The 144,179-nt window shown below is 39.4% G+C and overlaps 6 protein-coding genes across 12 annotated transcripts; 3 read left to right on the top strand and 3 right to left on the bottom strand.

Annotated features, from left to right (window-relative positions):
- Nucleotides 1-2,588: 2,588 nt before the first annotated feature.
- Nucleotides 2,589-3,347, bottom strand: LOC121404366. Its single transcript, XM_041593701.1, has one exon. The coding sequence runs from the start codon at nucleotides 3,345-3,347 to the stop codon at nucleotides 2,589-2,591; it is 759 nt and encodes a 252-aa protein (XP_041449635.1).
- Nucleotides 3,348-16,210: 12,863 nt separating this feature from the next.
- On the top strand, nucleotides 16,211-17,224 carry LOC121404365. The gene has a single exon (XM_041593700.1). It carries the CDS (start codon nucleotides 16,211-16,213, stop codon nucleotides 17,222-17,224), a length of 1,014 nt encoding a protein of 337 aa, XP_041449634.1.
- A 14,499-nt stretch (nucleotides 17,225-31,723) lies between these two features.
- On the bottom strand, nucleotides 31,724-101,964 carry LOC111076623 (YTH domain-containing family protein). Of its 3 annotated transcripts, XM_022370479.2 has the most exons (10): nucleotides 101,822-101,964; nucleotides 101,719-101,753; nucleotides 101,491-101,512; nucleotides 100,958-101,053; nucleotides 100,775-100,882; nucleotides 84,874-84,983; nucleotides 71,211-71,354; nucleotides 70,534-71,156; nucleotides 51,775-52,723; nucleotides 51,221-51,699 (listed from the first exon to the last, which is right to left on the bottom strand). In XM_022370479.2, the coding sequence occupies exons 2-10, from the start codon at nucleotides 101,734-101,736 to the stop codon at nucleotides 51,673-51,675; spliced, it is 2,097 nt and encodes a 698-aa protein (XP_022226171.2). In that variant the 5' UTR covers nucleotides 101,737-101,753; nucleotides 101,822-101,964; the 3' UTR covers nucleotides 51,221-51,672. The 3 variants fall into 3 exon arrangements, with proteins under 3 accessions (XP_041449642.1, XP_022226171.2, XP_022226170.2); XM_022370478.2 differs by lacking the exons at nucleotides 101,719-101,753; nucleotides 101,822-101,964 and having other exon boundaries at nucleotides 101,491-101,572; XM_041593708.1 differs by lacking the exons at nucleotides 51,221-51,699; nucleotides 51,775-52,723; nucleotides 101,719-101,753; nucleotides 101,822-101,964 and adding an exon at nucleotides 31,724-31,742 and having other exon boundaries at nucleotides 101,491-101,577.
- On the top strand, nucleotides 97,123-98,555 carry LOC111076625 (purine nucleoside phosphorylase). Of its 2 annotated transcripts, XM_022370486.2 has the most exons (3): nucleotides 97,209-97,301; nucleotides 97,382-98,015; nucleotides 98,074-98,555. In XM_022370486.2, exons 1-3 carry the CDS (start codon nucleotides 97,297-97,299, stop codon nucleotides 98,110-98,112), a joined length of 678 nt encoding a protein of 225 aa, XP_022226178.1. In that variant the 5' UTR covers nucleotides 97,209-97,296; the 3' UTR covers nucleotides 98,113-98,555. The 2 variants fall into 2 exon arrangements, with proteins under 2 accessions (XP_022226177.1, XP_022226178.1); XM_022370485.2 differs by having other exon boundaries at nucleotides 97,123-98,015.
- Nucleotides 101,965-104,585: 2,621 nt separating the features above from the next.
- Nucleotides 104,586-105,576, top strand: LOC111076626 (transmembrane emp24 domain-containing protein bai). 2 transcript variants are annotated; one of them, XM_022370487.2, is made up of 5 exons: nucleotides 104,587-104,846; nucleotides 104,901-105,021; nucleotides 105,077-105,147; nucleotides 105,209-105,335; nucleotides 105,399-105,576. In XM_022370487.2, exons 1-5 carry the CDS (start codon nucleotides 104,667-104,669, stop codon nucleotides 105,518-105,520), a joined length of 621 nt encoding a protein of 206 aa, XP_022226179.1. In that variant the 5' UTR covers nucleotides 104,587-104,666; the 3' UTR covers nucleotides 105,521-105,576. The 2 variants fall into 2 exon arrangements, with proteins under 2 accessions (XP_022226180.1, XP_022226179.1); XM_022370488.2 differs by lacking the exon at nucleotides 105,399-105,576 and having other exon boundaries at nucleotides 104,586-104,846; nucleotides 105,077-105,145.
- Nucleotides 105,575-133,077, bottom strand: LOC111076624 (inositol polyphosphate-5-phosphatase A). 3 transcript variants are annotated; one of them, XM_022370480.2, is made up of 9 exons: nucleotides 132,900-133,077; nucleotides 132,508-132,738; nucleotides 130,396-130,575; nucleotides 118,868-119,040; nucleotides 118,728-118,815; nucleotides 118,519-118,674; nucleotides 118,226-118,465; nucleotides 110,655-110,691; nucleotides 105,575-105,987 (listed from the first exon to the last, which is right to left on the bottom strand). In XM_022370480.2, exons 1-9 carry the CDS (start codon nucleotides 132,957-132,959, stop codon nucleotides 105,725-105,727), a joined length of 1,428 nt encoding a protein of 475 aa, XP_022226172.1. In that variant the 5' UTR covers nucleotides 132,960-133,077; the 3' UTR covers nucleotides 105,575-105,724. The 3 variants fall into 3 exon arrangements, with proteins under 3 accessions (XP_022226172.1, XP_022226175.1, XP_022226176.1); XM_022370483.2 differs by lacking the exon at nucleotides 110,655-110,691 and having other exon boundaries at nucleotides 105,865-105,987; nucleotides 132,900-133,076; XM_022370484.2 differs by lacking the exons at nucleotides 105,575-105,987; nucleotides 110,655-110,691 and adding an exon at nucleotides 118,125-118,143 and having other exon boundaries at nucleotides 118,203-118,465.
- Nucleotides 133,078-144,179: the final 11,102 nt, after the last annotated feature.

The following is a 144,179-nucleotide window of genomic DNA, read 5'->3' as shown; positions in this document are numbered from 1 at the left end:
CGTCTAATATGAGTAATAATGGATAATATGGATACCATGGAGTAAATGAAGTAAAAAATCGATAGGAAAAATAAGAAATAACAAAATCAAAAGTATTGGCAGTCCTGTTTGCTGGCCCGCCCCGATGGGCCCGTGTGGGTTTTGCTACCCTTGTGGTAGGACGGTGTCCACTGCCCTGTTGTTGTGCAGGAGCCTGCTACTTCACAAGAGTCATATCGAAAATTTTATATGAGAATGCAGAGATTCTGTCGCTGCGCCTTACTCTAAATATGTATCTAGCTATATTATTAAATCACACGCTCAACTTTTGCCTGTTTTCGTAGCCACAGTTTCCAAATGCCTCAATCCCATAAGTGATTACAGGTACTAGGTATGCTTTTGCTATCTGCATCCGGATGCTAACTGGTATAAATTGCTTGGTAATATTAAGTGCCCTTAAGATCCCATATGTTTTTCCAACTGCTTTGCTCACATGATCATCCCACGACAGAGTACTATTTATTATAAAGCCTAAATTAGTTGTCTTCTCTATGTAGCTAATGGGAGTGTTTGATATTTCTACACGTCTCAATATAATTTCATTTATTTTTTTCTTGTTTTTGTATATAATCAAGCATTTTGACTTCGTTGGATTGAGGCATAGTCGATTTTTGGTTGCCCACGCATTAATTTTCTCAAGCTCTCTATTGGTAACATTTATACACTCATCTATTCGATTTAACGGTCGACTAACATATAATTGGACGTCATCGGCGTACATGTGCACTTTACAGTCGGACAATACTATTGGCAAATCATTTACACAAATGGAGAACAATATCGGGCCAAGTACTGATCCCTGTGGGACACCACACTTAACATAGGCTGATTGTAGTGGGAGATCCTTGCCTGCTTGTCTCTTCCTTCAGTTCTTTTGGATCGTGGGATTTAGGTGCCCAAACAAAATCAAAAAGAAGATGTAAGAATTTTCCGGAAAATATGCGCGTGCGCGTTGTTCTTTATTCAAAGGTCTGTTTTTAACTAACTCAACATGATTAAGCTTAGATCTAATGAGCAATGAAGAGGCCGCTCCAAAAGCTTTCATGCTTCGGGAGCATAAGCTTGCAGCCTATTGGCTGCATCGGTGCCTACTTTGCGGCTTAAACATCCTCCCCCCCTTGCAATATAGTTGCAAAAGAAAATAGGAACGGGAAAGGGCCGCCTTTCTCTGCTCACCCGGTGTTGCAAGTGCCAGAGAGAGTCCACCCGAACACCGTGTTCTGCGCAACTGGGAAGCCGTCAGTGCTTGGGACCACTCCTGGCAGAAGGGCCAGGGAAGGGCCGCCTTTCTCTGCTCACCCGGTGTTGCAAGTGCCAGAGAGAGTCCACCCGAACACCGTGTTCTGCGCAACTGGGAAGCCGTCAGTGCTTGGGACCACTCCTGGCAGAATCACCTTTGGATAGACGTCGGCTCCTAGTACCAAGGAAATGGTACATGGCCGATGGAACTGAGCATCCGCCAGGTCCATGTTGGCGAAGTGCCCCTTTACGTGGTCTCCCAGGGGTCTCGTCGGTGTTCGTATCTGGAGCTGAGGCTCCACCGTCAGGACCACCTCTAGCCTGACATCGCTCTTCACCTTAGAAAGGATGAAGGTGGTGCAAGCACCTTCCGCACCAACGAGAGCGACGGAAAGCCCGAAGGCCGTTGCCAAGGATGCGTTTATGCGGCTGACTGGACTGCACGGATCAATTAGAGCGCCCACCTCGAACGTCTTGAGGCCCGTGTCGATCACAACCACTGCTGTTGGGAGGACGCTAGTGCTCCTGGACTGAAGGAGCGATGTCAGCGTCGTTGGAGGAGCAGCGGATCTGGAGCGCGATCTCGCTGTGGGCGAGCTTGCCTTCGGCCCAGTCGAGCGAGCCTTGGGACGTGGAGTCCGCTATGATCCCCCTAGGTGGAGGAGAGTGTGGTGGTTCTTCCCGCAAACCCGGCATGTGTCGCCGCTTCGGCATGAGCTCCCTGAGTGTTGGTGGTCCAGGCAATTGTGGCAGTACTTATTAATGATCACTGCCCGTAAACGCTTTTCGGCACTTAGCGTGAGGAACCGCTTGCATTTGCGTAGAGCGTGGACTCCACGGCAGACCCGACAGCGAAAACAGTCCGATCCTCTGGGCTGGCTGCGCGTTAATGGACGACGACGAGGAGTCATGCTTGGAAAAAAAAAGAGATGTGGAAGATTAGTGGTTGGATCTTATGCACCGGCCAACAAACGACACATTAGCTAATTGGATACTTGGACGTGGACATTGCTCTCTACAGGAAGAAGGATGAGCTTTGCTACTGGCCGCTTAATGGTCCCACGGACAGTTAAAACATCGACCACGCGGACCATGCCATCGACCCCGGGATAGGTTCGTTCAATCCTTCCTAGGCGCCATTCACTTAGCTGCAGGTTATCATCCTTTACGACAACCATATCGCCTGTTTGGAGGTTTCGAGTTGGAAGTTGCCACTTATTTCGTTTGTGCAACTCTTTCAGATATTCTTCCTTCCAACGGAAACAGAACTGCTGATTAAGGGCCTTTAGACGCTGCCATCGGTTGATGATTTACTCTGCGTTCTCTATTATTTCTGGCTCCGCAATTGACACCAGCGGGCCGCCAATCAAGAAGTGGCCTGGACTTAGGGCTAGAAGGTCAGTTGGATCTTCTGACATAGGGGAAATGGGCCGCGAATTCAAGCACGCTTCGATTTTGGAAAGGAGGGTCGACAGTTCTTCGAAAGTATACTTCCATGTTGAGGTAGACTTGTAGAAAAGCGTCTTGAAACTTTTCACACCCGCTTCCCACAGGCCGCCCATGTGAGGTGCGCTTGGAGGGTTAAAGCGCCACGTGAGGTGCTGCTGCGGATATGCTGCAAGAACACTTGATCTGGTGGCGACCAGGAAATCGTGGGAAAGGGCTTTTTCAGCTCCGACAAACGTCTTCCCATTATCGGAACACATTTTCTGAGGGCAACCTCGCCTTGCTACGAACCGATTAAAAGCTGCGAGGAACTTTTCGGTTGTGAGATCAGAGGTTGCTTCCAAATGGATCGCCTTCGTGCTGAAGCACACGAAGACACACACATACCCTTTGGTGATGCGGCAAGCTCGACCTGCGTACGTCTTGATCTCGAATGGTCCAGCGAAGTCGACACCTGTACGAGTGAATGGACGAGAGAACGTCGTCCTCTCTTCGGGCAAGTCTCCCATAAGCTGGGTTTGCAACTTTCTGCGATGGACCACACAGACCTTACAGGAGTTTATCGTTGTTTTGACGAAGGTCCGTAGTTTCGGAACCCAATATTTGGATCGGATGAGCCGCATCACTAATTGGTTCCCCCCATGCAGTGCGATGCGATGAGTGAACTGAACGAGGAGACGTGTAAATGCGCTTGAATACGGGAGAATGATCGGGTGCTTCTCATCATAGCTTAGGGACTCCGATGTTCTCACACGACCGCATGCTCTTATGACCCCGTGTTGGTCGATAAATGGATTCAAGTTAATGATGATCCTATTGGGCTTTGAGGTGGCTCAGAGGGGGCCTAGCTGAGGCCACCGGACGGGTCGCAGGTTGCGGATAGCGAACGGCCTACCCTAGCGGGTAGGTCAGCTGCGAATAAGCGGGCATCCTAAAGAGTATCAACTAAGTTGGCTCTGAGGGAGAGTACCGAAATAAGCAGTCCCGGACAGCCAGCGGGTGTTCGCGACGCAGCAACACTGACGATGCGCTTGTGGTGCCGCCTCTCATTAAGTAGCTCACACAATCCCATCCCTACACAACACCTACCCACATCCCAGCCCCAACACTCACCTCACACCGGGCCGGACTAAGGTGTCACTCAACCCGTGCCAAGAGTCAGCCTGGCTGGGGGCCCGGTATAAAAACTAGCCCAGTCGTGAACGGAGAGCTCAGGGACTTGGCAGCCCCCTGTTCTAATTATGCCTTACCCGGGTAACGCAGAGCTCTGCCGGGGTGGACCGTTCCCCTTCTCTGCAGCTCGTGGGAACTATATGGATAAAAACGAAAATATAAACAACAACAAAAACAAAAACGAGAGAGGCACTCCCCAAATGCCTGCAGGGAGAAATCCCAAGCGGGAGAAGGCAGCGGCCCAAAGGCCTGGCCCGATCCGCTCAGACGCAGGAAAGACCTGCACGGTGAAGGACGCGGGTATGAATCCGGGTGGGTCCCATCCCAAACCTGGGATGGGTGGAAAGACAACACCCAAAACTGATACCATGGTAGGGCAGCTAAGCAATATTGCGGCTGCTCAACCTTCTGGTGAAGCGGCGGGTGATGGCTTGCCATCAACCAGCGTCCAAACCAAAAAACAGTTATGCCGAAGAGAGTGTGGGCACAACCCGTCGGCAGAACGCAAGCCAGGAGTCAGTCCAACAGCAGACTGGCTGAAGAAGTGGAATGGGCCTCGTGGTGTGCCCAACTTCAGTATGGAGCCACAGAAGGTGGCCGCCCAACCGAAGAGGCAGCGCTCTCAAGAGACGCCCGGACCGCGCGAAGCGATCCAGGGTTGCACCAAATGTATCCTTCGCGCAGATTGCCAGGAGAGGACGCTGATAGGCGTTCTCGACAAGGCAGCGCGGGGGGAAATACCCAGAAGCCAGTGGAAGTGGGTGGAAGCGGCACTGGCCGACCGCTGCTCGAGCTCTCGAGAAGGACCCGGGCCACCCCCAGTCTGCAAAGACATGGGATGGTTCCAGGGGAGCATCAAGGTAGTAGCCTGCGAGGATGAGCGCTCCGTAAAGCTATACAAAGCTGCGGTGGCGCAAATCGGTGAGGTCTACGCCGGGGCAAAGCTCGTCGCTGTGGACTGGAGCGAGGTGCCCAGTAGGCCAAGGGCCCGTATATGGGTACCGGCCACTTTCAAGGAGCCCGAGCGGATCCTAACGATGTTGCAGAGATGCAACCCCACACTGCCAACCTCAGACTGGAGGGTGGTCAAAGTGGAGGCATCAAAGGGCCCCACAAATCAGGCAGTGGTAGTCCTAAATAAGGAATCGCTAGCCCCGATCGAGGCAGCCAGGGGAGAGCTTAACTTCGGGTTCAGCTCGGTGACCATGAAGGTCTACAAGTCGGACGCAGCGACCGAGGCGCGTTCTGTCAACAACCCAGTTGAGCAGGACGTTGCCTTGGAGATCGAGGCACCCGAAGTAGACCCGGAGCCGGAGCCGGCCCTGGAGAGCTACTCCTCGGAGACGGAGCTGATGCTCGATTTTGAGGCGTTGTGTCGGGACGAGATACTCGACGACTCTGACGCCGACATAACAGTGGTGGAGAACGTTTCTAATGAAGTCTCTGAGGCTTCTGCAGATAAATCTCCACCACTGTAAAGCAGCATCCGCTGCCCTGATACTCCGCTTAGTCGCAAGCGGAGGGGATATAGTCCTAATCCAAGAGCCCTGGGTGGTAGGAGGCAGGGTCTGTGGATTAGCGACGAAGGACTACAAGCTGATTGTAGCCCAAACTGAAGGTAAAATTAGAACCTGCATATTAGCAAGGAAGCACCTAAATATCTTTCTGCTCCACAATTTTAGCAATGGCGACAATACGGCAGCTAGCCTAGAGCTACAAGGGACACGCCTAAACCTGGTGTCGTCCTACATGGCTCACGAGGAAAGCGATCCTCCCAGTGACCTCGTTCGCAAGATTGCCAGAGACAGCGAGAGGTCGGATACAAGCCTACTAATAGGCTGCGATGCCAACGCTCATCACACCCAATGGGGGAGCTCGGATACAAATGCAAGGGGTGAGTCACTTTTCAGCTTCATCCTGAACTCCAACCTAATTATCGGTAATCGGGGTAATGACCCCACTTTTATCATAAAAAACCGTCAAGAGGTTATTGACCTCACTCTATTGTCTCACAAACTGTCAGACATAATGGAAAGTTGGAGAGTCCTAGAGGACCACTCCTTCTCCGACCACAGGTACATCGAGACAATCCTATCGCTCGAAAGCACCATACCCACTAGCTATACTAACCCAAGGAAAGCCAACTGGGATATGTATAGTGCAAAAATGGAGGAATTACTCCCCCCCCTAGCCACAAAATGCCCTGACACACAAGACGATCTTAATCGTCTTGTGGACAATTTCACGGAAGCTTGCAACAAGGCCTTCATGGCAGCTTGCTCCCCAACCAAACCAAGAGGGAAAAAGAAACCCCCCTGGTGGTCTAAACATATAGATACCCTCCGGAAAGACTGCAGGACTCTCTTTAACAGAGCCAAAAGCAGCAGCGAGGAAGCGCACTGGGAAAATTACAAAAGTAAGCTAACCCTATACAAAAAAGAAACAAGGAGAGCAAAAAGGGCCTCTTGGCACAAATTTTGCTCCGAAATTGAGGACACGTCAGAAGCCTCAAGGCTACGCAAGATCCTGTCAAAAACATCCCCCTCGGTGGGATACCTCAAGAGAACGGATGGTACGTGGACTAACTCTAGTGAGGACTCCCTACACATTCTACTCGATACTCATTTTCCTGGGTGTACGACCATCGAGCCGGCAGACACCCCAAGTGAAGGCCCGGAAACCTCGATGGGGCACATCCTCACAAAACGGAATATTAGCTGGGCAGTAAACAGCTTCAAATCCTACAAATCGCCTGGCCCGGACAAAGTCATTCCGGCTCAGTTGCAAAAAGCCGGGGACATGGCCATCAACTGGCTGCAAAGTATCTTCAGGAAGATACTGACAGTGGGAAAAATCCCCCGAGCTTGGTTAAAGGCTAAAATAGTCTTTATCCCCAAAGCAGGGAAACCCTCACACACAACCCCAAAAGACTTCAGACCAATAAGTCTATCGTCCTTTCTTCTCAAAACCTTTGAGAGACTAGTAGGGCTGCAGCTGAGGACAACTATAAATCCTCAGTGGCTGTCAGGCGCTCAACATGCCTACCGAAAAGGAAAATCCACGGAAACGGCACTCCATGAAGTAATCTCGGCGGTAGAGAAATCTCTACAAGTCAACGAATACTCCTTAATCGCTTTCCTAGACATTGAGGGAGCTTTTAACAACGTCATACCAGGAGCCATCACAGAGGCCCTGACTGACCTGGGAGTGGATCGTCACTTGATGATGCTCATAGATCAATTGCTCACATGCAGGACAGTGACATCATCAATGGGATCGTCCACTCAGTCTAGGTATGTCAACAGAGGCACCCCGCAAGGTGGTGTGCTGTCTCCCCTTCTATGGAACATAGCAGTCAATAAGATACTGTGTGACCTGGAAGGGGGGGCTGCAAGGTGGTAGCATACGCGGACGACGTTGCCATTATTTTCTCGGGAAAATTCCCTCAAACACTCTGCGATCTAATGACCGCAAAGCTCGCGCGACTCTCAGAATGGACAGAGTCACGTGGACTGGGAATCAATCCCTCTAAAACGGAACTTGTATTGTTTACAACCAAATACAAAATCCCGTCCCTCAACCCCCCAATACTAAACGGATGTAGGCTCTCCTTCAGCGACAGTGCCAGTTACTTAGGGTTGGTAATTGACAAAAAACTTAGCTGGAACCTGAGCATCAAAGACAGAGTGAAGAAGGCTACGATAGCACTCTACACTTGCAAGAAAGCCATTGGGCTAAGATGGGTGAACCCAAGAAGTCCAATGGATTTACCTGGATAGTAGACCAAACTACTCTACGGAGTCGCAGTGTGGTGGCCAGCCCTATCGAAGGGGACCATCACTAAACAACTGGGCAAGGTGCAGCGCACTGCAGCCCTATGCATCAGTGGAGCTCTCAGCACAACACCAACGGATGCGCTAAATGCTATCCTATGCTTGCAGAGCCTTGACCTTGCAGGTAAGGAGCAGGCAGAAATGGCAGCAATCCGTCTTAGAGACTCTGACCAATGGGTGTCACATCACACCGTTCATGCGTCCATCCTAAATGGAAACAAAATCGTCCCCACAAAAACGGACTACTGCGTTCCGAGGGAGTATACAGATACCCCCTTCGAGACAATCATCCCTCACAGAAACATCTGGCTTGAGGGACCACCTGGTCCAAAGGGAGCCATTCGAATCTTTACTGATGGCTCAAAGCTGGACAACAAGGTCGGAGGAGGAATCTACTCCGAACAGCTGAACATAAGACAGTCCTTCAGGCTCCCGGATCACTGCAGTGTCTTCCAAGCAGAAGTCATAGCGATCAAGGAGGCTTTGAGCTGTCTTCAGGAAATAGCCCCTGCGGCAACTCATATAAATATCTATAATGATAGCCAAGCTGCGATCAAATCGCTGAATGCGATAACATCAAGCTCGGCCACCGTGGCAAACTGTCGCAAATCTCTTCATGAGATGGCTTATCAGTTCGTCATCAGCCTAATATGGGTCCCGGGTCATCAGGACATTGAAGGCAACTGCATAGCGGACGAGCTGGCCAGAGCTGGCACAACAATCCCCCTTCTCCATGATAAGGAGGATATTCGTATGCCAATGGCCACCTGCAAGCTCAAAATAAAAGAACACTTTAAGCGATTAATAAATGACAGATGGCAAACCGTGTCACTATGTCGCATAACTCGGCAAACATGGCCTAACATCAATAAGAAGCGCACCGATGAGCTTTGCAAACTCAGTAGGAGTAGGTGCAGCTCAGTCATACGCTCTCTCACGGGACACTGGCTAATAGGCACACATGCTAGCAGGCTGGGCGCCCCATATAACGACTTCTGTCGAAGCTGTAGAGATGAGGACGAGGAGGAGACTGTGGAACACCTGTTCTGCTCCTGTCCGGCTCTCAGTAGAAGGAGACTGCAATACTTGGGCGCTCCTTTTCTAATTGACATTTCGGACATGTCTACAATCAGTCCCAGACGGATCGCAGGCTTCATAAGGGCATCCGGATGGGATAATGGATAACATAGGGTCTCACGAGGGAGAAGGGAACGTAATATGCGGTATCACAACGGGCCGAAACCGGCCTAGGTGTGTCGGGTCTCTGACAATCCCGACAGCCGCTTCAACCTAACCTAACCTAATGATGCAGCTAGACGTAGGAAGAGGTTGCTTATTTAGCAAGTGCTGGAATTCATTGGAATATTCTAAGCGCTGAGTATGGATGATCATACGCTCTTGTGTATCGGATAGCTCGTTGCTACTGAGCTCGTCTGGAAATTGGGTGTCCGGCTTCTGACACCGCTTGAGGAATCTAAAAACATAGGACAGGACTCTCAGGGCCTTTCCGAACTCTGAGAAGCGGGCTAGAAAACTGGAATCTGGTGGTGACTGAGACAGGTTACACTTGACAGGACGTTGTTCTACGTCTGTCTCTTGCAGAGGTTCGACTGGGATGGGCCATTGGTCTGGGCTCAACTGCAACCATTCTGGCCCGTGCCACCATAGATCGCTAAGTCAGCCGGATTGTGCTCCGATCTTACGTGAGACCATTTCCCCGGGCTGACGGACTGCGTGATCTTAGTCACTCAGTTAGCCACAAACGTTGTCCATTTGCATGCTAACACGATGGTGGAGTCTGTCCAATAATAGCACTCGTAGCTATCAATGGACAGTTGAGGATGGAGCGACGAGGACAGCTCAGCAAGAAGTACCGCCCCGCATAGTTCCAAACGAGGTAAGGACACGGTCTTCACAGGAGCTACCCTGGTTTTCGCTGTGAGTAGATGGACAGAGACCTCTCGGTCACGTTCTACACGAACGTAGATTGCGGCACCAAAGGCACGTTGGGATGCATCACAGAACCCGTGGAACTGCAGTTTTGCCCTGGGGTGATACTGTACCCACCTTGGTATCTGAATCTCGCGGAGAGCGGGATAGCTGAGAAGAAAGTCTCGCCACCTTTGGAGGAGGTCTGTTGGCAGAGAGTCATCCCATCCGAGCTCTTTAAGCCAGATTTCCTGCATAAAGATTTTCGCTCGGACTACAAACGGAGCCAGCCATCCCGCTGGGTCGAATAATTTCGCTATTTGGGAGAGGACCTCCCTTTTCGTGTATGAGGAACCTAGGTCTACCTCGGAGGGTTTAAAAAAGAATTCGTCACTCTGAGCCTGCCACCGGATACCTAATGTTTTTGCAGAGCTGGAATCCTCCATTTCAAGGAAATCGGCGCACAGTAAATGGTCCGTAGGAATGTCCTGAAGGACTTGCTTCGAGTTAAAAGTCCACTTCCTCAACGGAAACCCGGCACTATCTAGAGCGGAGCGAAGCTCTTTGATCGCTGCAATGGCCGTCTGCTCTGTGTGCGCGCCAGCAAGCACATCGTCAACATACATGGAATCGGATATGATGTCGCTTGCCAGTGGGTATATCTCCCGCACATCTTGAGCAAGTTTCTTGAACACGCGAATAGCTAAGTATGGTGCGCAATTCACACCGAAAGTGACGGTTGTAAGATCATAGTCCCCGAGCTCGCCCTCTTTGTTCCGGAAAAGGATTCTTTGGAACCTTGTCTGCGTTGGCTCGAGGGTGATTTGCCTATACATCTTTGTGATGTCAGCATTAAAAACGAATTGGAAGAAACGCCATTTCAGTATCTGAATGGTCAGATCTGATTGGAGAACCGGTCCTGGATGTAGGATGTCGTTAAGACTCTTGCCATTTGAAGATGGACTGGAGGCGTTAAATACTACCCGTAACTTTGTAGTGGTGCTGTCTGGTTTAAGGACAGAATGATGGGGCAGATAGAAGTTGTCAGAGTCATTGCTTGGAGGTACTCGTCGCATGTGACCTAAGTCTACATACTCCTGGAGGACACTGTCGTACTGCTCTTTTAAAGGTGGGTTCCGTTGTAAACGGCCTTCATTTTTGAGGAACTGAGCCAGCGCGATTGATCTAGAATGGCCTAAGTCGACACACTCAGGATTTCGAAAGGGTAATGACACCATATATCTGCCACTTGAATCTCTACGAGTAGTTTGAGCTACTCAGCTACTGGTCCTATGAGGATCCATCCAAATATGGTCTCCTGACCGAGTAACGAGCCGCAAATGTTGGGTTGGGAGCCGCCTAGTAAAATTGATGGAAGGATATCTGCACCTAAGAGCACATCTATCTGCGAGCTCTTATAAAAAGAAGGGTCAGCAAGAGGAATGTTTGGCAGGTCCTTTACAAAACCTTGAGGAACTGGGTACGAGGGTAAGGTGCCTGCCACATTTGGGAGTACGTAGGCCGAGGTTTCTAAGTGGATCCTCGGTTTTGATGGTGAGCCTATTTGGAAGTGGCATATCTTCTGGGGCCTGGCTGAAATTGCTTGGCTCAAGCCCGATCAATGCACGTGCTTTAAAACTGGTGCCCAAGTGGCATATGTTTATCATAGCCGTGCCTAGCAAAACACCCTGTGTGTTCGCTGTGTAGTAGCTTTGGACATTGGAGGATGAAGCGGACTGTATGTCTTGAATTGGGTTTGGAATGGAAGGAACTGTTGCAGAGGGCTCTGGATGTGGGTTACCACGGTGCAGAAGCGTGTGGTGGCGACGTTTGCACGTAAAACAATTATGTTGACTCGTGCAATCTTTGATTTGGTGCCCTCTAGCGAAGCAGTTCATACACAACTTTTGTTGCTTTATGTAGTTGGCTCTATCATGAGCAGACATTTTGAGAAAGCGTGGACACTGACGCACAGGATGGTTTTCTTTCGAGCAAAGGTTGCATGTGCGCGTTTTGACGCTGACCCTTGCCTCAAAGGAGTTGACCTTTTTCGAGTTTTTCTCCCTTTTATCGTGCCGGGAAAGCACTTGCATGGAGGTATTCGCGTTCTCCATCGCTTCGAGTGACAAATATCGCTCACTCAGGAATTTATTCATGGCTGGCCATGACGGAATTTCGCTTTTGCTGGGAAGAGACTGCTCCCAAAGCGACAAGGTGACTTGAGGCAATTTTGAGGAAACAAGGAATACCAGCACTCCATCAGCAAAGCGGTTATCAATGGGAACGTCGGAGTGTTCAAGGGCCGTGAGGCATCCTTGAATAGCACCTTGGAGCTCCTTTAAAGCAGCTCCCGATTCATTTTGGATAGGGGAAAAGCTGAACAGGATCCTCAGCTGGCTATTAACAAGAGTTCTCTTATTCTCGAACCGCTCTTTTAGGGAGTTCCACGCGGAGTCGAAACCCTCATTCGTGAGCGGAGCCTTTTCCACGATGTCCTTGGCCTCCCCGCGAGTTTTGTGGCAGAGGTGATACAATTTCTCCACCTTGGTCAGCCTTGGATTATTTGTATAAATGGCGGAAAATAGATCTCGGAACGTAGGCCATTTTAGATAATCGCCATTGAAAGTTTCGATTTCGATTGGGGGAAGACGACTGAAACCACCTTGCTGAGAGATAGGGGCCGCTAAAGGAATGGGAGTCGATGCGTTTTCGACTTGCTCTTGTAAGTTTGTTGCGCATCTCTCGTACACCGAATAGCAATGCTCGTATTTTGCCTGCATGGCTTGCATCGCTTCACTGTCGGGCTCAGTTTGGTTAAGAACCTTGGTGCAGAGTTCACACTCTAGCCGCACCTTTTCCCATAATGTTTTTACCTCGTCCAGACGGATCTTTAGCGAAAACAGAGAAACTTCCACGGAGGATGGAGTATTGATTCGGGCCTCGAATTTGCTGAGACGGTCCGATGCCGCGGTAAAATCGTTTAACGCTGTTTTCTTGGACTCAGCCATTTTTTGTCCTACGTTGCGAGTAACCCGTGACTCTGGATTATTTTGAGATTTTGAAGAGGAAGGAAGAGGGTTGGTTTCTTTCTTTGTCGAACCTGAAAGGACCCTTTCGACGGATGACGCTGGAGTTTTTGGACTCGGCGACGGTCGAGAGCTTGGAACTGTGAGACGTTTCTTAGCGTCGCGATCGCTGGACATAATAAGCTCTCCCGGAGCTGTGTATGAGAGTGGAACGACGGAACGGAAATGATAGCTTCAGGTGGTCGACAGATTTAGCTTGGCACCCCCGTAAATATCTTTAATTAACGAAATGTTGGAACGATGGAATGGAACACTGACTGTTCGTGTGGAAAATTTTGGTAATGGCACAACACAATTCAAAATAAAAAATAATTTTATTTTTATATATATATTGGTTAGGGTTTTTTTTTCGGAATGCTGGAATGGAATCTGCAGTAAATAGCTTGTTCACTTTTGGGGTTTTATTTTTTTTTATAAAAAAAAAAATTATATAGTAATATTTATTTTTTTTCGGAAAATAATCCAAGTGTTTAACACTCGCTAAAAAGAGTATACCCGCCGTTCGCGGGGTATCAACTTCTGATACACACAACGGATTACGCAGCCGCTCTCAGCTATGCTTGTATGTACGTATGTATGTTCGGAGTTGGACACGACGAATTTTTTTTCGTTTTTATTTGCAGATAATTTGTGTTTTGTTAAGTTCCGCTTACGGATTTCATTGCATACGCTAGATTTATTGGATATGGCATGCAATTAAATTGTATAAGATAGATTTTATTGGAACTATTCATGTAAACGCATGCAAAACATTAAGTTAAATATATATGTATATGAAGAGAAAGATTACACAAACGGAATGTATCTTTTTTTTGGGAGGTTTTTCTGTGTGTGGTTTTTTGTTAAACTGTGAGTAATATATGTGTAAAGCAAGAGGAAAAAATAAGTGCAGGAAAAGACAAGTACATATGAGCGTATGTATGTATTATGTGCAAGTCGGTGTTCGATGCCTTATATTCGATCCAAGGTGTTCGATGCAGTATGTTCGCGAAGGGGAAAAACTTGGAGAGTTCGTGCATGTGTATATTTCTCGGTTCGCTGCCCTCGTAGAGTTTTTGGCACCAGAAATCGGAGAGGTTATACATACATATATATGTACGTATGTACATATGCGTATGGAAAAAATGGCGGATATATTCTCTTCGTTCTTTCTCTTCTCTAAACCGTATTTTACTTGCACTTTTCTTTGAAATTTTTTACACACAACACAGACCTCTACCCAATTTAATGAACTTTTGGAAGATTTCGTTACTTAGCTGGTTTTGGTTCTCAAGAGCTAGCTGGGGCGAGCGGATTGGGGGGAGGATTCTCCTTGATCTTCTTGAAGATCCACAAAAAGGATATATCCGGCTCGAAGGACCACTGATTGTAGTGGGAGATCCTTGCCTGCTTGTCTCTTCCTTCAGTTCTTTTGGATCGTGGGATTTAGGTGCCCAAACAAAATCAAAAAGAAGATGTAAGAATTTTCCGGAAAGTATGCGCGTGCGCGTTGTTCTTTATTCAAAGGTCTGATTTCAACTAACTCCAAATGATTAAGCTTAGATCTAATGAGCAATGAAGAGGCCGCTCCAAAAGCTTTCATGCTTCGGGAGCATAAGCTTACAGCCTATTGGCTGCATCGGTGCCTACTTTTCGGCTTAAACATAGGCAAAGGACGACATTTTCCCTTCAGCAACAACAGCCTGGCTCCTATTTAGCAGATAGGATGATAGCAACCGTACTGCAGAGTCAGAGAAGTTGTAGGATTCGCGAAGCTTTGCGATGAGGATGCGATGGTCAACTGAGTCAAAAGCTTTAGTGTAGTCAAGAAGAGTTAGGAACGTTACATTTCCGGCGTCTATTCTTTCACGGATATCCTCTACAATTTTTATCATTGCAGTTGTGCAACTTCTATTTGTTCTGAATCCAGATTGATTGTTGTTTAGTAATGTGTGCTCTGTAAGAAATGAATTTATTTGTTTAGCTACCAAGGTCTCGAACGCTTCTGACAGGGTCGGGAGTATGGATATTGGCCTATATTCTGCAGAGTTTGCTTTTGGGATAGGGATTATTTTAGCCTCCTTCTACTTTTCCGGGAACGTTGATGGAACGTGGTAATGGCTGTGTTGAAAATGTGAGTAACGTGCATGATGATTCTAGGGAGAATTATTCTCAAAAATTTCGGGTTCATATCGTCTAGGCCAGTAGCATTTGATTTAATCTTAAGAATGGATTCTAGAACATCACAAGGACTAACACAACAGAAACTAAAGATCGGAAGCTAGGGCGGTGATGTCAAGTTCAGGGTTGGTGGTGGGTCCGGTACAACTAATTGCAAAATTTTGTTGCTAACTTCATTTACGTCCATGTCAACTAGTGAGTTTCTTGTTTTTTTGCCAATTCCTATACTTTTAATCACTTGCCATTTCTGCTTGCTACACAGAGCGTTGTTAAACTTCGACGAGTAGAAGGCGGTCTTAGCAGAGTATATTAGTTTAGTTACGTCTGATCTTAATGATTTGTACATATTAAAGTGGCTTTCAGTCTTATATCTTTTAAATTTTTTAAAAGCCTCATTTCGTTTGATGTTACCCAGCTTTATCTCCGGGTTGAACCATGAGTTATCTGTTCGTTTGACTGTCTTTCTCTTAATAGGTACATGTTCACAGTAAAGATAGTCAATGTTTGACTGAAGTTGGGCAGGCTGAGAATTTACAGACAACATATAATGTATTGATGTCCAGTCAAGGATGCTAATGTCAGTGTGTAGTTTTTCAAGGTCAATGTTCTTGAAGTCTCTGTAAAAGGTGTCATACAGCCTCAGCTTTAAGCAAGCCGGTCGTGTTTCTGCATCACTCTCGCATTTTTCGCCTAATCAAAAAAGAAAAAAGGAACTTATAAACTGTAATTAATTCAATTTGGTCTTAAGTATCGGAGTTACACACATATTCATATTTTATAAAGCTTATGTATACTCAGTGTTTTAAATTGATTTATTAACTTATAATTTTTCTGTGGCTACCGAACAAACATACATACATACATACATCTAACAGTGGAGCGTTGCATTGCATTGTTTTTGTTTAGACAATTGTTATTTCTATTCGATCAGTTGCTTTGCTTTGGTTTGACTCATCGACTCATTGCTCTTTGGCACTCACCGTTCTCGCGCATAATCCGTTGCACTGCCTACTCACTCTCTGGATTTCACGCGAGCTGCACTCTGGCTCTCACTCTCACCATACGACGCCTGCATTCTTCGTTTATGGACTAATATCTCGGCGCCTCTGCTTTGCTTTATTGGAGTTCGCCGTTAGCTTTTGTCACTTCGCTGCGCCGTCTGCCCTGTATATATGTACATACATACGTACATACATAACAGCTGATCATCGTGCTCTTTCTGCTGCTGCTGCTGCTGCCTGGTCTCTCATCTAGCTTGTCCTCTCAGTGCGTCTTTTTTCTCGCTGTGCACAACAGCTGTTGAAAATGGCTCTTATCTGCAGTGCAAAGAAATGCGAATTTGGTGGCACCATTAACGGTGATTCCTACCTCAGCTGCTGGCTTTGTGATAATTACGCTCATATAAAATGTGCTGGAGGTGGTCACTTTGGACGTCTTAATGACTTAATATCGAAACGCATGGGTCTTACTTGGTCATGTTTGGCCTGCAGGGAGATTGAGGCGGAAATGCGCACCTTTATGAGACAAACGAGGAATGGTTTCCAAGATGTTCGGAAGCAATTCAATGCTCTTAACGAGAAGTTCCTTACGTTGGAATCGCAATTTCTGGGCCTCAAACTCTTGAGCGAATCACCAAGGAGGAAAATACTGAACAACAACCTACTGCTTGTCTTACCTAGTGGAACGCCTGCCTCTCACCTACAGCCGATGGACTCATTTTCTACTCCTAGTGGCCAACCTTCACCGATGGATGTCCATCCGCCATCGGAGGATCCAGCCTTTCTCACGCCTAACAACATAGTAGTTGCCTCAAAAATCCATACCCCTGTCAATTTAACTTTGGACTCAGTTGCCAGTGATGGAATCCCTAACAGTAACCAGCTTCCAGTTGCAAATGATTTGCCGGTCTCTGTTACATTGAATGGTGATGGATCGGCAGCCTCTTCTAGCTCCTCAGCTCCCGCCCTGAGACTTTTAGGAGTAGCTCCACCAACTCGCTTTTCCGGTGTTCCACTCAGCGCGGTGGTCCCCCGCAAAGCAATCTTTGTCTCTCGTCTTATTCCCGAAGACACACCGGATGATGTCAAACTACATCTAAGCTCTTATCTTCAATCGCCGCCGGATAACTTTATTATAACTAAATTTAATTTTACACATAAGCGTAATATCTCATCTTTCAAAATTCTTCTTCCCGATTCTCTTGTATCCAAAGCTTTGGAGCCGGCTGCATGGCCTGAGCACACTATTATGCATGAATTTCTGCCTAGAGACTCTACCCAGAATCCTCGAGTTACTCTCCCTAAGATTTCAAAAAACTAAGGAACCATTTCTCGATCCAATATCAGAACGTACGCAGTCTTTTAGGTAAATTGTCTAAAATACATACGGACAGTGCCTCTTTTGAATTCGACGCTATCGCCATAACTGAAACCTGGCTTAACTCCTCTGTCTCCTATCACGAAATTCTCGTCCACAAGTTCACCACTTATAGAATGGATCGTCCATCATTCGCTGGTGGGGTTCTTATTGCAGTGTAAACGGCATTTGCATCCGAGCTGTTTCCATTCAACAACATCCATGGTATCGAATTCGTTGCAGTCAAAATCCGTATTGGAACAGCATATATCTTTTTGACCTGTTTTTATATCCCACCCAGATCTGATGCCGTTGTTTATTTGAACCACCTTTCTGCAATTCGATCTGTAGTTTCTGCTTTAGGCTGTGCTGATCAGATACTAGTTATGGGTGACTTCAACATCCCATCTCTATCTTGGCAACAGGATGATTCAAACATGTTGCTACCTGGAAGTCAACATGATTTCGTCGAGGGGGTAACTGACGTCTCGCTTGCCCAAATTAACTCTGTCAGAAATAATAGAGATAGACTGTTAGATCTCATCTTTGTCAGCGATGCCTCTCGTACAACGGTTTTAAGAGGCAATCCGATATCTTTTCCCGAAAATCCGCATCATCCTACTTTATCTGAATTTTTCGAGGTCTCTATTACTAACACCATTTTACCTTCAAAAAGTCGTATACATGTTTTCGCAAAACTAATTTTATCGATCTTTGTCTACATCTCTCGCAAGTTGATTGGTCCTTTCTTCAGTCCTCATATAGAGCCTACTGTCAATCGGTTTTACGAAACATTATACTCTGCCTTCGATACCTACGTCCCTGAAGTCACCGTATTTGTTTCCTCTAAGCCTCCATGGTTTTCCAATTATCTGTCTTACCTAAAAAATAAAAAATCTCGGCTCTACAAAAAGTACCAGATAACTGGTTCTTTGTCTGTCTTTGCTCAATATTCTTCGGTTCGCTCTCAATTTCTTACGGTCAATAAGAAATGTTATAACGTATATCTTTCCCAATGTGGCAAAAATTTCCGTAGTAATCCCAAAAAATTCTTTTCGTTCGTCAACTCAACGCAAGTCTAACGCGTTCCCTTCTTCCCTTCAGTTACAGTCTAAAACAGAAACTTCAGAGCAAGGAATTGCAAATTTATTTGCCACCTTCTTTCAATCGACGTACTCCTCGGATACTTATGACTCCTCCACCCCTTATCCATATCATCTACCTCATTTTAATTCCTTCCCTTCCTTGATGAAAGTACAGTCTTCGAAGGGTTGTCATCAATTGACGTCTGTTTCTCTGCGGGTCCAGATAAAGTTCCGAGCTGTATTTTAAAATACTGCGCTCAAGCCCTATCTCATCCTTTGATCTTCTTATTTAATTTATCCCTGGAGCATTCTCGCCTCCCCATGATCTGGAATGAATCCTACCTTATTCCTCTTCACAAGAAAGAGTCCAGATCTAATATCGAAAATTATCGTGGTATTGCTAAACTATCTGCCATTCCGAAGTTGCTCGAGCACCTTGTTACTCGTCAATTGCAACACGCATGTTCTAGCATTAGATCCCAGACGCAACATGGTTTTTTTAGACATCAATCAACATCTACTAACCTTTTAGAATTCTCGTCTCTAATCAACCGAGGATTTCAAAGTGGCTTGCAGACTGACGTAATTTTTACAGATTTCAGTAAAGCTTTTGATTCTGTTAATCATACTTTGCTGATCCATAAACTCTCTTTATTAGGTTTTCCCACAAATCTTGTAAATTGGATATCATCGTACTTGTCGAATCGCACATAGCGTGTTTTGTTTAACAATGACTTGTCGAATGTTGTGAAAGTAACCTCTGGAGTTCCACAAGGAAGTCATTTAGGTCCGCTTCTTTTCAATTTGTTTGTGAACGACCTGCCCCAAGTTATTTTGCACTCAGTTACTTTAATGTATGCCGATGACGTTAAAATTTGTTTTTCCTTTTCCGACTGGTACTTGCATACTCGCCTACAACTTGACCTTGATGAATTAAGCATTTGGTGTTCAAATAACCTACTTTTCTTAAACCATTCTAAGTGCAAACTTATGACTTTTCACCGTCGTGCACCACATTTGGTCTCCTATTCTCTAGGACACCATGTTCTGGATCGAATCTCCACATCAAATGACTTAGGAGTCCTTTTCGATCACAAGCTATGTTTTAATAGCCATATTGCTTCAACTGTTAAAGCTATGTGAGTTCTAGCGTTTATTAAGCGTTGGTCAAAAGAGTTTGACGATTCGTATATAACTAAAGCACTGCACGTCTCGTTGGTTCGCCCGATATTGGAGTATTGTTCTTGTGTGTGGAGTCCACAATACAAGGAGCAACAAATTATTATTGAATCCGTTCAAAAACAATTTTTAATATTCGCCCTTAGACATCTAAACTGGGACTCTAACAGACTCCTTCCAGCATACCTATCTAGGCTAAAACTAATGAACCTACCCTCTTTACACCATCGCAGAATTTGCAATGGCGTGGTATTCATGCATAAGCTCATTCTCGGGATTGTGAACTCCCAAACGCTTTTGGGACGAATCGATTTTTCGGTTCCCTCCAGACCAACCCGTACTTTCCGCCCCATCCGATTATCCATATGTAGATCTAATTACTCCCAGCATGAACCTTTCCGGGTTTTATGCAATAATTATAATTACTTGTACCATTTAATATCCCCCGAATTATCCCTTGAAAAAATTATATTTAACATTTATCATTACCTTAGTTTAGAAAATGTGTAAATTGTATCTTTCCTTTCTCTCTTGTACATATATAATTAGTTTGTTTTTTATTCCTATTCCATAAATAAATAAATAAATAATTATCGTAGTCAGGATTAAAATCATAGGTCAAGAAAATAAGGTCATGTTTTGAATACCCTGGTGCTGTGAGTTGGTCATATAGTAGAATTTTGTCAGTACTGTCGACAAAGAATAGGTCTAGTAGTGTGTTTCTTGTTTTTGTAAAGTGTGTGGGGAGCTGGTGGTTCACTATATTTAAGTCAAGGCTCAACATTCTATCTGCTAATGAGGATTCTCTAAGAATATCACAATTAAAGTCACCTGCTCGGATTACGTCTGTATAAGTCAAGGAAATGTCAGTAATAAGTGATGTCAGGTCTGAGTAGTCAATGTTTCGATTTGGTCGATATATGCAACCAAGAAGCATCTTTCTTCTATTGATGGTGATCGTTAGAAATATGTATTCTATGGCACTATCTGGTCGTTGCTTACAGAGGATTTTTGCGGATATCTTGTTATTTATATATATTGCAACGCCCCCGGCATGCCCTAAACGATCAGAACGAAATACATTGTATCCTCTACATTCAATTAACGAGTCACTTAAGTCAGGGACAAACCAAGTCTCGGACACACATATAACATCCACACCAGAGTCGATAAACATATGTCTGAATTCGTCAATTTTTTTTGTCAAGCTTTGTGATATGGCATGGCAGATATGATATGGCAGATTTACAGATCCGATTTTTGCTTCACCTGAATTCTGAGGACCTGAGATATATTCACATTTGTTATTTCTAATGAACCGTCCAGATCAAGTGTGTTTTAACACAACGAAAAATTTCATTACAGTAAGTACAGTTAAGGGGCCACTTTAAAATTAAATACAGGAAGGTGGTTAGATTGGTAATACTTATAGCTAACATGAAAAATTTGCCTATAGTTCTATTATTGACGAAACGAGCTATTCTCGTCTCCAGCTGCAGAGCTCTCAGTACCAGCTTGCATCTCTCTCAGATCCTCAATTTTGAGAACTTCCCAGATCTCACTTTATTGGGTCACTTTGACGTGAACCGTACCCCTGCGCGTAAACACGGATTCCAGCTTCCGATGCTTCACTATATTCACTATATTTAAGTCAAGGCTCAACATGCTATCTGCTAATGAGGATTCTCTAAGAATATCACAATTAAAGTCACCTGCTCGGATTACGTCTGTATAAGTTGTAACGAACCATGGTTCTAGCCATGGCTCGTCACAAACGGCGAAGGGTCAGCGCATCCACGCTGGCGGGAGACAATAACCAAACTGATATACACCGAGCTAGCGAACCATGGCTCTAGCCACGGTTCTCCACAAATAGCGGTGTGTCAGCACCCCGGAAATAAAATAGTCTTAAGCACACAATTAATTAAGAACTCTCGATCAACAACACCCCACCTCTTGAGACAATTGTGAAATCAGCAGCCTACAATGTCGCAATAAACCAAGCCGACACAATTTCGCAATAAGAGATATCATTGGCGTTATTTCACAATAAGTCAAGCTAGCATAAAAGTATCGAAACATCGACCCAAATTCAGATATCACCTCCGCGATGCAGAGTTAGCAAAAACTCATTTCTTTTGAAACCAAATACCCAATTCCCAACTGCACCTTCCGGGATGCAGCATCAGCAAAACCACTCACTAAAAATTGTCAACGAAGCACCAAGCTTCGGCCTAGTTACCACGCCCCACATTTATTGTCGTAATCATAAGTCAGCAAGAATTAATTATTTCCGGGTCTCAGGTGCGATCCCCAGCTGCATAAAAGGGCCAAGATCGGCCGAAAGAGGAGGCAGTCCATCAGCTTAAACACAAGACACTGTACTACGCAGTCCCTCAGTCACACACCCAAGACACTGTACTACACAGTCTCTCAGTCACACACCCAAGACACTGCACAAGGCAGTCCCTCAGTCACACACCCAAGACACTGTACTACGCAGTCCCTCAGTCACACACCCAAGACACTGCACTAGGCAGTCCCTCAGCCCAAACACAAGACACTGCACACCCCAGTCCAACGGCTCCAAGGCAAAGTAACAAGATCCGCAAGTAATCCATCGTACACAAACCCACAAAGAATTAAGTAATAAAAATAATAAACACCAGCAAAACCAAAAACCACGATTTTCTTGAAGTATTTTTGTCAGCAACAAAACGCTCCTCCTGCGTCCTACCTCTCTTTCGGCCGCTCCGAACCTAAAAGTCACCTGCGATCTACAAATTGTCTTGTAGTGGACCCTGGACAGGCTGAATGCTTACCTCAGCCTGAAATAGGACCTCACAAGTGGCACCCGAGCAGGGACTTTTGGTGACTTTAAGGAGACTAACACCTTAATACGGAGCTTTGTGGAGTAAAGACCCACGGCCCCTGAAAGAAAACTAGGCTAGCAAGGACCAATACTCGTCCAACACTAAAAACCGGCACCCTCGCAACATCCGGTTGCAAGCAGAAATACCGCAAACAACACGTAAGTCAGTGCTACTAACCACAGAAACACACCATGGAAGCCCACGAAGCCGGTCAACCCGACGAATTTTACCTGGAGGGACTCCATACCAATCCAGGAATCACCACCGGCTGGATCTCCAAACTCCGGCGGGACGAGCTGAAAACCCTGGCCGAGGAATTCGGATTTGGCAACGAAGGAACAGTCGAGGAACGACGAAAGAGATTCGCCGCATTAGTCGCCGGAACACTCTCGCAGGACGCCTGGGTTCGACTAGGAGACCTTGAACGGCAATACGCCAAACCAGCAGGACGCTCCAGGTCACCCATCCCCACCACTCCTAGGACATCTGACCAGCGGAAAACCGACCCAAAAGTCGGGTTACAAGTCTCCACCGCGTCCGAATACAGTACACCTGGCCCACCACGCATCGTAACGCCAGCCGATTTGCCCAGACCTCCAGTTACGGAGACCAGCCGCTCGCCCACACAGAGGATCGTGCCAGCCATGGACTCTTCCATAGATGGACACCACCACAGCCACACCGCCCACATCGCGGAACAGATTCGGAAATGGGGAATCAGGTTCGACGGAAAGGACGACCCACTTACATTTCTGGAACTACTCGAAGAACGTGCGCTCTCATATGGGGTGGACACAAATCAGCTACCTCGGGCCATGACAGAGCTTCTCACCGATCGGGCCAGTCGCTGGTACTGCACCAGCCAACTACAAGGCAGCTCATGGGCATATTTCCGCCAAGAATTCTTGACTTTCTTCTTGCCGCCACGGTATTTTGAACAATTGGAAGACCAGATCCGAGCCCGCAAGCAAGCGGTAGGAGAATTGTTCAAGGATTACCTCATCGAGATACGTCTACTCATGCACCACGCAAGGTACGACGCAGCCAAGGAACTGAACAGGATCTACGATAACGCCCTGCCAGCATACCAGATGTACGTGCGGCGACACGAACTACAAAGCTTAGCACAGCTCACAATGTTGGCCACCGAGTTCGAGAGCATCCAAGAGCGGACCATCCCGACCACTTTCGCACCCCTGCGTAACACTCCAAGATACGCAAGGCCGGCTTCAGAGCCGAGAAATTGCGACTCGCACCAGACGCCATTTCTGAGTCCCCATTGGGAATCGACAGACACACCAGGGAGACCACCAGCTCATCCAAACAGTACGGCGAATCCCGACGTAGCCCATCACATGATCACGACCCCCATCACCAATCCACGCGCAGCCTGTCGCCGGTGTGGTGAAGCCGGGCATGCGGCATACGACTGCCATAATCCCTCCATCCTATTCTGCTGGGAATGTGGCAAACGCGGCACACGAACCGTAAATTGCTGCCGCCAAAACACGTCGGGAAACGACATGCGTCCCCAACTGACACGGGATCAGCCGGGAACGACGCCTCCTCCAACCCGCGACTAAATAACTCTCTACACGTAAGCAACGGCCGGATAGTGGCAACGATAACCATAGGAGGACACGCAACGGAAGCCACAATCGACACCGGGGCATCCAGAAGCTTCATCAGCGCAAACCTCGCCCGACAACTAGACAACAACACCAACCTGCAAAATGCATGCGTCCGCATACACCTGGCCGATGGCTCGGTCAGAGAGATCTCACAAGTTCTACTGGCGCACATCAAGCTGGATCAACGAGAGGTTCAAATCCCGCTCCTGGTCCTGCCAAACATGTTGGGACAAGTTATTGTTGGCATGGACTTCCTAGGTGCCACCAAAACGACGATCCAATGCGGTTCCACGCTGCTACAGCTACGAGACCGTCACACCATGCCCACTGAACCCGTGCTTACTACCATCCACGTACAAGACGCCGAACCCCGATACCAGAAACCCCAACAAATCGCCACGAACCTACGTCCACGACCTACCACAACGCACACGGCACCCAATAACGCAACGCAGCACTTGACACCCAAACCAATCGCAACGAATACGAAACGCCGGCCCACAACGGAGAACACGAATCCGAGGCCAACACAAGCCAACCACAACCAAGCAATCGGGAAAACGAGTCCCACGGTCACTACGGAGCAACCGCGTCCTAGGCCAACCACAGGGGACACACACCCCAAACAAACCACGAGGATCTCACACACGAGACAAACACACTTGAACCCGGCGCTCGACACAGGAAGCCCAGGTCCAAGACAAGCAACAGAGCAAGCACGCAGAGAAACCGCATCGGAAGCAGGGAACGCACGGACACCCTCAAAACCGACCGCCAGCAGCGAAAAAGGACAACGGCCACCACCATCCGACAGCCCAGCCACACGGGAAACAGCCACGCCATAATCGAACTGATCTCCACAGAGCCCCTCAACGAGGGCCCGGAAACCAGCACGATGCCCCCACGATGCCCAGACAGCCGTCCTGTCCGACCCACGGCCGACGCCACACCGATCCTCGCCAACACAATGGAGTACCTTCCGCGTACAGACATGATTCTTAGCGCCATGCAGCGAGCCATGCCTAGAGCCTTGTCCGAGATCTTCGTCGCCCACACAAGTCGTTGCTGCGATACCAGAGGGGTCATCGCGACTCACCTGTTCACGTACCAGTCTGGCTGTGGTATAACACGAGTACTACACCCGGCGTACCAAAACATCATACCCATGGTCGACACCACACCCATCGGATCGAAACGCCCAGCGCCTTCGACACCACCCTCTTACCCGAAGACCCCAGCCAGCCATTTGACTCCGAAGCCGCCGATCCAACCGAACATGAGCCCGAACCAGTCCCGGAGCCGTGGCCGCCGGACTTGGCCCCGCAGATCCAAGCATTTACATTCGACAGACCCATCCTACCGAAAGACCCGAATCAAACGTTTGACCCCGGTGCCACCGAACCCACCGAAGACGACCCAGAACTACCGACGGATCCTTGGCCACCCGACATAGCACCGCCGATTCAATGCCTGGACAAAGAACGACCGAAGAAAACCGCCGAGAAAACCATCGTCATATGGGATAATCGACCCACCAAGCAGACACCAACTACAAAGCACCCAGAACAGCAGAAAGGCCACGATCACAGCAGCAGTAGAAAATATAACGTTACCGACGCCACGCTAAAGTGACGAGATTAAAAGCGACGAATCCGGAGACTCGGCACAAGCCAAAGGACAGGAAAAAGGCGAACCTCAGCACCCGCCAAGCGACGCCACTAATCTCTCCATCACCCACCCGGAAGAAAGGGGGGGGTGTAACGAACCATGGTTCTAGCCATGGCTCGTCACAAACGGCGAAGGGTCAGCGCATCCACGCTGGCGGGAGACAATAACCAAACTGATATACACCGAGCTAGCGAACCATGGCTCTAGCCACGGTTCTCCACAAATAGCGGTGTGTCAGCACCCCGGAAATAAAATAGTCTTAAGCACACAATTAATTAAGAACTCTCGATCAACAACACCCCACCTCTTGAGACAATTGTGAAATCAGCAGCCTACAATGTCGCAATAAACCAAGCCGACACAATTTCGCAATAAGAGATATCATTGGCGTTATTTCACAATAAGTCAAGCTAGCATAAAAGTATCGAAACATCGACCCAAATTCAGATATCACCTCCGCGATGCAGAGTTAGCAAAAACTCATTTCTTTTGAAACCAAATACCCAATTCCCAACTGCACCTTCCGGGATGCAGCATCAGTAAAACCACCCTGACTCACTAAAAATTGTCAACGAAGCACCAAGCTTCGGCCTAGTTACCACGCCCCACATTTATTGTCGTAATCATAAGTCAGCAAGAATTAATTATTTCCGGGTCTCAGGTGCGATCCCCAGCTGCATAAAAGGGCCAAGATCGGCCGAAAGAGGAGGCAGTCCATCAGCCCAAACACAAGACACTGTACTACGCAGTCCCTCAGTCACACACCCAAGACACTGTACTACACAGTCCCTCAGTCACACACCCAAGACACTGTACTACGCAGTCCCTCAGTCACACACCCAAGACACTGCACTAGGCAGTCCCTCAGCCCAAACACAAGACACTGCACACCCCAGTCCAACGGCTCCAAGGCAAAGTAACAAGATCCGCAAGTAATCCATCGTACACAAACCCACAAAGAATTAAGTAATAAAAATAATAAACACCAGCAAAACCAAAAACCACGATTTTCTTGAAGTATTTTTGTCAGCAACAAAACGCTCCTCCTGCGTCCTACCTCTCTTTCGGCCGCTCCGAACCTAAAAGTCACCTGCGATCTACAAATTGTCTTGTAGTGGACCCTGGACAGGCTGAATGCTTACCTCAGCCTGAAATAGGACCTCACAAAGTCAAGGAAATGTCAGTAATAAGTGATGTCAGGTCTGAGTAGTCAATGTTTCGATTTGGTCGATATATGCAACCAAGAAGCATCTTTCTTCTATTGATGGTGATCGTTAGAAATATGTATTCTATGGCACTATCTGGTCGTTGCTTACAGAGGATTTTTGCGGATATCTTGTTATTTATATATATTGCAACGCCCACGGCATGCCCTACACGATCAGAACGAAATACATTGTATCCTCTACATTCAATTAACGAGTCACTTAAGTCAGGGACAAACCAAGTCTCGGACACACATATAACATCCACACCAGAGTCGATAAACATATTTCTGAATTCGTCAATTTTTTTTGTCAAGCTTTGTGATATGGCATGGCAGATATGATATGGCAGATTTGCAGACCCGATTTTTGCTTCACCTGAATTCTGAGGACCTGAGATGTATTCACATTTGTTATTTCTAATGAACCGTCCATATCAAGTGTGTTTTAACACAACGAAAAATTTCATTACAGTAAGTACAGTTAAGGGGCCACTTTAAAATTAAATACAGGAAGGTTGTTAGATTGGTAATACTTATAGCTAACATGAAAAATTTGCCTATAGTTCTATTATTGACGAAACGAGCTATTCTCGTCTCCAGCTGCAGGGCTCTCAGTACCAGCTTGCATCTCTCTCAGATCCTCAATTTTGAGAACTTCCCAGATCTCACTTTATTGGGTCACTTTGACGTGAACCGTACCCCTGCGCGTAAACACGGATTGCAGCTTCCGATGCTTCTTCATTCTCAGAGCTTCTCTAAAAATCTGGTAGTTTTCCCTGGTAAGCTGCTCGTTGACATATACTGGGGCTGGTGAGTTTAGGCCGAGTAACTGCAGAGTTAGGGGCTGCTTGGTTTCCCGCCTGTACATACCGATGTTGCGCAGTAATGCCGCTTTGTCGCGCACCCGTTCCAGATTGACAATGATGATGGGGTCAATGATGGAGTGGGGAAGATTTTTGTTCGGCCTCATACGATAGATATCCCTAATAGCAGGCGCAGGCGTGTGATTTAGGCTGAGGCACAAGTTGTTGAAGATATGTTTCAGCTTTTCACCTTCGACGTACGGAACTCCATGGATCCTTAGGTCGCATGCGATATTGGCCTTAGCCTGTGCATCGAATTTTAACAAAAGCTGGGCTTCCAGATCCTCTACCTTTTTTTTTAAGGTTTTGAGTCTTACCCAGCCTACTTTCTAGAAACTGGACTCTCTGTGTGAGATTCTGGATCTCACCAGCCATACTATTAAGCTTGCCTGTTAGCAAACTTAACAGCCGCTCTTCTGCCTCATTCATCTTTGTTGAAATGAGACTGACTTGCTCCTCAAATCGTTGGTTCAAAAGCTGAACCAATTCCGGGGCAGGCGTTTCTGATGTACGCGGTCCCTTCAAATTTGTTCCAGTATTTTCACGCAGACGTTTTGAGACAGGCTGCATTGTTTTGATTATGAGCTTTACGGTTTACGAAGAAATATTCCAATTTTACGCGAGTTTTTTTTGGGAGCTGCGAGACTTGGAAGACAATACCGATAGGTTCTGAGCCGTATTGGCGACATCGCGTAAGGTGTGCATAGGCGTTCACCAGCACTCAAAACATGATGGATGATATCCATCATTGACAGTGGCGTAGTTACGTATGTGCAAGACGGTGCGGCGCACCGGGACCCTTGAGCTTAAGGGGCCCCCAAGCTCATGGGCCCAGACTCTGACCAAAAAATCACCAAAAAATCTCTCACTCCTCACTTTTGTTTGAAATGCAAGCATGAATTCGACATGTATAATTAAGCGTCGTTTAAAGTATTCTTCATAAAATTCTATGGAGAAACGGCTGGAGTAACGTTCCAAACGGTAAGTATGATTTTTGGAGCGTTTATCAACCAATTTCAGATGAACCTTTTCTTCATTAATTAATATGCACCTTTAAACAACAAAAAATAAATTTAAAAAAACGAGAAGGAACGTGTGAGTCGCTTCTTTGGACGCGACATTACTTTTATACCAGTATTCAGTCGGTATATACATTTGTGAGCTTAAGATGATGATGTTCCCCAACAGCATGGGTCCAATAGGATGGGTTTCAGCAATATGATGGGCTTCTGCTTTCAATAATAAAGACGACTGCTGTCCTTTTCGTGCAGAGAATTACTGAAGTTTTTATTTCATCTTTTCCCTACTTATAGGGCTGAAAGCTTAGTATATAATGTACATAAAGTGTACATAGTGTTTCGACACCGGAGACTGCTGGCACAGCTCCTCGCCGGATGTTGATTCGAATGTCTTTACATTCGAATCTCTGCTGTTGTGCCGGAATTTGCTGTCGCGGACGATGTCCGGGTTGATTCGGCCATCTGGTCATTCTCTGCGTTTTTAGTTTTATCGTATCTTTAAAATTGTGCCTGACTCAGATTATCGTGGCGGAAGGGGCGGGCCGAAATTTTGAAATACACTTGTAGCAGTGCATTAGTCTGGAAACAAAATTTGGTTGCTCTAGCTCTTATAGTCTCTGAGATCTAGGCGTTCATCAAGACAGACAGACAGACATATAATCGGCTTTTGATGCTGATCAAGAATATATATACTTTTTGGGGTCGGAAACGTTTCCTTCTCTGCGTTACACACATCCACTTTTACCACAAATCTAATATACCCCTTAACTATTTTTGAGTACGGCTGTAAAAATTTAATCTATCGGAAAAACTCGGTTCTGTTCGAAGCGTAAATAAAAAGTTAAATTTTGTCGAGTATTGTAATTTTGCGAAAAGTAAGGCAAGATAAAGATTGTAATTTTGTTAAATGTACAATAAAGTTTTTTGAACACATACATTTTCAAATAAATAATTCGATTTACCTCATGACCTAATACCAAAATTATTAATTAATAAAGCTCACACAAAACCCTCTTAATGATTAAGTATCTGACTTAGGGTTTGGCCCTAATATTTTTTTTGCACCTGGGCCCTTTTCTACCTTGCTACGCCACTGATCATTGAGAGCTGATCTTGGTGAACACGCCCATTGTTTTGGTGAAATATTGTTTCTTGCATAAGTATGACATCATTATATTTTTAAAGAAATATTTTGTGCTCAGTATTTTTGAATACTATAGCATGCTTCAAGCATTCCAGCATTGGAGTCGTGGTGACCATGTCATTGATGAGGTTTATTTTGATTTCTCAGTTGAGCCATTTTCACATCTTTAATTTCCGGCATCCTGTTGAAACTATGGTTTTTGACAGACTTTGTTCTTACCACACTGTTCTGCTGTCCCCAGCAAACGTTGGCATAGGAGATACCCTGACTGATGTGAAATAGACAAAATTTCTTTTGTGTGCTCTGTGCTCTGGCGGGTACGCAGCGGCGGGAAAAAGATATTGTTTGATGATTCAGGTTCTTCTTTCTTTTGACGTGTTTGAGCAGCATAAGTCACCATATGTTTTGGCTTCACAAACATTCGCTTTAATCTAGTTTTTCTGCCCACATCTTCCCCAAATGGATGGTTTATAGCAGTTTTTTTTGGTAAAAACATCTTGAGCATTGCTTGATTTCGTTGTATATATGTATAAAATGTGTAGCTGCAGAGAAGTTACCAATACATTTGCTTATGTATTGCGATTAAAAACGCACCCATCACTTTAATCAAAGTTTCAATCTAAAAATGTATATATCTGTGCAAACTACATGAAAAAATAAAAATTAACGCTCACAAATTTGCGATTTTGAGTGTACTTTATTATTTTATTATATTTTCTATTGTTGCTTACAAATTAAGTTAAGAAATTTTTGTAGCTCGGCAGATAACTCATATTTGTCGTGCAGATCTATGCGAAACGATAGAAAATGGCACTGGTGAAAACATTTAATCTAGCGGAATAAAAGTCATAGCTTTCTAAAATAATAAGGATATATATTTTAAATTTTGTATTTTTATATGTATTTTTAATTTTAATTTTTTATGTTAACAAAATATATTTTTTAACTTTTATTTATTCTTTGACGACAGTAAAAATATAAAATAAAAATAGTTTAAAATTAAAATATGAATAAAGCCAATAATTATTACTAATTACTCTGAGCTTGAACTACATATATCTTAAAAATGGTCGGCCGTAAAAAGTTCCAGGGTATTGTGCTCCAATTTACAAAATTTCACAAAACAACTAGGCAAATTAACAAAAATGAGAGGGAACGCTGTGAGTCGCTTCTGTTGCCGTGCATTCATGGATACATGTTCATCACTTTTGAGTTTAAACGTCTGTAAAATCTTAAAAACTAATTCAATCCTTTTAATTTTTTTAAATATATTCTTTAATTATATAGAAATGAAAAAAGACAATAATTAAAGTAAATCGTCCTCACTAAGAGTTTTTAGTTTAAAAAAAAAGTCAATGTATCAACTTTTACACGTTTGCCATTTTTATATTCATAATTTTTTTTAAATTTTTTTGGGCTAAACCCCTATCTTTAATCAGACGCTGAATACATTTGGGCATACTATCGACTAAATCTGATGTGTGCTTGACAGTCTGCATGCGGTCTCAAAGCTCATCCAATACCTTCGGTGCGACTCATACTTTTCCAATAATATTTTAAGCAGAGCATATAGATTTTAGATTTACATCTGATCTTTGGGTAGATCTCCAAAATATGAAACTAATATTCTTTATTCATCATTCCATCGATTTTAACCAATGGGCCAATTTAAGCCCTTAAGTGAGTGAAGAACTCTGCACGAGATCGGCCTGGCAGCGGTAGTTAAGCAGAAAAAGCCTGCTTTGTATAAAAATGGTGATGCATGTCTTAAAGAACTGGAGCATGGAGGATTGGAAGAAGGTAATTTGGTCATCTGAAACAAAAATAATCCGTTTTTAGTCTGACGATAAGGAGTACTACTGCCACCGACCAAAAAATAGCTGAATCAGGTCAAAGAAACAATGAATCATGGAGGAGGCAGTCTGAATGTGTGGGCTACTTCACTAGATGGAAATATTAGCCCAATATTAGCATCATATTTTGGAAACCATGTAGCATGATACCTCTAGAACAGATTTAGTCGAGAGTATGCCCAAACGTATGGGCTTTTGCACAAAATATTTACAAAAAATATTGAATATAAAAAGCGGCAAACGTACAAAAGATACAACGGAAAGTGCCACTGGCATTGTTTTTGTAAAGTTTCACGGATCGCTGAACGTGAGCGACGACCATCTGGGACGACTTGATGGCGCCTCAAAAAAAAACGTAACGGAAAGAGCCGCGGGAGCTGATCTACAATTAAGATTCTACATTTCATCCGCTACAGGGCGCACGCACACTGCATAGGGCAGAGTGTGCGAGCAAGAAAGAGAAGCAAGTGAAAATTTATTTCTTTATTCTGGCTATAATAATGATCCGATCTGATCCAGATTCGACAATCTGGTAAATATGGTATCTACGTTTTTCTTTTTCTCGTATCTTTAAAACTGTGGATGCCACAGAATTGCGTCCTTTGTGAGGGCGGACGGGGGTGGGGCGAAATTTGGAAATATACCTGTAATACACAGTGTGATTTCACATAAGTCTGGAAACAACATTTGGCTGCTGTAGCTCTTATAGCCTCCATATACTTATGGCCATATACTTATGGGGTCGTTTCCATCTCTACTTTGCACACATTCACTTTTACCACAAATCTAATATACCCCGTAACTCTTCGAGTACGAGTATAAAAATGAAGAATGACGTTGAATACATGTGAATTAAAAAGTATCTACCTCACGAACGAACAATTTTTGGTAACTTAAAAGTTAAATCTGTTGATTGTAATAAAGAACGGAAAAATTTGATGAAGCACCTACGAAAACACGTGAAAACCTTTAAACGTTCGCAGCTGACCGAATATTGATCAAATATGTTTTTAAAGTGATCGGTAGCCTACATTTTTATTGGTAACACTACTCGACCAAATCGAACTTTTTTTCATTAAGAATCCAAAGAGACTTTTTCTGATAGATATGAAACTTTAAATTTTTTAAAGAATTATGTTTTTTTTCTATGGCAGAACTTTTTTTGAAGGATTTTTGAAGTCTGGTATTTTTTTGTAAAGCTTTTTTCAGAGGTAGCGCTTCTTTTTTTCACATAACTCCAGTATCTTACGTCTGTTTGTAAAGAACTTTGCTGTTTTGAAAATATAATTAAAACAGCTAGAAGCATTGATATGCAAAAATTATGATTTTTGTGCGGTATTTTTTACCAAATTTTGACTTTAAAAACTTTTTTTGTGTAGAGGTGCATTAATAAGGCGCCAGTCAGTCTTAGTAAATACATTTTTGAGCATGGTTTTTTAGAATTTTAGAATTAAAAAAAAAAATTTTACTTTTTACATTTTTTTTGCTACATATGTTATCTACATCTATATATACAATGTATATTCTACATTTAACATGTAGATTCAGCATGTACCATTTAGATTCTACATCTCCTCCGCTAGGGGTTGCTCGCGCACTGAACGCGGCAGAGTGTGCGAGCGAGAAAGAGAATGAGTAGCGCGGTCGCTACTGGCAAGAGGGGGCGGGGGAAACAACTATAAATCAATTTCTTCATTCTGGCTTTAATTATGCTCCGATCTGATTCAGATTCGGCAATCTGGTAGATATGGTCATTCTCTACGATACTGCGATTTTAGTTTTAACGTATTGTGCCTGCCACAGAAATTTTGAAATACATTTGTAGCAGTGTGATATCACATGAGTCTGTAAACCAAATTTGGTTTCTCTAGTTCTTATAGTCTCTGAGATCCAGGCGCTCATCGAGACGGACGGACAGACGGGCATGGCTGTATCGACTCGGCTATTGATGCTGAACAAGAATATATATACTTTATGGGGTCGGAAACGTTTCCTTCTCTGCGTTGCACACATCCACTTTTACCACAAATCTAATATACCCTGTAAGGTTCCTATTTCAGGCTGGGATATGCATCAGTCTGTCCAGGGTCCGCTACAACAAAATTTGTAGATTGTAGGAGAACTTCAGGTTTCGAGCTGGCCTTGATATACAGTAGGCAAAGAAAGAAATGATGATGCAGTGGTTTTTGCTTTTGTGGTTCTTGGTTTATTCTTTATTCTTTCATTCACTTAATTCTTCGTGGGCTTGTTTACGATGGATTAATCGCGGATCTTGTTACTTGGCCTGTGAGCCGGTGAACTGCTTAGTCAGTGTCTCGTGTTCGGGCTGATGGACTACCTGTGAGCCGGTGGACTGCTGCCGTTTGTCGCTGAGCTGGGGGTTTTTAAGCAGCTGGCGATCGCACCTGGTACCGGAAATAATTACTTCTTGCTGACTTAAGGTTATTGGATAACAATAATTGTGGAAAGTGGGTGGAAGCTGGGTGCTTCGTTAACAATTTGCTAGTGGGTCAGAAAAGTTCAGGAAAAGGTTTTGCTGAGACTGCATCGCAGTAGGTGCGGGCTGCAGTTGGGAATTCGGTTTAAGATTGATTTTTCTAACTCGGCATCGCGGAAGGTGATAGCTGAATTTGGGCCGGTAGGTCGATAATTTTATGCTGGCTTGACTTATTGTGAAATACGGCAAATGATATTTCTTTTGTAGGCCGTCCATTGCGAAATGTCCCAAGAGGTGGGGTGTTTTAAATTGTTGTGTGGACAAGAGTGTGTAGAGTTGTTGATCAAGAGTTCTTAATTAATTGTGTGCGTTGCTTAAGACTATTTTATTTCCCGGAGTTGCTGACACACCGCTATTTGTGGAGAACCGTGGCTAGAGCCATGGTTCGTTAGCTCTGTGTATATCAGTTTGATTATTGTCTCCGGCCAGCGTGGATGCGCTGACCCCCCGCCGTTTGTGACGAGACATGGCTGGAATCCAGCCATCATATCTCTGATGCAATGCTTGGGTGATATTGGCGGTCGTTTGGCGCATGAACAGGTGATTCAACAGCAGGTTCGGGCGACGAAGATCTCAGACCTGGCACTTGGCATGGCTCGGTGCATGGCGCTAGCAGTCAAGTCGGTACGCGGAAGGTACTCCATTGTGTTGGCGAGGATCGGTGTGGCGTCGGCCGTGGGTACGACAGGGTGGCCGTCGGTGTATCGTGGGGTTATCGTCCTGGTTTCCGGGCCCGCTTTGACGGGCTCTGTGGATATCAGTTCAATAATGGGCCCCGACCAGCGAGGGGTTAGCGTGGCTGTTTCCCGTGTTGCTGGGCTGTCGGATGGTGGCTGCCGTTGTCCTTGTTCGATGCTGGTGGTCGGCTTTGAGGGTGTGGGCGGCTGGTCTCCGTAACTGGAGGTCTGGGAAAATCGGCTGGCGTTACGATGCGTGGTGGGCCAGGTGTGTTGTATTCGGACGCGGTGGGGACTTGTAACCCGGCTTTTGGCTCGGTTTTCCGCTGGTCAGATGTCCCAGGAGTGGTGGGCATGGGTGACCGGGAGCGTCCTGCTGGCTTGGCGTATTGCCGTTCAAGGTCTCCTAGTCGAACCCAGGCGTCCTGCGAGAGTGTCCCGGCAACTAATGCGGCGAATCTCTTTCGTCGTTCCTCGACTGTTCCTTCGTTGCCAAATCCGAATTCCTCGGCAAGGACTTCCAGTTCGTCCCGATGGAGTTTGTAGATCCAGCTGGTGGTTACCCCGGGATTGGTATGGTGTCCCTCAGGGAAGAATTCATCGGGTTGGCCGTCTCCGTGATCTTCCATGGTGTATTTCTGCAGTTAGCGGCACTGTAGCTCTATTGTTCGCGACCGGATTTTGCGTGGGCGCGGGTTTTTGTGCTTCACTGGTATTAGTCCTCGCTAGCCTAGCCTCTTTCAGTGGCCGTGGGTCTTTACTCCACAAAGCTCCGTATTAAGGTGTTAGTCTCCTTAAAGTCACCAAAAAGTCCCTGCTCGGGCGCCACTTGTAAGGTTCCTATTTCAGGCTGGGATATGCATCAGTCTGTCCAGGGTCCGCTACAACAAAATTTGTAGATTGTAGGAGAACTTCAGGTTTCGAGCTGGCCTTGATATACAGTAGGCAAAGAAAGAAATGATGATGCAGTGGTTTTTGCTTTTGTGGTTCTTGGTTTATTCTTTATTCTTTCATTCACTTAATTCTTCGTGGGCTTGTTTACGATGAATTAATCGCGGATCTTGTTACTTGGCCTGTGAGCCGGTGGACTGCTTGTGGAAAGTGGGTCGAAGCTGGGTGCTTCGTTAACAATTTGCTAGTGGGTCAGAAAAGTTCAGGAAAAGGTTTTGCTGAGACTGCATCGCAGTAGGTGCGGGCTGCAGTTGGGAATTCGGTTTAAGATTGATTTTGCTAACTCGGCATCGCGGAAGGTGATAGCTGAATTTGGGCCGGTAGGTCGATAATTTTATGCTGGCTTGACTTATTGTGAAATAACGCAAATGATATTTCATTGTAGGCCGTCGATTGCGAAATGTCCCAAGAGGTGGGGTGTTTTAAATTGTTGTGTGGACAAGAATGTGTAGAGTTGTTGATCGAGAGTTCTTAATTAATTGTGTGCGTTGCTTAAGACTATTTTATTTCCCGGAGTTGCTGACACACCGCTATTTGTGGAGAACCGTGGCTAGAGCCATGGTTCGTTAGCTCTGTGTATATCAGTTTGATTATTGTCTCCGGCCAGCGTGGATGCGCTGACCCTCCGCCGTTTAAGACGAGACATGGCTAGAACCATGATTCGTTACAACCCCTTAACTCTTTTTTGAGTACGGGTATAAAAATGAACAAAAAATACCTTTTGGAAAAGCAAACAAAAAAGGGTTGTACATCGCGTTCCTTTGGTATGAAACGTTGTTGACAGTTACTTTTTCGTTATCTGAGGATACATGTTCAGGTTTCCTTTATATTCTCACAAATACAGGTCCGAACAAATTAGATCTTTGTGGCGTCTACCTAATCATATTTCAACAAAACCAAGTAGAAATACATGAGATATGGGATTTCATTCCTTAAGCATAGTATCCAGCATTGCGGAATCGAAAAATTCCTGTCAAACTCTATATAAAAAAAAACTGTGACTGGAATGTTTCGTTTACGTATTCCTGGAGTGTGTATTCAGCAACACGGGCGGAATCCACAGATTTATATCGATAGTTGCCTATCGGGACCGTGTGTGGACTGAGAGAACAGCTGATACCCAGCTCAGGAATATATACTTTACAATTCTCCTGAAGTGAAAGGTGCAAGATGTAGGAAAAAACTGTCCGCTAAAACAAAAAGAGAGATGAAAATTATTCTTTTTTGTTTTGTAACAATATATGCTGCCACCAACACAATCACTTCATCATCACAGTGCATTTTTTTCCTTTTTTAATTTTAGCAGAGTCAACCGTCAACGACTTCAGACGTATTTTTGTATCGCTCTCCCCTGCATTGCAAAGTGGGTCATGGAGTGCTCAGTGCCCATCCCCCGACTCGTACTGCCTAACCAGCGATTTGCTAATATCGACAAGAACTAGTATAATGCCCTCGCTCAAAACTGTGTCTTCGACCACAACAACGACAACAACCACAACAACAACCACTGCAATTGCTCAGCGCCCGATACTGTCGACCCACTGCGACAAGTCCCAACTCTCCCAACCAATAAGTTCAAAAAATGCTAACGGAGCGTTAATTCAGACTGGGCTCGATCGCTATGTGCAATTGAAAAGAAAATTGAGCCCACAAACTGCGAAGAACGATAATGCAGCTAAAATAACTAAAATAACCGAGAACACTGTGCCACATAAGGCACTAACAAACAATAGATTTGCGATACTAAGTGCCCCAAATGAAGATGAGATCGCCCAAACACCCAAGGCCAAAAAATTAAGACCGCCACCTATTTATGTTCGACAGGCAAATTGTGCTAAACTGGTCAAAAAAATAACTGATACAATTGGCGCAAACACATTCTATGTCACGTCCATAAAAAGGGGTAATATAAATGAAACAAAAATACAAGTCAATGACGAACAAAACTATCGATCAGTTGCGAAATACCTCGAAAATGAAAAAATGAATTACTACACCTACCAACTTAAAAGTAGCAAAGGATTACAAGTGGTTATCAAAGGAATCGAACCAACAGTCCCAATCAATGAGATAATAGATGGACTTAACGATAAGGGCTTCGAAGTCAAAATAGCTATGAACATAATAAAAAGAAAAAAAATTCCCCAGCCAATGTTCAAAGTAGAACTGAGTCGCTTCTAAAGACGCGACTCTACTTATACCCGTATTCACTCAGTATTTACATTTTTGAGCATGATTTTTTAGAATTTTAGAATTAAAAAAAACGAGAAGGAACGTGTGAGTCGCTTCTGGGGACGCGACTCTACTTATACCCGTACTCAGTCAGTATATACATTTTTGAGCATGATTTTTTAGAATTTTACAATTAAAAAAAAAATTTTACATTTTACATTTTTTTGCTACATTTGTTATCTACATCTCATCTACAATGTCTATTCTACATCTAACATGTAGATTGTACATGTACCATTTAGATTCTACATCTCCTCCGCTAGGGGTTGCTCGCGCACTGAACGCGGCAGAGTGTGCGAGCGAGAAGGAAAATGAGTTGCGTTGTCTGGTACGGGAGGGGGAGGGGAAGCAGCTGAAAATTAATTTCTTCATTCCGATCTAATTCAGATTCGACAATCTGGTAGATATGGGCATTCTCTACGATACTGCGTTTTTAGTTTTATCGTATCTTTAAAACTGTGCCTGCCACAGATTTTCGTCCTTTGTGTGGGTGGAAGGGGGCGGGGCGAAATTTTGAAATACACTTGTAGCAGTGTGATATCACATGAGTCTGGAAACCAAATTTGGTTTCTCTAGCTCTTATAGTCTCTGAGATCCAGGCGCTCATCAAGACGGACAGACGGACGGACAGACGGACATGGCTATATAGACTCGGCTATTGATGCTGATCAAGAATATATATACTTTATGGGGTCGGAAACGTTTCCTTCTCTGCGTTGCACACATCCACTTTTACCACAAATCTAATATACCCCTTAACTCTTTTTTGAGTACGGGTATAAAAATTGTACATTTTACATTTTTTTGCTACATCTGTTATCTACATCTACATATATTATGTATCTTCTACATCTAACATGTAGATTGTACATGTACCATTTAGATTCTACATCTCCTCCGCTAAGGGTTGCTCGCGCACTGAACGCGGCAGAGTGTGCGAGCGAGAAGGAAAATTAGTTGTACGGTCGTTGGCAGGAGGGGGCAGAGGAAGCAACTGAAAATTAATTTGTTCATTCTGGCTATAATTATGATCCGATCTGATTCAAATTTGGCAGTCTAGTAGATATGGGCATTCTCTACGATAATAGTTTTATAGTATCTTTAAAAATGTGCCTGCCACAGATTTTCGTCCTTTGTGTGGGCGGAAGGGGGCGGGGCGAAATTTTGAAATACACTTGTAGCAGTGGGATATCACATGAGTCTGGAAACCAAATTTGGTTGCCCCAGCTCTTATAGTCTCTGAGATCTAGGCGCTCATCGAGACAGACAGACAGACGGACAGACAGACATAGCTATATCGACTCGGCTATTGATGCTGATCAAGAATAAATATACTTTATGGGGTCGGAAACGTTTCCTTCTCTGCGTTACACACATCCACTTTTACCACAAATCATATATACCCCTTAACTCTTTTTTGAGTACGGGTATAAAAATGAAGTTCACCCAATATACAAGCTTCAATACCTACTGTACGGTGCAGTTGATCACCGTTGAGGAACCACACAAACGAAATGGACCGGTCCAATGCACAAATTGCCAGGAATATGGACACACGAAAACCTATTGCACTCTACGGGCAGTCTGCGTTGCCTGTGGTGATGTTCATCTCACTGAGGCCTGCCCCGTAAATAAGGAAGCCAAAACGTGGGGCTCGTGTGTTAATTCTGTGAACAATTAAGTTACTCGCATTTTATGTATATTCCATCAAACAGCTTCGTCGGTACATAATTTGCAAGTGCAACAACTACACTTTCGTTTCGTCTCGCAGTCGCCGTCGAAATTTCTGAAAATCATATCAGAAGCGAACTGATCGATCGCGGGTTCATCAACCTCTCACTGTGCTCTCGCCATTCTCGCTTAATTCTATCATTCGCTTATCACCCACATCGCATTTAACGGCGCTTGCGCTCTAGTTTCGTTTGCATTGCTGCTACCTGCTGTGGTCCATCGGTCAACGCAGTTATCTATCTCTTCGAATTTCTCTGCTTCACTTTCGCTTTCGTTGCCGTCGTTGGAATTTTTGCTCACTCTCTGGACTGGAAATGCGCTCAACCCTTTTTTTTTGTCGCCGTCGCTCGCTTCTAAATTTGTTCTCTTGCTGCTGCTGATCTGGTGCCTGCTTTCTGTTGTTGCGTGCATTTGAATTTGGAATCTCTAGTTCTGTGTGCGTGTAATTTACACTACACAACAAAATGACGACGCTCGAAGATTTGAAACGCCAACGGAGCAATATAAAGCGCAATATTTCTCGTATCAAATCTGTGGTGGAAGGCAAATCGGAAAACCCAATTTGTAATGATGAGCTTCGCTATCGCTTGAGCATCTTGGAAACGTATTTCAAGAAAATTCTAAACGTTCAATCTGACATCGAGGATCCGAGCGATGAAGGACGTGCGGACTTGGAAGATACCTACATAGCAATAAAGCTATCCATAAAGGAAAAACTAGGAGGAGATCTGAACGCTAGCATATTGACGCCGGATCACCACCCGCCGCCAGTGCGGTCATCGTTGCCGAGGTTGTCACTGCCAACGTTTGACGGCACTTATGCGAATTATAAGAATTTCATAAATTCGTTCGATCAACTTATTGTGCGTGAGTCTGGACTGTCTAACATAGAAAGGTTTAATTATTTGCTGACCTGCCTAAAGGGGCCGGCGTTAGACACAGTTCAGGCATTCCAGGTTACCAGCGAAAACTATCCGAAGGCTCTTGAAAAACTCAAAGAACGTTATGACAATTCTACTCTTATTTTTCTAGAAGGAATCGAATCATTGTTTGCACTACAACCTGTGGAAAGGGCTAACAGTCAGCAGCTTCGTAGTTTAGTGGATAAAGCCTCCGCTATCTTCAGCTCTTTGGAATCCATCGGCAAACCTGAGAATATTGCTCAAGCTATGCTCATATATATAGTTATGGAGAAGTGTGATCAGCCAACTCGGATTAAGTGGAAGGAATCGCTGGACTACAAGACTCTGCCGACCTGGCTAAAATGCACACAGTTGTTGGAACGCCACTGTCAGTTTCTCCATTCGTCTGGAACCTCGGCTGGTACTTCGTCGCAACGAAAGGCTGAAACCAATAAGTCCAATCGTCATTCAAATCACCATACAACCTCATCGTTTGCCATTACTAATTTGTCTTGTACCCTTTGTTCTAGTTCTGGTCATAAAATTACGAACTGTTCGCAGTTCAAGGCTATGAACAGCAATCAACGGTTCGATAATGTGAAACGCCTCGGTCTCTGCATCAATTGTCTTGGAAACGGCCATAGAGTGGCACAATGCTCATCGACTCATCGTTGCCGTACCTGTAATCGGAATCATCATTCAACCTTGCATCACTCTCAGCCGCAACAAACACCACAATCGTCAAAAGGACAAACCTCAACTCCAGCACAAGAAACACAATCATCGCTACCCTCCTGGCCACCTACTGCTAGTCACTGCTACTGCCAAAAAATGTATCAACTGTGGGGGAAACCATACTGCCAACTATAGAGGTTGTGCTGTCTATAAAGAATTGAAAAATCTCCTAAACCAACAAATAACTGCAGCTCGAAACCCGGTCGTCCGACAAAACTTACCATATATACCATCAACTACGACTACAGGAGTTTCTTTTGCTCAGGTGTTAAGTTACAACAACGGGTCGTACGCCTCAGTCTCTAAGCCGACAATTCAACCAACCACAGCGGGAATAATGCAGAATCAGGCATCAAATCTGATCCCAGAAATCTCTGCCCAACATACCCCTGCTAATCCATCCCAATTGCCTAGTGAAATTGAGTCAATGATGGTAACTATAACTATGAGCTTATGCGCAACCAAAATCTCCTCCTGAAGCTCCTAATCAAACAGAAATCTGTTTAAATGTCCTGTCTAAATATATGTTTCTGGAATGCAAATGGCATTTCGCAGCACAAATGCGAGCTCTTACAGTTCCTCGCTCAACACGACATTGACGCCATGCTCATATCAGAGACTCACCTAACAAATAAACACTATTTTCACCTCGATGGCTATAACTTCTATGCGACAAATCCTCCCGATGGTAAGGCACATGGAGGTACTGGCATTCTGATCAAGAATCGCATTGGGCATTATCCATTGCCTTCATTTGCTACACCTTATCTACAGGCAACAGCAATTCATATTGAAATTCAAAGCGGCTACCTAAACCTAGCCGCAGTATACTGCCCACCACGCTTCTGCATTTCGGAAACAGAATTTGTAACATTCTTCGACCTACTAGGTGACCGATTTATAGCTGCTGGTGACTACCATGCTTAGCACACCAATTGGGGATCTAGACTTACCAACCCGAGAGGAAGACAACTATATAACGCTATAATAACCCCACGAAACAAGCTAGACTTTCTCTCTCCATGCAAATCCACATACTGGCCCACAGATCCAAACAAGCAACCCGACTTGATTGATTTTGCAGTTACACGAAGGGTGCTGCAAGCTCAGATTAATGTAGATCACTTAACAGATCTATCATCGGATCATTCGCCCATACTACTTCACCTTTACGAACATACACAGCTTTCGGAACGCCCACACTTTCTAACATCTAGCAAAACAGATTGGCTCAAATACAGGAAGTACATAAACTTTCCTATAGCAGTCGTATTTCTAGGCACATTGAAGTGCTGCTACGCGATAAAAGAAGGCTTCGCCGAGAGTGGCAAGCACACAGATCACCTGCCTCGAAGGAGCGGCTAAAAATAGCCAACCACCTACTACGCAGAGCCCTAGAAGATGAAAAAAACCGAGCTCAAATATACCATATGGAGCAACTCTCCCCAACTAGCAAACGATTCCGACTGTGGAAAGCAAAATCAGGCGTATGCCCACCAATCGAGAGTGAATCACCTTTGCGTACACAAACAGGAGAGTGGGCTCGAAGCAACAAAGAGAAGGCAAATACATTTGCCGTCCATCTAGAAAACGTCTTCAAACCACACCCAGCAACAAATAGCTTTCTGCTCCCACCAACCAACAATCCCGAAGCTACTCCGCCTATCATATTCCAATCAGGAGAAGTCACAAGGGTCATTAAAGACCAAATCTCAAAGCAAAAGAAAACTCGGGGCCACGATTTCATCTCCCCTAAAATGATCATAGAATTGCCGAGCTGTGCAGTGTATTTCCTTACTTGGATATTCAACAGCATGATGAAATGGGGCTATTATCCTCAAGAATGGAGGAAATCAGTCATCACAATCATCCATAAAGCCGGAAAAGACAAGTCCAAACCATCATCATATAGACCTATCAGCCTACTGCCTTGCCTATCAAAGATATTTGAAAAGCTGCTCCTGAATCGTATCAAGCAATACTTACACATCAGCGGTGCCATCTCGACTCACCAATTTGGATTTCGCGAAAAACACGGAACCATTGAACAAGTAAACCGTATAACCTCTGAGATACGAAATGCATTTGAAGTTTCGCAGTACGATGCAAAGATTTCCTCTCTGAATATCATCCAATTGAAGCTGGTGTACCGTAAGGCAGCGTGCTTGGACCGACAGCAGATCTACCGACAAACAGCCTAACAACAACTTCGACATTTGCTGATGATACTGCCATATTAAGTCGCTCCAAGTGCCCAAGAAGGGCCACGGAACATTTATCATCTCATCTCGTGGCCTTAGAAAAATGGCTAGCAGACTGGCGCATACACGTAAATGAGCAAAAGTGCAAGCATGTCACCTTCACGTTAAACAGACAAACTTGCCCTCCATTATGTCTGAACAATATCAACATTCCACAAATCACCGAAGTAACATACCTTGGTATTTATCTGGATAGAAGGCTTACTTGGCGTAAACACATCGCAGCGAAGAGAAATCTACTTAAATTTAAAGCTAGCAATCAACATTGGCTAATAAAAACCCGTTCACCACTAAAACTGGAGTACAAAGTAGTTTTGTACAATGCAGTTCTCAAACCCATCTGGACATACGGCTCCGAGCTATGGGGAAATGCTTGCGTTAGTAATTTAGAAATAATCCAGAGAGCTCAATCGAAGATACTAAGAACTATCACTGGGGCACCATGGTACATACGGAATGAAAATATCCATAAAGACTTAAATGTAGGATCAGTTAAAGATGAAATTGCCAAAGTGAAAGCAAAGTACAAGGCCAAGCTTCAAGCCCATCCAAATAGACTTGCGCAGTCTTTAACTTGGCACACTAGCCATACACGACTCCGGCGAAGAGACTTTCCCACCCAGCAATAATACTTAGCTAGGGACGTACTCTAAGTAATTAAGTTTAATTAATTAAATAAATATATTAGGCTAAGATTTATATACTTGTCGGAAGTCTCTAATAGGGAAGTTTCGATAAATGAATCCCGTAATAATAAAAAAAAAAAAAATTTAAGCGGAATTTTACAGTTGCCTCTGTTTACAAAACACAGCTGATTCATCCACCCTGTTTTAGCTATGTTCCACACCCTCACGGAATAACTAGCAAATTCCTTGCCGTAATTTTCCGCGGCGCTGGAGACAGGCCTTTAACCCATACAACAATAAGTAATTTTTATTCTTTTCAGTCAATTCTAAGGATATAAAAACTTTTTTATTTGCTGTTATTTTGCTACAAGTTTTTAAACATAAGTGATACATTTGGTTTTCTAATGTTTGTTAACATTTTTTAAAATAATTAAAGTTTTCTTTTTGTCTTTCTTTTTCAATCGAACCAGATTCTCTTATGAGATTTCACGCATAGTCTCCCATAATGTACTCATTCCAAACACCTTGATAACTTGGTTTCATAGATTTTAATTGTTGATGAAATCTCTCTCCGTGTTCATTACTAACGTCGCCTAGGTTTGTCGGAAAAAAGTCTAAGCAGGAAATGGATTTATAGTGACATGTTGGCTCCAATTTTTTCATAATTCTCAACTAGGTCTTGAACGATATCAACGTAATCATCACTCTTGCTGTTACCAAGAAAAATTTTTGTAACCAGTCGGAATGAGTTCCAGGCTGCTTTTTCATTCGTAGATAAAATATTTTCAAATTCATCATCTTTTAATAGTTTTCTTATTTGGTGACCATGAAATACTCGTTCCTTCACTTTTGTCACCGATAGACGTGGAAAAAAAGCTTTCAGGTAACGCATTGTTTCGTCTTCCTTATTCAGTGCTTTAACCAAAATTTTCATTAGTCCCAGCTTAATGTGTAATGGTGCTAAAATAACGTATTTAAACTTCACGAGAGCTTCATCATTCTGTATGTTGTAATTTTCCAAAGTATGTTCCTCCCGTGTTGGCCAGAATTTTATGAGTAACGCTGTTCTCTAGCTCTTCTATTCCATAAACACAGGCAGCACCAGTGTTTTGTGTAACCACCTTGTAACCTCATTAAAATGGCTACGACTTTTATGTCACACGCGACCTTCCACTGGTGTTCTTTATATTTTATATTTTCAAACAATTTAGCCATTGTTTAATATGTTTCCTTCATATTAACAGCATGGGCGATGGGAACAGACGGCTTTTGTTTTCCATTATGTATTTCATACCAAAGGAACGCGATCAGGTACCAAATGTACAAACCTTTTTCGTTTGCTTTGTTCTCAATTGGCAGCTGGGCCCGCAACCTTCCAAAACGAATTTTTTGTTCATTTTTTTTAATTCTTTAGATTTGGTTAACGAATTTTAGCTAAAAGGTTTCTCCATAGATTTAAATGAGCAATACCTAAAACGACGCCTAATTAATGCACCTAACCTATACCCAAACGAGAAGGAACAAGTGAGTCGCTTCTGGGGACGCGACTCTACTTATACCCATACTCAGTCAGCATATACATTTTTGAGCTTATGATTTTTTTGAATTTTAGAATTAAAAAAAAAAATGTTACATTTTTTTGCTACATCTGTTACCTACATCTACAATGTATATTCGATATCTAATATGTAGATTGTATATGTACCATTCAGATTCTACATCTCCTCCGCTAGGGGTTGCTCGCGCACAGTTTTATCGTATCTTTAAAAATGTGCCTGCCACAGATTTTTGTCCTTTGTGCTGGCGGAAGGGGGAGGGGCACAATTTTGAAATACACTTGTAGCAGTGTGATATCACATGAGTCTGGAAACCAAATTGCCCTAGCTCTTATAGTCTCTGAGATCTAGGACGGACAGACAGACAGACGGACAGACAGACAGACGGACAGACAGACATGGCTATCGACTCGGCTATTGATGCTGATCAAGAATATATATACTTTATGGGGTCGGAAACGTTTCCTTCTCTGCGTTACACACATCCACTTTTACCAAAAAGTCTAATATACCCCTTAACTCCTTTTTGAGTACGGGTATAAATATCATCAAACCATTTCTAAACCACAAATATTTAAGAAAAAGTTGGTTTTGTTCCTTAAGCCTAGTACTCAGACGCGCTAAATTTTCAGTCGACCGAAAGTGCTATATATTCCGCTCGGTTCCTAGTGTGACCTAAGTTGGCAAAATGTATGCTCTACGGTTACACTGTTTGGTGTTTGTTTACAAACAGAAATCTGTTTGAATTTCAAATGTTTTGCTAAAGTAAGCAGAAATGTCTTATTTGTGGGCGCTGTGGAGCTGGAGGGCGATAATGCACACGGCACTATTGAATAAATCCGATCCTGCAGGAAAGATATTGCAATCAACATGGTTTTAATCTTCCTTTTCAAGATTAAAATGAGTAAAATTAATAAATAATAATATCCATACAATCGGTATTAATTCGACTCCCTAACTAAATTTAATTTATCTTCATTATTGCACTTTTTTAGCTGGCTTGCACTTGTTTCCTTCCATATTTAATGTGTGTGTGTTGTGTGTGTTTTTGTGTCATGTCATTAGACGACGGAAATTGAAAATTTTCAATGTTCCGATCGAGATGGGAAAATACCATCGGTTGCTTTTCTAGTATGTATCGAATGGCTTTTCTCGGAACTGAGTACCGGTCTGCGAACGCCTGCTACGGATTTCGGTCGACCGAAACAGGGATGATTCTTATCGGTTTCATACGAATATCATCCCTGATTCGGTCGACGGAAAATTTAGCGCGTCTGAGTACTAGGCTTTAAGGAAAAATCGTGTCGGGTAGTGTAATCGAATCCAACAAAAAAATTAAGTTTAATAAATTACACTAGTCAACACGAGAATTAGGCTGTGGCCCAAAATGGCTTTTTCTTATAGATTTCGGGGTTTAACATTTTTTAACGAATTATGGTTTTTTTATGGTGTAGTTTTTTTTAAAGAATTTTTTAAAATCTGGTATTTTTTGAATATTGTTTTTTCAGAGGTAGTGCTTCTATTTTTCACATAACTGAAGTATCTTATATCTGGATGCATAGTTTTGAGTCGTTTTGGTCAAACGGCTGCAAGTTGACCGTTTATCCATAGATTTTAATGAGCAATACCTTAAACGACGCCTAATGAATGCGTCTATCTAGAACTAAGAATGCATGCCATAAAATAAAAAATAAAGTACTACAAAAATTTTTAAATGCCGAAATTTATCAGAAAAAGTCATTTTGGTTTGTCGAGTAGTGTTATTTAAAGTTGGAAATTTATTCCGTTAGATTGACTGTTTTGCACAGTGTGAGCCTGCCCAATTCGAAAGCAAAACGAGAAGGAACGTGTGAGTCGCTTCTGGGGACGCGACTCTACTTATACCCGTACTCAGTCAGTAAATACATTTTTGAGCTTATGTTTTTTAGATTTTAGAAAAAAAATTTTACATTTTACATTTTTTTGCTACATCTGATATCTACATCTACATATACAATGTATATTCTACATCTAACATGTAGATTGTACAATGTACATGTACCATTTAGATTCTACACTCCTCCGCTAGGGGTTGCTCGCGAGTGAACGCGGCAGAGTGTGCGAGCGAGAAGGAAATGAGTTTCGTTGTCGTTTGAGGGAGGGGGGGCAGGGGGCACTGAAAATTAATTTCGTCATTCTGGCTATAATTATGAACCGATCTGATTCAGATTCAGCAGTCTGGTAGATATGGGCATCTCTACGATACTGCGTTTTTAGTTTTATCGTATCTTAAAAGTGCCTGCCACAGATTTTCGTTCTTTGTGGGGGCGGAGGGGGCGGGGCGAAATTTTGAATACACTTGTAGCAGTGGGATATCACATGAGTCTGGAAACCAAATTTGGTTGCCCTAGCTCGTATAGTCTCTGAGATCTAGGCGCTCATCGAGACAGACAGACAGACAGACAGACGGACAGACAGACATAGCTATATCGACTCGGCTATTGATGCTGATCAAGAATATATATACTTTATGGGGTCGGAAACGTTTCCTTCTCTGCGTTACACACATCCACTTTTACCACAAATCTAATATACCCCTTAACTCTTTTTTGAGTACGGGTATAAAAAAAGCCCAGACAGCGGGAATACGAATAAAGGAGACTGCACAAAGAGAATTCGAAAAATTATAAATGAAAAATTTACAGTTGTGTTCAATTAAATAGTAGTGCCGCACCTCGTCACTTTCAAAACTCTTTTTGAGACACTTCCAGCTATCCAAATTGAACAAATGATACCTTTTTAAATAGACTGGACTGTTAGCATTAGAAAACCGAAGAAATATCAATACATTTGAATTCCATTTTCTTGTTTTACATGAAATTTGCTGTTCAATAAAGTAGTAGTGTTTTTTTAGAACATTAAAAAAAACAACGAATCTCAAATAAAAACATATATTTCATGTGCTTAATGTTTCCTGAGCTTTAATATTTAGTTTTTAATCAATTTGGTTTTCATTGCGAACTTGCACTGGCCAAACATGGGTCTCTCTGCCAACGCTTCAATAGGATTTGAGTCAATAATCCATGAACCAACCACTTGGTAAAACTTGGCTCTGGTTGACGGATTTGCAGTTGCAACAATGTATTTGGTATTCTCCAATAAGATTTCGATGAGATTAATATCCAGTTGGACAGTTGGCCATGGAAAAACGTCGATCTTTTCCGATAAAAATTAATTCCTAGCGAGCTTTTATGGGTGTTTCAAGTCATTATCCGGTTAAAATATCCTTTTAGCAGTAATTTTTCAACTGTAATATGAATTTAATGTATTCTAAAGTATCGCTAAAAACCATACTATACTCAAACGCCAGGCTAGAAAGTATTAGCTCATATGAGCTGGGCCCCATAAGGCTCAGCCTAGCATGCCCAATGCTATATTTTCCATGATTTTATGTGGTAATCGGATTTCTGTGAATGCAAAACATATTCTTTTGAGTCTCTTACCATATAATACAACTTTACTATCATCAGTCAAAAGTATTTTATTTCACTGTGACACAGGCCATTCCACATGCGTTTTTCAAACTGAAGTCGTGCACCCATGTACTCTCAGACCCAAACGCGGAGCTTTCTGGGACTTCTTGCATTTAAATAATAATGGTCGGCGATGGTCGAAGGGAAGACCAGGCCTTAAATATCCTCAAAAATTATGAAAAAAAATTGTAATCGCTCTGTCAGTGATGTGACAGTTCGTAGACGGTTGATTTGTAAGAGCGATTACAATTTTTTTAATAATTTTTGAGGATATTTAAGGCCTGGTCTTCCCTTCGACCATCGCCGACCATCCTCTAAAAAATGTTTTTCGAATACAAAATCGATTTTCAGTCTACTTCTTATAGTTAATTAATTAAGCACAATAGTGAGAGTGCAACTTAGTTTTCAATCCTATTATACCTCCTGCCTTAAGTTTTTAGTTTAACTTTTAGGTCTCCTCTTCTGGACGGAGCAATGATTTCTTCAACGCTTCAAAATCAAAAGTACCGCAATGTCCAAAACTTTCTTTTATCAAATAATTCGATATCTGAAATGAGCTTGCGCATAGTGACTTATTTAAATTAATTTACTTTGTTTTTTCATTTTTAAAAATAAATTTAACCCAGCACTACTATTTCATTGAACAGCAGATATCATGGGTAGTTGTCTAAAGTCATGAAAAACAAGAAGATAGAATGCAAATGTAACGGGGTTTCTTCGAGTTTCTAATGCTTACATTCCAGGCTTTCCATAAAGGTATCACTTGTTCAATTTGAAGTACTAGAAATATCTCAAAAGAGTTTTGAAAGTAGTGAGGTGCGGCACTACTATTTCATTGAACACAACTGTACATATGTATGTAGGCACTATGCCATATCTTCAATTATTCCAAAAGACCATTTAGTATGACTCTGAAAGTCCACGAAGACTTTCTCGTTGGCCGACACCGCATATTTTCAACTTTTTCCAAAAAGATCACTGATTTACCTTAAAGGGGTATTTAGCGGTTTAACGGTTTAGCGTTCCAGCGTGAAACAAGCAGACCAAGAGAGACTGACCAAAAACGTATGCTAGAAAAAAGCTTTGCATGACCAGACCTTCTTATTAGTGTCCTTTTCATTGCCAGCAAAAGAAATAGCCACTACCCGCTTTCCAATCTTTGTTTTGTTCATTATAAGAGAATTGTTTTTATAGATCACGCCTGTTAAATTCCAATTAGATGATTTCCACTAAGCGTTAACAAAAAATTTGAGAAGCGGGTATGTTACAGTCGAATTTCAACTAGTGTTTTAACTTAATTTATTTTAAATACGATAATTTCTATACAATACATTTTTAAAACAGTTTATAAATTTTTTGTTTATCAAAAGTGATCTATTATGGAATTGAATAGGCGAATGTAGTCCGAGAGGACAGGAAAAAAAACTTGTCAAAAAAATATTCCTTTGACTGTCTAGTTTTGAATGTAAGTCCTCTGCAAATACATACATTTTAATATTAATGTGTATCAGTCTTCTACTTAGGCATTATTTATTAAAAGCTAGCGAAGTAGAGTATTAGACTCATGACAATATTGATTTTTGTGTAAAACTTATACTGTCTAATATCTTTAAACCATACTTGTACCTCACCTTTCTGCTTGCACACATTCCAAAAATTTTCCCGAAATGCGGTGAAGACGTACTTCAGTAAGTAATATCAATTAATTTTCTTTGGACAAAGGTCGAGTATATCGTAGGATAAGTTGAACACAAAAACTACATAAAATGATTAATTGGATGCTTTAATTATATTATACATACATAAGTCGTGTAAACATTATTTAGATTCAGATAACACGTATAAATTGTTACAGTGCAACTACAAGGAATGACAGTAGAAAGTTCCTTGATGTTTTGAAATCTTGTACAAATCGGCTAAATCGGTCATAGTTTTAGTATGTTCTGTTCAATGTGAGCGTCAATAGATTTATATAAATATTTTAATAAATAATTACGTAAAAATGTTATCATATTTTAATCATTTATCCTAATTCCCACTTGTTTGGTTTTATTTTCATTATTAATCATTAAATGGGTTTTCTTCTTATACACACAATGGTTAAAAAAATCTAAAACTTTTACATTAACGTCTCAAAGCATTAACGTCCATTCAATTTAAGTGGAAAAATAAACCTAATGAATCTTGGCAAACTTATGTTTAAGTAATATTCATTGCTTCGGATCTTTATCTGTATTCTGAAAGAAAAATGTATTAAGTTATTAAACAAAATTATCCCGTATGCAATGATATTAAATATAAGCGGGACTTACTCTTGTCATATCCTTAGATGTGCATAGACCAGTACGAAAGCGAACGTCGATTTTCATTGGTTCAGTACTGAAGTCTCGATCACGATTTTTTAACTTGCCTTTAATGGCACTGTTTTGTTGATGTTCATTTTTCCTGTTTTTCGAATAATTTTGAATTCCAAACTCGTTTTCTCTTTCAAATTCAACGCTTTCTCTATCTTTTAAGTGATAACCACCACTAAAAGTTTTCTGTAAGTCAAAGCCACGACGATATTCAGTGTGGTTGATGTGAAAGCCCCCGCTTCCTGTGGCACCTCTATTAACTGCATTACGGAAACCAGCTCCTCCAGCGATGAAATGTTTTTGTGACATGATACTGCCGCGGTTATCGCGTTCCTTTTCTTTATCATCACAGTTTCGGTTAAAACTGCGACTTAATGTTGATTTTACATGATTATTGCCATCGGGAACATGAATTGGCGGACGTTTTGAAGAGACTTCTTCTTCTTGTTTCTTTTCGTAATGAAAAAAATCATCGAAAATGGACGTAGAATGGTTGTAGCAGTGCAGTATTTGTAACACCTCAATGCCCTTTTCGTTTGGCACTTCCTGGGTATCTCTTGAGTTCGTCACTGACTTATTGTCATTATTTTCCAGACGGATGTGACGGAGTTTCCCATTAGGTACATCTTTTACATATATCCATTTTACCTTAAATTTTCCCTTCCATTTGTCTTGAGACCAAACGCTAGATGTAGAATTGTAGTCTACTGGAGTCATCATCTGTGCCATCCCACAAAAGTGACCAGACCCATTCACAGAAAAGAAGAGCAAAATATTTCCACCTTCTTTATGTCTTTCTTTGAAAGCATCATCCAATCGCTTGTTTCCATGATCAGTAGAGCACCAAATTTCGTACTTTATACTACGGTGGATATCATCTTCAGAATACGATTTGATGACAAAAAAACTAAACAAAGAAAATTAAATAGTCTTGAGCTATACTATACATTTTAAGTGTGATTTTCATTTCTAATGGGACTTTTGGATGACGAAAAAATTTTTAAATGAGTTGTTAATTGAAAGTAGTACATATATTTTATACGAGGGTTGTCCCAGAATTAGCCGACAGCACAAAAAGAAAATTCAAAAGGGGAAATACAAACTATTAAAAGCTTAAGTTTGAAGTTTAGTGCCTTTACCTTACGAATTTTTTTTTTATTGTTTGATTTTAATAGATAACGTTGATTTGCAAAAATACGTGATTCAATACTTTCATTGAAAGGTTTTAGTACAACCAAAACTAAAACCGAGCTGGATTCTACCTTAAGTGATTTGGCAGAGTTTAGGCCAGGTTGTTCGAGCTGTGAAGATAAACATCGTAATGGGCGACCAAATGAGGTGACTACATAAAAAATAGTGACCACAAGAAGGAACGTGTGAGTCGTTTCTGGTGACGCGACTCTACTTATACCCGTACTCAGTCAGTATATACATTTTTGAGCTTATAATTTTTTAGAATTTTAAAATTAAAAAAAAAATATTTTAATTTTACATTATTTTGCTACATCTGTTATCTACATCTACATATAATATGTATATTCTACATCTAACATGTAGATTATACATGTACCAATTAGTACACTGAACGCGGCAGAGTGTGCGAGCGAGAAAGAGAATGAGTAGCGTCACTGGCAGTGGGAGGCGGAGGAAGCAACTGAAAATGAATTTCTTCATTCTGGCTATAATTATAATCCGATCTGATTCAGATTCGGCAATCTGGTAGATATGGGTATTCTCTACGATACTGCGCTTTTAGTTTTATCGTATCTTTAAAATTGTGCCTGCCACAGATTTTCGTTCTTTGAGTGGGCCGGAAGGGGGCGGGGCGAAATTTTGAATCACACTTGTAGCAGTGTGATATCACATGAGTCTGGAAACCAAATTTGGTTACCCTAACTCTTTTAGTTAGGACGGACGGACGGACAGACAGACATGTCTATATCGACTCGGCTATTGATGCAAATCAAGAATATATATACTTTATGGGGTCGGAAACGTTTCCTTCTCTGCGTTACACACATCCACTTTTACCACAAATCTAATATACCCCTTAACTCTTTTTTGAGTACGGGTATAAAAATTAAAAAAATTTTATAGAGTGATTGGCGTTTGAAAGTTTGTGAATTAGCTGAATGTGCAGGCATTTCAAAAAATGCTGTACATCGCATATTGACCGAAAAATCGAACATAGGAACGATGGAAGCTGCGTTTGCTCACAATCGTCCACAATACAAGGGTGCCGACATGAAAATCCATGAATTAGGCTACGAATTGCTTCCTCAACCACCATATTCTATGGATTTAGTCTCTAGTGACTGTTTCTTGTTTACAAACCTGTAGAATTGGCTCGGTGGCAAGAGATTTCAGTCCAATAATGAAGTCATCTAAAAAAAATGCCTATTTTGGAGACCTTGACCAAAGAAAATATAAGTATAAGATGCGTAACGCTGATACATTTCAATTGCCATAAGCAAGCCAATTTTTCGGCACGCGACGAAATTCGCGCCATCTCACTCGCACAAATTTGAGAGCGTACGAATCTTAAAATAGAATCCGCTTGCATGTGTGAGTACACACAGAACCAGCAACTGCGTATGTGTGCGTACTTGTGCTAAGCGGACGATTTTCGAGACCGAAACCTTTTTATGAGTTGAGAAACGAAATTATTTACCGGCGTTGAATACGTCGCACGCTGAATACCCTAATGACAATTATTCCAATGTGAAGTCATGTATTAAATATATTATGTATTTTTATATATGTATATCCGCTCATTATTATCGAATATACCATGTTAAAAGAAATTTTCATTGGGGGGATATACAATATAAGAGTTTTTTAATATTGGGGTGGTATGCGTCTTGCAAAATTAACTTACACTTATAAAGTGAAGGGTATATTTCGACAGCGCTGTAAAAAACGTATGCATGTGCACACATACAGTCGTCGCGACGACTCGGCTCGGCTGTTGCATCGGCAAAGAACCAACTTCGTGTGCCTTCTTATGCTGTATGCATACAAGAAAGGGACTGGCTCTAGAGCGCTCTCTCTCTCTCTCTACAAAATTTCAAGAGAGCCTGGAGCCAGCTCTAGAGCCAGCATGCAAAATTCCGTGTGCAAAAATTTCGTATGGTGCTATGTATCTTATTCTTATATTTTCTTTGCCTTGACAAATCCTAATTTTTGGAAAGGATACAAAAATGGGAAAAAATCGGATAAAAGCATTAAGAATCTTACATTGAAAAAAAAAAAAAATTGTGCTCTAATGGCTATTTCTGGGACAGCTCTCGTCAGTCGAATGCCCAAGCAAGAGCCGACTGTCCACACAAACCATTTCAGTGAAGTGGAAAAAAAACTAGTCCATCCATTTTTTATTTTTTTTTACCTTCAACAGATAATAATTATTCTGAAAGTTTAACATGGAAAAATCTCTGGCGACATAAGGTATATGTATACAGGATGCTCCAAATTTTAAAGTAAGAATTTCGGGAAAAAATAACGCAAAAAATTATGAAATTTGAAAGCTTAATATCTTCCAGGCGTTAAGCTGCAGATACAAAGTGTCTGGGTACGATTTATAGTTGCATTTGTCAGCTTTTCATAACTGCAAAGTTCTATGCAACCAGATATAAGATACTTAAGTTATGTGAAAAATAAAAGCACTAATTTCAGGTAAAATTAGTTTTGAGTCGTTTTGGTCAAACGGCTGCAAAATGAACGTTTATCCATAGATTTTAATGAGCAATACCTTAAACGAGGCCTAATTAATGCGTCTATCTAAAACCAACGAGAAGGAACGTGTGAGTCGCTTCTGGGGACGCGACTCTACTTATACCCGTACTCAGTCCGTATATACATTTTTGAGCATGATTTTTTAGAATTTTAGAATTTAAAAAAAATTTTACATTTTACATTTTTTTGCTACATTTGTTATCTACATCTCATCTACAATGTCTATTATACATCTAACATGTAGATTGTACATGTACCATTTAGATTCTACATCTCCTCCGCTAGGGGTTGCTCGCGCACTGAACGCGGCAGAGTGTGCGAGCGAGAAGGAAAATGAGTTGCGTTGTCTGGAACGGGAGGGGGAGGGGAAGCAACTGAAAATTAATTTCTTCATTCTGGCTATAATTATGATCCGATCTAGTTCAGATTCAGCAATCTGGTAGATATGGGCATTCTCTACGATACTACGTTTTTAGTTTTATCGTATCTTTAAAAATGTGCCTGCCACAGATTTTCGTCCTTTGTGTGGGCGGAAGGGGGCGGGGCGAAATTTTGAAATACACTTGTAGCAGTGTGATATCACATGAGTCTGGAAACCAAATTTGGTTTCTCTAGCTCTTATAGTCTCTGAGATCCAGGCGATCACCACAAATCTAATATACCCCTTAACTCTTTTTTGAGTACGGGTATAAAAATGTTGGCCAAGAATTATTTACCCCTTAACTCTTTTTTGAGTACGGGTATAAAAATGTTGGCCAAGAATTATTTTTATACCCGTACTCAAAAAAGAGTTAAGGGGTATATTAGATTTGTGGTAAAAGTGGATGTGTGCAACGCAGAGAAGGAAACGTTTCCGACCCCATAAAGTATATATATTCTTGATCAGCATCAATAGCCGAGTCTATATAGCCATGTCTGTCTGTCCGTCTGTCCGCCTTGATGAGCGCCTGGATCTCAGAGACTATAAGAGCTAGAGAAACCAAATTTGGTTTCCAGACTCATGTGATATCACACTGCTACAAGTGTATTTCAAAATTTCGCCCCGCCCCCTTCCGCCCACACAAAGGACGAAAATCTGTGGCAGGCACATTTTTAAAGATACGATAAAACTAAAAACGCAGTATCGTAGAGAATGCCCATATCTACCAGATTGCCGAATCTGAATTAGATCGGATCATAATTATAGCCAGAATGAAGAAATTCATTTTCAGTTGCTTCCCCTCCCCCTCCCGTTCCAGACAACGCAACTCATTTTCCTTCTCGCTCGCACACTCTGCCGCGTTCAGTGCGCGAGCAACACCTAGCGGAGGAGATGTAGAATCTAATTGGAACATGTACAGTCTACATGTTAGATGCAGAATATACATTGTATATGTAGATAGCATATGTAGCAAAAAAATGTAAAATGTAAAATTTTTTTTTTAATTCTAAAATTCTAAAAAATCATGTTCAAAAATGTATATACTGACTGAGTACGGGTATAAGTAGAGTCGCGTCCCCAGAAGCGACTCACACGTTCCTTCTCGTTCTTTCTACTTTTCCCGAGTTTTTAAAGTCAAAATTTCGAGAGAGAAACAAAAAAAAAAAAACAATACCGCAAAAAATGATTAAATTTGAATTGGAAAGCTTAATATGTTTCAGGCGTTAAGCTGCAGATACAAAGGGTCTGGGTCGGATTTATAGCTGCACTTGTCAACTTTTCAGAGCTGCAAAGTTCTATGCAACCAGATATAAGATACTTAAGTTATGTGAAAAATAGAAGCATTACCTCTGAAAAAAACCATGAAAAAAAAAAAACCAGATAATAAAAATTCGTTAAAAAATGATACCTTAAAAAAAAAAATAAAGTACTACAAAAATTTTTAAATCACGAAATCTATCAGAAAAAGTCGTTTTGGTTCACAGCCTAAAGTTCAATTTTTTCGAGTAGTGTAATGAGCCAACACAACTGAACGACTATTTTTAATAAAAAGCGTCGATATCATCGCGTTCTTTCGGTGTAAATTGACTCATGGTTAAAATTGTACTGAATCGACCTTTCCAACAATGGTCTACTTAAATCAATCGGTTCACAAATGTCAAAAATTATTCAATTTTAGCATGGACTAATAAAATTTGAGCACACACTCCTCGTCACTTGAATAGGACCCCTATAAAATTAAAATTAAATTTATTTTTTAAATTAAAATTAAATTAAATTTTAAAACTAAAGTTTATTGAATTATTGTAATTTAACCAAAAAAAGGATTTAGTTCGAATGCTTAAAGTATTTCTAAAAAAATTATTAACAAACGAGAAGGAACGTGTGAGTCGCTTCTGGGGACGCGACTCTACTTATACCCGTACTCAGTCAATATATACATTTTTGAGCTTATAATTTTTTAGAATTTTAAAACTTACAAAAAAATATTTTAATTTTACATTATTTTGCTACATCTGTTATCTACATCTACATATAATATGTATATTCTACATCTAACATGTAGATTATACATGTACCAATTAGATTCTACATCTCCTCCGCTAGGTGTTGCTCGCGCACTGAACGCGGCAGAGTGTGCGAGCGAGAAAGAGAATGAGTAGCGTCACTGGCAGTGGGAGGCGGAGGAAGCAACTGAAAATGAATTTCTTCATTCTGGCTATAATTATAATCCGATCTGATTCAGACTCGGCAATCTGGTAGATATGGGCATTCTCTACGATACTGCGCTTTCAATTTTATCGTATCTTCAAAAATGTGCCGGCCACAGATTTTCGTCCTTTGTGGGGGCGGGGCGAAATTTTGAAATACACTTGTAGCAGTGTGATATCATATGAGTCTGGAAACAAAATTTGGTTGCCCTAGCTCATATAGTCTCTGAAATCTAGCCAACAAACAAGACGGACAGACGGATAGACAGACATGGCTATATCGACTCGGCTATTAATGCTGAACATTCTCTGCTATGCACACATCCACTTTTACCACAAATATAATATACCCCTTAACTGTTCGAGTACGTGTATAAAAAGCGACAACGAACAAGAGTTTTTATTATTTTGCTTTTTCTGCCACATCCTCGGAAATGCGCATTTGGAGTAGTTCAGTGAATGTTTGGCTCAGTAAAAAGGGCGTTGCGTTATAGCTATAGTCTAGCTATTCTTCGGAATTTAGAATAATATCTGTTTGTTCAAATACGTACAATTTAAAAAACATTTATAAATTCTTATGTGTTTTGTAGTTTTAATTTGAAAGGTTTAAAACAAAGCCAAGTTAAAATATTTAAGATAACTTAAAAGTTCCTGAAAATAGCCAAATGTCCTTATTATTTATCACATGACTGTATGACCCCATATATTACCATTGTACTCGAACAAAAAATTAAATTAAAAAAAAACCTGAACCATTTTATTTTAATGATATTATATTTTTTGAGTTTCTTATATTCCGTTTACTTAAATATAATAAATGGATTTGAAAAGACATTTGGCTCTGAATGGGTTAATGAAGATAATTTAAAAAACTAAATTCTTTTTGAAATTTTTTGAAACAGAAGTCAGCCCGTTATTAGAAAGTTGTCAAAAGAAGTTATAAAAAGAGGTCACAAAAAAATGTTAAAATTGTGTAACGTTTGACCCTTGCGCATCGAAGTCAAAATAGTCAAAAGCCATTTCGGCTAAGTTGGGAAAAATTTTCGGTGTTTAATTCCGAAAAAAATACTCAAAAAAAAAAAACCGTTCATTAACCGAGAATTATAAAGAACTTACATACGTGAAAAAACTAACGGACATGGTTTTTTTGTCATACAATATCAGTTTCATTTTTTTTCATAAAAAATGTTACAGTTAAAAGTTTTTAATTTACATACCTATGCTCAAATTTGTCGGTCGGATATGATCCATTTTTAGGGAAATTTCAAAATTTCCCTTTGCCGATATTAAACTTTTTAAATGTGAAACTTGGAAATTCCCTTAAAAAAGACAAATAGTTTTTGAATGTAAATTCTTTATAATTCGTGGACTTTCAACTTGTTTTTTTGTTTTGTTTAGCATAGGTTTGTTAACTAAACAAATTTCCACCTTTTTCTTTGTACATATGGACAGGACAATTCACCAGTCAAAAAATCATGAATAGTCAATAAAAACTGATTTTCATATAATTTTGTTCATTTTCCAAATGGACATATACAGCCATGATCCAGTTATCGCAAATCGCAAAATGTTGCGTTTTGATAGTCAAATCATAAAAAAAGGGCTCCCGTTTACGTAAATCGCATGTTTTGAAATTTGAAATCGGTTGCTAATGAACTCGCTATTTCAAAACGAATTGCACATTGCACCTAAATACATATCAGCGCGAAAAAATATAAATAAACTCTGTTTTAAGTTTATACTTATATAACACTACTCGAAAAAATTGAACATTTTCTTTCCGCTGTGGACCAAAATGACTTTTCCTGATAGATTTCGGGATTTAACAATTGTTGTAGTACTTTGTTTTTTTATGGTTTAATTTTTTTTTAAAGAAATTATAAAATCTGTTATTTTTGTCATGGTTTTTTTTTTTCAGTGGTAGTGCTTCTATTTTTCACTTAAAAATCTTATATCTCGTGGCATAGAACTCTGCAGTTCTGAAAAGCTGACAAATGCAGCTATAAGTCCGAGCCAGACACTTAAATATTTAAATAATTTATTTCTAAAGGCCCCCAATTTTATATCACCAAAATAAACATAAACAACAAAAAGTGCGGATTCCCGATAAATTATCGATATTAATATCTGCCAGTTGTAAAAATGTCGTCTGTTCTTAAACCACCGATTTTTTTTTTATTTTGGGTATCATATATTGCGATTGCCAAAACGATGGCATATTAAACTTAAATATTTCCATTTCTAAAATGGAAGATAGGTTTCTTTTCGAAGTCTCTCTATTGAACTACATATCTAAAAGAATTAACGCAAACGCAATTTTGCCTCGAAACCCACTTCTGTTTTATGTACCGAAACGTCAGGTCATAGTTGAGCTATATCTTTTAGACCGTACGCTCGATTATTACCAATATTGGTGAATAAAGGGCTACCAATCCTCAACGAGGGAGAAATGGGAAAATGGTTTACGGGAAGCAGAAGATCACACCTCCGACGCACAAAACGGCGAGTTCCAAGCCACCACCAACGCCATCTGTATAGAAGACTACGGTGGAACCGACTGGTCGAGAGCCAAGGTTCAAGCGGCAGAGGACGGATGACTCCACTAAACCTTCCGAGCCTAGGATGGCGATACCAGAGGACATTCTGGCCAGCCTAGGATCGCTGCCTGAGCTGCAGGTAGCCATCATCGACTGAATGTATACTGCAAGACCACAAGCAGACTCGTACGTGATACGGTGGACGCACTTAACTAGATCACCGAATACTCGGCGGCGCCTTCTACGAAGACCTGGACAGCCTGGCAAAAATGGCTCTAGAGAAACTGGTGCTCTTTATAGAGGTCTCGGGATGGTTCGCGAAACCTCCCTAGGCACCGGAAAATATCCCGTGACGAGTGTGGGCATCACAATGGGCAGACTTGCCTCCGATTGATCTCGACTTCGGTCGGCCAGCCCCATAGACCTAACCTAACCTAACCTCCGATACCATTTGAAATGCGCGGAAATGACCGCAGGTTGGATTTTCAAGCATTGCTTGTAAGATTCATTTTCCTTTTGTTTTTTTTTTTAATTTTTTCTTCTTGATTAAATCTATTTTCCATTCAGAGATATAAATAAACCTTTAGTAACAAAAATTATTATTTTTATTTAATTTAAAAATGTGGCAATCGTCTTGGTATCATCCAGTTCAGAGATATTCGATCAAACTATTGTGACTTAAAGAAAGGTAATTGGTTTACTACAACACCCCGCGTTGAAAATTAAGGGAAAACTTGAGTTTATGGTTACCAGTGTCCCAAAATACCCCGACCTCCCCTAATCTTTTTTCCAAATTTTTTCTTTTTAATTTTTTTTTCACTATTTTGTCGTACGATTGTTACGTAACGCCAGAATGGAACTGCTTTTATTTACATATACTCGTGTATTATTTATCTCGAAGATAGATCTATCTGTAGATAGAGGTATACCAATTTTTGTACAGACTCCTGTGATATCACTGTTGACGCCACTTAACATATTGTTTAGTCTTTTAAACATTTTGTACTTTCTATATAAACCTGTTAATGAATTTGAATTTTGCGTTAACTACATTCTGAAAATTAACATTATCGCAATCGATAGTATCGATAAGAAATAAATGAACAGTTATGATGACTAGAATAAGTTTTGTCGAATAAACTGAACGACCAAGAACCGATATAGAGTGGATTGAGGAATATCAGGAATTGCTGACAAAATCCATTGTAAAACTGTTTAACATTGGCTCGATCAAGTGTGTTTCGAAATATAGCCACACCCCCACCGCTCACACAAATAACGAAAATCTGTGGCATCCAAAATTTTAAAGATACGAGAAAACCGAAATCGCAGAATTATAGGATACATATTTAAGGCCTGTCTCCAGCACCGTTGAAAATTCCTGCTAGGAATTTACTAGTTATTCCGTGAGGGTGTGGAACATAGCTAAAACAGGGTTGATGAATCAGCTGTGTTTTGTAAACAGTGCCAACTGTAAAATTCTGCTAATATTAAAAAAGGAAAAAAGTGCACTCTGATGATGAAGTGATTGTGTTGGTGGCGGCATATATTGTTGCAAAACAAAACAGAATAATTTTCATCTTTCTTTTTGGTTTTGCAGACAGTTTTTGCCTACATCTTGCACCACTTACTTCAGGAATAATTGTTGAATATATGGGTGTCAGCTGTTCTCTCAGTCCACATACGGTCCCGAAAGGCAACTATCGATATAAATCTGTGGATTCCGCTCGTGTTGCTGGATACCACACTCCAGGAAAACGTTAACGAAAAATTCCTGCCACAGATTTTTTTATATGGAGTTTGACAGGAATTTTTCGATTCCGCGGTGCTGGATACTATGCTTTACCAGATTTCCGAATCTGGATCACATCGGCACATTATAGTCAGAATACAAAAACATCTATTTGCAGTGTCTTCACTACTTCTTTCACTTCCACTTCTACACCTTTGTCTTTAAGAACAGCGACACCAAACGACAGACAGAGAGAGCCACATGGCAGTCAACGACTGCGATCCCAGCTCTGGCGTCTTACGTCTAATCTATACTATACATTTATAGACAAAAATCAGTCTGTAAGCGGCTATCTTCGCAACGCGTGCACCAAATTGCATGCTGTTTTTTTTTTTTAATGATAGCCAGTGAATGTGGCATGGTTTGCACAAACAAATTTGTACTTTTCTATAAATAGGTTCCTCAAGAATTAAAAATTAGACAAAAAATCGGATCATAATTATAGCCAGAATGAAGAAATTAATTTTCAGTTGCTTCCCTGTCATCTTTAAGCAAGAGAACTCTCTCATTCTCTTTCTCGCTCCCACACTCCGGCTCGTTTTGTACGCGAGCGCCCTCTAGAGGAGGAGATGGAGATTATAAATGGTACATATATAATCTACATGTTAAATGTAGAATATACACTGTAGATGTAGATAACAGATGTAGCAAAAAAAATGTAAAATGTAAATTTTTTTTTTTTAATTTTAAAATTCTAAAAAATCATAAGTCCAAAAATGTATATATTGACTGAGTACGGGTATAAGTAGAGTCGCGTCCACAGAAGCGACTCAAGACTCTTCTTAATTTTCTCTATCGAACAAGTTGCCGACCAAACAGGCGACCACTTGATTTAAAACGACTCGTTGTGAAAACTTTTGTTGCTTTTGGCTCGCTTTAAAACGCATATCGTCGATTACTGTTTTTTTCGGGCTCACATTCATATATTCATGTTTCGTAATTTCAAAACCGTCAAAAAAGAGGCTCGTGTCGATTTTTGTAAGAAAACTATACAAAATTACGAACGTGGTTGTTCAAAAGCTGTTTATGAAGATGTTTATGTTGTGCGAATTCCAACGCACCAACGCAACGCACCTTTTTTACCACGGATCATATAAAATTTTACTAATGATTGTCATACTAATGCCCAAGGATACCTCAATCTGACAGTATGTGATATACCGATCTTGCATGATTGAATTCGCGATACCGGTATTTTACATTGGCAATAAATGGTGATTTATCAATAAAAAAAATAAACTACGCTGCTTGAAACATTTATGGCTTAAAAGTCCACATCTAATCTGGTAGAAAATCATGACACAGAAATGTTCCCCAGGACCTTAGGGTCCTATTCAGGCTAAAAGAGCTAGGAATTGATTTTAAACACAGAGTTTCTTGGTGAAAGATTCTTAGAAATCTTTGTAGTTTCCGATTCTGGTGGACTCTTATCAAGTTTTTTTTTGTCCTATACAAATTGACCCGCCCTAATATAGTAACCTACTACTAAATATAGCCATAGAGACGTTTTTTGTGGTGAATGTCAATAATGCTTTATCCCACGAGAAACATTTTTCTTGACGGCCAACTACTTATGCAATATTTAATGAATCTGGGTATCTGGGTAGCGACGGAAGTACTGACGACGGTTTACCAGATTTTCGAAATAGCAATCAATGCATGGTGTTTTATCAACAAAAGCTGAATAATATCGAAAATCGTAGAAAATTATAAGCCGAAAATTTGCATGTGTTTCCCAAAGGTGAATTTTGCGATTGCACTACTCAACAAAATCGAACTTTTTTTTCATCAAGGACTCAAACTGACTTTTTCTGATAGATATGGGACTTTAAAATTTTTTAAGAAGAATTATCGAAGTCTGGTATTTTTTGGTATTTCAAATCTGCAAAGCAAACGAAAAAGGGTTGTAAATTTGGAACCTGATCGCGATCCCAATTGGCAGTTCCAAATGGTATTTTTGTTAAGTTTTTGCATTTTTTAGATTTGGTTAACGATTTTTAGCTCCAAAGTTTCTCCGTAAATTTTAATGAGCAATACCTTAAACGACGCCTAATTAATGCACCTATACACAAACAAATAAAAAACACAGAATATAATTTTCGACTTTTCCTGAGTTTTTAAAGTCAAAATTTCGTAAAAAATACCGCAAAAAAATCATCATATTTGCATTTCAATGCTTTATGTTTCCCAGACAGTAAGCTGAAATCACAAAAAGTTTGGGTTTAACTTCTAGCTGTTTTAATTATCTTTTCAAAACAGCAAAACAACCAGACGTAAGATACTAGAGTTATGTGAAACAAAGAAGCGCTACCTCTGAAAAGCTTTAAAAAAATACCGTTTTCAAAAATTCTTCAGAAAAAAGTTCGGTAATAAAAAAAAAAAAAATTATCATCAAACCATTTCTAAGCCCCAAATCTTTAAGAAAAAGTTGGGTTTGTTCTGAGCATGAATTGGCCAAATAATGCCAAGCTTTGAAATAGAAGTGGCGATTTGGATCGGCTCATAATAAAAATAACCAAGGCTACATAAATAAAACGCAACCCTCGTATTTTTTTGAAAATTCAAATATAAAATGGTAGAACCTCAATGCCAAATAATATACAAAAACTACGACTATTATAAAATACGAAAAATGTCTCAATGAGATCAACCTCTATCCAAATCGTACTTACTTGATTGAATTTGATCTACTGCAAAACTGTTTAGTCTATAATGTGTATGGAGGTCGTCCTTTTATGCGAACCATATAAAGCGATACTAGGAAACGGTACAAGTAATAAGACGTAGAAGTCATCTTAGCTATAGGAACTCCACCACAGGAGTTCAACAAGTTCAACGACGGCTTTGTCTAAGCGAGGAGCAGAGGGGTCACATTAAAGCAGGGCTGCCCATTCGTGTTTGTAATTTCACCGAGCATAGGAAACCAATGCCTGTATCTATACACATCACCAGGCATACCGAAAGCCAACACACAGCCAACACTCGACCTACCCTCCTTACACCATCGCAGAATTTGCAATCTTAGGCTTGTAGACTCCCAAACTCCTCTCCTTCTTCAGTTCCTTCTAGACCAACCCGAACTTTCCTGCCTATCCGTTTACCCTTCTGCAGATCTAACTTCGCGCAGCACGAACCTTTCCGTGTTCTTTGCAATAATTACAATTCCTTTTACAATACAATATCTCCTCAACTATCCCTTGATACGATTGTACGTAACGTTTACCTTCACTTTAACCTAGCAAATTTTTAAAACCTTTCTTTTCTTCTCCTATTATATTTTTTCTTTAATTATGTATATTCCTATTATAGTTCATAGTTAGCAGATAATTGTTAAGTAATTAAATTGGAAAAAAAAAATTGAAAAAAAAAAAAAAATAATTCTATTCGGAAATTTGGTAGATTCGGTCATTCTCTACGATACTAAGTGTTTAGTTTTATCGTATCTTTAAAATTGTGGCTGCCACAGATTTTCGTTCTTTGTGGAAGAGGAAGAGGGCGGAGCGAAATTTTGAAATACACTTGTAACAGTGTGATATCATATGAGTCTGGAAACAAAATTTGGTTGCTCTTGGTCTTATAGTCTCTGAGAACTAGGCGCTCATCAGGACGGGCATATCGACTCGGCTATTGATGCTGATCAAGAATTTATACCTCTGAATCAACGCTATCGTAAACGTTTCTTGCGGTGAAGCCTCCATGGGGACAGCGGGAAACTTTAATGCAGGGGTGCCCAAATTCAGCTTACGGCAGAGCACTCACAAATACGAATAAGGAAACAGTGCGAACTCGAAGAAAAGACAACAAAAAAATCATAACAAAAGTCGGGTTAACACCAATCAGAGAAGAGACAAAACTGGTTTTGCTGGACGGATCGCATACACACAAAGTTATTTGCATGTGTTGAGCTTTCGGTATGCTGGTACACAGCACAAACTGTCAATGCATACAAAAATTGGTTTCCTATGCTGGGGGCAATTACAACGAGAAGAAACGTGTGAGTCGCTTCTCGGGACGCGACTCTACTTATAGCCGTACTCAGTCAGTATATACATTTTTGAGCTTATAATTTTTTAGCATTTTAAAATTTAAAAAAAAATTTTATTTTTTTTTTGCTACATCTGTTATCTACATCTACAATGTATATTTTACATCTAAGATGTAGATTATAGATGTAGCATTCATATTCTACATCTCCTCCGCTAGGGGTTGTTCACGCACTGAACGCGCAGAGTGTGCGAGCGAGAAAGAGAATCAGTAGCGTCAGCAGCGCTGGAGAAGGAGAGGGAACCAACAGAAAATTCATTTCTTCATTCTGGCTATAATTATGATCCGATCTGATTCAGATTCGGCAGTCTGGTAGATATGGGTATTCTCTACGATACTGCGTTTTATTTTAGTTTTATCGTATCTTTAAAATTGTGCCTGCCACAGATTTTCGTCCTTTGAGGGGGCGGGGCGAAATTTTGAAATACACTTGTAGCAGTGTGATATTACATGAGTCCAGAAACAAAATTTGGTTGCTCTAACTCTTATAGTCTCTTAGATCTAGGCGCTCATCAAGACGGACGGACGGACAGACGGACATGGCTATATCGACTCGGCTATTGATGTTGATCAAGAATATATATACTTTATGGGGTCGGAAACGTTTCCTTCTCTGCGTTACACACACCCACTTTTACCACAAATACAATAACTTAACTCTTTTTTGAGTACGGGTATAAAAACAAAAGGGCTCGCAGGGCAATGAGCATCGCTGCTTTAATGCATGAGCGTAGGGGTGTGCAGCAGTGAGCAGTAAGAGTAACGCTAGAGTAATCTGTCTGCTGGAAATCTAACTAAGTTTCCTCAGTTTTTCAAGAAAAATATCGCAAAAACAACATACACACTAAGTTTCTCAGCCTTTTAGCCAAACAGTAGTCTTAATTATTAGCTTTTCATTAGCTTTCCAGAATTCAAAAGTTTTTGAAAACAAGGTATAACATACTCCAAAAAACAGCATTTAGCTGTTATGACAGGGACTCCGCGGCTCTACTCTTACACCCGATACTCAGTATATATGTAATCTTATGATAAATGACCTACATATGTATGTATATGTAGCCAATATATTTTATCCGTAATTATACGTAAGCGACAAAAATGGATCGGAGCCGATGAATGCCGCATGCTCGCTCTCTCCTCCGCTGTTCGTGAAAAGGGAAAACTTGATTGTTAAATGCTAAAACTCCTTTTAATAAAAATTTCCCTGTGCAGACCTGTCGCTAACATGAACAGTAGAGGTTTTACATTTTAAATTGATTTCGAAAGTAAGACGCACATACACTTATGGACAAAATAATAGCTGTGCGCTTTTTTTTTTTTTTTTCAACTTTTAATTTCTAGTTCTTATCTTCTCTAATCTCAACAAATCAAAGTTTTTTCAAATCTTAAATTAATTGTCTTTAAAGAAGAAGGAAACTATCCTTTTTTAAAATGGTCACACTGTTTCGGTGGGAATTGGGGGAATTCTCGGATTTAATTAGTTTTCGGGATTGGCTAATAGCCATATGACATTAGACTTTTCTAACTGACTAGCTGGACTTATGGGAAATGTCTGGAGTCAGAGCGAGAGAACTATGCGTCAAGCTGGCTGTCCAGTTGAGCTCGAAAATTTATCGAAAAATTTTACTCTGCGGATACAATTTTACTGGCTTGGTGGCTATGTTTAGCTGGAAAACATCATTTTGTATCAAGTAGTGCCTTAGTTGTTTGACTGAACAATAATGTTCCATTCTGTCTCTCATGCTATCCCTCTCTACGCAGAAAAATTGTCTAAGTCTAATGTCATATGGCTATTAGACGGCGAATTCGGCTAGTCAATAAAATAGGTGTATGAAGCAAAACATTAAAATGCAGTTTATCAAGATAGCTATTGGTTTCAGAAGGTAAGGTATTAGAAATATATAACTAAATTGGGACTTAACAGTCATTAAAATTGTAATAGATGGGACGAGGGCGTCAATGCAGTGCGGAGGAGAGAAGGCTCATTCGAGCCTGCCAGGTTAATGAAACGATCTCAAAACTTCGTAACCAATGCCTTAAAACCGGAAAAAATAGGTGAAACTCGGGGTCAACTAGAAAATCATCATTTAAAACCGACGATCGCATGGTTCAGTTGTTTAATGGTTTAGTTGGTCAAGTCTTCCAGGACGATTGCCAACGAAGTTGGGAATATTGTGTCATCACGGACCGTTCGGCGACGATTGGCAATAGAAAACCTACCTAGGTAGGATTGCTCGCAGGGTTCCTTTGCTTCGTTCGGCAAATTTACAGATGAGGAAAGAATTTGCACTAGATCGTATAACCTGTTGCGGACCGGAGGGTGAGAAAAAATGGCTTAATATCCTCTGAAGTGACGAAACCAAGATCAATTTATTTGGAAATGATGCCAAAAGGAATGTTCGTCGTCCGAAAGGCAAAGAATTTGATCTCACACATGTAAAACTGTGAAACATGGAGGTGGTAGCCTAATGGTATGGTGCTGCTTTTCATGGTATGGTGTTGGTCCGATTCATCGTATTGACGGAATATGGGACAGATTCGTATACAAAGATCTATTGGATACGGTGATGCTACCATATGCCGAGGATAATATGCCACTTTTATGGAAGTTCCAGCAGGATAATGACCGAAGGATTGGTTCTGAGAGCAACGTGTGGATGTTCTTGGGTGGCCAAGTCAATCCCCGGACCTAAATCCACCTAAATCGAGAATCTCTGGGGTGAACTCAAAAGAGAGGTCGAAAAGACTTCTTGACAAAATAAAAATCAACTTTGGGATATTGTCCAAAGAGGAGGTACAACATTCCAATTGGAACTTGTCGCAAGTTAATATCCTCCATGCTCCAGACGAATTGAGAAATCCCTACAAAATAATGGCGGATATACCGAGTATATCCAGACACTCAATTTAATATAAAACAAGACCTAAAATAGTGAAATATCGATTTAGTTTAAACATTTATCTTCGTACACCTATTATTGTGTCCAGCCAAAATTGACGGATTTAAGGAAATATTTAATTTTCTTGTAAATTAAAGGGTTTGTGAAACTGTTTTTACTTTTTCTTTAAAGACAATTAATTTAAGATTTGAAAAAACTTTGATTTGTTGAGATTAGAGAAGATATGAACTAGAAATTAAAAGTTGAAAAAGAAAAAAAAAGCACACCTATTATTTTGTCCATAAGTGTATAAATTAACTGATTAACAATTAAATCATTGCAGAACTGGAATAAGATTTAGTACAGAAAACCTGGCTCCTAATTTTTGTATTTTAACAAAACAATTACAAAAATCGGACAACATTTCAGCTGTCGCCAGAATTTTATATAAAAAAGTTTCCCTTCGATATACTGTGGGGCGTGGCGAAATTATGAACATTTTGGTTACTCTTCTTCCTATTTTCACTGATAACTAGGCGTCAAACAAGATGGACAGACAGACCTAGCTATATCGACTCAGCTATTCATGCTAATCAAAAATATATGTATATACCTTATGGGGTCAGAAACGTTTCCTTTAGGGGTTTACACACATCCAAATTTACTACTAAACTAATATATCCCTATACTCTTTGAGTATACATATTCTATTGTTAAATAACAGTTATTAAACGCAATAAATAACCGATAAACCGCTGGCACATGGAGTATGTCAGACAAAAAGTAATAAACACGCAGGCAGTTCTCTATCGGATGATTTCAAACATTGGTGGTGGACCCAAAAAAATGGTGGCGCCTATTCCTTGCGATTTACGACATCGACATACTCATTGTGGACACAATAAGGCTGTATCGTAGTTTTTTCCTGAACAATATAGAAAAGAAAGAATTCTGGACAATTTTTTTTCTTTTAAATCTGACTAAAATATGGTAACTCTTAAAAAAAATGTAAGAAAAATTTTGTTTAAAATATTTTCGTCATCTAAAAAGTCCATTTTCATCTGAAAAGTTAAAAACTATTATGTTTAATTGGGTTAGTTACCGTGCTGTTGTGGCTTTGTTCAAGTCCATTAGTTTTGGATTGTAATTGTTTTTGTCTTTTAATTCTTCCAAGAGTAATTGTGGATCAACAGGTATGTCTTCAGTTGCAGGCAGTTCTATTGGTCGAGAACTGTTTTGATCCAGATTTTTACACTTTGATATAATTTCAATTCTGCCTGTACGGTCAGTAGTCCGAATTGTAGGATTAACACATTCGGTTCGTCGAATAGATGCTCCGATGGTTCCCAAGTGACCTGATTGAGGACCTACTGGCTGATGAACGGGATGTGTTCCCAAATGTTTGGGAAAGTTTGGGGATACTTTTATTCTGCTGGAATTACTTATATTACCCAAACTTTTGTTCTCGTAATTATGCAAATTTTCCGTGTCTTTATGAGCCTTTTCAGATCGTGCCCCTAGAGGAGGCTCTGTGATGGCTGATTTTAAAAAGTCAGCGTTAAAATCAGAATAAACCAAATCAATCGGTGATGGTGCTGGTACAGGCGGTGGCTTATTATTTGGTAAGTCCCATATATTAACATCTAAATTATGTTTTCCTGGTACCATTGGTGGAGGTGGCATACCAGGACCCTTTTTCTTATGATTGGAAGTAGTCGATGCAGCCTGTGTATGTATTTCAGTTATACTTGCATCAAATAGCTATTATGAAATACTTACTCTGGATGACAGTTTAGCCGGCTGGGATGCAATAGAAGCCCAGGTTGTCTTTTTTGGTGCTGCCACAGCTCCATGAAATTCTGCTCCATCGCATGTGCGGTTATCAATTTGTGTTGACCGGTATTCACTTTCATTACGATTTGGCTAAAAAAAAAAAAAAGTTATATTTGTACATATATGTATGTGTATATACATGTGAGCATTTTCATGGGAAAGTTCACCGAGTCCAACAAATTAAATGTCAATAATAGCACATATGGGCATTTCTCAGAAGTCGAATGGGACAGTCGTACGCATTGCAAGGTAGAAAGATAAAAAAAAAAATTTCAAAATTTTATAATACGTTTTTTGACTAACCCTATAAGTGGTGCTAAGGTCGATTTTGGAAAACTATTCGTTTTCGAGATTTTGTCAAAAAACCAAGCCATTCGCACGGGACAAGTGGTTTTAGCGGCGATCAATTCAGCTGAGGCAATATGTTGATGCGAATTTCCTCACATGTTGTGCACTGACGAAAATTCGTTTTTTTTTTTAGATAGTTTAATATGTTACAAAGATTTTGTGCAATAAATTTTCACAAGAATTTTAATTTTTATATAAGATAATAGTACATAGTAGAAAACACGACTAAAAGCAAAAAAAAAAAAAATAATACCGAAAAAGTGAAGTTTTGCTTATTTGAATAGGTTTTCACATCAAAGTTAATGAATTTATGTCAATTGGGTAAACTAGTTATCGATCATTAAATTTATACTATAATATCGCAACAGAATTATATGGAAATGTGATTTTATAGACATTGCATTTTTGGGCCTCGGTGGACCTCGTCAGAGAAATGCCCATATAATTCTGTCGCGTAATTATTATCGGAATTGATTAAAAGTTTACTAATTTAACCAATTGACATATCATTTCATTAACTTTTATTGAAAACCCGATTTAAATCAGCGAAATATAATGGATTGCTTTATATCGATAGCTGATATATCGATTAAAATTTGCACTAAATCGCGAAGAAAAAGAAAACAAAACAACGCCAAATTAATAGCAAAAATAGAAGGAACGTGTGAATCGCTTCTATGACCGCGAGTCTACTTTATACTCGTACTCGTCAATATATTAATACTAGGGGGCAGGCCCCTGCTCACTCGCTTCGCTCATTCGCCAGCCCCAAGTCTTCTATATCATTTTAAAGATCTTTTTTAAAAAGTTTTTTTTTTTTGTATTTGAATCTTTGTATTTGAATTGTATTTTTGGACGTTGAAATGCAATGACTGCACCATCAAGTGGCCCATGCGACACCAAGCGGAGCCTGTTACGCGCGGAACCCAGGCAGAAACGCAGCCCTTCCTCCCGCCCAACCGACCGAGGGGCGCAGCCGCATGACGCGCGACGGGTGTTACCGAACCGATCACGAGCATGCAGGAAAGATAGGTGTTAGGCTAAAATTCGAGGAAAATTAGAGCTAAACACAACCCAAAGAGCTAAACATGCAAAGATAGCTAAAAAATTGTACTAATTATTAAATTATTATTAAATAAAAATTGTTCCTAAAGGAACAAACCCAAATTTTTCTTAAAGACTTAGGGCTTAGACATGGTTTGATGATACTTTTTCTTGTTTCTGTGGCAGAAATTTTTTTTTTAAGAATTTTTTCAATCTGTTATAAAAAAATAATGCTTTAAAAAAAATTAAAGTCCCATATCTATCAGAAAAAGTCGGTTTAGATCCTTGAGGAAAAAAAGTTGGATTTTGTCGAGTAGTGTTACGGGAAATGTATGTATTAGTATTAGTGATTTAAGAAGAGGAAGGGAATTAGCGGTGGATTTTATAGGGTAGAGGGAATTGAAGTCCGAGCATAGGACCCTAAATGGTTCGTGCAAGGAATAATTTGATCTACAAAGCGGAAGGAACAAATTAATAAAGTTTCTAGTAGATCTAATAGGAATCGTAAAGGTTATGCGGCTCAACAAGTCAGGGCTATCTACGTCACCCTTGATCAGGTTGTGCATAAAAATCACCCCAAGCCTTTTTCTACGACTAAGGTTGGAAGGTTTATTAAAAGCAATCTACGAGGGTAAGATGGCAGTCTCACACTTCACATCAGCATTTTGAATTTGAAACACAGTCATATCGCTGCCTTTATTCACATACTTGCAAATATATTTGATAGATGGCACTGAACTGCAGAACGATTGTCAATATCAACGTTTAATTTATTACAAAATTCAGAATCTCATTAACACATTAAGCGCCGAGTGTCATTAAAACAAAAAATTTTTAAATCCATTGTTTTTATTTAGTTAACAGGAACATAATGAACACAAAAAATATAATATCATTAAAAAAATGAATTCGGTTTTTTTTAAAATTATATTTTTTATTCGGCTACAATGGCAAAATATGGGGGCCGTACCGTTATGTGATAAATAATACGGATATTTGGCAATTTTAAGGAATTTTTAAATGATCCTTAATTTTTTAACTTGACTTATTTTTAAACTTTTCAAATTAAAAGTACAAAATCCAGGTGTAAGGATTAAACACATAATAAAAAATGTTTTTGAAATTTAATAGTTTTAGGGCTATGCGTATATGAACAAACAAATATTTTTCTTTCTAAATTAAAAAAAACGAGAAGGAACGTGCGAGTCGCTTCTGGGGACGCGACTCTACTTATACCCGTACTTAGTCAGTATATACATTTTAGAGCATATGATTTTTTAGAAGTTTAGAATTACAAAAAAAAAATTTTTTTGCTGCATCTGTTATCTACATCTACATATATTATGTATATTCTACATCTAACATGTAGATTAAACATGTACCATTTAGATTCTACATCTCCTCCGCTAGGGGTTGCTCGCGCACTGAACGCGGCAGAGTGTGCGAGCGGGAAGGAAAATGAGTTGCATGGTCGTCGGCAGGAGGGGGCAGGGGAAGCAAATGAAAATTAATTTCTTCATTCTGGCTATAATTATGATCCGATCTGATTCAGATTCGGCAGTCTGGTAGATATAGGCATTATCTACGATACTGCGTTTTTAGTTTTATTGTATCTTTAAAAATGTGCCTGCCACAGATGTTCGTCCTTTGTGTGGGCGGAAGGGGGCGGGGCGAAATTTTGAAATACACTTGTAGCAGTGTGATATCACATGAGTCTGGAAACCAAATTTGGTTACCCTAACTCTTGTAGTCTCTGAGATCCAGGCGCTCAACAAGACGGACGGACTGACGGACTGACGGACGGACGGACGGACGGACGGACGGACGGACAGACAGACATGGCTATATCGACTCGGCTATTGATGCTGATCAAGAATGGGGTCGGAAACGTTTCCTTCTCTGCGTTACACACATTCACTTTTACCACAAATCTAATATACCCCTTAACTCTTTTTTGAGTACGGGTATAAAAATTGTCCAATTAATTTTATAGAGCCAAACATTCATCGAAGTACTAAAAATGTGCAAAACGATTATGTTTAGAGGAGGATACCAAATGTATCACCTGGTTTTACAATAAAACTTCACGAACAGATTATTATACAAATATGTTTATTCATTTTCGATTAGGTCGATTAGGCGACAATGTGTCAGGTACGAGTGCTACGTCCAGACTGTCTTAAGGGCAGGCGAATTGCCCGTGCCCTAATACAAGCGAGAAAAAGATAGATGAAGAGAGCGATAGCGAATGCGAAAAAACGGTTGAAACGGCTATTACAGTAAGGGGGCGAGTGTAGATGCATGTCGATTACAATTAGGTACAGTAAGCAGTGCAAATAACGAACAAATAACAGGAATTAATTTAAGGCTGCACCACTGACTAAAAATAGTAAATAATGCTCGGCTGGGAGACCAAACAGATTAGTCTAGTTAAAGTAACGACTATTTGAAAGTTGACGTTTTTTTGTACTCCCTTGGGTACAATAGCTAGGCATGGGTTAAAGACTTAAATTATTGCTTAATGAATAATTCCAATAATTCATTGTGATGATTAAGTAGTTTGTCCACCTCTACAACTATGCGCCTAACTATTGCCAAAGTGAGGTTATGGTAACCGCAACGTGCATCTACGCGATTGGTGAGTGCGCGATTTATGTCCTCACCACCCATGAAGAGTATTTGTAAAAACGCATGTGCTTTGATTGGCATTAGCAGCAAAGAGCCTACTTTGTGGTACACTTGTTCACTGTTCAATGGTTCCGGTGGTGTCTCAATTTTAGGTAGTTCTACTTTTCCTTATGCGAAAAACATACCACTTGACTCATGTTTATACTTGACAATGGGGACATGCCTTTCCATAGCAATCAACATTTTTTGAAGTGCGGAATATTCAATATCTTGCTCGTGTGCGCGTAATAAAAAAGAGTTAAGGGGTATATTAGATTTGTGGTAAAAGTGGATGTGTGCAACGCAGAGAAGGAAACGTTTCCGAACCCATAAAGTATATATATTCTTGATCAGCCTCAATAGCCGAGTCGATATGTCCGTCTGTCCGTCCGTCCGTCTTGATGAGCGCATGGATCTGATCTCAGACTATAAAAGCTAGAGCAACCAAATTTTGTTCCCAGACTCATGTGATATCACACTGCTACAAGTGTATTCCAAAATTGCGCCCCGTCCCCTTCCGACACCACAAAGGACGAAAATCTGTGGCAGGCACAATTTTAAAGATACGATAAAACTAAAAGCGCAGTATCGAAGAAAATGCCCATATCTACCAGATATCCGAATCTGAATTAGATCGGATCATAATTATAGCCAGAATGAAAAAATTAATTTTCTGTTGCTTCCGCCGCCCCCTCCTGCAAGAAACCAACCACTCATTCTCTTTCTCGCTCGCACACTCTGCCGCGTTCAGTGCGCGAACAACCCCTAGCGGAGGAGATGTAGAATATGAATGCTACATCTATAATCTACATGTTAGATGTAAAATATACATTGTAGATGTAGATAACAGATGTAGCAAAAAAAAGTGAAATGTAAAATTTTTTTTTTAATTTTAAAATTCTAAAAAATTTTAGTCTCAAAAATGTATGTACTGACTGAGTACGGGTATAAGTAGAGTCGCGTCCCCAGAAGCGACTCACACGTTCCTTCTCGTTTTTATACCCGTACTCAAAAAAAGAGTTAAGGGGTATATTAGATTTGTGGTAAAAGTGGATGTGTGTAACGCAGAGAAGGAAACGTTTCCGACCCCATAAAGTATATATATTCTTGATCAGCATCAATAGCCGAGTCGATATAGCCATGTCTGTCTGTCCGTCTGTCTGTCCGTCTGTCCGTCCGTCCGTCCGTCCGTCCGTCTTGATGAGCGCCTAGATCTCAGAGACTATAAGAGCTAGAGCAACCAAATTTTGTTTCCAGACTCATGTAATAAAACACTGCTACAAGTGTATTTCAAAATTTCGCCCCGCCCCCTTCCGCATTCATAAAGGACAAAAGTCTGTGGCAGGCACAATTTTAAAGATACGATAAAACTAAAAACGCAGTATCGTAGAAAATAACCATATCTACCAGATTGCCGAATCTGAATCAGATCGGATCATAATTATAGCCAGAATGAAGAAATGAATTTTCTGTTGGTTCCCTCTCCTTCTCCAGCGCTGCTGACGCTACTGATTCTCTTTCTCGCTCGCACACTCTGCGCGTTCAGTGCGCGAGCAACCCCTAGCGGATGAGATGTAGAATATAAATGGTACATGTACAATCTACATGTTAGATGTGGAATATACATTGTAGATGTAGATAACAGATGTAGCAAAAAAATGTAAAATTTTTTTTTTAATTCTAAAATTCTAAAAAATCATTAGCTCAAAAATGTATATACAGACTGAGTACGGGTATAAGTAGAGTCGCGTCCCCAGAAGCGACTCACACGTTCCTTCTCGTTTTTTTTCTAAAATTAAAAAAAATTATAATCTCAAAAATGTATATACTGACTGAGTACGGGTATAAGTAGAGTCGCGTCCCCAGAAGAGACTCACACGTTCCTTCTCGTTTATTCTAAAATTCTAAAAAATTATATGCTCAAAAATGTATATGCTGACTGAGTACGGGTATAAGTAGAGTCGCGTCCCCAGAAGCGACTCGCACGTTCCTTCTCGTTTTTTTTTTGAGTTGCGAATCTTGGAAGCCAATATCGATAGGTTCTGAGCCGTATTGGCGACATCGCGTAAGGTATGCATAGGCCTTTACCAGCACTCATATCCGGTATCCTGTTAATGATGACGGTGCTTAGTGAAACTATGGGTTTTTACAGACTTTGTTCTTACCACCCTGTTCTGCTGTCCTAAGCAAACGTCGGCAAAGGAGATACCATGACTGATGTGAAGTGGTTGTAATTGAATATTAGGGTTAACCGACATTTCGTTTGTGCTCTGTGCTCTGGCAGGTACGCAGCGGCGGGAAAAAGTTTTTGTTTGATGATTCATGTAGCCAATGGTGCTTTTGACTTGTTTGAGCAGCATAAGTCATCAGATGTTTTGGCTTCACAAACATTCGCTTTAATCTAATTTTTCTGCCTACATCTTCCCCAAATGGATGGTTTATAGCAGTTTTTTTTGGTAAAAACATCTTGAGCATTGCTTGATTTCGTTGTATATATGTATAAAATGTGTAGCTGCAGAGAAGTTACCAATACATTTGCTTATGTATTGCAATTTAAAACGCACCCATCACTTTAATCAAAGTTTCAATTTAAACATGTACATATATATCTGTGCAAACTACACGAAAAAATAAAATCAACGCTCACAAATTTGCAATTTTGAGTGTACTTTATTATTTTATTATATTTTCTAAAAAATATGAGCTATCTGCCGAGCTACAAAAATTTCTTAATTAACTTAATTTGTAAGCAACAATTTAATTTTTAATTTGAAAATAAAAATGTTTTTTTTTAAATAAAAATGTTTTTTTTTTAATGTTTTTTTTTAAATAAAAAATAAAATATTATTATTAAAAAAAAAATATTCAAAAATGTTGCACTATTATTTTAGGAGGTATGGCTTTAATTCCGCTAGATTGGTTATTTTTCCCAGTGTGGGGCGGGGCGAAATTTTGAAATACACTTGTAGCAGTGTGATATCACATGAGTCTGGTTGTCTCTTATAGTCTCTGAGAACTAGGCGCTCATGAGGACGGACGGACGGACGGACGGACAGACAGACATGGCCATATCCACTCGGCTATTGATGCTGATCAAGAATTTATATACTTTATGGGGTCGGAAAGGTTTCCTTCTCTGCGTGGCACATATCCACCGGGTATACAAATTTTCGGACGAATCGGACCACGATTGAAAGCTTGAAAAAAGCTTCAGAAAAGCTTTTAAATTCAATTAACTTTAAAAATGTTACAACAAAAACACTATACAGCAGAGGCCGGCAGCGTCGTATGCACTGTGCATAGGAAAAAATTTCGCAGTCGGCACACGTACAGCGTAAAGACTTCGTGTGGTTTCGTTATTCTGCCTGATGACGTACCGGCAGAGAAAATTCTGCTCTGCTGACGTCGCGGTAGAGAAACATGCTTCGGGCTATGCACAAACGGCTTCATATTCTGCTCGCTTTCCTCAGCGGCAGAGAAGCATCGTGTGCCCTATGCACAATTCTTCGGCTTTCGCAGCGGCAGAGAAATAAGTAGCGTATTTGACTTCGTGTCTGTTTCTTTCACACACAAACGCACCAAAAAAATGTGTGAGTCTGTGTGCCGACCCCTGCTATACAGTCACATTTTTCTAAGACAGAACCTTTTTTTTAAGAATTTTATAAAAATGGTATTGTTTTTTTAAGCTTTTCTCAGAGTTAGTTCTTCTTTTTTTGGGCTCGACGAGAGTCGACTTGTCAACTTTGATCGGCGAAATAGAAATTTTTCTATTTTCGCAAATTCGTTGCGAGCATGTTTGATCGTGGATGGTGGTGTCACACAATCATCATTAGTGAACACATTTTTCAAAAGGAACACGTATGAAAATTACCAAAGAAATCTTAATGGAATTTATCGAATGCATCGATAATGAGATTTCATCATAGCAAAATAAAAGCGAAGAATACATCTACATACATGCATTTTTCAAAAAATAGTGGGAGAGTCTACCTAAAAACTAGAAGGAATTAAAAAAAAAAGACACATTGGACGTTAGAGCGTTTTTTTCCGCTTCCATTTTAGAAGTTTTCTCACTGAAAATTTGTTTGTCAAGATGTTCCTTGCCAATGCTCGCTCTAGTTGGTGGGCAAGTTGGGTCTGTTCGGCGAGCTCATTCGCCGCGCATGTCCGACTGTGGATGTGCACCTTAAGCAAGACGAATGAAATATTAAATAACAAGAATCTAATTTACTTTGACATTTCATTGGTTAATAGGCAGCAGCTTTAACAGAGCAATAGTTCTGATAACAGCCTTTGACCGCTCCGAGTTACATCGCAGTACCGCTCTCAGTAAGCGATCTGAGAGTGCAACAAAAAATCTACCCTCCTAAGTACTGGTTATAAAAACGTATAATATAAAAATCATAGGCGGTGAGACAGGTTGTCAAACCAAGCGAACTTCAACTGAGTTGGAATTCTAGGTGCCACAGCCGGCATAACTAGAGAGTTGGTTTTGGAAAGGTTACTGCATTTCTGATTTATCTAAATCAGAATAATTTTACATTTAAAAATTTATATCCTTTTATTTCCATTTCCGATGCTCTAGTCATATCTCTAGTAGAATTGCCATTCGCTTTTAATGGTGTTAAATTAAAGATAAACGAGCGGAAACGTTGTGAGCCGCGGGATCTACCTTTATACCTGATACTCAGTCAGTATATGTATATGTGAGCTTCTGATTTATCTAACCTATAAAACATATTTTATAAGTAATTATACGTAGCCGAAAGCGAAAGATAGAGCAAGCGGTAATATTTCTGTCTTTTGGTATCGCTGTTCACAATTTGCCCACAATATCTCTCAATTTCGAAAAACATAGAGAGAAAGAGAGGAGAGTTATTTTGTTATTGATGAGAGTTAGGCAGTGCGTAGATGTTCCTCCAGTGCAATTTTTAATTGCTTCGCGCCACTTATGGCCTTAAGGCCAAAAAGCCAAAAGCGAACAGCATATACAAGGAATTGACGCATTGTGCAGGAGTACATGTTTTTAAATTTCAGAATGTTTCTGGTCCTTCTTGATGTGCTAAACTTAAGTCTTTCATATAGGTAACAGGGTTCTTTGGTGTACATAATTTTCTGCAATAATGTCAAGACCCTATGGTTTGTCCAGGATTTAAGTGGCATATCGAATATCATTACGTCAGAAATACGGTCAGTTCTATGTCTATTATAAATACGCCTCGCAATATTATTAAAAGCATTTTGCAACTTTCGTTGGCTGGCGGAATTACAGTTATTAAAGACTTCAATACCATATAAAAGTACTGGTGTTGCACATTGTTGTACATTGTTGCAATTGTTTGTTTGATTTTCAGTGGTAAAAAGTCTTTCGTTATGTATAGAGATCTAAGGATTCCATATTTTCAATGGATAATCTTTGTAGATTGTCAGTGTTGAACTGTCTTTTACCTATGATTATACATTTTGACTTATTTGGGTTTAATTCTAGACCATTGATTTTTGCCCACTGACATAGCTTTTGATTACAAACACGAAATGTCTTTAGTTTGGTTGCTGCACGCGAAAAATGACATAGATGACTTAGTTTAAAACAAAGAATTTCGAGGTTAACCGTGTCAAAAGTTTTACTATAGTCTAAATGAGCCATTAGTCTTTCTAACACTTTTGATAAAAAGTTAAAATGGAAATTATCCTGTATTCGTTGGCAGATTTGGAATTGGTAGTATATTGGCTACTTTTGAGTCAGTGCTTTTTGTATAAGTGGGTTATGTATGGCAGTATTTTTGCCAATACAAATTTCATAAATTTTGGATTTATATCATCAATACCAGTGGCATTGGACTTAATTTTTAACATTGATTCGAGGACATCTGACTCAGTTACACATGAAAAACTAAAACTATTATCACAGGTACCATTATTACAGAAGCAGTTTACATCATAGCAGTTTCTATATAGATTTTGGGGCAAGTGCTCAACATAGTCAGTTTTAGTCACTTCAGGTACTTTGCAGTCTAAAAACTGTTCATTGAGTACATCAGGATCGACATCACAGATGCGTTCATTGTTGCATTTACCAATATCCAGCTGCTTAATGTAGGACCATGTCATCTTGTTCGATGTTGCCTTAATGAATTTGTTAAACAAATATTTACGTTTCTCTGAGTTGTTTAATTGTATAACCTTCTTCCTAAGTAGATTATACTGCTCAGCATGCTGGCTTGTTTTGTACCGCTTCCATTTTCGAAATGCAGTGTCCCGTTTTTTTTATTAGTATTTTAATTTGCATGTTGAACCAGGGATTAACACGAGGTTTGTCAGTTTTTGGTATTTATCTATAACAGAGATGGGCACGCCGTGGCTCTTTCAGCTCCCGCGGCTCCTTCCAAAATGTTTTTCGGGAGGCGCCAGCAAGTCGGCTCAGACGGTCGTCGCTCGCGTTCAGCGATCCGTGAATTTTTACAAAAACAATGCCACAGAAATTTGGCGTCAAAGAGACGGCAAAAATGCATCGAAGGCGCGATCTCGAGATTGCAACAACACATCATGTGTCTTGGGCTACGCACATGAAAATCAAGCAACAACAAATTTAAAGGCAATTGCTCGCCCATTCTGTCTGGATCATGACTGCGACGCGGCGCGACGGTGGTTTTTTTTTTTCTGTCTGGCTATTTCCGTTAGTTTTCGTGCCCATCACTGATCTATAATATAGGTATATTATATTATTTTGGAGGACAGTCAATTGTGAGTCAATTTTATGATTTTTATATATAGAGTCCCAGTGTATTTAAGTCAGCACTTAACAAGCCATAGTCAATATCTCTATAAACTATTTTATTGTCGTTTAAGTCTGTATTAAAAGTATAGGTCAAGAAAATTAAGTCATGTTTCGAAAAAATTGGCATGGACAGCTGACTGAACATAGAAACATTATGACTATGGCCTAAAAAAAATAAGTCAATAAAAGTATCACAGTAATTAGAAAAATGGGTAGGTTCAGATGTGTTTACTAACTTTAATCCCATAGCTTCTATGTCATCCGATAAGTGATTTTCCCTCAGTATATTACTGTTGAAGTTCCCAGCTAGTATGTTTACATGTACATGTACATGTACATATGTGTAAGTAAGTGTCAATGTCGATAATAAGTCAATTAAATTGTTATATGCTATATACCGTTGAGGTCTATACACACAGCCAATTAAAATTTTTGAAGAGTATATTGCACCGGAGACTTGAACAAATATCCATTCGACTACACTATCACTAGAGTGTTTACAAACATTATGCATTTAGACGTTTATGTACATATATGGCTACACCTCCTGCGTGACTATCTCGATCAGATCGAAACAGGTCATAGCCAAAACATTCTACTAACACATCACTAACATGAGACGAAAACCACGTTTCAATTAATGTGGCAGACACGCAAACCTGTTCCTTGATTCACAAGTACTCTTAGCATTGTATAGATGCTCGCACTGGATGTCCATGCACTATCATCCATTGCACTACTCGACAAAATTTAACTTTTTCTTTCCGCTGTCGACCAAAATGACTTTCTCTGATGGATTTCGGGATTTTAAAATTTTGTTTAGTACTTTGTTTTTTTTTATGGTTTAATTTGTTTTTAAAGAATTTTTATATCTGGTTGCATAGAACTTTGCAGTTCTGTAAAGCAGCTATAAATCTGACCCAGACATTTTGTGGCGGCAGCTTAACGCCTGGAAGATATTAAGCTTTCAAATTTAATCATTTTTTGCGGTATTTTTTGTATTTGAAATTTTGACTTTAAAAACTCAGGTAGAGTCGAAAAAAAATAATTCTTCGCAAAATTTTTAGTTTTAGATAGACGCTTTAGGCGTCGTTTAAGATATAAGATACTTAAGTTATGTGAAAAATAGAAGCACTACCTCTGAAAAAAACATTAAAAAAACCAAATTTTTCCAAATTCTTTAAAAAAAAAAAAGACAAAAAAATACAAAAAAAAAATTTAAAAAAAACATAATTCGTTAAAAAATGTTTAACCGAAATCTATAAGAAAAAGTCATTTTGGGCCACAGCGTAAATGTCGTGTGGGCTAGTGTTGTCAGTGAAACCGACATCCGTTAGAGGAGACATTCCATGCACCACTGAATTAAAAGTAAGGGGAGATAATGTGGACTGTATCGCTTTTCTCTTGAAGCTCTACCACTCGTTTCCCAAGCTGTTCGACTTCGTCCGAAAGACTATGAAGCTTATCCTCAAAGTTCTCAGTCATCTCACGCAGTATTCTTTATTCGGCTTGCCTCACGCTATTATGGGTGTGCTTCGCCTGCTCTTCGAATCGTCTATTAACACTAGTTAAAAAAAGGTGCGCTACCTCTGAAAAATGCTTTAAAAAAATACCAGTGTTCAAAAATTCTTCAAAAAAAGTGGTACCATAGAAAAAAACATATCAAACCATTTCTGAGCCTCTAATCTTTAAGAAAAAGTTGGTTTTGTTTCTAGAGGAAAACTCGTGTCGCTACCTCTGAAAAAAGCTTAAAAAAATACCAGACTTCAAAAATTCTTCGAAAAAAAATTTTGACAGAAAAAAACAATAATTCTTAAAAAAAAATTAAAGTTTCATATCTATCAGAAAAAGTCGGTTTGGATCCTTGAGGAAAAAAAATTCGATTTTGTCGAGTAGTGTAATATTTCGCCGCAACTGATCGAGCTGATTACACTACTCGACAAAATCGATATTTTTTTCCCTCAAGGATCCAAACCGACTTTTTCTGATAGATATGAGACTTTCAATTTTTTTTTTAAGAATTATGGTTTTTTCTATTGTAGAACTTTTTTTTAAAGAATTTTTGAAGTCTGGTATTTTTTTAATGTATTTTTCAGAGGCTTTTCTTTTTTTCACATAATTCATGTATCTTACGCCTGTTTGTAAAAAAATCATAATTTTTGCATTTCAATGCTTTGCATTTCCCATAGAAAAAAAAAATTTCATCAAACCATTTCTAAGCCCCAAATCTGTAATAAAAAGTTGGTTTTGTTCCTTGAGGAAAAATCGTGTCGAGAAGTGTTATCAGAGCTGGCCGAGCAGCTCGCAGATGGAGGGATGAGTCGTGTAATAATGAATGAGTAATAAGCTCTATAAAAATAGTCCGATCTGCTCAAGATTCGGCAACCTGATATATATGGTCCTTTATGATTTTACGTTTTCGATTTTCTCGTATATTCAATATTGTGTATGCCACATATTTCGAAGGCGAAATTTGTTAAATAAACTTGTAACAGTGTGATTTCACAGGAGTCTGGAAAGTCTCCGAAAAAGTGTCAGAATTCTCCTGCCAGCTGCGGATTTTTGGGATTTTGATTTTGAAAACCCTTGAGTCTGTGACACCTTTGCCGATAGCACATATTTCGATATCGCAGAATATATGCGGATTTCCATATTTGGTGAACTCTTCGAAGTAATCCGAATAATGCGAAAGATAATTTTTATTATCTTGCGGATATACGAGTAATCGTTGGGATCTTTATCTGCAAGTATGTACATATATTGCTGAAGTACCTGAAGTGCAGAACTTGTTTCAACCAGCTTCTTTGAATTCCAAGAAGTTATTTGGTGTTCGTCTCGTCGTGTATTAGTAATAATACTATGTCCATGTCTTTTGTATGAATCTGTAAAGAAGTAGGGATCAAGAATTTAAGTCATAATATATGCAGTTACATTCGAATATTTAAATCGGAAGTCAACAAGAAAAATATAATAAAAGCCTTTTCAGGTTATTAACTCTATGCAGCACAGTGAATTCGATAATTTAGTATAAACATGTTACAGTATAGATAGATGACCTTAGATCTTAGAACAATGTATAACAAAATTTTAAAGCTACAATTCTATCAGTAAAAGTCGGGTTGGTTCGTGGAATATAAAAATTCGATTTTGTTGCCTATTGTTATTTTAGAAAATTAAAAAAAAAAATTTAAAACTATGAAGGGCTGGCATATACAGTAAATACTCAAATAATGGGTTGAACAATTTTCAAAAGTAAAATCGCTTTATCTTATCAACAAACTTTGCAATTTCGATGAAATATATTGCATTTTGTATATTGATTCATTTTTAATGAAACAAGATAGTTTGCTTCCAATTACAAACGTATTAATAAGATATTTATAATTTTTTTAGAAGCCTGAATAGATGTTTAAAAGCAATATACCTGTTTGACGTCAATATCGCTTAGTAAACGACGTAATTTATTACACTAGACAAAATTTAACTTCTTCTTCCCGCTGTGGACCAAAATGACTTTTTCTGATGGATTTCGGGATTTAAAAATTTGTATAGTATTATGTTTTTTTTATGGTTTAGTTTTTTTTAAGGTATTGCTTCTATTTTTCACATAACTTAAGTATCTTATATCTGGTTGTATATAATTTTGCCGTTGACAAATGCAGCTGTAAATCCGATCCAGACACATTGTAGCTGCAGCTTAACGTCTGGAAGATAACACTACTCGACAAAATCGAACTTTTTTTTTCCTCAAGGATCCAAACCGACTTTTTCTGATAGATATGGGACTTTAAATTTTTTTAAAGAATTATGGTTTTTTTTCTATGGCAGAACTTTTTTTTGAAGAATTTTTAAGCTGGTATTTTTTTTTAGCTTTTTTCAGAGGTAGCGATAGTTTTTTTCACATAACTTTAGTATTCGTCTGGTTGTAAAGAACTTTGCTATTTTGAAAAGGTAGAAAAACAGCTAGTAGTTGAGCCCAATCTTGTGATTAGCTTACCGTCTGGGAAATATAAGCATTGAAATGCAAAAATGAGATTTTTGTGGTATTTGTTACGAAATTTTGACTTTAAAAGCTAAAAGAAAAAAAATTATATCTTGTGTCCTCTATTTTTTTGTGTAAGGGGTTAATTTGCGTCGTTTAAGGTATCGCTCAAAACTATGGGACTTGAACTAAAATTCGTTAACCAAACCTAAAAAATGGAAATGAACAAAAATACCTTTTTGAAGGCGGCGGCCCACTGCCAATTGGGAACAAAGGAACGCGATCAGGTACCAAATGTACAACCCTTGTTCGTTTGCTTTGTTCCCAATTGGCAGTTGCCCCTAAAAAAGGTATTTTTGTTCATTTTTTCATTTTTTAGGTTTGGTTAACGAATTTTAGCTCTCCATAATTTTTGGGCCACCTTACGATTAAGACCGACGAAAGAGGACACAACACAATTTTTTTCGACTTTTCCTGAGTTTTTAAGTCAAATTTCGTAAATACCGCACAAAAATCATCATTTTTGCATTTCAATGCTTTATATTTCCCAGACGGATAACTGAAAGTGTTTGGCATCAACTTCTAGCTGTTTCAATTATCTTTCAAAATAGCTAGTTCTTTACAACCAGACGTAGATACTAGAGTTATGTGAAAAACAAGCGTTACTTCTGAAAAAAGCTTAAAAATACCAGTTTTCAAAAATTCTTTAAAAAAGTTCTGCCAGAAAAAAAAATATCATCAAACCATTTCTAAGCCCCAAATCTTTAAGAAAAAGTTCGTTTTGTTCCTTGAGGAAAAATCGTGTTGACTAGTGTAATAAGCTTTAAAATTCAAATTTGATCATTTTTTTGCGGTATTTTTCTCGAATTTTTAACTTTAAAAACTCAGGAAAAGTCGAACAAAAAATATTTCTTGGCATGACTTTTTGGTTTTAGATAGACGTCGTTTAAGGTATCGGTTGAAAGAATCGATGGATAAAGTGGCAGCCGTTTAACAAAAACTAACCAAAATTGTGTGGGCTCTACAATTTTTTTCCGATTAAAATTAATTAAACAACCATTATATTTATAAGTTTTTATTTCAAATGAAAAAAGAAGGAACTGGCGTAAAAAATTGGGGCCACAGATTGATGATTGCCCAGGGCCCGGTTGAGGGTTGATCCGGCCCTGAATAGGTCGATTTTGGTTTTAAACTTTAAAATTTAAAGTTTTTATTTGTTTGTACTGTTTGTATTTACAGTGGGGACTCAGCCGAAAAGAGGTGGCAAAATTTAAAAATATTTTATGAACGCTTTGAATAAAATAAATGTTCACACCTAGTAGAACAGAGCTTTAGCGAATCTAATTTTCAAGATAATTTTAGTTTAGGAGATATGAGAAGAGATATCATCTTTTATTTGTATATATTAAATTTATTTCCCACCCCCACCCCCTCTGCCCAATCCTCATTTATGTTGCGGCAGGTCAGCTCAGGTCGCTACAACAGCACATAAAAAAAAAAAAACGAAAATCCGAAATTCAATTCAAGCGGAAAAAAATTGTAGAGCCCAGACACAAGCATAGTATGTGTGAATACATGACACACACACATTTACGTAACCTGGAAACGAAACTCAAAACAAACTCAAAACGGTTTCGGAAAATAAGAATTCATAAATATTTTTTCTTGCAATTCTCGGCTTGCTTTCGCATCTCGTCATGAATCGAACATGTCGAAAAAATGCCGAACGTCTCAGGCCCACGACCCGAACTCAGCACCACAGCCGAATGGTCCCAGCACCCCAGCCGAAGACCTGGGGGTGCTGGGACAGAAAACTCAGTTGCGACACGTTCGGTGTATGAACTGGAACTGGTATGGTTAGTGATCCTAGGTATGGACAGTTACTTTTACTCCAATGCTGTGGAGAAAACCATAGATTCACGGCTCTGAATGTTTCTTTTGTTCATTCAAAATAACTGGAATCGGGAGATCCATGAAATGGGGTTACCCGAAACAACCTGGTCAAGGCCTTACGCTTCCTGCTCCTCCTTTAGAAGAAACACCGCCATTAAAACGCAAAAAAGAGGAAATGTCGTCGCATGGAACAACGGATTCAAGTAATAACCATTCAGGAGAATATAAATATTGCAAGCCTCTTTCACAGGAACAATTGAACGATTTGGTGGAGGTCGACAGCAGTAAGGAAAGTTTAAAGGCTGCTTTGTTACACAATGGAAACCAAAAGCCGTATGTTCCACAACATAAAAAATACAGCTCTCGAAAAGTTTGAAGACGTTATTTTACCACCATTACACATTAAGCTGGGACTAATGAAAAATTTGGTTAGAGCACTGGATAAGGAAGGTGAATCGATGAGTTACCTTAAAGCTGTTTTTCCACGTCTGTCGCTGGCAAAAGTGAAAGAAGTAGTATTTGATGGTCACCAAATAAGAAAACTACTAAAAGATGAAGAATTTGAAAATATTTTCTCTACGAATGAAAAAGCAGCCTGGAACTCATTTCGACTGGTTACAAACATTTTTCTTGGTAACAGCAAGAGTGATGATTACGTTGATATCGTTCAAGACCTAGTTGAGAATTATGAAAAAATTGGAGCCAACATGTCACTATAAATCCATTTCCTGCTTAGACTTTTTTCCGACAAACCTAGGCGACGTTAGTAATGAACACGGAGAGAGATTTCATCAAAAATTAAAATCTATGAAACAACGTTATCAAGGTTTTTGGAATGAGAACATGTTGGGCGACTATGTGTGGACTCTCATAAGGGAATCTGATTCAAATGACAAAGGAAGACAGCCACAAAACTTAAATTATTTTAAGAACAGTAACAAGCAGTAAAAAACCAAATTTATCACACACATTTAAAAACTTGTAGCAACATAACACCAAATAAAAAACGAAAAACACAGAGAAAAAAGTAACTGTCAAGAACATTTAATGCCAAAGAACACGTTCAGTTATCAAAAATTAACGAACTATAGCTCCACCATCTCTCCATAGATTTAAATGAACAATACCTTAAACGACGCCTAATTAATGCGTCTAACTAAGACTTAAAATGTATGCCAAGAATTTTTTTTTTTTTTAATTTCCTAAGTTTGTAAAGATTTTGAAAGCAAAGAATATCTTCCAGGCGTTAAGCTGCAGCTACAAAATGCCTAAGTCGGATTTGTAGCTGCATTTGTCCGCTTTTTAGAACTGCAAAGTTCTATACAACCAGATATAAGATACTTAAGTTATTTGAAAAATAGAAACAATATCTCTGAAAAAAAAATGAAAAAAATAACAGATTTTAAAAAAAAACTAAACCATAAAACAAAACAATTCTTAAAAAAAAATGTAAATCCCGAAATCTATCAGAAGGTCATTTTGGTTCACATAGCTCAGCAGCTGCGCACAGTGTAAATACACACAATACAAACAAATAACAACTTTAAAGCCAAACTCGACCTACTCAGGGCCGGATCAACCCTCAGCCGGGCCCTGGGCAACCATCAATCTGGGGACCTCCATTTTTACAAGCCAGCTCACTTCTTTTTTCATTTGAAAAAAAACACTAAACAATTTTATGTTTGCGTGATTAATTTGTATGTTTATCGGCTATTATATTTTATATTCATTATTTGGAGTTTTGTTTTTTCAACAAATTTTTCTGTTAGTCCTAGGGGGGGCCCTAGGCAACGGCTAATCCGGCCCTGGACCTCTTATCGTCACCAGACTTCATATTTTGTTGGTGTATTCTGTCGCTCGACTCGACGCGGGCCGAGGCATTTACGAAGCCGAAAGCAGAGGCAACAAAGCAAAAAACTTTGCGCAATTGTTTTGTTGTGCACAAAATAAATTTGATTATTCTGAAAACGGAAATTCCTTGCGAAGGTATTTATTAATGTAAATTAATTTATATGTTTTCATTAATGTGTCTTGTTGTCCAACTGTGAACTGTTTTATATGTGTATCTCTATAGATTTAAACTAACAATTTTATTTGTGAGATGTAGAGTATAACTTATCACTTAGCACAGACTAGCAAAAGAGTAAGAACGAGAAGTTAACGACAAAAGTGTCCTTATCATACAACTAACTATTTTTGCCCCTTTTCGCAAAAATTTCGTTTATCTAGCAACATATCAGTTTGGCCATGGGAGTCTTCTCGAAGTTTGGTAAAGCAAGAACCGCTCGCGAGAAGCCCTTAAGAGTTACATATTCGAAAAATTGAATGGCGATCGCTTTGATAAAACAATGAACCAGATAATATCAAATCAAATTGCAAAATTTATTTATTACATCAATAAACATTGCCAAGATGCTGTCAAAACAAAAATCGATTTAAACAAAAACACGCCATAGCCGGTAATATGAGAGCTTAATGATAGAAATGAGTCCCCATAGAAAGGGGGTCGCCCGAGTTTGACATATGAATTCCTTAGCATGTGCATCAGAAGCAAGACAAAAACTTTTCAGGTCTGACAGAAAATATCATGACAGAAAATGTAGCCGGGTTGACAATATGGCAGATGTTTTTCACAGAGCTATGGATTCGTCTGATCCATTACTATCGAGTCTTTGCATTACAAAAACCAACAGGATAAGCCTACCAGAAGAGGATTCGCCAATCCTATCCCTAAGTGTTGTCCATAAAGACGTCACAAAATTCGTGTGAAGATGATACAGATGAAGAATATGGTGACGATGATGAAAGTGATACCTTTGAAAGAGATTTAGAGAAAGAGATACCAGACGAAATTGAAAACTAAAATAGATGAAGAAAGATATATTATAATCTTAAATTTTGTAGTTTTTACAAAAATATAACATATTTTTTCAGCACTCTAAAAATTGTACATTGGATCATAAATACAGAGCTGAAGTAAATTTTTTTTTTATTAAGAATTGTATTTCCAAATGTAATGGAAATTAAAATTTTTCATAATTATTAAATTAAAAATTTATTTTTACCCACTGTGCGGGTAGTCAAATTGAAAAGAAAAAAAACTAAAACCAAACTTTTATTTAACTTCATATAATACACGAAACAAAATTTCAAGTCAATATCTTAAAAACTATAGTTTATGCACCAAAAACGGTCTTTTACTCAAAGTGCACAGCAGGAAAAAAAAATTTAATTAATCCGCAGGTTGCGGATAGCGAACGGCCTACCCTGGTGGGTAGGTCGGCTGTTAATAAGCGGGCATCCCAAAGAGAAGCAACTAAGTTGGCTCTGAGGGAGAGTACCGAAATAAGCAGTCCCGGACAACGAGCGGGTGTTCGCGAAGCAGCAACACAAACGATGCGCTTGTGGTGCCGCCTCTTATTAAGTAGCTCACACACTCCCATCCCTATACAATACCTACCCACTACCCACTGAGACTGACACTCCCCAAATGTCAACAGTCGTTTTGGTCAATCGGCTGCAAGTTGACCGTTTATCCATAGATTTTAATGAGCAATGCCTTAAACGACGCCTAATTAATGCGCCTATCTAAAACCAAAAATTTTGGCCAAGAAATATTTTTCTTTCGACTTTCCCGAGTTTTTAACGTCAAAATTTCGGGAAAAAATAACGAAAAAAAATGATGAAATTTGAATTTGAAAGCTTAATGTCTTCCAGGCGTTAAGCTGCAGATACAAAGTGTCTGGGTACGATTTATAGTTGCATTTGTCAGCTTTTCAGAACTGCAAAGTTCTATGCAACCAGATATAAGATACTTAAGTTATGTGAAAAATATAAGCACTTATTTCAGGTAAAATTAGTTTTGAGTCGTTTTGGTCAAACGGCTGCAAAATGAACGTTTATCCATAGATTTTAACGAGCAATACCTTACACGACGACTAATTAATGCGTCTATCTAAAATCAAAACTGTTGGCCAAGAATTATTTTTCTTTCGACTTTTCCCGAGTTTTTAAAATCAAAATTTCGAAGAAAAAAAATACCGCAAAATATGATGAAATTTGAATTTGAAAGCTTAATATGTTTCAGGCGTTACGCTGCAGATACAAAGGGTCTGGGTCGGATTTATAGCAGCACTTGTCAGCTTTCCAGAGCTGCAAAGTTCTATGCAACCAGATATAAGATACTTAAGTTATGTGAAAAACAGAAGCACTACCTCTGAAAAAACCATGAAAAAAATACCAAATTTTATAAATTCTTAAAAAAAAACGAGAAGGAACGTGTGAGTCGTTTCTGGGGACGCGACTCTACTTATACCCGTACTCAGTCAGCATATACATTTTTGAGCATATAATTATTTAGAATTTCAAAAAAAAAAAAAAAATATTTTACATTTTACATTTTTTTGCTACATCTGTTATCTACATCTACATATACTATGTACATCTAACATGTATATTAAACATGTACCATTTAGATTCTACATCTCCTCCGCTAGGGGTTGCTCGCGCACTGATCGCGGCAAAGTGTGCGAGCGAGAAGGAAAATGAGTTGCGTTATTGTGGTCAGGAGGGGGCAGGGGAAGCAACTGAAAACTATTTCTTCATTCTGGCTATAATTATGATCCGATCTAGTTCAGATTTGGCAATCTGGTAGATATGGGCATTCTCTACGATACTGCGTTTTTAGTTTTATCGTATCTTTAAAATTGTTCCTGGCACAGATTTTGGTCCTTTGTGGGGGGGAAGGGGGCGGGGCGAAATTCTGAAATACACTTGTAGCAGTGTGATATCACATAAGTCTGCAAACCAAATTTGGTTTCACTAGCTCTTATAGTCTCTGAGATCCAGGCGCTCATCGAGACGGACAGACGGATAGACGGACGGACGGACGGACGGACGGACAGACAGACATGGCTATATCGACTCGGCTATTGATGCTGATCAAGAATATATATACTTTATGGGGTCGGAAAATTTTCCTTCTCTGCGTTACACACATCCACTTTTACCACAAATCTAGTATACCCCTTAACTCTTTTTTGACACCATAAAAAAAAAATAAAGAACTACAAAAATTTTTAAATCCCGAAATCTATCAGAAAAAGTCATTTTGGTTCACAGCCTAAATAAAAAGTTCCCCCCTTCAAATCACCTGGTCCCGACCAGGTCATTCCGGCTCAATTACAAAAAGCCGGAGACACAGCCATTAACTGGTTGCAATGCATCTTCAGGAAGACCATGGTAGTGGGAAAAATGCCTCACGCCTGCCTCAAGGCTAAAATAGTCTTTATTCCCAAAGCAGGGAAAGCCTCACACTCAACCCCAAAAGACTTCAGACCAATCAGTCTATCCTTTCTTTTCAAAACCTTTGAGAGACTAGTCGGGCTACATCTGAGAGCAACCATAAATCCTCAGTGGCTGTCAGGCGCACAACATGCCTACCGAAAAGGAAAATCCACGGAAAAAACACTCCATTAAGTAATTTCGACGGTAGAGAAATCCCTACACGTCAAAGAATACTCCTTAATACCCTTCCTATTTATGGAGGGAGCTTTCAACAACGTCATACCAGAGGCCATCACGGAGGCCCTGACTGACCTGGGGGTGGATCGTCACATGGTGATGCTCATTGATCAATTGCTTACATGCAGGATGGTGACTTCATCAATGGGATCGTCCACTCAGTCAAGGTATGTCAACAAAGGCACCCCGCAAGGTGGTGTCCTGTCACCCCTTCTATGGAACATAGCAGTCAAAAAGATTCTGTGCGACCTGGACGGAGGGGGGCTGTAAAGTACGCGGACGATGTTGCCATCATCTTCTCGGGAAAATTCCCTCAAACACTTTGCGATCTAATGACTGCAAAGCTCACGCGACTGTCTGAATGGACAAATTCACGTGGTCTGGGGGTCAATCCTTCGAAAGGTACAACGAACTGCCGCTCTATGCATCAGTGCACTATGGTCCCAATGACCACTTTTTTTAGCCAAAACCCATATTTCAAAAGTTAAAAAATAACCGTGGTTTTGATCACTTTGTATTAGAAAAAGAGTGAGCTTATAAGTTGCGTACCAGAAATTCCCATAGATGGCGCCACATTCGCAAAATCAGCTGTGCAACCCAGCTGTTGTTGCTGAAAAGCACGCGCAGTGAAAAAGTGTAAATTTAATTACAGTTTTAAATCTCTCATAAATTGAAAAATACGATTAGCTGATCAAATTTTTTGATTGAATCTTAATTTGTTGGGTTTTTACTACGTGTTTTGTATTGTTAACTGTATCTCGTAGTTGTGATGTCTTAGTACTTTTAGGTTAAAATGAGTCCTTTTTTTAGCCAATTTTGATTGAAAACTGATTTTTGAAAAAGTATATTTAGTGAGTCCCACCTAGTCCCACCTAGTCCCACCTTGAAATCTATTGTGTGATGTAAATTAATAAATTCTTGTTGAAATGTATATAGTAAGAAATACCACTTTTGACCACAAATCTTAAAATTTTCATTAGTAGAATATAACCTCAAAATCAACAATACAGAGTTGTTTGGCGTTCTATTTTGTGCTAAAACAATAAGTTGAATGCCCAGTAAGAAAGCCGCAAACTTTCTGACCCAACGAGCACCCTGGAAAAAGCGTTTTCCACCCTGACACAAGGGCTTTTCTCTAGGTGGCAACAATTACAAACAACTTTTTTTTCAAATCAAAATTTTTGTTGTTTTTATGCGTGCCACGCCTTTATAATTTTAATAAAAATTAGTTAAACTAATTTCTTAATAAAACTGTTATAAATACTTGATATTTCCTATCATTAATTATTTTTTAATATGCATTATTAAAAAAAAGGCGGTGCCACACCCATTTTTGTTTGTAAATCGCCTTCCTATTGATTATATATATACAATAAAAGAAACTAATTTGAAAAATCTTGTTTCGTTTTCGAGTTATTAATTTTTGCCAACAAAAGTGGTCATTGGGACCATAGTGCAGTGGAGTCCTACGCACCACTCCAATATCCTAAACGGAAACGAGATCGTCCCGACAAAAACGGACTACTGTTTTCCGAAGGAGTACATAGATACTCTTTTTCAAATAATTATCCCCCACAGAGACAACTGGCTCGAGGGACCACCTGGTCCAGACGGAGCCATACAAATCTTCACAGATGGCTCAAAACTGGACAATAAGGTCGGAGGGGGAATCTACTCCGAACAGGTAAGCATAAGACACTCTTTCAGGCTTCCAGATCACTGCAGTGTCTTCCAAGCGGAAGTCATAGCGATCAAAGAAGCTTTGAGTTGGCTACGGCAACTCATTTAAACATCTACAGTGACAGCCAAGCTGCGATCAAATCGCTAAATGCGTTAACATCGAGCTTGGCTACCATGGCAAACTGTCGCAAGTCTCTCCACGATATGGCTCATCAGTTTGTTATTAGCCCAATATGGGTCCCGGGCCACCAGGACATTGAAGACAACTGCATAGCAGATGAGCTGGCCAGAACTGGTACTACAATCCCCCTTCTCCAAGATAAGGAGGACATTTGTATGGCAATGTAAGCACAATGTAAGCCACTTGTAAGCACATTATAAAAGAGCACTTTAAGCTACTAACAGACAATCGGTGGCAAACTGTACCGCAATGTCGCATAACTCGGCAAACATGGCCTTATATAGCTCAGTAGAAAAAGGTGCAGCTCAGTCATACGCTCCCTCACAAGACATTGGCGAATAGGCACCAATGCTAACAGGATGGGTGCCCCCTAAAACGACTTCTGTCGACACCTACTCTGCTCCTGTCCGGCTCTCAGTAGAAGGAGGCTACAATACCTGGGAATACCTTTCATGAACGACGTATCAGACATGTCTACTATGAGTCCAAGAAAGATCGCAAACTTCATAAGGGCATCCGGATGCGACAACTGCTGACATAGTGTCTCACAAGGGAAGAGGACATGATCCACGCGGTATCACAACAGGCCGTAACCGGCCCAAGTGTGTCGGGTTCCTGGCGATCCCGACAACCGCCTCAACCTAACCTTACCTGACCTAGATCTGAATTAGATGGGATCATTATTATATCCAGAATGAAGAAATCATTTTTAGGTTGCTTCCCCCTCCTGCTCCAGCACGAGACCACGCTCATTCTCTTTCTGGCTCGCACATACTCTGCCCTATGCAATGCGCGACTTTTGCGGAAAAGATGTTTAATCTACATTGTGTTTGTATAATCTACACTTTAGATGTATAATATACATAGTATAAGTAGATTTAGATATCAGATGTAGCAACAAATTAAACATATTTTAAAATTCTACATACATAAAATAAATTATTGCAAACTCGAAGACAAAATAACAACAAAATCAAAATTGAAGTCGGGTGCGTCAAAAACACAATGACTGAAATTGGAGTTTGCTTGCGCGCGAAAACACCAATCAGAGAAGAGCACAAAAACGTATTTTTCTGGACGCATCGCACACATGCAAAATTGTTTGCAACCTTAGAAGTCGAAAAAAAATTATATACGTGTTCGCGATCAGGTACCAAATGTACAACCCTTTTTCTTTTGCTTTGTTCCCAATTGGCAGTTGGGCTCGCAACCTTCCAAAAGGTATTTTTTCCTGAGTTTTTAAAGTCCAAATTTCGTAAAAAATATCGCACAAAAATCATCATTTTTGCATTTCAATGCTTTATATTTCCCAGACGGTGTGAGAAAAACTAAAAAAAAAAAAAAAATACCAGTTTTCAAAAATTCTTTAAAAAAAAGTTCTGCCATAGAAAAAAAAATATCATCAAACCATTTCTAAGCCCCAAATCTTTAAGAAAAAGTTCGTTTTGTTCCTTGAGGAAAAATCGTGTTGACTAGTGTTATCTTTTCAGAATTGCAAAATTCATTACAACCAAATGTAAGTTATCCTACCTTTGAAAAGATCTTAAAACAATACCAGTTTTTAAAGATTCTTTCAAAAAAATTCTGCCGCAGAAAAAAACCATAATTGTTTAAAAAAATTTAAAGCCCAAAATCTATCAGAAAAAGTCGGTTTTCTTGAGAAAAACAAGTTCGTTTTTGTCAAATAATGTTATCTCTAGAAAATATATAGTTGATTTGAACAAGTCTTCTTAGAAGCAAATATCATCTTTACAAATGATAAAAAAAAATAAAATTAAATAAAAAAAAAAAATTTTCGAAAAGTTCACTTAAAATTTAAAGTTAGACATGGAAAATAATTTAGCAACAATAAATGAAGATCCTTTCCCAATTAAAATTGGAATAATTGGAGATACTGATTTGGATAAAACAATCTTACTTCAAAATCGAATGGAATATGCTGTATGTACGCCTTTTGGAAAACCTTCTGACATTATAATTGAAGGCTTAATGGATGGCGTAAAATGTGCCCTTCTCTCTAGAAATGGCCGGCTGCATGATATAATGCCGACAAATATTAACTATAGAGCTAACATTTGGGCCATGCGCAAATTGGGATGCACACACATCTTGGTAACCCACACCCTTAGTTCTTTGCAGGAGAATATTATACCCGGAGATATTGTCGTGCCACACGATCTAATAGATCACACATCAAGGCGTGCTCAGACTTTCTATGATGGTGCATTCGGCAGTCCCTTCGGTGTCTGTCATCTACCAATGTACCCTGCATTCTGCGAGCGTACAAGGAAGCATCTTCTAAGTGCTGCACAAGAACTTGACCTCTCCACGCACTCGAAAGCTATAGTTCTTACACTCGAAGGGCCTCGTTACTCGACACTTGCTGAAAACAATATATATCGCACATGGGGAGCGGATCTACTCAGCATGACTTTATGTCCTGAAGCCACATTGTCCAAGGAAGCGGGTATTTTATATGCCTCGATAGGACTGGTTACCAACCTAGAGTGCTGGTGCACAAAACAACCAATTGCAACCACCCAAGAAATAATATATGTGTTTAAGAACAAAGTCGAAAAACTCCAAAAGGTACTTAGCAAAGCAATAACAAATATGTCAAAAGAGGACTGGTCTGAAGATATTTTAAAAGCTAAGGTAAATTTTCGTTTTAATTCTTAACAATAACCACAGTTATAAAAACTAACTTTTACAGATATTGGTGTGCAGTAATTTTGCAAATCGAATCAAATAATATTTATCCAATAATAAATAAGAAACAAACAAAAAATGGACGAAACAAAAAAAAACATGCATTTATTCACATTATTCAAATACACATATTAGCAGGAAGCTGAGAAGAAATCGATTTTTATCCCCAGACTTTCTTAGGATTAAAAAAAAACAAAACCGTTTGCGTTGACTGACATTCAACACTCATCTAAAACGGAAACTGTATTCGTTATGGAAATTCTATTAGTTACTTTTTATAGCGAATAAAAGCACAGTGACGGGAAACAATAGACGCTTTAAACCGAAAACAGAAAAATATTTGACAACGAGCGATTTCGAAAAATAATTGTCACATATGGGCAGTTCCGCCAAAAGGTCCATCAGGCCCAAAAATCATGATTTCCATATAATTTTTTCGGAATATTTTTTTCTAAATTTATTAAAAGGTAACTAATTTACTCTATTGACATATAGTTTCGTTAACTTTGATGCGAAAAACCTATTCATATAAAAAAAAGTTCACGTTTTTGGTATTTTCTGGTATTTTTATAGACATGTTTTCTTTTACTATTATTTCCTAGGAAAAGATGGTTCTTGATCAAATTTTCTCCTTAAAGTCTCTAACATATTGAACCACCTAAAAAATTATCAGAACATTTGTCAAACCTCAGTTAACAGTATATTTTTAGGCCCTTATTATCGCGAAATTTGGTAACGTCACGCCAGTAAAGTTCGTCAGATGCCTCCGCCGGCTTATAGCAAAAAAACAAGGAAGGTTTTTACATTTAATAACTTCGAAAATGAACACTACATATTTCATATACATGTACCAAAAATTTGCCATTTCGTACCCCAACATCGAAAAGCACATCTGTTTTATGTAACGCAATTTTAGGTCATATTTTGGCTTTTATCTTTAAAACCGTCTGCTCGATTATTCCCATTTCTTTGGCTAACCAATTCATGTTCAACAAGGTTAATCATATATTAAATATTCATTTCGTTATTGCTTTGGTTTTATTTTATGCTTCGCGTTCAGCTTAAGTATTAAGTAAGTATCAAAAGGATTGAGATGGCATTACAGATCTATTTGAATCTATTGAATCTCCGGTTATCGAAAATTGAAAAAAGTTGCGATTTGACTGTCAAGTCGCAACAATGCGTGTTCAGGTTTTCGTAAATCGCAAGACCTTTTACGATTTTAAACCGGTTGCTAATAAGCTCGCGATTTCAAAACGAATTCCACAGCACCTAAATAAAAACTTTTACGAGCGGTAATGAAAATAAACACTTTTTCTGGTGTTTTAAGTCTATATTTATATAATTGAAAATTTATTTTCGTATATCCTAATATATTTAAATAATTTATTTCTAATGGCACCCATATTTTACCTCGCAAAAATAAACATAAACAACAACAAAGTGCGAATTTGATCGATAAAATATCGATATCAATATCGGCCAGGAGTAAAAATGTCCTGTTCTTAATTCAATAATTTTTTTGTTATTATATAATGGGATTGCCAAAACGATGGCATATTTAACTTAAATGTTTTCATTTCCAAACCAAAGTTTTTTTTCAAGACAAATATCGCAAAACAATTTTGGAATGAAACACTATCGATAGGAAAAAGTTACGAAAACCGAAGCGCAAACAATTTCAATTCGTACGAATTGTCCCAAAATCGTAATCGCAAAAATGTACGAAAACCGGAGCAATAGCGACAAAGGATCGAGAAGACGGTTTTCGAATATGACTGAGGAAGAGCGGGCCATCTGTACGAGATAGCAAGAGACTAAGCATCCTGAAGCGTGGCGAGAGTCGCTCAACATTGGCGCTAACTCGGCAACGTCGAGAACGGGAGATGATGAACTGAAGATCGCACTAACGGTGATGTGGGTGTTCACGTCTCGGCAAAACAAAAAATAGTATATTTCTAACGTAAGCTTTATTTTGATCATTTCATGTCGAATAGGAAATTTTTTCTGGCAAAAACTGTTTTCTATGCTCTGTACGGAATTGAAAAAAAAAATCAGCACACGTTTTTGCGAACTAGTTAACTAAATATTTCGCCAATCGTGAATTTTTTAACAGTAACTAAAAAATAAAATAATTTTACCTTATCAATATGAACTAGTTTCTAAGTTTAAATATTATTTGCAAAAACCGACGAATTCAATTTTTTTGAATGTATATTTACCCAAAAAATATTTTTTTTTTTTCGTGCTAACAACCCCCAAATATTAAACTAAAAATTTGAAAAAAATTTTATAATTTTATTGAATAAGAAAGAACAGAATTGGGGGGTGTCCCCTTGAAAAAACAAAAAACAAAAAACAATTTTTGTGGTTAAATTTTGGCCCAGCTTATTGTGTACATACCCATATTTCTAACACGCAAAACACTTTTTGTGTAATAAAACGTTTTACGAAGCCTGGTTTACTATTTGATGACTTTATTATATGTATTGATATTGTCTGTGTTGATCTGTGTTTCCAAACTTTCAAAGCTGGAAGTACTTTCCTAGTTTACAAACAGACCATTCTGCTTGGGGATGCGGTGTGTTTTGTTAGAAGTAATAGGTAATATAAATCAGAAAAATACTTTTTCTTTTAGAGATATGTTTACGATTGTTTAGATGATTTCTTTAAATTACTTAGTATTTTAAATTAGCAATACATACCATGGTCTGCAGAAATTTGTCGACCCTTGTTCATGTTACTCCATGGTAGATTATAGTTCTCTTTAAGATTAAACGGCGGATATTGGAATTGCATCGAGTTTTCATGAACTTTTTATTATGAAAATCAAAGGAATTAAATAATTTAGCTTAATGAAAGATATAAAAAAGTAGTTTTTATCATACCAGAGCAATCATCATGGCTTGGAGAAGATAAATTTTCATACGATGCTTCATCGACTTGTTGGCTCCATGGTATATTACGCTCCTCAACCGATTTTGCTATTAGATTTTGGTATGACATTAATGAATGTTACAAGAAAGGAAGACTCGCATCGCCCAAAGCGTATACCCTTGCAGACCGAACCTTCATATTTAAGCTTTTAATTTAGCAATCTGAGTTCGATCTATTTCAGAGAGCTATGAAAAACACATAAAACTAGTCTTTTGAGTGTGGTTTCTTCTTCACATAGGAGTCCGTGCAGTTATGTTCAGATGACTTAAAAACAGAGTAAGAAACAGACAGACGGACAATATCTATATCGATTCGGCAGTAAAGTACAAACATACATACATATGTATACTTAACGATTTATTCCCTGGGTTGCAATCCTATTGCCATAGGAATTTTATTCTCTGCAAGGGTATGTATATAAATGAAAGACCATTTTACGTCTTTAAATATTAAAAAGCCCAATGTAACGTTTTTAGTAGATTACCTGTATTTCCTGATATTTTCATCTGCAAAAAGAAGTGAATATATAATTTTAAAAATGCTCCTGCTACAAGCCGCATAAACCAAAATTTAACAACCGGACATACGTATATACATACATAAGTGCACGTGTATGTGTGTACATCCATGCATGCACGTATTCATATAAATAAATTCATATATTTATATGTACACATATGTTTGTACACATATTTATGAAAAATAAAATTACCTGATCCACGCCTGACATTTGCAGCAGTTTGCTACCTGGAAAAAGATGCATGATGCCCAAGTTTACAAGAGTGCAGCTTTTTATATTTATTTATCGAAATTACCTCTTTAAAACTAAATTATACAAAACTCAAGACTGGTATAGTTTGTTATTTAAAACTTTTAGAAAACTGATTTTTGTCTACTTAAAGAACCACACAACACACTGACACCACTCGCACATTTACAAAAGTGTATGTAGATAAAATGCTTAACGCGTCCTAAGCCGTAAATTTTTACAGCGGCGGTATCTCCGAGACGAGACTAGACTAGTCGTGAACCAATATGTTACGTGAGTTTTTACATGAGATGATTATGGTTCGACAATAGTGATTTCGTGGATACACTTTTGATTTGAATTGATTGGCTATCAGTATACTAAGAATCAAATTAAAGGAAATTTGACTAACAAAATACATATGTACAAAAATTTATTTTATAAAGCCCAGTACATAGATCAGCTTTATTTTTTTTTACCGAATCAGGGATGATATTCGTATGAAAAAGATACGAATCCGACAAAATAATTTAGCAGTTGTCTTTTAGCCTAGTACTCAGATCCGAAAAAACACCTCGAGAACAGAATCGGGGTTGATATTCGTATGAAACCGATAAGAAATTTTTTCTGGCAAAAACTGTTTTCTAGGCTCTGTACGGAATTGAACAAAATAATTCGAACTCACCCTTTTCTTTAGATTGTGCTGTAAAAATTATGGATCTTATAAACGTGTTAACCATATCTTATTAAATTGTCGGGTAGTGTACCATTGGCTGCTTTTCTAGTATCTATCGGCATACTACTGCTGTACAGACCCTAGCAAACAGTTTGTGCACGAACAAATTTCTTATCGGTTTCATACAAATATCAACCCTTTGGCTAGCGTGCAGATTTTTCGGACCCGAGTAATAGTCTTTAACACACAAAACAGTGTAACGATAGAGCATGCACTTTTCCCACATTGGTCACACTGGGTACCGAGCTAAATATATAGAAATTCTTGTTGACAAAATATTAAGCTGATCTGAGTACTGGGATGGACGAAATATTTTGTATACAAATTTTTCATATATTTCCCTTGGACCTCTTCCTTCGCTTCAGCAAGAGCCTTCAATCCAACATAATATATTCCATTTTTTTTTTTTTTTGTATTATTGCTATACAGCATTTCTAGCGGTGGGAATTTTTAACAGATGTAAAACTTCTATTCCCACTGGCAGCATCCATTCCATGGAAAAACAGCTTGAAGAGCATAAAATAACAATGATTTGTGTAGAAAATGTTGTTGTTTATTAAGAAAGATTGGATACAAATTTGGCAATTGTCTTGGCTGTAGTTCTGTGTTTTCTGTGGGAATAGGCTATAAGTTATTTCAAAACGTCCTATTTATAAAAAAAGAAAAAAATGGTTTTCTAAAGACTAGTACTCAGACCCGAAAAACAGCTCGCGAACAGAATCAGGGTTGATATTTGAAGACAAGAAATGAAATTAAATATTTATATAATGAAGAAAAATAGAATCTAATTAAGTCAGCTATATATAGGACAATTATATGGATATTATAATTGATTATTTTTATTCATTTTTATGTCTTCAAAACATGTTTTCCTCACGGTGATCGGTTGCGGTTTTCTGCGGGACGCGTCACCATGTGCTGCTGCTGATAGCCAGACAATAAAATATTGGGAGCCCAGGATATGCCTGGTGAAGAGCGACCCCAGCCGACGAAGTGCACTATATTAACTTTGCTTACTTTAAACAAAACCAAAAAGCTGTCTGAGCAGTGTAACCGTACGGAATGCAGTGCATACCTCTGGTCACACCACTGGCTGCTAGAATGATATATGACATACACATATTTGCTAGCAAACAGTTTTTGGATCTGAGTACTAGGCTCAACTGAATAGTAGGCTTTGGGGCGTATTTCTATCGATATAAATATTTAGAGTCCTTCGCTCTTTCGTTGCCCCAGGGTCTCCAGACCTCTAATAGCCTTTTTACACTGGGCGCGTCTGCTATCGATATCGGCATAGACGCAATGAAGCAGAAAAGGCGTTTACATTGGAAGACGTGCGTCTTGAATTTGGATTTGGGTGTTTGATGACAAGGAAAGATACACAAATTTTTGAAAATCAACAGAATTAAGCAAGATGTCAGGAAAATGGACGAAAAAGAGCTGATTCTCATATTTAAATATTATTTTCAGACATTTCATTGTAGATTTGTGGGAGTTCTTCTTCAAATTATGAAAACCACCGAAGTTCGTCTCCAGCAGTTTCATAATGGCATCAGGGTATCACAAAAATGTCGTATGATAATAATACAATCGGTTTCAAGTATTTTATTTCATGATTTTATGTATATTTTCACCTCTCTGCACAACCATTCATTTTAGCGCCAAAATTTGATTTTTTAACTACAAGTTTTTGTTGTTCTTAGAGGTGATAGTTGCGCTGATAGGCAGAAAAGTGCAAAAATGTGCAGTTAAGCGCAAAAGCAATCGAATATATCGAATAGACGCACATGAATCAGAGACCGACGCAACTTTTTGCCACCACTAGGGCCCTATGCTTAACCTATGTAAAAAAAACTGCGTCTCCGGCAAGACGCAAAGAAGCATGACGCAGCCCCAATGTAAACAGCCTATAAGTCAACAGTTGTATCATTTTTCATGTACAGATACACTGCCATCATATTATATCAACAATATTTTAGGCAAATTAAAATACAAATAACGAGTACCATTAATAATGCTTTTGGTGCACATTTTTCAGCACTGAAAATATGCAGGGTTGTATTAGTAATGGAATGTCAATAAATTTAGGTTGAATGTCGAGTATAAAGTAGGAAGAAGAAAAGTTAGCCACCTCATCTCTGTCATTCATTAAGTTATTTATATTGAAATTCACGACATGGCAAAACCAACGTTTTTTTATTTTTTATTCATCGTATATGTTTGGCCAAGTAGCAGTGTTATGTTTAACCTGGCGCCAAACACACAAAAGTGCCTCAAAGAAGACATTCAGGCAAATCAATTGGTAATGGGTGAATACGAAGTTTCCGATGTGCCTGGTCAAATCATCGACTATGTTGTAAGTTTGACTATTTTTTGGTATAACGAAATCAAACTAAAACTATAAAACTAGGCCCGCGACACAAAAGGACATATATTGTCACAAAAGGAGCACATTACCAAAGGAAAGTTCAGTTTTATGTCAGAAGTATATGACGCCTACGAAATATGCTTCATTTCAAAAGTACCACCACGTATGTAAAACAATACCTTCTACACAATAATATTTTAAAATAAATATTACCACAGATCAACGAGGAATTCCGCAAGAGGTGTCGCTAGTAACAAAAAAAGGAGTAGAAACTAAAAGCTACGAAGGTGTAAGTGCAACTGATTTTTTAAAATGAGTATTACCTTATGATTTAAACGCCGATTCCATAGATTGGTGAAGCTTCCAAACTAAAACCTCTTGAAGTTGACCTTAAACGCTTGGAAGACCTTTCCGATTCTATAGTGCGTGATTTTATTCTAATGCGCAAACGAGAGGAAGAAATGCGTGACACAAATGGTAAAACCGAAAACTACCTTCATGAACAGAATATGATAATTTTGTTTAATTTTTCTATTGCAGAAAAAACCAATAGTCGGGTTCTTTTCTTTAGCATTTTCAGCATGTGCTGTTTGCTTGGTTTGGCTACGTGGCAAGTCCTGTATCTTCGCAGATATTTTAAAGCAAAAAAACTTATTGAATAGTTTGATACATGAATCATCTCTGAACTTTCTCTAAAATAAATTCAAGAATTAATAAAGTACACGTGTTTATATATTTTAAGTATTCCCAGCTCTCCAATTGAAATACATTATCTAAGATGGACGCATTTAACACTCATAATTTCAAAACAATACTTTAAGGTACAAGTAATTGGACCATTCTACACAAATCTTGACGTAATTTTTTTAAACAGTGGTTTCCTTTAGTAGCAGTAGATTATCATTGTCAAGACTGGTGCAATCTTCATTTTTGCAAGAAAGAATACCGTTGTTGTCTTTCACATTTTTACTCGGACTGGTAGAGACGGGCTTCATACGAATATAATGCGACTTGGCAGCCAAACTGTTCGAAGAACAGTTTGATTGTTCCATCCAAAGACTATCATCATTCAAGGGTGGATGCTCTAAAACCTTCAAGGATTCCAGAAGATGAGGGTTATAAGCTGAGCCTATAACAACAGAAAAAACTAGATTAATAAACTGAAATGGTTTAAATACCGTCAGAAAACCAATCAATACATTTTTTTTTTTGTGTATAATTAAAAGTCGTACGTGTACGTGAATCAATAAAGTTTAGGCACACTTATGACTTTCAAAGTTTTTTTGAGCATAAGTTTTAATCCAACAAATTTGTTTGGATATTTTATAATGCACTTTAACGATTTGATAATACAAATTACATTTAACTTAAGAATTAATTGAAAGGTTTGTAACCTTTTAATTCTGATGGGTGAGCCTAGGCTTTTTCGATTCATTACATGTGCATTCACGAGACTAAGGGAAAGAAATTATTAAAGCGGTTTAAAGCTTTGATCTTCCACAACACACACAAATATTCTGATATTGAAAATGAGAACTATAGTTTAAAAAATATAAACGATGTTTAAGGTATAGTAAGTGTTTATTTTCTTAAATAGATCACTAAAAATAAAAAATACACAAATTCAAAAGAAAGTGAAAAAAGTTGTAACGGTCTTATGCTGAATATCTTCCACTGTGAAAATAAATAAATAAATGTATATAAAACTAGTTGTCAAATGAATGTATGAAAAACTTTTTGCAGAATCTACATATCTATAGCGGCGACCATTCATGGATACATGTTTATCATTTCTCAGTTTAAACGCCTGTAAAAGCTTTGAAAAGTAGTCAATCCTTGTGGTTTTTTTAAATATATTTTTTAGTTATATATAAATTAAACTAAACAATAATTAAAATTAACAAAAATCGTCTTCACTAAGAGATTTTAGTTGAAAAAAAAATCAAATTCTCTTTTGCACGTTACCAATTTTTTTAATTCATAAATTTAAAAAAAAAATGTTCTGCAAAGTCCCTTAGCTTTTATCACACTCTGAATACGTTTGGACATATTTTCGAATATGTCTGATATGTGTTCGACAGGTATCATGCGCCACTTAGTCTGCACGCGGTCCCAAAGCTCATCCAATTCCTTTAGTGCCGACTCATACTTTTCCAATCGTTTTTAAAGGAAGATAGATCCCATAGATTTCCAATGGGATTTACAGTTGTGTTCAATGAAATAGTAGTGCCGCACCTCATCACTTTCAAAACCCTTTTTGAGATATTTCTAGTCTTTCAAATTGAACAAGTGATACCTTTACGGAAAGCCTGGAATGTAAGCATTAGAAACTTGAAGAAACCCCATTACATTTGCATTCTATCTTCTTGTTATTTATGACTTTAGACAACTACCCATGATATCTGCTGTTCAATGAAATAGTAGTGCTGGGTTAAATTTATTTTTAAAAATGAAAAAACAAAGCAAATTAATTTAAAAAAGTCACCATCCGTAAGCTCAATTTGGTGATTGAATAATTTGATGAAAGAAAGTTTTGGACATAGCGGTACTTTTGATTTTGAGCCGTTGGAGAAATCATTGCTCGGTCAAGAAGAGGAGACCTAAGAGTTAAACTAAAAACTTAAGGCAGGAGGTATAATGGGATTGAAAACTAAGTTGTATGCACTCTCACTATTGTGTTTAATTAATTAACTATAAGAAGTAGACTGAAAATCGATTTTGTATTCGAAAAACATATTTTTTAGAGGATGGTCGGCGATGGTCGAAGGCAACACCAGGCCTTCAATGTCCTCATAAATTATGAAAAAAATTTTTTATCGCTCTGTCAGTGATGTGTCAGTTCGTAGACGGTTGATTACACATTATTTGAATGCAAGAAGTCCCAGAAAGCTCCGCGTTTGGGTCTGAGAGTACATGGGTGCACGACTTCAGTTTGGAAAAACGCATGTGGAATGGCCTGTGTCACAGTGACAAAAATACTTTTGACTAATGATAGTAAAGTTGTATTATATGTTAAGATAAACTCAAAAGATTATGTTTGGCATTCACAGAAATCCGATTACCACCTAAAATCATGAAAAAATTAGCATTGGGCATGCTAGGCTGAGCCTTATGGGGCCCAGCTCATATGAGCTAGTACTTTCTGGCCTGGCGTTTGAGTATAGTATGGTTTTGAGCGAAACTGGAGGCAACGAGCCAAACTAACGGATAAGCTGACCCGCCCGGAAGTTTTTAGCAAGTGGTTCATGGCATGTCCATTGGCTCAAATCCATCGCGGCTATTGAAGCGTTGGCAAGAGAGGTTAATGACCCATATCCGGCCGGTGCAAGTTCGAAATGAAAACCAAATTGATTAAAAACTAAATATTAAAGCTCAGGAAACATGAAAAACATGAAATATATGTTTTTATTTGAGATTCGTTGTTTTTTTCAATGTTCTAAAAAAACACTACTATTTCATTGAACAGCAAATTTCATGGGTATTCGGCTTATGTCATGTAAAACAAGAAAATGGAATTCAAATGAATTGACATTTCTTCGGTTTTCTAATAATAACAGTCCAGTCTATTTAAAAAGGTATCATTTGTTCAATTTGGATAACTGGAAGTGTCTCAAAAAGAGTTTTGAAAGTGATGAGGTGCGGCACTACTATTTCATTGAACACAACTGTATATCCGGGCTTTGGGCAGGCCACAAAATTAAGGGGAAACTTTTATTATTGAGCCAATTAATCACGATTTAAGCCATGTTCTTCGGGTCCCCGTCTTGCTGGAAAGTGATCGTCATTTTTTGTCAAATTTGTCAAGATTTGTCAAATTGGTCTCCAATATATGACACTAATATTCTTTATTTATCATTCCCTCGATTTTAACCAATAAGCCAATATTCCTTTGAGCCCGTGAGTGAGTGAAGAACTCTGCACGAGATCGGCCTGACAGCGGTAGCTAAGCAGTATAAATGCTTTGTATAAAAATGTTGCTTCACGTCTTAAAGAGCTTGAGCATGGAAGATTGGAAGAAGGTAATTTGGTCAGCTGAGACCAAAATAATCCGTTTTAATCTGACGACAAGGAGTACTACTGACACCGACCAAAAAAGGCTGAATAATTATAAGGTCAAAGAAATAATGAATCATGGAGTAGGCAGCCTGAATGTGTGGTTAAAATCGATGGAATGATGAACAAAGAATATTAGCATCATATTTTGGAGACCATGCCGCATGATACCTGTCGAACACATATCAGTCAGATCAGTCGATTTAGTCGAGAGTATGCCCAAAAGTATTCAGAGTGTGATAAAAGCTGAGGTATTTGTTTTGCACAACAAATTAAAAAAAAAAATTACGAATCTAAAAATTGAAAACGTGCAAAAATGGATACACTGACTAAATCTATTAGTGAAGATGATTTTAATTGTAATTATTGTTTTGCTTAATTTCTTTATAGTTAAAGAATATATTTTTAAAAAATTACAAGGATTGACTACTTTTTAAAGATTTTACAAGCGTTTAAACTGAGAAGGGATGAACATGTATCCATGAATGCTCCCCACTGTATGTACAATACTTATAGATTTCATTTTTTAACAGAAAAATAACTTTTAATTTGTTATAATGATTGTTCTGCCACAGGTTGAAATGGTTATAAATAATGATTGTACTATATTTAAAATGCAAAATTTTATATTACAAAATATTTTTAAATTTTCACTATTCTTTTTAGTTAAAAAAAATTATAGCAAGAAAATAAATTTTTTTTATATTGTGTTTAAAAATAATCAAAATTACATTGTCTTTCAACAAAAGATTCTCCAACAGCAGAGATGACCTTAAAATACTTTTTTTAAGCAAAATGACTTAATAAAAACAAACTAGTGTTAATTAATATTACAACACATAGGGATACCAATTGAAGTGCGTCTTGTGCGAGATGGATAATCATTTGGGGAGCATACATTATTAACATTTTCAACATCACCTTCCCAAACAGAAGTGTCGTCACCCCCCAAAGAACGTTTTGATAACGTCTCTAAATTTTGTAACCTAGATTTTAATTGGTCAGGAGTTACGGTCCCTCTTGGTTGTTTTTCTAAGTTAATATTGATTGTTTTTGTTGGCTTTCCGTCAGCCGAAGGATCCAAATCCGTATTTTTAGTTTCAAAGTGTGCGTCTAGTGACAGTCTGGGATCAAACGGATTGCGAATTCGGTTGGAGATTGACGTACATGTGCTTGTTATTTCCGCATATGGTGAGTGGGACTCATTACTTTCTGGAGTATATGGATCATCATGCAAATGTTTAATATCTGTGTTGAGATGCTGTTGATCGATTGGACAAATTATTGTGTTTTGGGCGAGCAAAAGGTTCTCCGAAAAGAGATTATGTTGGTACGCTGCTCTATGTATTTTGCCTTTATTCCGACAGATGACGCAACTTATTTCATCAGTTCTTTTCATTTGATCGTCAAATGGTAAACTTTTACTAGATAGTTGTGCACACAAACACACGCAGATATTATCAGAGTCAAATACATTAATAGTTATACTCGGAAAATTCGCGAGAGTAATTCCTTCTTTATATTCACTTTGACTTACTTTTCGGGAGTCATATAAATTACGTACAGCGGTTACATCTGTAAGCTTTTCCCTGCTATGTTTGTTTTTACATTTGCATACAATTTCCCCAAACAATTTATTGGAATAGGGACATGTGTTTTTGACTGCGGGTAGAGGTGATGTTGGGCTGTTTTCGCTTTTTTGAGAAGTCTGTGTATAGGTGTAAACACAAGATCTACAAGTACCTTTGTTTGGCTTAAGACGGACACTTAAGTAAATGGGCTACATGATAAAAGAGAAGAGATAGACAATTATTAGACCGATTAAAAATAATTTGCAATATTCACCAAATTCAATTAGTATAACCACTGTGCAATAGTGATTATATACTTAGCATGGCGCAAAAGACCACGTCTGCCTACTTTAAAACGCGTTTTGGTTACTGCGCACTTTCATAAACTAGATACAATTTTTTATATAACACTACTCGACAAAATTTAACTCGCTGTAGACCAAAATTGACCAGGTTGTTTCGGGTAACCCCATTTCATGGATCTCCCGATTCCAGCTATTTTGAATGAACAAAAGAAACATTCAGAGCCGTGAATCTATGGTTTTCTCCACAGCATTGGAGTAAAAGTAACTGTCCATACCTAGGACTCGGTCATAGGTCCTTTTTGTTTCCTTCAATCCCATTTTGGCAGCTGGACCAGCAACGTACCGTACGGTATTTTTCAGGTAAAACGAGTTTTGAGTCGTTTTGGTTAAACGGCTGTAACTTTATCCATCGATTCTTTCAACTACCTTTAACGACACCTAATTAATGCGTCTATCTAAAACCAAAAATTCATGCCAAGAAATATTTTTTTTTCGCCTTTTCCAGAGTTTTTAAAGTTAAAATTTCGGGAAAAAATAACGCAAAAAAATTATCAAATTTGAATTTTAAAGCTTATTATCTTCCAGACGTTAAGCTGCAGCTACAATGTGTCTGGATCGGATTTACAGCTGCATTTGTCAACGGCAAAATTTATACAAACAGATATAAGATACTTAAGTTATGTGAAAAATAGAAGCACTACCTCTGAAAAAAAACATGAAAAAAATACTAGATTTAAAAAAATTCTTTTAAAAAAATTAACCATAAAAAAAAATTAATTCTTTAAAAAAATTTAAATTCCGAAATCCATCAGAAAAAGTAACTTTGGGCCACAGCGGAAATGTCGTGTCGAATAGTGTAATTGGAGATGTTTTACAACAAACTGATTACACTACTCGACAAAATCGAACTTTTTTTTTCCTCAAGGATCCAAACCGACTTTTTCTCATAGATATGGGGCTTTAAAATTTTTTTAAGAATTATGGTTTTTTTTCTATGGCAGAACTTTTTTTTGAAGAATTTTTGAAGTCTGGTAATTTTTTTTTTACGCTTTTTTCAGAGGTAGCGCTTTTTTTTCACATAACTCTAGTATCTTACGTCTGGTTGTAAAGAACTTTGCTATTTTGAAAAGATAATTGAAACAGCTAAAAGTTAAGCCCAAACATTTTGTGATTTCAACTTACCGTCTGGGAAATATAAAGCATTGAAATGCAAAAATTATGATTTTTGTGCGGTATTTTTTACGAAATTTTGACTTTAAAAACTCAGGAAAAGTTCTTTACAACCATACGTAAGATACTAGGGTTATGTAAAAAAAACAATCGCTACCTCTGAAAAAAGCTTTAAAAAAAAATACCAGTTTTCAAAAATTCTTTAAAAACGAGAAGGAACGTGTGAGTCGCTTCTAGGGACGCGACTCTACTTATACCCGTACTCAGTCAGTATATACATTTTTGAGCATATGATTTTTTTGAATTCCTCCGTTAGGGGTTGCTCGCGCACTGAACGCGGCAGAGTGTGCGAGCGAGAAAGAGAATCAGAAGCGTCAGCAGCGCTGGAGAAGGAGAGGGAACCAACAGAAAATTAATTTCTTCATTCTGGCTATGATTACCGCGGGGGGGGGGGGGGGTGATCCGATCTGATTCAGATTAGGCAATCTGGTAGATATGGGCATTTTCTACGCACTGCGTTTTTAGTTTTATCGTATCTTTAAAAATGTGCCTGCCACAGATTTTCGTTCTTTGTGTGGGCGGAAGGGGGCGGGGCGAAATTTTGAAATACACTTGTAGCAGTGTAATATCACAAAAGTCTGGAAACCAAATTTGGTTGCCCTAGCTCTTATAGTCTCTGAGATCTAGGCGCTCAACAAGACGGACAGACAGACAGACAGACAGACAGACAGACAGACAGACAGACGGACAGACAGACATGGCTATATCGACTCGGCTATTGATGCTGATCAAGAATATATATACTTTAAGGGGTCGGAAAATTTTCCTTCTCTGCGTTACACACATCCACTTTTACCACAAATCTAATATACCCCTTAACTCTTTTTTGAGTACGGGTATAAAAAGTTCTGCCATAGAAAAAAAAAAAAATATCATCAAACCATTTCTAAGCCCCAAATCTTTAAGAAAAAGTTCGTTTTGTTCCTTAAGGAAAAATCGTGTTGACTAGTGTTACCGTTGTGATTCATTAAATTTATGATTACTAGTTTGTTTTTCTAATGGGAATTAAAGTAAATAGAGAAATCGTTATAAAAAACAACCTTAACATCAAAAAGTATTTATAAAATGCCAAAGTTGAAGGAACGTAACAAATTTGAGAAAACTTTAACTTCGGGTTGACATATCTTGTATGGACGCAAATAAAAAATCAAAATAGTGAAAATATTGAATATTGACTTTGCGCAGTCACCAAGACGAAGTTTTATATATATTTTGTACACGTACTCAAAGAGTTAAGGGGTATATTAGATTTTTGGTCGAAGTGGATGTATGTAACGCACTTGCGATAAGTTTCATTGCTTATGTTTATTTTTCCGAAAATATCAGAAGTCGCAGTCAAAGCAAAACAAATAGAGAAGCCAACTGCATTAGAGAGCAAGTTGAAAAGTTTTCTTGTTTTTTGCCTGTGCTTTGATTTTGACCTTCTTCAGAATCATAAAAACGAAAAGTGATGCCAGCCGCTCAGTGGTACATTCGGCTATTTCAGCTTTGCAAAAATAATAGCTTCTAAACGAATGAAGATATCTTCATGAAATAAACTTAATTTAAAGCAAAATCATGTAGAATTTTAAAATATTTTACATTTTAAATTTTTTCTACATCTGTTATCTACATCTACAATGTATATTCTACATCTAAAATGTAGATTATACATGTACCATTCTACATCTTCTCTGCCAGCGGGCACTCGCGAAGTGAACGAGGCAGACTGTGCGAGCGAGAAAGAGAATGAGTAGCGGGTCTCTGACTGGAGAAGGCTATAATTATGATCCGATTTGATTCAGATTCGGCAATCTGGTAGATATGGCCATTCTCTACGATACTGCGTTCTTAGTTTAATCGTATCTTTAAAATTGTGCCTGCCCCATATGTTGATATCTAGGCGCTCATCAAGACGGACAGACGGACATGGCTATATCGACTCAGCTATTGATACTGATCAAGAATATATACACTTTATGGGGTCGGAAACGTTTCCCCTTCTGCGTTGCACACATCCAGTTCTACCACAAATACAATAAACCCCTTAACTCTTTTTGAGTACGGTAATAAAAATTGCACTGGAGTTGTCCCAAAGAAACATCATGTGGTCCGAAGAAAGACAAAATTTTTTTTTTTGTGGAAAGGGCTGTCGATCTTATGTAAAACGACAACTAATGCACAATACAACCTCATGAGTAGCATATAAAACCAAGAAACACTAAGGGATAAGCATTATTGCATGGGCACACGTTTCGTATTATGGAGGTGGTCCAATACATGTCACAAATAGATGATGGATCAACATTTCTATCTATTCATCTATTAGAAAAAAATGATGCTACCTTACATGGAATGGGAAACGCCATTGTTTTGTGTCTGCCATCAGGACAATGATCCAAACCAGACCAGCAAGGAAGCTCGAAAGTGGTTCGAGAACAGTGCATTTAATGTAATGTATTGGCCTGTGTAGTTCCCAGATATTAACCCCATTAAAAATCTTTACGCTAAAGCTACAAAATATGTTTCTTTTACGAAACCAAAGAGCAATATTGATCTTTGGGGTATCATTCATTATTGGTGGATCCATATCTCCCAGAAAAGATGCGAAAATTAGGTGAACTTTCATGACAAGACGACGGCCTCTGTGGTTTCTTCCAAAGGCTTTACAACAAAACATTAAACTTTGAATAAAACTAAAGTAACCTGCTTTAATGGAAAATTTGTAAATCAGTACTATTATTGTTACCGGCTTAATTAATGAATAATTCCTTTTCTTTTCAAATATTTTCGTTTGAAGTCCGCAATACATACCATTGCTTTCGGATTAGTTTATTTCAGTTCTCGGCACGCATACAGTGACATGTTTTAAAGTGCGCTTGTGTGTGTAGCGAAAACTCTAAGATGCCTGCGACCGAAAACATTTTATGCTTTACACTGCGACAAAATTTCCATGAAACATGTTTTCTATCAGTGTCGCATCAAATAGTTGCGCAGCGTGGTCTTGCATTTGTCGTCGGCTGAGCACAACTGATTTCATTGTCGTTCTCGAGACAACAAGAGCCGAAATCTCATTGCCCAAGCCACACGAATGCTTGCTGCTTTTTCATACTGTACGTCTACCGACAGTGCAGCAGCAAATTAGATAGGGCCGTGTCGAGACCTGGTTTAATTACACCCTAAATCTTAATTAAAGCCCCTGTTTAAGCAAATTCATTCAATACAGAAAAGTAATTGTCATGGTGCTATTATTTATGACACAGCTGTATGTAAATAGGTTGAGAAATATTTAAAAACATGTTAAACAAATATTTCGCGTGGAGCTCGCGGTGTTCAAAGCTAAAAAAAACAAAAAATAGAAAGTTTGCCAAATTTTCTTTTCTCTAAGGAGATTTTAAAACAAGTCAATTTTTTTTTCATTGAACAATTCTAACCAAAAATACTCCTAAAACGTCCGGTACTCAGTCAGTCAGATTTTAGATTATTTTATCTGTTTTCAATTTTCCGCTATTTTCTTGATGCATCTGTCTTTCTCTTCTCACACCAACACGGCGTTTTAGTTCGTTCTCCTCCGCCAGAGCGCGCCGATACAGAGTGTGTGAGCGAGAGATAGAATGAGTAGCGCTGCAGCGCTTGAAGGGGGTAGCGTAGCCACTGCAAATTAATTTTTTTCATTCTGGCCATAATATTGATACGATCTTGTAGATATGGTCATTTTCTCTGATACTGCGTCTTCGGCTTTCTCTTATCTTAAAAGTTGTGTATGCCATAGATTTTCGTACTTTGTGGGGACGGGGCTAATTTTTGACATTCCCTGGATATCTGTGATTTTACAGAAGTCTTCATACGAAATTTGGTTACTCTAGCTTTTATAGTCTCTATGATCTAGTCACTCAAAAAGACGGACGGACGGACAGACAGAGAGACGTAGATATATCGACTCGCCAATTGATTCTGATCAAGAATATATGTATATGTCAGAGAATGAGAAATTGTACTACTATTCTGTTATCACAAACAATAAATGTTAAATGGAACTGTTAATTGGTTCATTTGGTATAGACTCAATGTTGCTGATAGCATAGTCTGAGAGCGAGAGTTGCTCTCAGATGAGCGTGTTGCAAGTGTTGGGAAACGAAGGGTGGATTCAGTCCAGTTCTAGAGGGGGAAAGACGAACGCTTGCGACTTGCAGTGCTGCGAATTTTCATTGAGATATGGCGGATGAAAGAGAGGCGCTTGACAACAACGACCATGTCCCGACATATACTTTATAGGGTCGGAAAAATAAAAATGATTAACATTTTTATATATTACTATTACTATTATTATATTATTTTTATTATTATCATATTATTTGCGCCAAAGCTTAAAAGTTGTCTAAAATTGCGCTATTTTTAATTTTCTTTCTGTTTTAAGCTTCGGCCGTTTGTGAACACAGTACAGGGTATGCCAAGTTTTAGTACTCCATGTAAACATTGAATAACTTTAAAATTTGTGAACCGACTTGCATATAGATATGTGTAAGGTATTTTTCTATAATTTGGTCCTTTAGAATTTATTCAAACTAATTTTAAAAAAACCACGTCAATAAAGGTAATGCTTTATTGGAAAAAGTAAAACATGCTTGGTTTTTTTACACTTCTTTTTCGATAATGAAAAAAGTTCTGAACGGTTACTGGCTTCAACAAAACGGTGCACCATGTCACACATCCAACAATGTTACTATTTATTGGCCACGCAGATCTCCAGATCATCAATGGTAAGAGGATTGCTGGCGTAAACTTTGATTTTTAAATAACTCCACAAAAAAAAAAAGGCCGGAGGTATCAACTCTAAAGGACCAAATTAAATAAAAATACCTTTTACATATAAGCAAATCTGTTCACAAATGTCAAAGTTAATCAATGTATAAAACCATATAAAATAAAAATATGTATAATTTACTTCTTTGATTTGCCATCTTATTTCTGTAGGGCGTTCAAATACTGTGGCCCAGTTAAGGCCCAGTTGTTTAGATCAGGTGTTTGAACGAAAAGTCACATCAGTTGGAATTAAACGAGAGGCGTGAGTCGCCTGGGACACGACCCACCCGACCAGTCAGTATATACTTTAGCTTAGATTTTTTAGAATTTTAGAAAAAAAAAATTTTAAATTTTTTTGCTACAGTACTACACACATATCAATGTCTATTCTACACTAACAGTAGATGTACGTCACATATTCTACACCCCCCGCTAGGGCGCGCCGAACGCGGCGGGGGGGGGAGGCGTGTTGGGGGGGGGCGGGGCCGTTCTCATCTGGCAAACCGACATCATCGGCAGCTGGAGAGGTCACCACGAACGCGTTATACACTAAAAGGCCGCCCTTCCCGTGTGGGCGGAGGGGGGGGGCGGCGGGCACATGAGCTGGCCAATGGTGCCCAGCCATAAGCTCTGAAGGCGCTCACAGACGGACGACAGACGACAGACGGACAGCGGCAGCGCGGCAGACCGGCTATGGCGCAGAACTTATGGGGCGGAACGTCCCCACGTTACACACACCACTACCCAACAAACCCCACCTTTTGGTCGGGTATAAAAATTGTGTTAAAGCACACAAAATAAGGGTAAGTAGTAGCGAAAAACATGTGTTGATGGTTATGTAGATTGTGCAACTTAGTAAAAGATGAAAACACATAACATGTATGTATTAAATACATAAAATTGTATTGCGATATTTTACTCGTTAAAAAATGCGATTTTTCATGTTGTATTTAAAATATTTTAGTTATATATTCCATTTTTTTGGCAATCCCATTATATGATACCAAAACAAAACGAAAAATTCGCGAATTAATTTGGAGGTGTGAATATAAATAAATTAAATAAATATATTAACATACAGTAAAATATTTTTTCAATTATACATATATGTGCATATATAAACTTAAAACATCAGGAAATATGTTTATATTTTCTCCTGCTTATACAAATTGAATTGAATTTTGAAATGAAGCTCATTTTAAATAATTTGCGAATACTGGATCCCGAGATTTTGAGATTTGACAGTCAAAACTTTTTGCGATTTTCGATAACTGGAGCATGGCTGTATAAAAGGTATGGATGGATGGATGCATCTCCGACCCCATAAAGTATATTCTTGATCAGCTTGAAATGCTCGAATAGATAAATTTCGGCGCTTTTGGGACCGAACGTTTGTTTTTTACCTTCTCATAGATATTAAATTTACCTTATGATCTCCCATGCATGCAGATTCACCAATCATGCCATATTTCCATTCATCAATTTGGATAATTTCCTTAACTTGGGGACTCATTAAAATACGATCACACCACGCAGGACAACGAGTTGACATATAATCCATAGGCATTTGTGGGTCCTCTTCAAAAGGATAAGTAGGAACAAAATTGATCGGATATTCGTTTAGAATGTCCTTAAGTGGCTCCAATTCTCTGTCATATTTCTTGAGCTAATTGGGCAAAATCATTAAATATGGCCTTACTATCTGCAATGCATAGTTACCCAATCTTCCTTAAACTTCAATTGATGATCGACATGAATAAATTCCTTCTTTCCTATAGTAAGTACGGTGTCTCCATTTGAATTGCGATAATGAACTTTATTGTTTTCATTTTTGTTATTTTCAACGCGATAGGCATTAAGGTTTTTGGTTAGTTCCTGTTCAGAAAGTTAAAAATATACAAATTTTCAAGTTTACATTTATAACTTACTCTTACGACGCCTTCAGTATCGCATCTAAAATTGAAATCCCCAAATAGAAAGTATGGTACTGATCCATTCTGTTCATCCGAATTAAATCTGTTTATAAATATATGTAGATGAAGTTCATTTTTTATTTCAATAAAATTACCTTTCAATCGTATGAACTAATGCTCTTCTCCTTGTTTTACAATATACTGATGGAAAATTTTCACATGCAGCCAAATTTGACGCATCATGAAATAAGTGGATATTGACTAGATCGATCACTGTGCCATTAATTTCCCAACGTGTGCGCATAAAACCTTTCCGAGACCATTTACACTAAAGAAGTAGAAAAATTAGAGATTTTTAAGCTTACTAGAGTAGTAATATAATAGTAATTTTAAAGATTCGGAACCAAAAGCAATAGTTTCTACGGCTACCTCCATGATGAATTTATTTCTCTTGTATCTTTGAAGTTGTGGATCACAAAGGTTATCGCTCCCTCAATTTATATTTCCCTTTATGAATATTTTTACTACGGGGCTCGATTCACTCGATTCGCTCGTGCGCAGTCTACGGTTTTCTTTTTTGCAAAAACTGTCTGATTTAATTTTGAAAACTTTTGGTGCTCTCGTATTCGTAAAACTCAAAATTGATCCGTTTTCAAAACGAACAAATTTTCCTCTACTACATGCAAAGTAAACGCTTTTTTAACAAAAAGGATCTGGAGCAGATCAGATAATTACACTACTTGACAAAATCGAATTTAAATTTATTAAAAATCCAGGAAAAGTCGAAAAAAATATATATCCTGGGTCCTATATTTTTTTTTGTGTATAGGTGCACTAATAAGGCGTCGTTTAAGGTATTGCTCATTAAAATCTATGGAGAGACGGCTGATCTGAAATTGGTTGACCAACCCTCCGAAAATCACAAATACCTCAAAATTGAATCTGAAAAAATTGGTCAGGGCAACAACACTACAGTTTTTTTCCATCGTAATAAAAGCGCACACGAGCTAATAAATCTCTTTGATACCAAACATTTGCGAATACTGGACCGCCTAAAAACGAAAAGCAAGCGTTTTGGTTGAAAACGTAAAGCGCAAAAGGATGTGAAAACCGGAGCCTGCCTGAATATCTTCACGCACTGTGCGAATCAGGCATAAACTCATACAAATGATGATTTTCACGAATAAGTAAGGAGACTTCCGCGTCCCCCTGATCGGGGACGTTCTAAATGACCAAGCAAAGAGGTACCTGTTAAAGCTGAGGAGCCACCCAAACGTCCTGGCGCAGGCTAACCCGAGTGTACTTGCCATACTTGCTCAACATGAGGCTATAAGAGGACACGCTCCGATATTTACTGATGTAGTACCACCCGTTGCCAAATCTAGCTAGTTCTAGATGCCGCTCTGTTTGTATTGTATTGTTTGTTTATTGTATTTCCTAGTGCTACAAGCAAGGGGCTTATAATTAGAGCACTAGTCACTAGGTGTCACATTAGTTTGGTATTAAACTTAGATCTAAATGAATCTTTTAATATGACATACTAATAAGTGGTTACATATATTGATTTGTTTTCTTATGCTAATGTTCGTGTTATTTTATTTTAAATTAAATTTGATTTTTAAATTTTAGTCTAGTGTAAGGTGGGCACCTAACTGTGTTTTGAATTGTGAAAGGTTTCGTATTGTTTTCATGTGATGTGGAAGATGATTCCATATGCGAATAACATTCACAAAGAAATGTCTCTCAGAGTTTAGTGTTCTATATCGTATGGTGATAATATTGTTCGTTCTTGCGGAATTGGTAAATCTTAATTTTTCATACAGATATTGGGGTTGTCTGGTGAGGATTATTTTATGTAGGAACGTAAGCATCTTATAGTCAATCCATTTGAAAAGAGTCATGTCGAAAATTTTATATGAGAATGCAGAGATTCTGTCGCTGCGCCTTAATCTAAATATGTATCTAGCTATATTATTAAAGCACACGCTCAACTTTTGCCTGTTTTCGTAGCCACAGTTTCCAAATGCCTCAATCCCATAAGTGAGTACAGGTACTAGGTATGCTTTTGCTATCTGCATCCGGATGCTAACTGGTATAAATTGCTTGGTAATATTAAGTGCCCTTAAGATCCCATATGTTTTTCCAACTGCTTTGCTCACATGATCATCCCACGACAGAGTACTATTTATTATAAAGCCTAAATTAGTTGTCTTCTCTATGTAGCTAATGGGAGTGTTTGATATTTCTACACGTCTCAATATAATTTCATTTATTTTTTTCTTGTTTTTGTATATAATCAAGCATTTTGACTTCGTTGGATTGAGGCATAGTCGATTTTTGGTTGCCCACGCACTAATTTTCTCAAGCTCTCTATTGGTAACATTTATACACTCATCTATTCGATTTAACGGTCGACTAACATATAATTGGACGTCATCGGCGTACATGTGCACTTTACAGTCGGACAATACTATTGGCAACTCATTTACATAAATGGAGAACAATATCGGGCCAAGTACTGATCCCTGTGGGACACCACACTTAACATAGGCAAAGGACGACATTTTCCCTTCAGCAACAACAGCCTGGCTCCTATTTAGCAGATAGGATGATAGCAACCGTACTGCAGAGTCAGAGAAGTTGTAGGATTCGCGAAGCTTTGCGATGAGGATGCGGTGGTCAACTGAGTCAAAAGCTTTAGTGTAGTCAAGAAGAGTTAGGAACGTTACATTTCCGTCGTCTATTCTTTCACGGATATCCTCTACAATTTTTATCATTGCAGTTGTGCAACTTCTATTTGTTCTGAATCCAGATTGATTGTTGTTTAGTAATGTGTGCTCTGTAAAAAATGAATTTATTTGTTTAGCTACCAAGGTCTCGAACGCTTCTGACAGGGTCGGGAGTATGGATATTGGCCTATATTCTGCAGAGTTTGCTTTTGGGATAGGGATTATTTTAGCCTCCTTCTACTTTTCCGGGAACGTTGATGTGGTAATGGCTGTGTTGAAAATGTGAGTAACGTGCATGATGATTCTAGGGAGTATTATTCTCAAAAATTTCGGGTTCATATCGTCTAGGCCAGTAGCATTTGATTTAATCTTAAGAATGGATTCTAGAACATCACAAGGACTAACACAACAGAAACTAAAGATCGGAAGCATGGGCGGTGATGTCAAGTTCAGGGTTGGTGGTGGGTCCGGTACAACTAATTGCAAAATTTTTTTGCTAACTTCATTTACGTCCATGTCAACTAGTGAGTTTCTTGTTTTTTTGCCAATTCCTATACTTTTAATCACTTGCCATTTCTGCTTGCTACACAGAGCGTTGTTAAACTTTGACGAGTAGAAGGCGGTCTTAGCAGAGTATATTAGTTTAGTTACGTCTGATCTTAATGATTTGTACATATTAAAGTGGCTTTCAGTCTTATATCTTTTAAATTTTTTAAAAGCCTCATTTCGTTTGATGTTACCCAGCTTTATCTCCGGGTTGAACCATGAGTTATCTGTTCGTTTGACTGTCTTTCTCTTAATAGGTACATGTTCACAGTAAAGATAGTCAATGTTAGATTGAAGTTGGGCAAGCTGAGAATTTACAGACAACATATAATGTATTGATGTCCAGTCAAGGATGCTAATGTCAGTGTGTAGTTTTTCAAGGTCAATGTTCTTGAAGTCTCTGTAAAAGGTGCCATAATTATCGTAGTCAGGATTAAAATCATAGGTCAATAAATAAAAATAAAATAAGGTCATGTTTTGAATACCCTGGTGCTGTGAGTTGGTCATATAGTAGAATTTTGTCAGTACTGTCGACAAAGAATAGGTCTAGTAGTGTGTTTCTTGTTTTTGTAAAGTGTGTGGGGAGCTGGTGGTTCACTATATTTAAGTCAAGGCTCAACATGCTATCTGCTTTCATTTTGATTACCCAGGTAATCCTACTACAGTTGAATTTTTCATTAGCCCATAGTGTTAGTTGCTTTCCCTAAGTAACAGTAAGCTATGTAATCGTGTTTGTTTCTCGAAACACTGGCTTTTTTGAGTAACAAGGGTAAATTGCGTATAAAAATATTTAATTTCTATTTATTTATTGTTATACCCGTACTCAAAAACGAGTTAAGGGGTATATTAGATTTTTGGTAAAAGTGGATGTGTGTAACGCAGAGAAGGAATCGTTTCCTACCCCATAAATTATATATATATTCTTGATCAGCATCAATAGCCGATTCGATATAGCCATGTCTGTCTGTCCGTCTTGTTGAGCGCCTGGATCTCAAAGACTATAAGAGTAAGGGTAACCAAATTTGGTTTCCAGACTCATGTGATATCACACTGCTACAAGTGTATTTCAAAATTTCGCCCCGCCCCCTTCCACCCACGCAAAGTACGAAAATCTGTGGCAGGCACAATTTTAAAGATACGATAAAACTGAAAACGCAGTATCGTAGAGAATGACCAGATTGCCGAACCTGAATCAGATCGGATCATATATAGTCAATTATAGCCAGAATGAAAAAATTCATTCTCTGTTGGTTCTTCCGCCCCGTCCTGTCAGAGACCCGCTACCTATCTCTTTCTCGCCCGCACACTCTGCCGCGTTCAGTGCGCGAGCAACCCCTAGCGGAGGAGATGTAGAATATACATTGTAGATGTAGATAAGAGATGTAGCAAAAAAATGTAATTTTTTATTTTAAAATTCTAAAAAATCATAAGCTCAAAAATGTATGTACTGACGAAGTACGGGTAAAGGTAGAGTCGCGTCCCCAGAAGCGACTCACACGTTCCTTCTCGTTTTCTTATAAAATTGTAGATTTACATATTTGTTCTTGTACTGTTTTCTTTTTTGCCAAAGAACCTTTCGTTAATGTGTTCATGTTCGTAAGGTCGACGCACAGTGGGGCCTCAGCCGCAAGGAGGTGGCGAAAGTCCATGAATTTTTTGAACGCTTTGGATAAAATGAAAACACGAATCCGATAGAGAATTTCCCAGAGCTTTCAAAAATGTAAGTTTTAAGAAAATTTTGTTTAGTAGATATGAGCACTAGGCTGGGCCAAAATTTGACCAACTTATTTTTAAGGGACACCCCCCAGTTCTGTTCTTTGTTATTCAATAAAATTATAGAATTTTTTTGAAATTTTTAGTTTAATGTTTAGGGCAGAGATGGGCACGCCGTGGCTCTTTCAGCTCCCGCGGCTCTTTCCAAAATGTTTTTCGGGAGGCGGCAGTAAGTTTTTTTTTTTACAAAAACAATGACACAGAAATTTGGCGTCAAAGAGACGGCAAAAATGCTTCGAAGGCGCGAACCCGAGATTGCAACAACACATCATGTGTCTTGGGCTACGCACATGAAAATCAGAGCAACAACAAAGTGTATTCACTTTGCTCGCCCATTCTGTCTGGCTCATGACTGCTACGCGTCGCGACGGGGGTTGTTTTTTTTTTGTTTTTTTTGTCTGGCTCTTTCCGTTAGTTTTCGTGCCCATCACTAGTTTAGGGGTTGCTACCACTAAAAGAAAATACACTTTTTTAGTTAAATATACATTAAAAATTTGAATTCGTCGGTTTTTTTAAAATAATATTGAAACTTAGAAACTAGTTAATATTGATAATAAGGTATTTTGATTTTTTTTAGTTACTGTTAAAAAATTAACGATTAGTGAAAATCAAGAAGTTTAGCTGAGGTTGATATATTTAGATAACTAGTTCGCAAAAACTTGTGCAGGTCTTTTACTGCAAATAACTGATGAATGAAAAATAAAATTTCAAAAAATAAATAAAAAATAAATTACTTTTGAATCCAAGGTAATAAAACAAGGGTGTGCCCTTTTAAATTAAAAAAAAAAATTCTTTGGCCCAGTCTAATGAGCACACAAAGTTGAACAATTTTTCCGTGTGCAAAAATGTATTTATTTTTTATTGACCTACTGAATTTTTCAGGTAAATTAAAAAGTAATCTTTTTGAGGTATGATTCGGTTTTTGGGATATTTTACTAGGTGTATTCAATTTGATCAATATTCAAAGAAAAACTGGTCCGTTGCATAGACAGTTCTAGAGAAAAACTTATTTTCCAAACCATCTAATTTTTGCGTTGTTTTTTAACTTAAACTTGAAATTAAAACGAGAAGGAACGAGTGAGTCGACTCTACTTATACTCAGTCAGTATATATATTTTTAAGATTATATTTTTTTAAATTTTAGAAAAAAAAAAATTTTTACATTTACAATTTTTTTGCTACATCTGTTATCTACATCTACTATGTATATTATACATCTATTATGTAGATTATATATGTACCATTTAGATTCTATATCCCTTCCGCTAGAGGGCGGTCGCGTACATAACGCGGCAGACTGTGCGAGAGAGAAAGATAATGAGGAGCGGGTTTCTTGCAGGAGGGGGCGGGGGAAGCAACTGATAACACTAGTCAACACTAGAATTAGGCTGTGGCCCAAAATAACTTTTTCTTATAGATTTCGGGGTTTAAATTTTTTTAACGAATTATGGTTTTTTTATGCTGTAGTTTTTTTTGTAAAGAATTTTTTAAAATATGGTATTTTTTAATGTTGTTTTCAGAGGTAGTGCTTCTATTTTTCACATAACTTAAGTATCTTATATTTCGTTGCATAAAACTTTGACGTTCTGAAAAGCTGACAAATGCAGCTATAAATCCGGCCCAGACCCTTTGTACCTGCAGCTTCTTTCCCGAAATTTTGTCTTTAAAAACTCGGGAAAAGTCGAGAGAAAAATAATTCTTGGCATGCATTATTAGTTTTAGATAGACGCATTATTTAGGCGTCGTTTAAGGTATTGTTCATTCATTCTATGCAACCAGATATAAGATACTTAAGTTATGTGAAAAATAAAAGCACTAATTTCAGGTAAAATTATTTTTGAGTCGTTTTAGATTTTAATGAACAATACCTTAAACGACGCCTAATTAATGCGTCTATCTAAAACCAAAAATGTTGGCCAATAATAATTTTTTTTTCCACTTTTCCCGAGTTTTTAACGACAAAATTTCGAAAAAAAATACCGCAAAAAATTATGAAATTTGAACTTGAAAGCTTAATATCTTCCAGGCGTTAAGCTGCAGATACAAAGTGTTTGGGTACGATTTATAGTTGCATTTGTCAGCTTTTTATCTTGCAAAGTTCTTTGCAACCAGATATAAGATACTTAAGTTATGTGAAAAATAGAAGCACAACCTCTGAAAAAAACCAGGAATAAAAATACCAGATTTTAAAAATTCTTACAAAAAAATGACACCATAAAAAATAAAGTACTACAAAAATTTTTAAATCACAAAATCTATTAGAAAAAGTCATTTTTGTTCACAGCCTAAATAAAAAGTTCAATTTTGTCGAGTAGTGTAATTAATTTCTTCATTCTGGCTATAATTATAATCCGATCTGATTCAGATTCGGCAATCTGCGTTGCACACATCCACTTTTACCACAAATACAATATACAACCTAACTCTTTTTTGAGTACGGGTATTTTTGTAGATTAAAAAAAAATATATTTCATTAAAAATAAAATTAAAAATTATTATGTATAGGGAAAATAACCATTAAACTTTCTGGATTGAAAAAACAAAAGTTCAACTTTGTATATTTTATGTAAAGCTTCTAGACATTGTAGAACATTGTAGACATTTAATCTTCCAAACTGAATTTTTGGAAAATTTCCCTTTCAACTGTTATTAATTTAGCAAGCTGAAATGGCCGAAGGCCCCACTGCGCGATGATCTATTTCCGGGCACTTCAACTGAATCAACCGGGCACCTAAAACTTCATATGGGCAGTTCCTATCTGGCGTTAAGTTACATTCGTACGACAAAATGTTGAAAAAAATAGTCAAAAAACTGAAATTTCGAAAAAAGATTATCCTCGTTGAATATAATTTGGTTAGACCTATATTCTCCAGAAAAATGGCAATAATCGAGCGTACCGTTTTAAAGATATAAGCCAAAGTATGGTGGTTTTCGAGGTTGGGGTACAAAATGGCAAAACTCTGCGAATTGGATAGGGCTATCTGTATACAATTTTTTGTGCTAATAAATGAAGTATTGAGAGTTAATTTTCAAACTTATTAAATGTAAAAACTTTTCCTGTTTGTTTGTTAAAAATCCGCGGAGGCATCTGTCGAACGTTACTGGCGTTACGTTTCCAAATTCCGCGATTATAAAAGCCTAAAAATATACTGTTAGCCAAGTTTCGACCAACGTTCTGATAATGGTTTAAGGTAGTTTAATATATTAGAAAGACTTTAAGGAGAAACTTTTATCAAGAATCATCTTCTTCCTAGGAGATAATAGTAAAAGAAAACATGTCTACTACATGTCTAAACACGTGAACTTTTGCTTATTTTCTTAGGTTTTAGGATGAAAGTTAATGAAATTATATGTGAATAAAGTAAATTAGTTACCTTTCAATAAATTTAGAAAAAAATATCCGGAAAAAATTATATAGAAATCGGGTTTTATTGACTTTTATGATTTTTGGCCTGGTGGACCTTTTGGCGGAACTGTTACACATATGAACTATTTTTCCGTAATTTTGACGAAAGAAAAAATTTAATTTAAATAATAACAAAAAATAATTGTTTTTCCAGTAAGTTAATTTAATTCCTAATAATTGCAAATTTTTAAAATTAGTAATTAATTAATATTTTGTGGTACAACCCTAGGCAAAGGGGTAATGAAAGAGCTTTTTATTAAAAAAAAACTAGCCTGAGGATCGGTTTTAAAATCATGTTGAGCTGGATCACAACTGCAAAAACTCCAAAGGAGCTAGCAAGGACACCTACCAAAAAGTCACTTCAAAGTGTTTAAAGAAAAAAAAAAGAGAAGGAACGTGCGAGTCGCTTCTGGGGACGCGACTCTATTTTTATACTACGGGTATAGTCAGAATATAAATTTTTGAGCTTATGATTTATGTAGAATTTAAAAAAATTTTAAAATTTTTTTCTACATCTGTTATCTACATCTACAATGTATATTATACATCTAACATGTATATTATACATGTACCATTCCAAATATTCTCCGCTAGCGGGCACTCGCGCAGTGAACAAGGCAAAGTGTGCGAGAGAGAAAGAGAATGAGTAGCGGGTATCTGACTGGAGGAGGTCCGATTTGATTCAGATTCGGCAATCTGGTAGATATGGCCATTCTTTACGATACTGCGTTTTTAGTTTAATAGTATCTCTAAAATTGTGCCTGTCACAGATTTTCGTCCTTTATGGAGGCGGAAGGGGGCGGGGCGAAATTTTGAAATACACTTATAGAAGTGTGATATCACATCAGTCTGGAAACAAAATTTGGTTGCTCTAGCTCTTATAGTCTCTGAGATATAGGCGCTCATCAAGACGGACAGACGGACATGGCTATATCGACTCGGCTAAGCTGATCAAGAATATATATATTTTATGGGGTCGGAAACGTTTCCTTCTCTGCGTTGCACACATCCACTTTTACCACAAATACAATATACCCCTTAACTCTTTTTTGAGTACGGGTAAAAAAAAGCTTAAAGTGATCGAAGGAAAAATCAAATTGAGGTGATTCAGATTGGTCACGCATTATATTCTCGGATGAGATTATTAAAATTAGCACAAAGTCAAAGAATACCTACAGATCGCGAACTATGACAAGGTGCATAATCGTCCTGAATGATGAGGTTTTTCATCTCAGCATCGGATTCAATTCTAGGCACAACTCAAGTGAGATCTTTTCATATTTTTTTGCATTAACCAAACCCTGAACTAATAAAAGGCATTCAGTTTTATACTTAGATTTCATCCCCATATCAAAGTATAGAATACGAATATAGAATATATAAAACGAATTAAAGTGACAATTATACGGTTAACAATTAATCGATTAATATTTCCGAAAACCAGCGACTAGAGATGTCACAGATGCATGAAATTTCAAACTTCGGCTTTTTTGTCGCTGGGGGTGTGTTAGAAATTCTTAAAATCTGTTGTTTTTCTTAAACTGTTGTTTTAACAATCCTCTCTTTAGATCAGCTATGGTAGTTTCGTTTTTTTAAGAGAGTCGAAGAAAACAACAAAGCTCAAATCTAAATCTATGTTTCAAGCTCGACATGTTTCTCTCGTTGACGGATTTGCAGTTTTTATTATGCATTTGACATTCCCTTAAAGATCTCGACACAGGGACTTATCTGGACATGGCAAAATGGCGATCTTTTAGGATTAAAAACAATTCCTGGCGAGCTTTTTTTTAGTTTTTTAGATAAATATCCTTTTGAGAGGCATTTTTCAACTTTAATAAGAATGTAATGTATTCTCAAGAACGCATACATACACCTTTTTGATCAAAACGCAAAGTTCAAACTAGGAGTATGGGGTTCATAAGTATCAACCTAGCATATCTAACGGTATTGTTTTCAAGATTTTCTAGTTTCTGTGAATGCAAAACATATTTTCTGGAGTCTAACGAAACATATACAGGCATGCTCCGGCTTTCGTTTTTGCGTTTTAAGTTTTCAGCCAAAAGTCAAACTTTTCATTTCAAGGCGCTCTGACATTCGCTCAAGTAAGGTTTATTTCCTCCTGTACTGTTGTGCGCAAAATTTACTACTGTTATACCCACGCGTTAGTACCAGCTCATACAAAAAGGTCTCTGTTATGTTTAACAGAGACTTATCGATAACCAAATCGGGCTCCCACAGCTATTCGGAATAATCCACTAATCTGTTGCCCAGACCATTTTTATGGTTGGTTTTAAGGTTGGTTGAAAAAAAATTGTTTATAAAAAGAGCACACGCCAATTGCCCTGTTAATGGTGTCAAATCCATGTCAATGCATCAATCAGTTATTTATTTTTTTTCATTTTGCAATTAAGATTCGTTTTGTTTTATAAAAAGCCGTTAACTTTTCCTTCCGGCGCAGAATTGGTTGCAGTTTGAAAAACCGAAAAAAGTTTGCGTTTTACAATGTCGCACAGTATTATTCGAACGTCGAAGTTTCATCTCTTTTTTTGGTTTTTCTCACAGTTTTTACCTCCATCTTGCACCATTCACGTCAGGAATAATTGTAAGCCATATATTCCTGATCTGTGTATCAGCTGTTCTCTCAATCCACACACGCTCTCGATAGGCAACTATCGATGTAAATCTGTGGATTCCGCTTATAGCCATATGGCATTAGACTTAGACTTAGACAGCAAAATTTTATCCACAAAGTAAAATTCGATAAATTCTGCCGCAGCGCTGCTCCTAGCTCAACTGGACCGCGAGCTTGAGGCATATATAGCTCTAGCTCGGACTGCAGGCATTTCCTATAAGGCCATCTTTATTTTTCCAGCTAGTCAGTTAGCAAAGTCTAATATCATATGGCTATTATGTTTCTGGATACTCAAGTCACTCCTGCCACAGTTTTTTTTAGATGAAGTTTGACATGAATTTTTCGATATATGGTCGCACCTTTACCCTCATAGTTTCACAACTGAATAGTAAAATCCTATACTTAATAAATATTTCATATATATCACCGTAGTTTTCGACGAAAAAAACAAAAACGACGAATACATGTAGCCCACGAACTGTAGGGGATAGGACCAAAGATTTTTCCTGTACGAGTGTTCAGAGTGAGAGTTACTTCTAGGAGACTAAAGACTAAGAGTTACGAACATTTAGGTACGCAAAATATATAAATACTTACTTCCGGAAAATAGTTCTGCGGAAATTTAGACTTTTCCTTTGTTGCAATAGCTTCAATATTACCGCAATATATGCGTTTATCTTTAACTTCTTGAATTTTTTCTTCCCAGTTGTGAGTTATAAAATTCCATATTTTCAAAGACACTATGTCTTCGTGAACGAAGTAGAGACTTCCAAGGGCCTATAAAAGACAATATTAATTTAAGTGTAAAATATAAATTTGTACATTCAGACTTTGTGATAAATGAGTATATTTTCAACATGATTTGAGCCATTTTATAATAAAAACGAGAAGGAACGTGTGAGTCGCTTCTGGGGACGCGACTCTACTTATACCCGTACTCAGTCAGTATATACATTTTTGAGCATATGATTTTTTAGAATTTTAGAATTAAAAAAAAAAAAATTTACATTTAACATTTTTTTGCCACATCTGTTATCTACAAATACATAGACAATGTATATTCTACATCTAACAAGTAGATTGTACATGTACCATTTAGATTCTACATCTCCTCCGGTAGGGGTTGCTCGCGCACTGAACGCGGCAGAGTGTGCGAGCGAGAAAGAGAATCAGTAGCGTGTTTCATGCAGGGGGAGACGGGGAAAGCAACTGAAAATGAATTTCTTCATTCTGGCTATAATTATGATCCGATCTGATTCAGATTCGGCAAATCTGGTAGATATAGTCATTCTCTAAGATACTGTACTGTGGGCGGATGGGGGCGGTTCGAAATTTTGAAATACACTTGTAGCAGTGTGATATCACATGAGTCTGGAAACCAAATTTGGTTACCCTAACTTTTATAATCTCTGAGATCCAGGCGCTCAACAAGACGGACGGACGGACAAACAGATATGGCAATTCTTTTACTTCCAAAGGAGGATAATTTGGAAAAATGCGTCCGAATTCAAATCTGTGTGATTCGGTTTTAGAATCTTGATAACGATAGTGTTTCAATCCCAAATTGTTTTGCGATACCTTTAAAAAAAATCTTACTTGATACAAAAATCTGCTTGTCTTTTGGAAATTGAAATGTTTTAGTTAAATATGACATTGTTTTGGCAATCGAATTATATGATACCAAAACAAAACGAAAAATTCGTGAATTATGAACTATGGATATCGATGTTTTATCTATCAACGGGAATTTGCAATGTTGATTTTTTGAATTAAGAATTTTACGAATTTTAAGACAGAGATGGCAGGAGGCAAAACGACAAAGTAGTGTGATTAGCCGTCTCCACAGTACAATCTGTCAAAGAGCTGTGTCACTATTTGTACCAAGACGTTTTTTCCAAACACGCACAGCTGATTTATACCAGCGTTGAAAAGATTCACCGCGCCACTGCTTCAAGCTGACTATAACCATAAGGCATATTGATAATTTCTACTCACTTCCAAGCCGGAATAAGGATACCAATCTCTCTTTAAGGCCTGTCTCCAGCACCGCGGAAAATTCCTGCCAGAAATTTACTAGTTATTCCGTGAGAGTGTGGAACATAGCTAAAACAGGGTTGAATCAGCTGTGTTTTGTAAACCGTGCCAACTGTAAAATTCTGCTAAAATTCAAAAAGGAAAAAAATGCACTCTGAAGATGATGTGATTGTGTTGATGGCGGCATATATTGTTGCAAAACAAAAAAGAATAATTTTCATCTCTCTTTTTGGTTTTGCAGACAGTTTTTGCCTACATCTTGCACCATTCACTTCAGGAAGAATTGTAAAGTATATATTCCTGAGCTGGGTATCAGCTGTTCTCTCAGTCCACACAAGGTCCCGATAGGCAACTATCGATATAAATCTGTGGATACCGCTCGTGTTGCTGGATACACACTCCAGGAAAACGTAACGGAAAAATTTGTTTTTTTTGTATGAAGTTTGACAGGAATTTTAGATTCCGCGGTGCTGGATACTATGCTTTACTCTCTTCCCATCAGTAAGACTTAGCAGTTAAGGGTACCTACCATTAAAGAGATGGTTGACATACATACATTTTTTAAATATAAACAAATATATTAAATCCTAAGATTCGATATACATACATACGTATATGTATGTATCCATAAAGAAATACAGTGTATACCAGGTGCGACTGGTTGTATTTACTTACCGTAAAGTGTTCAGCTGACTTAAAATCTTCATCCATATATGCATGAATGGAGTTATAAGTTGCCATTACACTGGCATCACACAAGCATCTGATAAATTCTTGCACGTGTTCCATTGATTTTTCGTAAGTTTTTCCTCCGACTTCTTGAAGGTGCAAAGCTAAAAATTTTGGTTGAATATACGACACCTTGGAAAGAAATTCATGAAGCCATGTCTGAAGAAGTCCTTCTGGCTGCATAGACATTATAATGAAATCATTGAAATAACTTTCGTATGTACACGATAATTTATGAATATTCATGCATTCTAATATTGTTGCATACATTTATAAAAATGTACATACATACATTTTAAAATGTAAACAAACATTTTTCCCCCATTTCTTTTACTTACATCTTCAAACAAACTACCAACGTTAGCTGTTACAAGTAATACTTTGGAAGGTACATCCATTTTCTTTAAAGTATCAGTTTTTCCGATTACCCTTTTAAAAAATATGTATAATTGCAATATTCCCCATATGTATATTGAACACACAAATAGTAATAAGTATTGGGATGTTCTTTGAATTTCGTTATCTTATCGATACTTTATAAAGTGTATATGCGATTGTTTTAATAAAAATTGTTATAGCCTAATTACACTGACATGAGTTACCTATCGATTGTTGAGCTAACTCAATAACTCAGAATTGGCGTCCACACTGGCACAAACTCGAGTTATTGAGTTAAGCCACTAACCATACAGTGTATAGATGTGCCAGTTCATACAACGAAAGGGGCGCGCTGAGTGTTCTGTCCCGGCTCCCAGCGCTTCGGCTCTGTGAGGTTGAGACACTCGGGTCGGGAGCCAGGCCATTCGGGTCGGGAGCTGGGCCGTTCGGAATGTATGACTCATGTCGGGAAGCGAAAGAAAGCTGAGAATTGCAAATGTATGTGTGTAAACAGATACGACAAAATTTTGTATCAAGTCTTATTTTCCGAAACCGTTTTGAGTTTGTTTTGAGTTTCGTTTCCAGGTTACGTAAATGTGTGTGTGCCATGTATTCACACATACTGTGCTTGTGTGTGGGCTCTACAATTGTTGGCCGCTTGAATTGGTTTTTCGTTTTGTTTTGAGGGCTGATGTGATGTAGCGACCTATTCAGGGCCGGATCAACCCTCAACCGGGCCCTGGGCAACCATCAATCTGGGGCCCTCCTTTATTTTGTATTTTTCTCAGTGGCTATTATATTTTGTATTCATTATTTGGAGTTTTGTTTTTTCAACAAAATTGTTCTTTATCCCTAGGAAGCCCTAGGCAACTGCTAATCCGGCCCTGGACCTATTCCCGTTGTAAGACTTAATACTTTCTTGGTGTATTCTGTCGCTCGACTCGACGCGGGTTGAGGCATTGACGAAGCGGTTCATAAAATATTTTTTCGTTTTGTTTTGAAAAGCTGATGTTGCGACGGACGCGCGGTTCTCTTTTAGGCTAGCCTTTGCCTCTGCTTCTGGCTTCGTAAATGCCTCTGCCCGCGTCGAGTCGAGCGACAGAATACACCAACAAAATATGAAGTCTGACGACGGGAATCCAGGCCCGGATTAGCAGTTGCCTAGGGCCCTCCTAGAAATAACAGAAAAATTTTGTTGAAAAAACAAAACTCCAAATAATGAATACAAAATATAATAGCCACTGAGAAAAATACAAAATAAAGAAGGGCCCCAGATTGATGGTTGCCCAGGGCCCGGTTAAGGGTTGATCCGGCCCTGAATAGGTCGCTACATCACATCAGCCCTCAAAACAAAACGAAAAACCAATTCAAGCGGCCAACAATTGTAGAGCCCACACACAAGCACAGTATGTGTGAATACATGGCACACACACATTTACGTAACCTGGAAACGAAACTCAAAACAAACTCAAAACGGTTTCGGAAAATAAGAATTGATACAAAATTTTGTCGTGTCTGTTTACACACATACATTTGCAATTCTCAGCTTTCTTTCGCTTCCCGACATGAGTCATACATGCCGAACGGCCCAGCTCCCGACCCGAATGGTCTGGCTCCCGACCCGAGTGTCTCAACCTCACAGAGCCGAAGCGCTGGGAGCCGGGACAGAACACTCAGCTTGAGCCCCTTTCGTTGTATGAACTGGCACATCTGTATACTGTATGGTTAGTGGTTAAGCATAGTATCCAGCACTGCGGAATCGAAAAATTCCTGTCAAACTCCATATAAAAAAAACTGACAGGAATGTTTCGTTTACGTCTTCCTGGAGTGTGTATCCAGAAACACGAGCGGAATCCACAGATTTATATCGATAGTTGCCTATCGGGACCGTGTATGGACTGAGAGAACAGCTGATACCCAGCTCAGGAATATATACTTTACAATTCTTCCTGAAGTGAATGGTGCAAGATGTAGGCAAAAACTGTCTGCAAAACCAAAAAGAGAGATGCAAATTATTATTTTTTGTTTTGCAACAATATATGCCGCCACCAACCCAATCACTTCATGTTCAGAGTGCATTTTTTTTTTCTTTTTTAATTTTAGCAGAATTTTACAGTTGCCTCTGTTTACAAAGCACAGCTGATTCATCAACCCTGTTTTAGCAAAGTTCCACACCCTCACGGAATAACTAGCAAATTCCTTGCCGCAATTTTCCGCTGTGCTGGAGACAGTCCTTTATGAGTTTTGCCATATCAACCAAATTATTAATTGTTGGACAGAAAAGATTTGGGGCTACATTTCATGAATTCTCAATGAATAACAAATTCAATTATTCAAATTCATTTATTTGTAATGATTTTCATTCATGTATGTGAGAGTTTTCGTGGTAAAAAAAACATAATTTTTTTTTTCCAGAAGTCTAGAAGTTCCTGTAAAGGCAAATAGGTCTACAAAAATCTCGCTTCAAAGGATAAAATTGGCTATAAGTATTATTTTTAAGTAAAGTATGCGAATTTTTATTTTCCATTATATTTCTATGTAAAAATTTTTGTTGTTGTTTCTAGATAGTTCACACGATAGGCGAACAGGCTTGAAATAATCGTAGAATCGAACAAACGCAACTGAAACGCAACCATAACTCAACTTTTTGCCACCACTAGGCGTCTATGCTAAACCTTTGTAAAAAAACTGAGTTTTGCCCAAAACGCAATAATTCAATAACTCAGCCGTACTGTAAACAGGCTTTTAATTTCATTTCATTAAGGTTATATGACAGACGGAATTTTGAAAATATTTTAAACAGCTGAACTGATGAACATACTAATAACAAAGTTTTGTTCGGAATTGTTTAATTTAAAATAGAAGAATAAGATGCTAAGAATAAATGTTTTAGGAAAAGATCAGCCGTTGGAATGTTGATTAATCAGCAGATAATACATCATTTTGAAACCTAAATTTGTGTAAACATTTTCAGGCAGGCTTTGCCTTACTTACTTACGTTTTCAGCCAAAAGTCATTGTTTGTAGTAGGGTGGATGTGGTCGGGTCGGCTTCGGTTTCCCAAGAGTATGATTCCCAATAAATAGTTTTCAGATGATGTTTTAATTTATCGAAGGTATATTGTTCGATCGTGACAGATATACGTATGTTTGGCGGGGGTGGAAACGATACTGAATCGCACAGCTCGGCCGGCGGCTAGCGCCCGTGATGGAGAGCCGTGGATCGCATTCACGCAGCGCGAGAGCGAAGGGCACGGGAGAGCGCGCGAGCTAACGGCGCGATGTTAATAGCATTAACAGCGCTGCTGCCCTAAACATCCTCCCCCCCTTTCAGAACTGCAACGTCCCGTCCTATGGCTGCGTACAAGCCCCGGACACAATCCATCCGAAAACGGTGCTCTGGGCCACTGGAAGGCCGTCTCCTCGCGCAAGGAACCCGGGCTGGGTCACCTTCTGATAAACATCAGCTCCCAATACGAGAGAGATTGTGGCCGGGCGATGAAAGTTGTCATTGGCGAGGCGAAAGTCGTCGAACTTGGCACGAGTCGTCTCGCTCAAGGGTCGCAGCGGCGTGCGGACGCGTAAGCGGGGTTTAATCTTGAGGACCACGTCCAATTGGACCTCGCCGGTTTTGGCGCGGACCTTCTCCGATCCGATGCGTGTGCTGGGCAATTTAATGTCGGCGGCCAAGGAAGCATCAATGCAGCTCACCGGCGTGCATGGGTCGATGAGCGCCGTTGTCTTGAGGGTTTTGGCGCCCGTATCCAAGATCACCTGGACCGTCGGGAGGAAATTTATGCTTCGGTGCTGGAGCAGGGTGTTGACCGATGTAGCAGGATTCCACACGACGGGACGGCTTGCTGGGAGCCGGGGGCGGCGACTGGTTTGGGACACCGGAGCTGGAGACGGAACGGTCGCATGTGGAGCAACGTGTGGTGGTTTTTGTGGCACACCTTTCACCGGCAAGCCTGCTGGTGAGCCCGGCAGTTCCGACAGTACTTGTTGACCAGTACGGCTCGGAGCCTTTTCGCCACGGTCAGCTTGAGGAAACTGCGGCAGTCCCGTAGCGGATGGCTTCCGGAGCAGACGCGGCAGCGGTAAGCGGGTGTTCCTCGGGACAGTTGGCTCCCTGAGGTGCGGTTGTCACGGGATCGTGGAGCCATCTGGATCTGGATGCGAAATAACTGGTATGGAAAAGAAGAATCGGAGACGCATTAGTAACGTGCTAGGAACAGATAACAGGACGAACAAAAAGACGAGGGCGTTTTGGATGCGAACCAAAAAAAAAAACAAAACAACAGAACGTGGATGGAATAGTAGACACGAAAAGGCATTATAAATGGGAACGCCTTCCGTTACAGTTGTGCGGGATGAGGGGGTTCTACTGGAAGGAGAACGACCTTTGCGACCGGGCGTTTGAGGACACCGCGGGCCGTGAGAATGTCTACCACCCGGACCCTCTTGTCGGCGCCTGGATACACGGACTGTACTCTTCCGAGTCGCCAGTCATTAGAGGACAGGTTATCTTCCTTGACGATAACCATATCGCCGACCTGAAGATTGGGCATCGCTGTCTGCCACTTGTTGCGCTTGTGGAGTTCTTTGAGATACTCATCTTTCCACCTCTGGCAGAACTGGTGGTTGAGGGCCTTCAAATTCTGCCACCGATTAATGATCGACTGGAGGTTCTCCTTTATTTCGGGCTCTGCTGTCGTCATTAACGGTGCTTTAATAAGGAAGTGCCCGGGAGTAAGGGCCAGCAACTCCGTCGGATTTTCGGACATGGGTGAGAGCGGCCTGGAATTAAGGCATGCTTCAATCTTCGCGAGAAGCGTCGAAAGATCTTCAAGTGTATATTTCCGGGTCGACGTGGCTTTGTAGAAAAGCGTTTTAAAACTCTTTACGCTGGGGAAGCCGGCCTCTTTAAGCCCCCTTGTGTGGAGCTCCTGGCGGGATGAAACTCCATGAAACCCGCTGATGGATATATGCATCAGTCACCGAGCCCTGGAACGCCTCAAGAAAGTCCCGAGAAAGGACAGTTAATGCTCCCACGAAAGTTTTCCCATTATCTGAATGGATATGCTGCGGACAACCTCGTCCAGCGACGAAACGAGCAAAGGCGGCTAGAAACTTCGCGGTGGTCAGGTCGGAAGTGGCCTCCAAGTGAATAGCTTTTGTGGAAAAACATACAAATACGCACACATAACCTTGAGTGATCAGGCAAGCTCTCCTGGTATAATTCTTTATGTTAAAATGACTGGCGTAATCAATCCCGAAATGGGTAAACGGTCTGGAAAAAGAAGTTCGATCTGTCGGGAGATCACCCATCAGTTGGGTCTGTAACTTCTTCTTGTGTACGATACACACTTTGCATGAGTTCACCACACCATTTCTCAGGTTCTGGATTCTCGGAGTCCAATACTTGCAACGAATTAGGCGAGTCATCAGTTGATTGCCGCCATGGAGAGTTATTCTGTGCGTGAAGTGAGCCAGCAGGCGAGACAGGCGGCAACTATAGGAAAGGATGATTGGATGCCGCTCGTCATACTTCAGATCTTGAGAAGCTGTGACACGGCCACAGGCTCTCATGATCCCATGTCGTTCGAGAAAGGGGTTAAGGTTCAGAATAGAGCTCGCACTTGGCACGGGACGTTTACCACCAGGCAGTGAAATTGTTGGGGGAAGTCCCGGCGCTGAGTCTCTAGGATAAGAGTTCGTTCCGCTTCGTTTATTTCCGCGCTAGAGAGGGGGTCTCCGCGTGCGGGTGCTACTTTCCGGCAACCCTGAATAAAACCCAGAACATACGCCCGCACTCGAAGAGCCCGCTCAAGCTGGGAGAATCGATCCAGAAAATCTTCGGATGGGCTGGGAGCAAAATGCACCTTTACGGCCCTCTCCTCTAGGGTCATAATTGAAGCTGCATCGGCTTGGGTCGGCCATTGATAACGTGGAGATTGCAACCAAGCTGGCCCATGCCACCAGAGTTGGATATCGACCAGTTCCTGTAGAGCTACGCCTCTACTGGCTAAGTCAGCGGGGTTGTGTTCGGAACGGACATGAGCCCAATCCTTGGTTCGGGTAGTTTGAGCTATTTTGGTCACTCGGTTGGCCACAAAGGTAGTCCAGTGGCAAGCGGGCTTGTTCAACCAAGCCAGTACAATTGTAGAATCGGTCCAGTAATAACATTGAGGACTTTCCGTCGGCATGCTTGGCAGGATAGCCGTCGCCATTTCGGAAAGGAGTACTGCTCCACAGCTCTAATCGGGGAAGCGAAACGGTTTTCCCGGGAGCAACTCGTGTTTTCACCGACAACTGATGTACCGTGATCTGTACGCCTTTTCAGATGCATCACAGAAACCGTGATGTTCGATCTTTACCGGTGGCTGGGCGCCAATCCATCTTAGAATCTTGATCTGGGGGAGGAAAGCGTGACTTTGCAGAAAGTCTAGCCAGCGCTAATACAACGCATTTGGGAGATGTTCGTCCCATGCCAACTCTTGCAACCAGATCTCCTGCATGAAAATCTTGGACCGGACGATGAATGGGGCCAAGCACCCCGCGGGGTCAAACAGCTTTGCAATCTGGGACAGAACTTCGCGTTTGGTGTAGGATGACTCGAGCGTGAATACGGGAGGAACAAAGAAGAACTCATCGGACGTTGCCTTCCAACGAATTCCGAGGGTCTTGGCCATTCTCTCGGCCCCAATTTCCAGCAAATCGTTGTGAAGGAGGTGCTCACTCGGAATCCCGGCCAAAATCTCCTTTTGGTTGGACCTCCATTTACGCAGTGGAAAACCTGCAGAGCTGAGGGCGGCCTGCAATTCGTGGATAGCCAGCTGAGCCTCCTTGATGGAGTCTGTCCCGGCTAGGACGTCGTCGACGTACATCAAATGCCGCACAATGTGACTTGCCTTTGGATATAGAGACTGGATGTCGTCGGCAAGCTGTTGTAGTACCCGGATGACCCAGGCCTGCCCCACAGTGATCGGGGTCACGAAACGGTAGTGTGCCGCTTGACGCTTGACGTTCTCGACTTGGTTTGAAGAAAATAGCTTTCGCAATAGGAGTCCGACTCACCCACTACCTTGATAGGTAGATCCTCCACCTCCCAAAACTTTGTGAGAAGTTTGTCCAATGGAGCGTCGCGGACGTGGGAAATTTGGGTGGAGAAAGAGATAATTTGGTCGGGAACATTATTCGGCACTGGGCCGGTAAGCACCCACCCAAAAATAGTTTCTTGTCCGAGGAGGGACCCACAGATGTCGGTCTGTGAGCCGCTTAACATGATGGACGGAAGGATGTCGGCTCCGATCAGAACATCTATCTGTGAGCTATCATAGAATGTAGGGTCTGCTAGTGGCAGGTTCTGCAAGTCTTGCAGCGCACTTTGCGGGATCGGATAGTACGGCAGATTGCCGGCTTTGTCTGGCAGGACGTAGGCCGTGGCGTTTAATTGTACGCCCGGCGTAATCAGGGAGCGGATGGAAAAATCGCAGAGCTCTTGAACTGAGCTGCTACAGTCTGATTAAGACCTGAAACTTGGGCCTAAATAAGGCGGAATGGTAATTTGATAATATTGAAGAGACGTTCCGCTATGTCTGGCAGGACGTAGGCCGTGGCGTTTAATTGTTCGCCCGGCGTAATCAGGGACCGGATGGAAAAATCGCAGAGCTTCTTGGACTGAGCTGCTACAGTCTGATTCAGGCCTGAAACTTGGGTCTGAATAAGGCGGAATGGTAATTTGATAATATTGAAGAGATAATATAGTGATATAGTGATAGTGATAATATTGCCTCGGAGCCTGAGTCGATCAGATCACGTGCCCGGAAATTTGTCCCCAGGTGGCAATTGTTGATTATAGCAGTGCCGAGAAGCACAGCCCTTGTTCCTGAGGCAAAATAATTCTGAACGTTGGGTGGAGTGACGGAGGAAGCGGGATCCTCCGCAGTGGTGGATGTCGATTCTCTGGGAGCTGGTGTACTACGGTGCAGAAGCGTGTGGTGGCGGGATCCACAAGTGAAGCAACTGTGGGCGCTTTGTCATTCGCGGAGCTGATGACCTCTGGCGAAAGAGTTCAAGCGCAGCTGCATCTTTTTTATACAGCTGGCACGTGCATCCACGGTCATATGTAAGAAGTGCGGACATATTCGAATCGGGTGATTCTCTTTGGAACAGAGATCGCACGTTCTTCTCTTCTGGTTCACTTGTGTCTGGAAGGAGTGAAACTTCCTTGGCACGGGACTGCCATGAGACCGGAACGGATTGGAAATGCTTCTGGAGGGCTTCTGGTAATAAATTCGGATTGCCTTTGGACGTGGAGGGGTCGCTCTCCATGGCTTCTAGGGTCAAATAGCGCTGAGTGAGGAAGGCGTCGATTTCCGTCCATGGAGGCACCTCCTTCTTGTCTGTGACGGACGCCTCCCACAGGGACCGGGTCAACTTCGGCAACTAGGAGGCACAGATCGTAACGAGGAGGCTGTCCCAGTTGTCAGTGCAGACCGTGGAGTGAGCAAGTGCGGTGAGGACCCCTTGCATCGTGCTTTGCAGCTCTTTCAATGCCCGACTGGTTTCGAACTCGACGCGAGGCAAAAAGAGCAAAATATTTATTTGGTTGGTCACCAGGAGCCGATTATTTTCATAATGGTTTCGGAGGGCCGACCATGCCGATTCGAAGCAATCTTTGGTAAGCGGCGACTTTTCGACTATGGACTTAGGATCGCCACTTCTCTACAGGAGACATTCGAGAATTATTTATATAGATCGCCGGAAATAAGTCCCAGAAAGTCGGCCAGCGGACGTAATCTCCTGTGAAAACCTCAATGTCGCAGGGGGGCAGTCGACAGCCGCCCTGGTAGGTTTGCGGAGCAGACGGATGGACTGATGTTTGGGCGAGCTGAGCATTGAGGTCAGCTAGGCACTGTTCAAATACCCCATTACACTCGCCGTACTTCTCACGGATGTCTTCTTGTACCCCTGGATCCGCGTCAACCATCACTGCGGAGCACGCCTTATACTCCGCCTCGACATCCGCCCACAGACTGAGGATCTGTCCTCGGCGAACCTCGGAAAGAGATGCGCGCTTCCAAGTGAGACAAGCGGCCAATGGCGGCGGCTGGTTTTGCCCGTGCAGTAGTGGTGGCGGATGGATCCATCGTGATAGAGTGTCGAGAGCTGACGGGACTGAAAACGAAAGCGCTGCTTGGATCGTCTTGGATCCGCGCTGGCACCTTGAGAGTGACGGCGTTCCTCCTTTTACCTTTTGACGGACTTGTGCAGTGGGCAAATTATTTTGCTTGCTTTGTGCGAATGGATTGCAGACGGAATTTTTCTCGATTTCTTGCTCCTGTGTTATGCCTTGGCGATAGTAGAGCCGATCTGAGACAAGAACACGAGATTTGGAGTCAAGAAATTAACTGCGTCATTGCTTCATCGGTAGTACCGATATTTTTTTAATTTTGTCACCACTAGTTTCTCTCCGTCACACGAACACACACATACAAAATAGAAATATAAAAATAATCACAGAAAAAATGCGAAATAGCTGCGGAAAAGCGCTGTGCCTGGGTTGAGGATAATTTTAGAGATATTATTCTTTATTGTGGCGCCCGAAAAGGTATATCTGGAACGCGTAAATAGCTCGGAATCGCAGAATTTATTATAAAATATATGTCGTTTTATGAGAGTATGTGTGGGCAGCGTTGGGTAGATGTCGAGAGTGGTATGTAGGTATGGAGTGTTATGTATATGTTTTATATATGGATTTTGTGTTAATAAAATAATTATATTATTTTAATGTGCACTATAATTTTAAGTAGATGTTAAATGTTAGGACCACTTGGGATAATATGTTAGTTATTTACAGAACCCGATGCGGAAATAAAATGAACTGCTGAACTTCTTGATTTTCACCAATAGTTAATTTTTTAACAGTAACTTAAAAAAAACGAGAAGGAACGTGTGAGTCGCTTCTGGGGACGCGACTCTACTTATACCCGTACTCAGTCAGTATATACATTTTTGAGCTTATGATTTTTAAGAATTTTAGAAAAAAAAAAATTTTACATTTTACATTTTTTTGCTACATATGATATCTACATCTACAAATACAATGTATATTCTACATCTAACATGTAGATTGTACATGTTCCAATTAGATTCTACATCTCCTCCGCTAGGGGTTGCTCGCGCACTGAACGCGGCAGAATGTGCGAGCGAGAAGGAAAATGAGATGCGTTGTCGTGGGCGGGAGGGGGAGGGGAAGCAACTGAAAATTAATTTCTTCATTCTGGCTATAATTATGATCCGATCTAGTTCATATTTGGCCAATCTGGTAGATATGGGCATTCTCTACGATACTGCGTTTTCAATTTTATCGTATCTTTAAAAGTGTGCCTGCCACAGATTTTCGTCCTTTGTGGGGGCGGAAGGGGCGGAGCGAAATTCTGAAATACACTTGTAGCAGTGTGATATCACATAAGTCTGGAAACCAAATTTGGTTTCGCTAGCTCTTATAGTCTCTGAGATCCAGGCGCTCATCGAGACGGACAGACGGACGGACGGACAGACAGACATGGCTATAACGACTCGGCTATTGATGCTGATCAAGAATATATATACTTTATGGGGTCGGAAAATTTTCCTTCTCTGCGTTACACACATCCACTTTTACCACAAATCTAATATACCCCTTAACTCTTTTTTGAGTACGGGTATAAAAAACCTTATTATCAATATGAAATAGTTTCTAAATTTGAATGTTAATTGAAAAAAACGACGAGTTCAATTTCTTTTGTTTGTAATGTATTGATTGAGCGAAGAGGCGTGCGAAGTTCCACAGATGATTTCCCAAAGATAAAAACGAGAAAGCTAGTTCCAATTTCTTCACAAGTTTATTCCTAGGGTTAATTGTAGTATATATATATTTATATGTATCGCGTGCAAAAGCCGGCCGTTTTGTTGGGGTGGAAAAGCGAAATATTATAGATCGGTGGCGCTCAAGCTGCCGAGGGCTGTCGGCAGCGAGAGCGGGAGCGTGAGCGTGGGCGGGAGCGCAAGCGTGGTGAGTATGCGCGCGAGAGTGCGTCACCGGGGGGAAAACGCTCATAAGCGTGAGAGCGATTGTTAACAGTGGTGTGGCTGGAATGCCCACAGAGCTGTTGCCCCGACAGCGCCGTCCTCAATCTGAACATTCTCCCCCCCCCCCCACCCTCTTGCAGGATTGCAAAGAATCTATGTGCTACGA

Source organism: Drosophila obscura, unplaced genomic scaffold, assembly GCF_018151105.1.
Source record: "Drosophila obscura isolate BZ-5 IFL unplaced genomic scaffold, ASM1815110v1 contig_194, whole genome shotgun sequence".
NCBI classification, from domain to species: Eukaryota; Metazoa; Arthropoda; class Insecta; order Diptera; family Drosophilidae; genus Drosophila; species Drosophila obscura.
The sequence above is the reverse complement of the archived record's forward strand: the minus strand, read 5'-3'. Positions and strand labels throughout refer to the sequence as shown.

Coding starts and splice junctions, on each gene's coding strand:
- LOC121404366 (XM_041593701.1), bottom strand. CDS start 3,347: ATGCGGCTCATCCGATCCAAATATTGGGTTCCGAAACTACGGACCTTC.
- LOC121404365 (XM_041593700.1), top strand. CDS start 16,211: ATGGCTCTTATCTGCAGTGCAAAGAAATGCGAATTTGGTGGCACCATT.
- LOC111076625 (XM_022370485.2), top strand. CDS start 97,188: ATGGAAAATAATTTAGCAACAATAAATGAAGATCCTTTCCCAATTAAA. Junction 98,016..98,073: donor AAGATATTTTAAAAGCTAAG/GTAAATTTTCGT, acceptor TAACTTTTACAG/ATATTGGTGTGCAGTAATTT.
- LOC111076623 (XM_022370478.2), bottom strand. CDS start 101,566: ATGCGGCTTGTAGCAGGAGCATTTTTAAAATTATATATTCACTTCTTT. Junction 101,054..101,490: donor GAAAATATCAGGAAATACAG/GTAATCTACTAA, acceptor AAAATCTAATAG/CAAAATCGGTTGAGGAGCGT. Junction 100,883..100,957: donor AAGCCATGATGATTGCTCTG/GTATGATAAAAA, acceptor CATAATAAAAAG/TTCATGAAAACTCGATGCAA.
- LOC111076626 (XM_022370487.2), top strand. CDS start 104,667: ATGGCAAAACCAACGTTTTTTTATTTTTTATTCATCGTATATGTTTGG. Junction 104,847..104,900: donor GTCAAATCATCGACTATGTT/GTAAGTTTGACT, acceptor CTATAAAACTAG/GCCCGCGACACAAAAGGACA. Junction 105,336..105,398: donor AGAAATGCGTGACACAAATG/GTAAAACCGAAA, acceptor TTTCTATTGCAG/AAAAAACCAATAGTCGGGTT.
- LOC111076624 (XM_022370480.2), bottom strand. CDS start 132,959: ATGGATGTACCTTCCAAAGTATTACTTGTAACAGCTAACGTTGGTAGT. Junction 130,576..132,507: donor AGTCAGCTGAACACTTTACG/GTAAGTAAATAC, acceptor TGTCTTTTATAG/GCCCTTGGAAGTCTCTACTT. Junction 118,675..118,727: donor ATACTGAAGGCGTCGTAAGA/GTAAGTTATAAA, acceptor CTTTCTGAACAG/GAACTAACCAAAAACCTTAA.